Source organism: Engystomops pustulosus, chromosome 2 (assembly GCF_040894005.1).
Source record: "Engystomops pustulosus chromosome 2, aEngPut4.maternal, whole genome shotgun sequence".
NCBI classification, from domain to species: domain Eukaryota; kingdom Metazoa; phylum Chordata; class Amphibia; order Anura; family Leptodactylidae; genus Engystomops; species Engystomops pustulosus.
Window position 1 is genome coordinate 211,496,338 of NC_092412.1, and position 144,179 is coordinate 211,640,516.

Below are 144,179 nucleotides of genomic sequence, written 5' to 3' on the forward strand. Positions count from 1 at the left end.
GCCGCCACTACTTTTCCCGATGTGCCGTCCCAGCCCTGCACCAGCACGTGTCAGACAACATCATCCGTGCCCTGACCAACGCCGTTTCTGACAAGGTCCACCTGACCACGGACACGTGGACGAGTGCTGCCGGGCAGGGCCACTATATATCGCTGACGGCACATTGGGTTAACTTGGTGGAGGCTGGGACCGAGTCTGACCCTGGGGCTGCTCATATACTGCCGACGCCGAGGATTGCGGGGCCTACCTCGGTCCAGGTGTTTCAGGCCTACTATGCCTCCTCCTCCTCCCACCCCTCCTCCACCTCCTCCTCCGAACTACCATCCGTGGGCACGGCGCCATCAGTCGGTAGCTCTAGGCACAGCAGCAGTGCCGTCGCTAAGCGACAGCAGGCGGTGCTCAAACTGCTGAGCCTAGGCGACAAAAGGCACACCGCCCAAGAGCTATTACAGGGCATCACGGCGCAGACTGATCTGTGGCTGGCACCGCTGAACCTCAAGCCGGGAATGGTTGTGTGTGACAACGGCCGTAACCTGGTGGCGGCTCTGCAACTCGGCAGACTGACACATGTGCCATGCCTGGCCCATGTGTTAAATCTGATAGTGCAGCGTTTCCTCAAGACATACCCCAATCTGTCTGATTTGCTCACGAAGGTGCGCCGCATCTGTGCGCATTTCAGGAAGTCCAGCCCAGATGCTGCCACTCTCAGGGCAGCGCAGCGCCGCCTCCAACTGCCCGCTCACCGACTGTTGTGCGACGTGCCCACGAGGTGGAATTCAACACTGACCATGTTATCCAGAGTTTACCAGCAGCGCAGAGCGATTGTAGACTGCCAGATGTCAACTTCCACCAGAACTGGTAGTCAGGTCAGTCAGCTTCCTCAAGTCTACAATGAGGAGTGGACGTGGATGTCTGATATCTGTCAGGTGCTGAGTAACTTTGAGGAGTCAACACAGATGGTCAGTGGCGATGCCGCCATCATCAGCCTCACCATCCCGCTGCTTGGCCTGTTGAAAAACTCTCTGGTCAGCATGAAGTCGGAAGCTTTGCGCTCGTCACAAGAGACGGGGGAAGAATATTCCCTTGTTGATAGCCAAAGCACCCTGAGGTCTGTTTCTCAGCGCATATCGGAGGAGGTGGAGGTGGAGGAGGATGAGGAGGAAGAGGAGGAGAATGTTGGCGAGACACAAGAGGGGACCATTGTTGAGTCCTTCACTGTTCAGCGTGTATGGGCAGAAGAAGAGGAGTTGGAGGAGTTGGAGGAGGAGGAAATGGACAGTCAGGCCAGTGAGGGGAGTGAATTCTTACGCGTTGGTACTCTGGCGCATATGGCAGATTTCATGCTAGGCTGCCTATCCCGTGACCCTCGCGTTCAAAGAATTTATTCCAGCACCGATTACTGGGTGTTCACTCTCCTGGACCCACGGTACAAGCAAAATCTTCCCACTCTCATCCCTGGAGAGGAAAGGAGTGTGAGAATGCATGAATACCAGCAGGCCCTGGTGCACAAGCTGAAACAGTATTTCCCTTCTGACAGCGCTAGCGGCAGAGTGCGTAGTTCTGCGGGACAAGTAGCGAGGGAGAGTAGGCGAGCAGGCAGCTTGTCCAGCACTGGCAAGGGTACGCTTTACAAGGCTTTTGCCAGCTTTATGTCACCCCAGCAAGACACTGTCACCTGTCCCCAGTCTCGGCAGAGTAGGACTGATCTTTACAGAAAGATGGTGAGGGAGTACGTAGCTGACCATACCATCGTCCTAAATGATCACACAGCTCCCTACAACTACTGGGTTTCAAAGCTGGACATGTGGCACGAACTGGCGCTCTACGCCTTGGAGGTTCTTGCCTGCCCTGCCGCTAGCGTCTTGTCCGAGCGGGTTTTCAGTGCAGCTGGTGGCATCATCACCGATAAGCGTACACGCCTGTCGACTGACAGCGCTGACAGGCTGACGCTTATCAAGATGAATAAAGCATGGATTTCTCCTAATTTCCAATCTCCAGCAGGTGAAGGAAGCTCAACCTGAATAATTTATCCACTCCTCCTCCTCCTCCTCATTTTCCTCCTTCTCCTGCTCTTTGTACAGTAAAGCAGAGGACACTGGCTATTTTTTGACAGGGCCCACTGGCTCTACCTATAGTACTTTATGCATTTAATTTTTCTGGAGGGCCACCTACCCGGTCCTCTGTTTGAAACAATTTTTGTGAGTGCCACATACAGGCACTCAATCTATTCCATTTTTCTGGAGGGCCACCTACCCGGTCCTCTGTTTTAAAAAATTTTTGGGACTGCCACATACAGGCACTCAATCTATTCCATTTTACTGCAGGGCCACCTACCTGCTCCTCTGGTTTGAACAATTTTTGGGACTGCCACATACAGGCACTCAATCTATTCCATTTTACTGGAGGGCCACCTACCTGCTCCTCTGGTTTGAAACATTTTTGGGACTGCCACATACAGGCACTCAATCTATTCCATTTTACTGCAGGGCCACCTACCTGCTCCTCTGTTTTGAACAATTTTTGGGACTGCCACATACAGGCACTCAATCTATTCCATTTTACTGCAGGGCCACCTACCTGCTCCTCTGGTTTGAACAATTTTTGGGACTGCCACATACAGGCACTCAATCTATTCCATTTTACTGGAGGGCCACCTACCTGCTCCTCTGGTTTGAAACATTTTTGGGACTGCCACATACAGGCACTCAATCTATTCCATTTTACTGCAGGGCCACCTACCTGCTCCTCTGGTTTGAACAATTTTTGGGACTGCCACATACAGGCACTCAATCTATTCCATTTTACTGCAGGGCCACCTACCTGCTCCTCTGGTTTGAACAATTTTTGGGACTGCCACATACAGGCACTCAATCTATTCCATTTTACTGGAGGGCCACCTACCTGCTCCTCTGGTTTGAAACATTTTTGGGACTGCCACATACAGGCACTCAATCTATCCCATTTTACTGGAGGGCCACCTACCTGCTCCTCTGGTTTGAAAAATGTTTGGGACTGCCACATACAGGCACTATCCAAATTAAATTGTCTCCATAGCAGCCTCCACACGTTGTCTCCATTGCTACCTCCAAAAGTCGTCCATATAGCTGCCTCCATACATCGTCCCTTTATCAAACGAGGTGTGTCAGGCAGAAATTTGGGTTGTTTTCATGGATTCCACATCAAAGTTGTTAACTTTGTCGCCACCCTGCTGTGTAATCCCCAAAATATACTGGCAAACTTTTACCATTTAGGGATATTATTTCAGCGCTTCTTGCGCATCTGTTTACATTCCCCTCACCCGGCATATCCTAAACTTATAAGAACGCTACTACACTTGATCTTATACAAAAGGTTCTTAGAAGTGCTGTTTGGGGAGTAGCCTAGAGACAGGGGCTTGGATTGGCGAAAGCTCGCCTGGCAGCGGAACGCCAGCTCCATGCGCATCATGCGCTTCTTGCGCATCTGTTTACATTCCCCTCACCCGCCATATCCCAAACTTATAAGAACGCTACTACACTTAACTTGGTGCAGGCTGGGACCGAGTCTGACCCTGGGGCTGGTCATATACTGCCGACGCAGAGAATTGCGGGGCCTACCTCGGTCCAGGTCTCAAAGGCCTACTATACCTCCTCCCACCCCTCCTCCACCTCCTCCTCCTCCGAATTACCATCCGTGGGCATGGCGCCATCAGTCGGTAGCTCTAGGCACAGCAGCAGTGCCGTCGCTAAGCGACAGCAGGCGGTGCTGAAACTGCTGAGCCTAGGCGATAAAAGGCACACCGCCCAAGAGCTATTACAGGGCATTCCACATCAAAGTTGTTAACTTTGTCGCCACCCTGCTGTGTAATCCCCAAAATATACTTGCAAACTTTTACCATTTAGGGATATTATTTCAGCGCTTCTTGCGCATCTGTTTACATTCCCCTCACCCGGCATATCCTAAACTTATAAGAACGCTACTACACTTGATCTTATACAAAAGGTTCTTAGAAGTGCTGTTTGGGGAGTAGCCTAGAGACAGGGGCTTGGATTGGCGAAAGCTCGCCTGGCAGCGGAGCGCCAGCTCCATGCCAAGATCCAACTAACATAGTTTTAACTGCAGCACCTTTAATCTACTACTAGTTCACTGCCTCCATACATGGTCCCCTTATCAAACGAGCTGTGTCAGGCAGAATTTTGGGTTGTTTTCATGGCTTCCATGTTAACTTTGTCGCCACCCTGCTGTGTAATCCACAAAATATACTGGCAAACTTTTATCATGTACCGATATTATTTGAGCGCTTCTTGCTCACCTCCTTTGGTTCCTCTCTGCCACCCATTGGTTTGAAGCCTGAGTCCATTTAGGGTATGTCGCCATGACACTCTCTAGCCTGCTGCCGCTGCCTCTGCATGCCGTCCCCTATAGTGTCAGGGTCAATTATTGGATGTTTTAGATGCTATCTAGCTTCATTCTGTCACTCTGTCATGGCCATGCTGTTGCCCATAATTTTGGCATAATGGTGCGATTATGCAGCCTCAGAGGCATCCATGCATGCTGCCCCTGCTGTTTCCTGTCCATTTCCGTGGTGTTTCCATCCTTTTCTGAGGTTCCCAGGTGTTTGGCCAAGCTTCCCTGTGCAGAGCCTTGGTCCCCTTGAAAAATGCTCGAGTCTCCCATTGACTTCAATGGGGTTCGTTATTCGAGACGAGCACTCGAGCATCGGGAAAAGTTCGTCTCGAATAACGAGTACCCGAGCATTTTAGTGTTCGCTCATCTCTATTTACAATCCTTCATCCTGGTGGTATTTGTCCTTTAAAGTTGGAAAAGTGAAGTTTTGTGCTTGAAATAGGATTGAAAAATGTATTAACTGCTAGGGAACAGAATTTCTCAAAAAGTTAATTATCACCAAAGGATAAGCGGCGCCCATGCTAGGTAAGAAGTTTATGATAACCCTTTGCACAGCTTTTGTAGACTATAGGTAGTGGGTAATTGGTGATGGGAAAAGTGAAGTTCATTGCTGAAATAACATTGAAAAACTTATTAACTTCAAAGGATAAGCTGAACCTCCATATAAGACAATAATTTAAAAATCAATATTTAAAGCAATTGTATAGCTAATTGCGGTAAAGAGAAATGGTGGTGCCACAGCTATTGCAGTAAAGAGAGGCAAGAAATGTGCAGACAGTGCCAAGCTTATGGATGAAGATAAGCGGTGCTATAGCTATTGTATAGAAGAGAGGCAAGAAATGTGCAGACAGTGCAAAGCTTATGGCTGAAGATAAGCGGTGCCATAGCTATTGCAGTAAAGAGAGGCAAGAAATGTGCAGGCAGTGCCGAGCTTATGGCTGAAGATAAGCGGTGCCATAGCTATTGAAGAAAAGAGAGGCAAGAAATGTGCAGACAGTGCCAAGCTTATGGATGAAGATAAGCGGTGCCATAGCTATTGTATTGAAGAGAGGCAAGAAATGTGCAGACAGTGCGAAGCTTATGGCTGAAGATAAGCGGTGCCATATCTATCATAGTCATGAGAGGTAAGAAATCTGCAGACAGTGTCAAACTTAAGGCTAAAGATAAGCGGTGCCATAGCTATTGTAGAAGAAAGAGTCATGAAATGTGCAGACAGTGCCAAGCTTATGGCGGAAGATAAGCGTTGCCATATCTATTGTATTAAAGAGATGCAAGAAATGTCGAGACAGTGCCAAGCTTATGGATAGAGATAAGCGGTGCCCTAGCTATTTTAGTCAAGAGACGTAAGAAACGTGCAGACAGTGGCAAGCTTATGGATGAAAAACACAATTTAGGGGGGAAAGGAAAGTCAAGGTAAGAAGAAACAGGGATGCTCAAAAATCTAGTTATCACCAAAGGATAAGAGGCGCCTATGGTTAGGTAAGGAGTTTATAATAACCCTTTTCATAGCTTTTTAAGGCTATAGGAAGCGGCTGATTGATGTTGGGGGGATGGAGATGTGAGAGAACAGTTGGAGATAGAAGGAAGGTGCAATGAGAAGTAGAGGTATAGTTGGGCATTAGAGCGGGTTTTCTTTTTTTAGACCAGTATCCTAGTAGCGTTCTTCCTGGAGTGTATTATAATTCTGCCTACAATAAATATATATATATCACCCTGATCTGCAGCCTCTGCATGTTCATATGTGAAGACATTGGCGTAAGAGTCTTCCTTTTGCGTCCTATTTATTACATCAGTGATTTGTCATTTTTGATTCATGTGGTTGGATACCTTTTACATTCACTTGTATTCAGTATTGTAAGCTTTACATTGGGTTACACCTTGTTATTGCCGGGTATCTTTGTGTTTGTGTAGGTTTCATCCGGGTCCTCCGGTTTCCTCTCACACTCCAAAACATACTGGTAGGGTGATTAGATTGTGAGCGCCACTGGAAATAGGGACTGATATGGCAGCTCTGTACAGTGCTGAGTAATCTGTGTGTGCTATTTAAATAAAGGAATTATTCATTATTATTATTATTATTAGGCTATTATTGCAGAGATGGTGTGATGTCTTGCAGCATACAGGAGAAAAGTCTTTCTATTGTGAAATGTCAATACATCCCCCACATTACCGATGCCGGAGTCACCAGTACAAGTCAGTAGTCATTAAATCAGCCTCTTGAATTTCCCACATGACCTGTTTTCGCCTATGCCTCAGTGATCCTATACCATGCCTCTTTGAGCATGTTGATGCTTGCGAGTTAACAGACCATTGTTCTAATTAGCCATAGGTTGCTTAGGCAGAAGTTCACGCTTCTAACATCTTCAAGCGAGATGCGATCATTTGCATATTGCCAGATGGAATTGACGGAAAACATAAATATACTTGAGGTTATGAAGGACTTGGATCTCCTGTGGTTGGGGGGTTTTAGTAGGTACTTGTCTTGCCGTTGTGCTGTGTTGATGTCAGTGTGGGGATGTATTCATGAAGCGATTCTGCTCTTCACCTACATTCTCTGTGCAGACTGCAGTTTCACATCCAGCATTAAAGCCTGTTGCTAATCTCGCTGCTTCTCAGCAGGACCGAGGACAAAGAAAGAGTAGCACATTCCCCTCTCAATTTACATGTTACAGACCAGAGGCTACGGCTAGAGATATAGGCTGCCAATGTATTCATCAGTATTGGCAGCGTTTCCATCAAGCAGAGGATGACACGCACAATGTGCAGGATAGGGCAATCCTTCCTATAATTGTTATCAGATTACAGACATTGGGTAGGATCAGCCCTTCCCAGTTTTCTTAATAGTAATTGCTTGGAAATGAGGAATCTGACTGCAGGGTTATCACATCGCAGCGATGAGAGGCAGCTAATGCTAGGCAGAGCTTACATGATTTTAACCACCCATGGCACGTCCGTTTGCGTTTGTTTGCTATTTCCTATATATTAGTGGCTGTAGAACACAATTCATCCTGGCATTCTCTTTGTCGTGAATCAGCAAGAGCCATGGAGCAGCAGTCACTGGGGAGCCTGTGATGGGGGCGGTGGTGGAAGGTGAGTAAAAGTGTGAATTCAGCGTTGGGGGTGGAGGGCTCTGGTGCCAGTTCTCAAAGTATTTCACGGTGATTTATTCCTCTCTCCTTGTATTTATTTCTCTCTTGAAGGAGGGACAGCCCCTGTGGCAGTTGATTCGGGGAGGAGTGGCTGGAGAGGGGGGGAGGATAGGGATGTGCTATAGATCATGCTGCAATAGAAGACAGCTTCCTGATGTATGGGGCTTATATCTTTTTATTTGGGATCTGCTTATATGGCCGTTCATTCATTCATCCACTCATTCATTGAGCCCTTCACATAGACTTCTCTTTAGCTGTAAGTTTGTGAGTACATTTGAGTAAGTGCTTCCTTTTTTTTTAAGTAGTAAACCTTAAGCATAGGCTTTTAGGCTGAGGGTGCTCTGGGCTATGTCTGTACCCCTGAATTTTATATGTATTTAGATGTTACCACTGCATTTTTTTTTATTTCAGGTACTAAGACGCTGGATTTCAACATCTATAAATGCCAGCTCCTGATGACTACTCTAAGAGGAGATTGCAGCTGCATACAAGAGAGAGATAGGGAGGTTTGGGAATAGCCTAGACGTTTCTGGCTGCTTGGCTGCGAGGATTTTTGCAGTCTTCTCCAGTCATGTGTTGACAGTCTAAATAATCGCCTGAGACCAATGAAATACACAAAACTGTATCTATGCGATGATCAAGCCTCTCTCATAATGGAATTCACAAATTCTCGTCTATGGCTAAGACCTCATCAAAGTAGTGAAGGGAATTTAAGACAGGGATTACAAGGAGAAGAGCACTGCAACTTTTAAAAGCATCATATCAACAATATCACGCCAAGCGGGTTTATGTGACTTGTAGCATTTGTCTGCATTTCATTGAAATTCTACCTCCTGCTAGAGAAGAAGACACAGCAATGGATCTAACCTAAAGTGGATTGTACTTTCATTGACAGATTGCTCATCCGGCTTCATTCAGCTCTCTTGCTTCTTTTGTCCTGGCTTCAAAATGGTTAAGTAAATCATTTGCATTAACCCTGATCCTAAAGATGGTTCAGGCATTAAAGGACTGGCTTCATTCAAAGCCTGAAGAATTTACGACATTACTTTCTCATCATGAGCAATTAAAAATCAATCCATCCTGGGAGTAAATACGGCAGTGGATGTGACTGTTTAAACACAACTTTCTGGATTGTTTTCGGAATAACTGATGAGTTTTTGCAGACCTGCGCACCCATCCCTAAGAGACAGGGTTGCAGATTTTGGATTTGGAGTGCATGGTTCTAGTCTATCATGCATTGAGAAGTGAGGCAAACGTTATATTCCAGCCAAACCACATACTTTGCACAGAATTGTTGCCTTAGTGATAGATGAGAGATGATTTTGTCACTTCCATTACCTTTTTATTAGCTAAGTTCTGTCAGCAGCCTCTTAAACTCTATGTTAAGGTTTCTTATGACTAGGGAGTCTCTCCGCATGTTTGTGATCCCTGATGGTCCTAGCCAGGCTCTGGGAGAGCCTCAGATCTCAGCCTGTGACTCTCCCCCTCCTTAGCTCCCTCTGCACTAGGATGTTGCGGAAGGCTCTGCACAGGGGGCTGAGAACGTGCTTTTCAAGGTTGGGTTTTTTCATCGCTAGCCATCCAGTGTTTTTTGTATCAGCCCCTGTGCTGATCTCAATCTTGCTGGGGGCTAGTTTTAGTAGGTATAAGGTTGAAGAGAACATCGAGTATCTGCTGGCCCCTAAACACAGCCTAGCCAAAATAGAGAGGAACCTGGTGGATAGTCTATTCCCTGTCAATCGCTCAAAACACCGTCTATACTCTGATCTCCAAACACCTGGGAGGTACGGCAGAGTCATCATCACATCATCCAGGAGAGCAAACATGTTGGACCAACACCACACGGATCTCATTCTCAAGGTAATTATACTGCATAGGCTTTCTTCTCCAACCACCTGTTAGCTCAGAGCTACTTAGCATATTAATACTGCTCTCTAGAGATGCTGGACAACAATGTCAGATTAAAAGACAATGACGAAGCTCCTTCCTCATTTGTCCAATTTCTTATTTAAGGCTAAAGTTAATTTCTTATGCAGGAGATGTATTTTTATTTTTTTAATTAAAGAAATGAACATACTAAGAAATTGCATTGAGTCCCCTAAAGCGAATACCCTTGAAGGCAACATGAAAACACATATAATTTGCCAACAATGAGCATGAAGCTGATCACTCAAGTGTGATTTAAAGAGTTAAATGACATTACAAACACACAGATTGGAAAATACTACATATACATCTAGTAGTTTTATCATGGCCAAAAGTGATTCCAGGTATAAAAAATGCCATCAAATGCCTTCAAAGGTGGGTGGTTAATGGAATTAGACCACTACTCTCCCATTGTGCACACACAGACAGTAATACTGCATATGAAATTAAATAAAGTCCAAACTCATGACACATAAAGTGACATTAAGTGACACATAAAGTGACATTTATTTTGACATTTATTTTGAGGATTTGGTCATGGGGCTTAAATGATGTTGGGGGCGACTGTTCTCCCACTTCCAGCACATACATATCAAATTCTCTTTTGAAAGTGGTTATATAGCCATGAATATTGCCATTAAAACTGGCATTTTTACTATGATATAAATATTGGGTATTTTATAAAATTAAATAACTTCTGACACAGCGATGCTCTGCATCAAATGAAGTTAAGTTCAAGCTGCCCAAAAAGTAGTTTTGCCCAATTAAAACTGTGGGCAAAGTGGTTAAATGGTCACCAATTACTTATCCAAATAGGTAACCTGTGTTTCTAAAGGACTTTGGACCACTGATCATCCTTTTACATTATGGTTAGTGTAAAGTTGTTCTGGGTATAAAACTTGGCACCAAATTTAGTGGTCAGGCACTTGAATTTCAACCAAAGTTGACGTTATAATTAGTTTCATGCATGCTGGGCTTTTCTCCTGATGAACATGATGGATCCCATAATGGAATTTTAAGTCATAAAAACTGTAATCCGCAATTCTAATTTTAAATCATTGGGCTTCGGTGAGCACTGGTTGGGTTGATATGACTGAACTTGTGGCGTGTCATGGCTTCAGTTATTGTATGAACACAAGCCAAAGCACAATGTGGTCTGAGCCTTCAGTGGCCTCTAACATTCTGTATTAATTTTTTAATTCATGAAGTGTCCAATGTTTAGTATTTCGACTATAAGAACCTTTTATAATGTTTCTGGAGTTGCAATTTTACACCTTCATATGGACTCATGTGTTTCACTAGAATATCATAAAACTTCCAATTGTAATTGTCACCCTACAATGGAAACACATGCATGTATGATCCATGTACAGAGCTTTACTTAGAACTTCTGACTCATATGTAAATTCTGCAGGTCCATTTGCTTAGTCTGTCTTAGATTCAATCATTTAACAAAAATCTTATGTGGACCACAAATTCATGATAGATGAAATGTAAAAATCTCTTCAGCCGATGAACATAAGTGTTTGGGTACACATGCGAGACTGATTCGGTTACTTGTTTTGCCTGTAGAACCGCAATTGCCTGTAGAACTTTAAGTTAGAGGTATGTTTATTCTTGATCCAGGACTGAAGTGCAGGAAAATTCTCAAATACCTAAGAGTCTGTTCAAATATACCATTTTTTTATCCTCAAATTATTATCTCTGAATCAGTTTTGCTATAAATTGTCCTAATTTATGGTTTTTTGTAAGAATGGAGGAACATTTTGAGTCAGGATGGAATTTTTCCCATCCTGGTGTCTGTCCTTTAGGGGAATATATACATTGGACTTGGAGTTGCGTATGAATGGTCTGATCATGATGATAAAATGCTGATAATGAACAAATTGTGCTTATAATTCATAACAAAATGAATTTATCCTTCTTCTTTTCTGTTAAAATGAAAGCACCAAATTGGCAAAATGAGTTAATTACCAGTGGACCACCACATCATTACTTAACTCTCTACTCATACATTCACAGTTATCTATCAGAGACAGGTCACATAAGTTGAAGTGGCGCACTGGCGTTCCTTTGACTATAAAGTGTAGTATATTTCTTTCTCTCTAGCATGGGTATCCTAATGCAGCTTACATTTTCCTGTACATTACTCCACAGGAAGTCATCCTCTCAGAAGACATTGTCATCCTGTCTATACAAAGCAAAGTCTGGATTGGTAGTGAGACTAGTTGTGTAGAGCTGGTCTTGGGCGATACTGAACACAATATTTGTGAAATAGAATTTGTGAATCAGAGCACTTCAGCTTTCTACAGAGCTTTGCTCTTATTGTGCTTGCTCTTTCCTTCCTGGTATGCTTTTTTACTTTGAATTCTCTGCTGGAATCCCCCTTGCTAGCAAGAAGCACAGTGACTCACAGAGGCAGGGCCGTAACTACAGTGGTAGCAGCCATAGCAATTTCTATGGGACCCGCAGTGTCAGGGTGCCCTGAGATCTGACCTGACACTAAAGAATGGAGGATGTGCACCATTATATACGTATTATGCTCCACATTGTACAGTATAATATGTATATAACATGTGTAATGTAATGTACATGGTGTGTATATACTGTATGGGTGTATATATGCTGTAGGTCTGTATATGGCACTGTATGTGTGTGTATATGTGACGTGTATATGCTCAAAATGTATTTGTATGTGTGCAAGTGTGTATAAATGGGTGTTTGAAATAATAACTGTACATGTATGTATATAAGTATGTAAATTGGTGTAAATGTATATTTTTAAGCGGTAAGGGTGGCCCCATTCAGAAGTCTCCTATAGGGCCCTGCCTCTCGTAGTTACGCTCCTGCGTGTATGGTGTATGTAAGCTCTAGGTAGAGGGGTGGGGTAAAGGGAAAAGATTAGAAGTCACAAAAGGCATCATGGATGGCCACTCCATGATCCTGCTAATAAAGCAGATAGTGATTAGTGTGTCATGCAGCCATTTCTAAAGGAATCATGCCATAGTAACACATTGGTAATCTGTAAGACGCTTGGGAATATGTTTGAGATTTATTATTATTGTTGCTGTACTTGCCCATGGCTGTGCACAAAGAGTCCACTGTAGTCATGATATGTTGGCTGTACATACTGAGAAGCTGTCACCAGCAGCATGAGATCAGGAGGAATCTACATATGACACTGGTCATATTCTGAATATATTAAAGGGAGAGTCTGACCCATACACAACCTGTTTCTGACAGTGTGTCTGTCACTAAGCCTGCTTCTATCCGGAGGCTACATGTACAGAGTATTCAGACCCCTGTAACTTATCACTTTTTGTTTTATTGCACTCAATTGTTTATCAAAAATGTAACTTTTTTTGGTAATTAACGTACTCTCTGCCCTTATTTTGACAGAAAAAAACTGAAATGTAGATATTTTTGCTTATTCATTAGATAAGAAAAAATTAAATATCACATGGTCATAAGTATTCAGACCCTTTGCTCAGTATCGAGTAGAAGCAGCTTTTGAGCTAGTACAGCCATGAGTCTTCTGGGAATGATGCAAAAAGTTTTTCACACCTGGATTCCTTGCTGATTCTCTCCAGTTCCCTGGTGAACTTTGGTGGTAGCCATTTTCAAGTCACTCCAGAGATGTTCAGTTGGGTTTAGGTTGGGGCTCTGGTTGGACCAGTCAAGAATGGACACAGAGTTGTTCTGAAACCACTGCTTCACTGAGCTCCTTAGGCAGTTCCTTAGACTTCATGATTCTCAAGTGCTCTGACATGAACTGTGAACTGTGAGGTCTTATATAGACTGATGTGTACATTTCCTAATAAAGTCCAATCAGTTTAACTAAACACAGGTGGACTCCAATGAAGGCATAGAATCATCTCAAGGAGGATCAGTTAAATATGAGTATGACAGAAAAGGGTCTGAACATTTATGACCATGTGATATTTAAATTTTTCTTGTTTAATAAATAAGCAAAAATATCTACATTTCTGTTTTATTCTGTCAATATGGGGTTTAGAGTGTACATTATTGAGCAAAAAAGGAACATTTTAGATCTTACCAAATGGCTGCAATGAAACAAAGATTGAAAATTTACACACTGTATGTCACATGTATGACACATGTTATTTTTATTGCGCCCACCTAGGAGCCTCATTTTGATTGATTCCGGGAACTAAACCTGTCCATAAGGACCTGTGGGTGGTTTAGTCCCCTGAATTTCCCTGACAGGTTCCCTTTAAGACAAATAAGACTTAGAAAAAGGTCAAAACAAAAGCCAGACAGAATTACTAGGAGAAAAGTGAAAAGGTACATCTCTCTCAGTCAGTCACAAAAAATCTTAAGAAGTAGTGCAACTAATGAACTAATGCACAAAAACTACAGTTGGCCCTCTTATAGCTCAAAACAAAAAATGATGCATGTGAAAAAAATTTTTTTCGGTTTTTCAGTTACCGTTTGCATTTTTTTGATGCTCTTTTTATCTCATCAGAACCACTCTGGATTTTATGTGGCGTGGTCTCCAAAATCAGTTGACCCTTTTAATCAACTACAGTGCTTGAATGTCAACTGAGATGCCCAGTTTGGTGGCCTTTATTACAGTGAAAAATGTTATCAAAGAAACTAGACATTTCTGTTTTGGAATTAAAAATACTTTCAAACCTACCGTAAATCATCTAAAATAAAACCTGATTCATACTTTATTATGCTACTACCTAAATCCCATAACCTTACCGTAAGACATAGTACAGGTTGACAACATAAAACACTGTTTGGTCAAACAGATGTGCAGTAGACTGAAAAAATACAACAGATTAAGGTTAATCTAGATTACTTGACAAACTACTGCAAAAATCACTGCTTACAATGTGCTTATACTCACCCCCCTTATATGACAGAGACTGCTGCAAGTACAAGGAGTCGTGGAATATATCGACTAGATTATGAGCTATTTACCATTGCCAAATTTGTTATACTTGGAGATTTACAAGATAAAGGATTTATTAATGATTTTTTTTCAGTTAAACATATTTCAGATTGTATTTGTTTTGTTTATAACCTGATATAAAATCTTGAAAACTTCATTGGAAGTTATGGTGAGAATTAGCTAGTCGAAGCCTCTGTTAGCTTAGCTACGGTAAATAACATTTGGATTCCTATTAAATTTCTATAAAATTTTTCAGTAAAATTTATAATTAAAGAATTAAAGTATTGTCAAATCTTTAAGAGGACTTGAAGCTATATACCAATTTCATGGACAATTGGAGCAACCTTGGATCGCACTAAATAGATTTTGACTCAAATTGAATTTTTTTAATAATTGAAGCAAAGATTCAGTGATCTCTAATAGACAGCATTACATCTGATTTATCACGAAGGGTGAGTGATACATTTCACACATCTTTAGAATTCTTTAACCTTGCCATCTATTTGTGCCCATGACATTTTGGGACATCATTTGGTACTCATTGTTGCATTTGAAACCATAACTAATATCCGACAAACCACACCTCCTTAAGGGGGTGAGGCAATACATGTGGTATAGGACTTGTGTTCTAGTTTTTTTGGTGCAAACAATGCAAGAACTCTGGCCCATTTTTCATCACGAAATTAGTATTACTGTGCTTCTGTATTCTGAGGCTGTGGCCTACCGATAAGTAGAAGGAACTGTAGTCTAACTACCAAATCTAACTACCAAGATCGTGCGCCTAAGATCCTGCATGTGTTGATTCCCTGCTCAGGTCCGCCGGAGTTCACCTTCTTCCCGGTGTATGTGAGTGCATGTCTTGCAACACAATTTGGATTTGAAATCCCACGCTTAGTCCGAATCAGTCGGGTTGTCCAATGGCTCGCCCCCCGATTTGTGTCGCATGAAAGTCGGTGCGATTGCACCAAAATCCAATTGCGTGCACCAAAAACCCCTGTTAAATGCGGTGCAAGTAGTCGGGAAATCAATGAAAATGCGGTCCGCGGACCCTTAGTAAATGTGCCCCATAAAGACTTGGTTTAAGAACTAGAAATAATACACAAAAAATAAAAATAAAAATATGAAATATTGATTTTTTTAAAAAGGACCTGTCACTAAAGTAAGCAGCTCCTAGTGCTACCCCATTTTTAACAGTGATAAGAAGTAGTTCCTCGGACGGCCCCCTCATGAATACGCCCGACCGATTTGAGCGCGGTCTGGCGTTCTTATTGTATTGCGTGGCATTGTCTTCTAGCTTTATCGGAGCATTCGGATAAATGGGGTAGCACTAGGAGCTGCTTACTTTAGTAAGTATCTCCTAGTGCCTTTTTATGGGTGACAGGTCCTCTTTAAGTCTTAATTCAATACTTTTTTTTAACATTACACTATTTAAAAAATTGGAAAAAGCTTATTAACATTTTTAAGAAAATTCTGAATTAGAAACCACAAACAGTATACAGTACTAAGAACCTTTCACCACTTAATTCATCTCTAGTGGCAGAAGCAGAACAGGAGAATTAAAAAATGGGACTGATACAAGTAAGAATAGTCTTTTTGACTACCTTTCCCTATACCCTAAACCCTCCTTAAGGTTATCTTGCACAAGATATAATTTGGCTTCTAACATATGGTGGTCACACCACTTTTCCCATATCTTATTAAACCTCATCAATTTTGCTTGCAATTACACAGTAATGAGAATTTCTCATATTGCAATGAAAAATTTGTAACTCCTATCCATAATGCCAGCAAAGGAACTTCTATAGAACTGTTATAGTACAGTAACACACATAAAATAGTTTTTTTATTTGTTTTTTTTATAACAATCCCTTGTATTGAGATCATCTACTTGATCAAGAATACAAGACTTGATATCAAATTCTTCAACTTTGCGATAGATCTGGCCAATTTTAATCCAAAATCCCTTTTCTTTTTGACAATACCACATGACATGCAAGTCACCTTCCATTTTGCATTTATTACTATTTAATGTTCTCTGCAGATACATTTTAGGGAAATAATAAGCTCTGTGTAGAATCATTAACTAGGCAGATCTATGAGCAGGATTAACTAATGCCCCTTAATATCCCGAACAATCTGGGACAAAGTCTCAATCCTATTTCAAGTAGCCACTTATTTGCCCTAGTGCCAACCCAAGTTCTAGTAGTTTGTTATGATAAAAGTTTGTAGAATTTCGAATTTAGAGCTTTTTATTGTTGCCAATGAAGCCATTATAAATGTAGGTTCTTGGAGTTTGATGTAACCTGTAGGACACTTCTACTACCAGTAAATTGATGGTAAATGCCCTTTAATCAAGATGTAATAGGAATATTATCCCAGGAAAGCAAATAGTTAATTTGTGTAGTAGTATAATACAGACTTGTATCTGGGACCAACAAGCCACCAGTTTTATCCTTGATTGTCTGCCTCTCCATACTAAATCACAGGGAAAGAAAAACCCACTATTCTAAATAATCAAGCTAGATCAAAAACCGGAGCAGAAGGGAACACATAAAGCAACATAGGTAACAGAAATATTTTCATTAAGGCCACTTGACCAACCAAGGTGAGGAAAAGTTTTTACTAGGTATTAATTTTAGTGTGTTGCTACCCAATTGGAGGGATGACATATGCCCAGATTTTTAATAGATTTACCTCCCTCTATAAGGTCTATTTCTCTGGGTCAGTTTGTACCCATAATATCCAATGGTATACAAGTTGACATTTCCTTGTACAATGAACAAGTACTAAAGTCATCAAAACTCTACATACTCTGTCTATGAAAAAATGTGGGTCCAATCAAATTATCTGTGTATAGAGAAATATTTCTGAGTATTTTATCCTGACAAAATCCCTTGATTTCTACAACTTGACCTACACTCGCGGCCAACGGTTCCTTCACCAGGGTGAACAATAGAGTGGACAGAGGACAGCCTTGTTGGGTGCAGCGTTATAAATTAAAGGGTCTAGAACTGTGTCCATTAACTAAAACCCTGGCTGTTGGGTCCCTATATAGCAATATAACCCATGTGATGTACATCCATGGTCCACCTCAGAAACTTTTATTCAAGAGTGTCAAATGCTTTAGATGCATCCAATATGAGATTGGATGTTTTACCTGGATTGGATGGCATCAACTATAAAATACATTTTTTGGGGGGGCGGGCGGTTACAATTTTTCATTTAGGCCCATATTCCTAGAATCATATGTCCAGCTTTGTTTTCTTTTTGTCTAATCTAGGATTCCTGTTATAATCTGATGTTAAAATCCTGTGACCTATTTTGGCTGATAAGTTTATTGAAGGAATTAGATCAGACAAAATGACTCCAACAAATCCCCACACATCCCAACTCCCATGTCTATGTATATTTTTTCTGAAATGTATCTAGTTTTACAGCTACTGTGGTTACAGTCACAGGAAATTGGCATTAATATTATTGTAACTACCAATACTATTACATAATGTCGGTTTGCTCTTAATACAGACTTCCAGCACAGTCTAGAAAAGCCTTAGGCCATTAAAACACCTTATGATTGTGCTTAAAACTCACAAGAAAATTGTTGACAGACTGCAGAGGCACCACATAGAATGTAAATTCCCTCCCTGATTTTTCTTCTGTAAGTACAGTATGAATTACTTCTACTGCACACCAGCGTCATCTGGCTACTTACAATACATTAGGGAACTGCTAATAATGGAGGTCTCTAATACCATGCCTTCAAAACTAACAGTACACATTCATAATATGTATTATACACAATTCATAAGTGCTTTGTCTTGCAGTTGTGTGACTTTAACACATTTATTGTATGAGCTTTGTTATTTTTTGTTTATGAGTTGTCTTCATTGGCCTTACATTGCTTGATGTTAAGATGCATTGTACTGGAAACATAACCTGGGTCTTCATACTGGCAAATCACTTTGGGTTATAGTTTATTCCTTGAACAAATGATATCTAACCTTTCATTTCTATCAAGATCCTGGTGCAAGTTGTAGCATAATTCTATGTTAGGCAGGACCTCCCATAGAATTTATCTGGGCAATTGTAAGCCTGGTATACTTTACTAAGAGGCTGGAGCACATATTGTACCTGTGAGCGGATATTAAATCTGGTGCATGATCACCCACAACATGCCCCACTTCCGCTAGTTTTAAGGCTTTTCCTATTGGGCGTGTCGGGCAGGTAGCGGGGTTGGAATGGGCTACAATCTCCATCAAATTAGACCTGGTCTAAACAGGTTCAACAGGGTGGAAGAAGAATTCTGTATCTACTAAGAAACCAGAACTCTATACATCTATATAAATTAGCCATCTGAGTTTTGATAATGTGGTGGAAGATTTACATAATTTCATCTTTATTCAAATGGAGACTACTCTCCTACTTCTCTCTTGATCAATGGAGGTCCCAGCAGTAGTATTAAGTCCCCCACTGATGAGAAAAATTTTTGATAGGAGCTGGACTGGATTAAAGTTGGTGGTGTGACATGAGCGCAAAATCTGGTGAAAGCACCCACTAAATGTATCCCAGACAGAATACACATTTAAGATCTAATAGTAATCCATTGGGCAGGGCCCCCTTAGTCAGTAATCCGTTAGACAGGGCCCACTTTTAATCAGTAATCCGCTAGTTAGGCCCTGTAGGACAGTAGTGATGGTATATATTATACCTCACTGCCAGCAGTGCCTACAGAATCAACTGCATGTGTGTACTATAGACTTGCATGCAAGTAATAACATGGTGAAACCAGCTCATCATTGGAGGTTCTCTTTGGATGTGATGATGCTGGGGGATCTCTCACTATAATCCGGCCATGGATAGGAGATATAGTTAATTTGTGGTACAATTAATTAGAAAATAGATCTTGGAAAGACTTCTTTATTCAAGATACACTTCTAATGCCAAACCAGTAGAAGATATTGTACCCTCCTCTCCTACAAAAAAATCTGAGAGTGGAATAAAGTGTTCTCCAAATTGTCATAAACGTATGTGTCTTTGTGTTCTAAATTATCTCTCAGTACCAGTCAACAGTTCCAAGAGACATTTTGTCACAAGCTGAATGGCATTCCTAATGTGTCTAGGAGAGTATCTGATGGTCTCTGCCAGCATTGCTGATTGGCCAAGATCTCTGAGTGGAACATGATGAACCTAGTCTTTAATCTCAATTTGTCACCTTGGGAGGAGGGGGTTGGGTCTTGATCGTGTAAGTTTTTTATGATAGGGAAAACGAACAAGGAAAACTACTGTACAGCGCCACTTATCCGTTTGAAGATCTCTCAGAAAGCTCTAAATGCAGTCAACCAGCTGTTCTGGTAGGGGGTTTGTGGGACATGATTAGTAAGAAATTTTAATGTCTAATGTCTTGTAGTAAGACATTCCTTTATAAGAAAATTATATCAGCAAAATGATATACCTAAGAAGTGGCAATTAGGGTTTTGTGATTAAACATAAACATGTCAGTTTAAAGTTTTACGCTGCTCACTTTTTGAGAAGCAAGTTGAAAACAATGTTTGTTTAGTCCTTAAATACTTTAGATTTATCAACTTTGACCTTTTAAAAATGTATTACTATGTCACCGAAACAAAGATATAGCATAAGATGCTATGTCATCACTGTGACATCACATCCAAGCTTGATGTTGCTGAAGGGTGGGTTGGAGAAAGTAACATATCAGGAGTTTTTGGAATGTATTGGTATTTTTTTTCTACTAATTTAAGCAGATGGTGAAGCATATGACTTTTTCTTATCCTTTTTCTGGGCATGCTCTGTGAAGAGGTGAAGATAAGCTTTGACATCAACTATTGTTTGTGGTGAATGTTACAATGGTGGTGCTTTCTATAGAGGTGCCATCTGCCAATGGACACCTCTTAGTAATGTAAACGAAGTGACTGCTGTCTAGAAACCCCCTACAGACTTAGTGACACAAAATAAGAATTGCCGGATATTGTAATGTAAGTATAACAATTCCATTAACAATAATAACCATCAAACAACTTTAAAAATATGTTTATCTTAAATTCTTGGTTTAAACATTTGGTAATAATTTAGTCACATACCCCCTTGCACTAAATGCACTAATGTTATCAATCAACATACAATGCTGGATACATGTGTGGAAAGTTATAGATAGGCAGACTCCCAAGAAACTGACTTTGAAATTCCCCTCAACAATTTTCCCCCATTATAAGTGCTAAAAACAATCTCACCAAACTGTGTCTCTACTGAAGTAAACAATCCATTATAATTATTTTTGCGTTTCTGGTACCAAAGTCACAATGGGAATTATAATTGCGTGTACATGTAGGAATGAGAATTGTGTTTGTGAACTAGAATTGTGTATAGGAATTAGAATTGTCTATGGGAATTAGAATTGTGTATGGTAAATAGAATCATGTATCGGAAGGAAAATTGTGTATGAGAATTAGAATTATGTATCAGATTGAGAATTGTGTATGAGAATTAGTATTATGTATGGTAATTAGAATTGTGTACAGGAATGAGAATTGTGTATGGTAATTAGAATTGTGTACAGGAATGAGAATTGTGTATGAGAATTAGTATTATGTATGGGAATGTGAATTGTGTAAAGGAATGTGAATTGTGTATGGAAATTAGAATTGTGTATGAGAATGAGAATTGTGTATGTGAACTAGAATTGTGTATGCAAATTAGAATTGTGTATGCAAATTAAAATTGTGTATGAGAATTAGAATTGTGTATCGGAATGAGAATTGTGTATGAGAATTCGAATCATGTTTCAGATTGAGAATTGTGTATGGTAATTAGAATTGTGTACAGGAATTAGAATTTTGTATGAGAATTAGAATTGTGTGTGAGAGTTAGAATTATGTATAGGAATTAGAATTGTGAATGGGAATTAGAATTGTGTATGAGAATAAAAATTGTGTATGAGAATTAGAGTTATGTATGGGAATGAGAATTTTGTATGTGAATTAGAATTGTGTATGAGATTTAAAATTATGTATGAGAATTAGAATTATATATGGGAATGAAGATTTTGTATGTGAATTAGAATTATGTATGGGAATGAGAATTGTGTATGTGAACAAGAATTGTGTATGCAAATTAGAATTGTGAATGAGAATTAGAATTGTGAATGAGAATTAGAATTGTGTATGGGAATTAGAATTGTGTATGAGAATTAGAATTGTATATGAAAACTAGAATTGTATATGAGAATTAGAATTGTATATGAAAACTAGAATTGTATATGAGAATTAGAATTGTGTATACAAATTAGAATTGTATATGAGAATTAGAATTGTGTTTCACTACCTAACAGTTTATGATATGTATAGATGTTCAAATATACACATTGTCCTACAACTTAATGCTTTTAGACTGCATTAATTAGATATGCTATAAAGGTTTGATCAGTGTGTAATACCTAAGTCCATGACTAATCCCAAGCACTCTTTAGTCCTATTCTATACTGAGTTACACTTGTGACCAGGGAAAGATCATATTTTTGGATAACTATGGTCACTGTTATAGTCAAATCACAAGTGTCTTTTGTTACCACCTGTTTATTTTCTTTAAAAAAGAAAAAAATACTAGCCTAAAGCAAAAAACATCCCTTTACTTTAAAATAGCTTCACGTAGTAGAAGGGTATTTTTTCCAGTATACAGTCAAAAATTGATATTCAAAAATATATATTTCTGTTAAAACTCAGACTTTGATGTAGAAAGGTTAAAGACTGGTGATTGATTATGATTACATGTTTTGAGCATAACTTAATAATAGAATAATTATTGCTCGAAATGCGTCAGCTCACTTTGAAGGCGCTCACCTGTTTTTAACTTTAAACCTACATGAAAGTTGAAGTTTTAACAGAAAAGTTTTTTGGAATAACCATTTTTGACTATATACTGTTTAAAAAACGTTCTACGATGTGGATCTATCTTGGTTCTGACCCAAGGAAGTTGAGCAGTAACATATTTTGGCCTTTTGGCCATCTCCCTGTATTACAATAGATTCCCTTGTTTATGTGTACATATTTGGCTAATAGTTTAATACTCCACAACTGTAATGAGGTTTAGGACCAGGCACCATCAACCTCCAGGGCAGTGAAATGATCACAATGACTGTCCTAGATTAGAAGGGTTGTTTAAGGGACTGTGTTCCCATTAAAGTAAACTTTAGGACATTTATCATACACGGACACTAAGTGCGCCACTGTATGATGGTTCCACCCCCCCTGGCCTCCAGGTGGGCAGCAATGATGTGATGCACTGCAGTTATATGCAGTTCTACACGGCCTGTTAAAATCCTTTCCTGCCACCCCTCACCCAGCTTGCACACCATGATAACCCCCCACCCACACACGAACACACACACAATGGGGCTCATTTACCAAGGGTCCGCGGTCCGTACTATCATCGGAATACCCGACGATTTCCGATGTGCGCCACATTTAGTAAGGGTTTTTGGCGCACGCAAGCGGATTTTGGCGCATTGGCACTGGCTTTCACGTGACACAAATCGGGGGCGGGCCACCGGACGATCCGACGGATGTGGACTACGCGCGGGATTTAACAAAGCAATTTGTGTTGCAAGACATGCACTCACATACACCGGGAAGAAGATGGTGAACGCCGGCGGACCTCAGCGGGCAAGCGACGCATGCTGGAACTCGGGCGTGCTATCTTCATGAGTGTGGCAGATGTGGATTCCAGCGGACAACGCATCTCGGGGATCGCGCAGGGGCCAGGTAAGTAAATTTGCCCCAATGTGTGTTCTGTGAACAGCAGGTTATATAAAAAGAAGAACCAAACAGATCCATGCTCTTGATCCATGAACTATTGATCAATTGAATCATAGAATAAAATGTCCATTGTTATTAAAGGCATATACCAAGATCAACAACTTAGACTATTGTTGTTTTATGTATGTACAAATATATGGATGGTTATATTAATAGAACTGTTTATGTTTTTATGCCAGTTTATATAGATTACTGTTGTTTCTCTGTGTATAAGCAAAAATTTGATGGTAGTGTGGAGCAGTCACAGTGTAGTTGAGTTCAAATGGTAGGTGTAAGCTGTAAGTACCGAGCACCAGCTCAGGGTGAGTTGGTGCCGGTGCTTACTTTCGTTAGTGTTATAAACCGCTGTATTGCGGTTTTAACACTCTTTAAACTTTATAGCAGAAGCTGCTTCGGCACTGATTGCGCACGATCGTGCACGCGCCTACATAGGAAGTGCCGGAGACGTTGCGCGTGCACGGTCGCGCGCTGCAACAAAGCAGCTTCTGCTATAAAGTTTAAAAAGTGTTAAAACCGCAATACAGCGGTTTATAACACTAACGAAAGTAAGCACCGGCACCAGCTCACCCTGAGCTGGTATCAGTACTTACAGCTTACACCTACCATTTGAAATGGTAGGTTTCCTTAAAGACCAAGAAGGGGTGGCACTACAATCATTAAAATAGTTAAATGGGTTTGTCCATCAAAGGGAGTCCTCAAATCTTAATCCCATTGTGATCCTAACATGATAATGATAACTTTTAACCACCTACTTTGCAATTTCACTCAATTTTTTGCTTCTTTTGTTTACATCCCAGAATCAGCTAGCTCAGTGTAAGGTTCTGAACTGTGGTTGTGGACCATGGGAGCAGTCACATGATGCAGAGCAGACACTTCCAGATTCCTCTGTCTCTGTGCTCGTGCACGTGAACTTCCTGCTCCTGCTGCTGTATGCTGACATTTCCTAGATAATCTTAGTACAAGGTTTATTTACACTTGCATTTAGTTTTCAACTTTTACTAATAATATCTGACATATAGAAAAAGAGACACATTCATACATACGGGTAAAGAGGTGTCGCCTGCACTAATGACAAGCTCTATTGCCGACCTGAAGGCTTTACATGGTTGTCAGGAGCCTCCAGATGCCTTTTTACACCTAAATAACATTGAAGGTTATGTTATATAGAATTGTTTCCCATAAATCCCTTCCTCATCTAATCCCTTCCCTTCCTTGGTTGATCTTGATGGACATGGTTCTTTTTTCAACCGTATAAACTATGATACTATGGTACAACTCACCCCTTTAAGCCTTCTATTTCTAAGTAGAGGACGCGTTCATATGTAGCACTAGCATTGTTGGTTACTGATGTATTTCATGAAAATGTGGCAAAAATCTCCCATAACAAATCCTAATTTACGATGTCCCAGAAGAAACTTTAGGTTTATCTTCCTTATTCCATTAACAAAAAAACAACTTAAGAATGTTACAAAAATGTGCTTTGTAGCTATACTGTTAACAAAGTAACATTGGGCGCTACTGGTGCCATGTGCCAGTCTCTTTCACAGCAGAGGTAGCACAATGTGCTTCTCCTTTAAGAGAAGAGAGCTTCCTGCGCATACTCACAGAAACCAGGAAGGGAGCAGCAGCATCGTGGCAGAAGTCTATGCATGATCCCTGCACAAATATATTTTCCTAAACCTGCGCTCCAATTGACTGGGCCCAGCTGGACCTCATATCCCGCAGAACTGTGCACATGATAGCAATGATAGACTTTATAGGAGGGACTGATGATAAACCTGTACTTCATCCAATAGGACTAAATGGTAGGAGGGGAAAATATCATACCCAGCCCCAAAAACTAGCAAGTTCCCATTTCTTGTACGGGTCAAGGCCAGGCCAACTGCTAGTGCTGTTTGGAATGCCGGATGGCTAAGATGTGCCAACCTGACAGTATCATATAGCTGTAGAACTCCCCCTGCCCCACACGAGGAGTAAGCACAAAGCCCCAACTTGCAGAGAGTGGGAAGTGACAAGATGCCAGTCACTGCACCATGTGTGTGTTTATGAGCTAAAATGCTCCTGCTGTTGGGAAGCAGCTGGATCTGATACCGAGTGAGAAATAGAGGGGTAGGCTCAGACATGGAGGATGTCAGATCATTTACAAAAGTGGCCTAGTTGAGTCTGTGTGGGGAAAGGGAGACACTGCACAGCTGATGTATCAGCACATCATAGACAGGAGTCATGTGATGGAATCCAACCTGTCAACAAGACCTACGCGACTATAGTCAGGGTCGGATCCCAGGGCAGCCACATTACACAGAAGATGAACTGGTGGAGAAATATTAAAACTATATCTGCAAAATCCTCAATTTTTTTTTATAACATTGAAATATAAAATATGTAATTTTTCTATTCTGAAGGCAATTAAGAATTTTGCCTCTGTGGAAATACCCCTTTAAAGAGTTAAACGCCAGCACCAAGCATAGGTGTTCATCAACGGGGAGGGGGGAATTAGGATTGGGTAGGGGGGTAACAGTTGAGGCAGAATCAGATCCGAATTTCTAAGGAACTTTGCCATTGAGGTCCCGAGGGAATGTTTCCAGTTTGGGGACTGTTGTGGGGGTGACTGAGAGGACCCTTCGATCCCTGTGTAATCAACTAGGTTGGTTTTATAAATGAAACATGCTAAGGACAATAGAGATGAATAAGCATCAATAAGCAATAAATTTATTTCCCATTGTAGAGCTCACATATTATACTAAGGAAACCTAATTATTGCTGTTTGTTCCTGTTTTATTTTATTATACTGCTCTCCATAAGTATCTCATTCAATTAGAGATCACTTTCACAAAAGGTTAATAGAAAAGAAAGAAATTCTATTTGTGAGCATTATCTCTACCTGTGTTCATTTTTTATATACAATTTACAAAGGATGACTAATTCTAAAATGCACAGGTGCAAGGGAGGACTATACTGGATTATTATTCAGCATTTGCTTAGTTTATAAACACTTAGACAAGTATTTTGAGCTACAAAGAAATCTGTGTTTTATAAGAAAGCTGATCAGTGAGTTACATATACTCTACACATAAAGTTATATACACAAAGGCAACATCTGTATACACATAGGGACATGCATAAAGGTTCATGTATACACAGACACAAGTGCACACATTGCATTGTACTTGCACAGGTGGTTCCTGACTTATGGACACCTTACTTACAGACGACTCCTAGTTACAGACTCTATCTTCCCACTGTGACCTCTGGTGAAGCTCTCTGGATGCTTTACTTTAGTCCCAGGTTGCAATGATCAGCTATAAGGTGTCTGTAATGAAGTTTATTTAGCAATCCTTGTTCCTATAACAGCAAAAAATGTTGAAAATCCAATTTTCAATGGGACAAAAAATGTTTTTTGCATCTTGTACCCGGGGACCATCTGTACACTTATATAAATAGGCACAAACGTGCAGAAACATATAGAGAGTCATTTATAGTCATATATTCTCAATGGGATTTAGTTTTCTACTGTTACTTGGCCATTTTAACACTTGATTATGCTTTGAAACCATTCCATTCTGGCTTTGCCTGTATGTTTAGGGCCATTGTCCTGCAGGAAGGGGGGATTACTCCCCTTTCCTCTAACAGGTTTGCCTCCAGGATTGCCGTGTATTTAGCTACATACATCTTCACAGCAACTCTAAGCAGATCCCAGTTGCTGCTGAAGCAAAGCCTCCCACGTCATGATGCTGTCATCACTATGCTTCGCAGCAGGGGCGGACTGAGAATTTAAATTGGTCCTGGAAAAAACTGTAAAAGTGGCCCCAGTCTGTGGGCGGGGTCAAAACAGGTAGGCATGGTCATGTGATGTGGGTGGAATTACTAAACTCCACACAAACTGTTTATAGAAGGTCTAAATCAACATGTACAGCACAGAGAAAGAGACTCATACTACCTCCCTTGTACAGGAATAAAGCTTTTTTTATACACAAAATACACCCTACTACAATACTGTCTCCGATAAACAAGAATATAACTACGATACTACTGCCCCTAAGTAAAATATATTATAGTACTGCATTTTATGTACAAGAATATAACTACTAAAATACTGCCCCCTATGTACTGGAATCTAACTACTATAATACTGCCCCCTATGTACAAGAAAATAACTACTATAATACTGCTCCCTATGTACTAGAATATAACTACTATAATACTGCCCCCTATGTACAAGAATACAACTACTATAATAATGCCCCTATGTACAAGGATATAACTACTATTATTAACCAGCCCCCTGTATATAGCCAGCAAGCCCCCCCCCCTCCCCAATGTATGACCAGTCAGCCCACCCAGTATAAAGCCAGCCAGCCTGCCCCCCAGTATACAGGCAGCAAGCCTGCCCACAGTATACAGCCAGCCTGCCCCGAGTATACAACCAGCTCCCTCCAGTATACAGCTAGCCAGCTTGCTCCCAGTATAAAGCCAGCCAGCCTGCCCCCCAGTATACAGGCAGCAAGCCTGCCCACAGTATACAGCCAGCCTGCCCCGAGTATACAACCAGCTCCCTCCAGTATACAGCTAGCCAGCTTGCTCCCAGTATAAAGCCAGCCAGCCTGCCCCCAGTATACAGCCAGCCATCTCCGCGGAGTAAACAGCCAGCTCCCCCCAGTATACAGCTAGCCATCCTGCTCCCAGTATACAGCCAGCCTGCCCCCCTATATACAGCCAGTCTGCCTGCCAGACCCCTCTATACAGCCCACCCCCTGTATACAACCAGCCTGCCTCCCCTGTATACAGCCAGCCCCCCTTGTATACAGCCAGCCCCCATGTATACAGCCAGCCCCCCCTAAACAGCCAGCCCACCCTGTATACAGTCAGCACTCCCCTGTATACAGCCTGCACCGCTCTGTATACAGCCTGCCCTCCCTGTATACAGTCGGTCCACCCTGTTTGGTATACAGCCTTCCCCTCCTGTATACAGCCAGCCTGCCCCTCCTGTATACAGCCAGCCTGCCCCCGGTATACAGCCTGCACCCTCTTGTATACAGCCTGCCCCCCTGTATACAGCCAGCCCCCTTTAGTATACAGCCACCCCCGTATACAGCCATCCTGCCATCTTTAGTATACAGTCTGCCCCATCCTGTATACAGCCTGCCCCCTCCTGTATAGAGCCAGTCCCCCTGTATACAGCCTGCACCCCCTTTAATATACAGCCTGCTCCCCCCTGTATACAGCCTTCCTTCCCTGTATACAGCCTGCACCCCCATGTATACAGGCAGACAGCCTGCCCCCTTTAGTTTACAGACAGTCCCTCCTGTATACAGCTAGCCACCCCGTGTATACAGCCAGCCCCCCTGTATACAGCCAGCCCCCCCCCTTTAGTATACAGCCAGCCTGCCCTCCCCCTTTAGTATACAGCCAGCCTCTCCTGTATACAGCCAGCCTGCCCCCTTGTATACAGCCAGCCCCATACTGTATACAGCCGGCCCCCTCCTGTATACAGCCAGCCTGCCCCTCCTGTATACAGCCAGCCTGCCCCCTTTGTATACAGCCAGCCCCCTCCTGTATACAGCCAGCCCTGCCTGTATACAGCCTGCCCCCGGTATGCAGCCTGCATCCCCCTGTATACAGCCTGCCCCCCTGTATACAGCCAGCCCCCTTTAGTATACAGCCACCCCCCATATACAGCCAGCCTGCCCCCTTGTATACAGCCAGCCCCATACTGTATACAGCCTGCCCCCTCCTTATACAGCCAGCCTGCCCCCTTTGTATACAGCCAGCCCCCTCCTGTATATAGCCAGCCCTGCCTGTATACAGCCTGCCCCCGGTATACAGCCTGCCCCCCTGTATGCAGCCTGCCCCTCCTGTATACAGCCAACCCCTCCTGTATACAGTCAGCCTGCCCCCTTGTATACATCCAGCCCCATCTTGTATACAGCCTGCCCCCTCATGTATACAGCCAGCCCGCCTGTATACAGCCTGCACCCCCTTTAGTATACAGCCTGCTCCCCCCTGATACAGCCTTCCCTCCCTGTATACAGACTGCACCCCCATGTATACAGGAAGCCAGCCTGCCCCCTTTAGTATACAGCCACCCCCCCCCCTGTATACAGCCAGACCCCCTGTATACAGCCCGCTAGGCTGCCCTCTTTAGTATACAGCCAGCCCCCTCCTGTATACAGCCAGCACCCCTGTATACAGCCATCCCCAGTTTAGTATACAGCCACCCCTCCTTTACACAGCCTCCCCCCTGTATACAGCCAGCCTGCCCCCTTTTGTATACAGCAAGCTAGCCCAGTACATAAAAATAATAAACCATGCACTTACCTTTCCCATGTTCCCCCGAAGTTCCACTGATGCAGTGCAGCCAGCGGTGACAGCTCTGTGCGGGCCGGCGGTTCACAGACTATGACGTCAGCCACTTGCCAACATCATAGTCTGTGCAACGCCAGCACACACACTAGCGTTTCTTGACGGACTGTATCAGCGGAGCTGCGGCGGAACGTCGGAAAGGTGAGTGCATGTTTTTTGATGACTAACTTGTAGTGTGTCGCTTTTAATTTCCTTAGTGCCTGTTCATATTTATATGCATCAAGGGGATATAACTGGCTCTGAAGGTTAAGTATCATATCATGCCTAAATGAGCAAAATTCCCCTTTATTTATAGCGTTTAGGTAAGACAAACATACTACTATGCGCAACTTAGCCTCTTGTCTCCTTTTCTGAAAAAGAAGCAAAGCTCTTCTCTTGCTATTTCCCTATGTTTTGGCGTGGCCAGCAGATAACTGTTCAAACGTCAGTTATCTGCACTTTGTTTGGTAAATTGCTCAGCAATGGACCGAAGCATGATCTGACCAACTTATTTTATCAATTCTTAATGTTAATATTCTCTGAAACAACAAATGGTCAGTTAGGAACATATTAATTCTTGAATATGTTTTGTATGGATTAGAGAAAAACGAGAAGTTCCTGTCCGTAGGGTGGTGCAACCGCCAAACATCAAGTAAGGCTTCCTTTTGTGACATTTGATATTGTTCTCATGGTCCCACCGCCCTCTTGTCTCCCGTGGAGTCCATTGCCGGCCACATTGTTCTATTAAAATCTCCAGCTATTAATACTGACCCCTGCTTGAAAGATGCTATAACCACAAACAATTTCCTAAAAAATGTATTTTGTCTAACATTTGGGGAGTAGACCGAAACTAGTGTATAAATACTATTGTGCAGTTTACATATTACCAATACATATTGCTAATGTGTTCCTGATAGCTATGCATGCACCTCATTGCTGGTGCTGCAAAAACGAATGGAAATATTTTGTGGTGCAGGCTTGGTATGTCTTCTGCATTTAAGTGTGTTTCCTGCACAAAAAATATAGCCGCGTTTGCGGACTGAGCTTCTCTCCACATTCTTGACCTCTTAAAAGGACTATTCAGCCCTTCAGATGTTACCCTTATTACCATAGTAGAAGATAACAGAATATGCTATATACCCCTTTTTGCCCTTTTTTGTTGTAGCCCATTCTCAAAGGCAATTTACTTATTACTTCCAGGTGCCCTAAGAACATAATAAACATAAACTGAACAAGTGAAACCTATCTCAACATGTATGGTGGCTTCCCAATCAAGGAAGCATGGGGTGTGTTATACGACCATTTACCATACATTAGGATACAAAAACTAGAACTGTAAGCCGTGACCTGAGCCACTGTTACTCCTTATGAATGTTAACCAGCCAGTCTCTCATATGAAAAAAAAAACTGTTCTCACTTAAAGTCCTTATCAACCCACATAAACTTGCAGGATTCTACCAGGTAACTCATTTTTTACCCTCTGTCTCCCATTCCTCCTCCAGCTGTGCCACCATGTGTGTCTTCTTGGTAGTGAGATTACTTTCCATGTCTTGTAGCTTCCATTCCAGCAAGAGCCGATGCAATTTTTTCGGTTCTGACACCCCAATTTGTCTCCCATCTTTGGAAATGATTAATTTTACAGGAAACTCCCCACTTGTAGGGAATTTTATGCATCCTCAGAATTTGCGCCGATTCTTGGAATTCCCTGTGCCGTGCCAAATTAGCAGCGGATAGGTCTGTATATAGGGTTAGCCCCTGGAAACGTCCTGGCATATCATTCACATTCCTTGTATATTGCATTAACTGTTCTTTAAAATGATAGAAATGCAGGCTCGCAATAACATCTCTAGGTGCTGAGGCAGGCGCCGTTTTTGCTTTGGACCTATGCACCCTGTATGTCGACAGGTCAGCTTGGGGTGCATCTGGTACACAAAGAAATTAGTGAGATATTCCCCTAGCTGATCTGTAGTCACAGTCTCTGGAATGCCCCTGAATTGAACATTGTTGCGGCGGAAGCGATCCTCCATGTCTGCCACTTTTAGTTTCAATTCATGTGCCTTCTAGGGGATTATTAACATCCACTAGCTCATCGTGGGCACTTGTTAGTTCCACCATTTTGGACTCTACATGGTCCGTGTGGTCTCCTAATGATGCAATCTCCATGTGAAAAACATGCATGGACTTTTGAATGTCCTACTGCAGAGATGTGCGTAGCTCACATAACCGGGCTTTTAAAATGTCCTCTGATAGTGGTCTGGGGTTTTCTAGGGATCTCACCCCTGGCGGGCTGGCACCCTGCTGGATCTGGGATGCATGCGGTGATGCCATAGAGCAGGCATAAGTGTCCCCTCCATGTAATATGTCTCCATTAAAGAACGCTTGCAACATACCTTGTGTTCCAGTCTCTGGTGATAATCCTCAAGGACGGAGCTGGCGATGCAGCTTCTGCTGTAGTTCAAGCCACATCTCCTACACTTCCGGCGCCATTTTGTGACCGTGTCGAGGGATAGAACTCCATTAGTTTGGTCGGGCCTGTCTTTTACCTCGCCTTCCCCATGCTGCTTGTAGGTAAGTACTCACTGCAAGGAATGTCCTGAGACTGTGGGTTTGTTCTTTTCCTCTGCTTTTAGCTGCTTGGTGCTGCTCAAGGCTCTCGATCACATGGAGCACAACCATGGAGAAATCAGGAATACTTTCTCATCTTTTTCCTATCTTCACCTTCTAATTGTCGATAATAGTGCAGCGGTTACACTATGAGGCAGATCCCCCATGTAGCGAGCAGTAATACCCATCTGAAGATGCTAAGAGGAGCAGAGTTATTAATTAGCAATTAGTTTGTTAGTTTCTGCGGTCTATGATAAACCACGCAACTCTGTCTCCAGTGATTTACACTCCAATGTATTTCAGATTATAGGATTCCATAATCATCTCCTAGTAATGAAGATACATTTCAGCAAACTGGTATTTCACATTTAAGAAAGAAAATGACTGTCAGCAACACCAAAGCAACTAACTTTAATATAGACATCTGTAGGCATTTAGCTGAGCTAAATAATCCAAAGGAACTGGCGAAGTAACTCATTAATTGTTATACTGAATGACATTTAAATGCATTGGCTTTAGGCATCAGTAATATGGAAGCAGTGAAATTAATGTGGTTTCAAAATAAGAATATTTTAGCATTTCAGCTCATATATTCTGCAACTGGGTTACAAACGTAAAAAAAAATGAAAAGCAATGAAAAAAAGGTAAAGTCCAATGAAACTACCATACCTGTTACATAAAATTCTAAATGCGATGGGGAGATTGACACAATTGGTAGATGGTCCTAATTTATTCTGTGTATTAGTGAAGGAATACATCATGTAGGTGGAAGGTCAGGCTGTATATGGTTTAGAGATACATGACCTCCTGAGAACAAAACATATGTTTTTGAGGAGCAGTCAGTAAGAGCCTCCTTTTAGCCCTGCACAATGATAACACTTTGCATTTTGCACACAGTAGTAAGGTAAGGCAATCTGTAATATGGATCTGTAGGAGAATTGTATAGGAAATAGACAGATGCTAGGTAGATTGATGATAGAAGACGAAATACAATAGATTTATATGCGGATAATATATAAATAGATAGATTCAGAAATATAAAGTAGATAGCTAGATAGATGATAGAAGATTATAGGAGATAGCTAACCAGATGGAAAGATGTATAGACAGGAGATAGATAATAAGCATCTTCAACTGGGCATTTAATTGGGGTATTAAAGAAGCAATAGATACTCTGCCCACAAAAGTCCAAATGCAGGGGCCCCTTTAGGACAGGGGTCCCTGGGCACATGTCCAGATTGTCGCCCCCTAACTCCGGCTCTGGCTGTATTGTACTCCTGTTTCTACTGATTACTTGTTTTTGACCCTTGAATACATTTCTGATTTGAAACCCTTGGTGTATAACCTCTGCTTGCTTCTGATCCCCCGTGGCCTGCCTGAACCCCATGCCTGGGTTGGTTGTACTCTACTTGCCGTGACTTAGGACTGTTTCTGACCATTCTCTCACCTGGTTGGACAAGTCGTTATCCTCACCATCCCCAGAGAAAAATTAATTGCAATGTCTCTGCATCAAAGACCAGATCTCTGTATAAGGGAAAATGGTGAGAACCAGGATAGTATCCTTTGTGGTGGCCTAAAGTCAAACCTGTAGGATAACACAGGGGATTCACAACCTGCTGTTCGTTGCATGGGGAATGGAGGAGGTGATTGATGCAGTAGGGGATCTGACTGTTATGGCTAAGGAGTTGACAACAAGCTGGTTACTGTATATTCATGAACAAATATCATGTTCTTAAATGTTAAATTCCCTTTTTTTTTTACAATACTATGTATTAATCATAAACACAGAATATATAAACATACCTATTTTAAATAAAGACCTAAAGACTTTGCATTCACAGCTTGTAATAGGTTTAATGTACCATTTCTGTACCAGGTCAAACTTGTGAACTGATTAATGAGGTTGATTTTAACCATGTCATGCACATTAACTCTGGTAACTTTAAGGCATGTAAAATTCCATGTAACTTAATCCCACTGGAATGCTAATATTTCACTTCTGTCAACAGAAAGGACCAGGACTGCCTGAACACTGCTTAAAAAACTATTACTTTCAGGACATTAGAATGTTCAAAAAGCACATTAAAGGTTTTACAGGTCTTCATAGAAAAATAATAAGAATTGCAGGACTATTTAAGGGAAACTCCTGTGAAAAGAGGGTTTCCCCAATGTAATTACTCATTAGAAAATCCTTTAGACATCTTTAATGTCTAAAATGCTGACCTTGCATAGTGTTGCCTAAATGAGTCCAGATGGTTGCCTAGCAACAGTCGCCACCATTTAAGATGTAAGCACTTTGTGGAGGTCATCAGCTTAATGATAGAAAAACTGGTGGCAAAAATCTCTGGATAAAATAACACAACTTTAGTGTGTGTGATGGATCCATGGTTATGGCCTATGCATCATCAGCGTATGAATTCTGCTGACACTCTCGTGATGGCAATAAAGACTGTCCAAGTTTCAAGTATGGGCAGGAATAGGACCTGTTTTGAGATCTGTGACTAGGACAGTTGGCTCACTGATCGTTGAAAACCTTGACCAGGTGCCTTATCCCACAAAAACAACCTTGGCAATTTAATATTTACATCAACATAATAAATAACTTTTCTCAGTGGTAGTAAGTGGTCATCTTCACACCATGCTAACTGAATAAATAATGTGGGGTCCACTGAAAACTTCTGAAAATTGCTGAAAACCTAATGAAATCCCATTACTTTCAAAGACTGAAATACAACTTTCAGAAATAGAAAGTGAGAAAACAAATTGTAGATTTATTTTTCACTTACAACTAATTTGTTCATCTATTGTGAGGGATCGTTAACTGTAAACACAGTTAACACTTCCTACACAGGATACTCTGCATCATAGCATGGAGAACCAGTACCTACCAAGTAACTCCATTTCACTCTTACCCCCATAGTTCCTGTTTGTAAGAGGAGTCATTTAAATTATGCTTTTATATTTAGACAAAGTCCTTGATTTTTGACAACCCCCTTTAAAGGTAAGCCACTTTAGCCAGGTTCAGCTTCTTGAAGCATCCAGGATTGGTTGTTCTATTCGATCTGTAGCCATTTCCGCTGTGGCTGTTGCATTCCCTTTATCTGCAGTACAGTGACTGTTCTTGATTGTATATCTCTGTTATAATAAATTTTAACCTCTTAGAAATATCACAAACAATGGCCTTTATAAATCCTATATACTTTGTATGATTATGAGGTCTTTTTTTAGAAACTGTATTAAGGCCAGAGATTTATTTTCAATCTTAAAAGTCAAAAATTATTTTAAAGTCCTCGGTATATGGACAAGTCAAAGAATAACATCATTTTTCATTATACTGTCAGCTGATTTGTAGAAACAAAAGATTATGGGATACAGTAAATCCTAGCAAAATTATTTTTAAAGATGCTTCATAGATAATGGTGCATCTATACCATCTATCTATAGCGAGATAGATACAGGGATGTAAATAGGAAAGGCTGGGCCCCATGGCAGACTTCTGAATGGGGTCCCCTTTGAAAAAATATACATATTTGTATACTCACACATGTGAGTTACAATCACAAACATTTATGCACTGATATTTACACACTTTTATATACTAATATGAATAATTATTCAGTTTTTCACTCATTTATGCACAATTATACAATCTTATACTCATTCACATATCAATACACTCATGCACACAAATTTATGCATAGGAATAAACATGTAAAGGGTACCCATCACCAGGGACCTTATTTTTACTTATTTTACAGAGGCCCATCACACCTGCATTGCAAGTCTGCTTTTCGGTCTTCTCTAAGCATTTACATTACAATATATTTGTGCGTTATAACACCAACGATGTTTCAATGGCCATGGAAGCTTATGTGGCTTCCTGAAAAAATCCTCTGTTTGATCCCAAGGATTGGCTTTGGTTTAGATTTAAAAAAACAGATGACTTGAGTGTGCTGCTCACTCCTTAGCTCTCAACCCCCACCTATGTGCTCCGGTACAGCTCCTCCCTCCCCCATCCATGTCAGCTCACAACACTGTGAGATCTGTTCCTCTGAAAGAGTACAAAGATTTTTCGAATTGAGTAGGAAATATGTTGCGCTTTTCATATTTACTGTGCTGCTTTTGAAAGAGGATGGGGATCAGAAGATATATAAAAAGTATTGTGAATATCATATCTAGTTGTGGTGTTGATGGCTTTGTATTGTTATATGGGCTTCTGCGACCTGTGTTTAGTCAAAATGAGGTCCCTGGTGAGAGGTTCCCTTTAAACACACACAGAGTATATAAACTTCACATACAAACACACATAGTATATGTACATCATATCATTATACATACAGTATATGCATACTATATATAAACATGTATGTAGTATAAAGACACATACAGCATAAACATACAAAAATACAGTATATACCCACAGTAAATACACACATACATACAGTGCCATATACAGACAAACAGCAAATACACCTCACATATGCACATGCATAGAGCATATGCACATGACATATACACACACATATAAAGCATGTAGACATCACATATGAGAAACATTCAGCATCATACACAGACATTCCGCATATATACAAACATACAGTATTTACACAGTACCATATATACATACAGTATAGCATATATAAACACACATATAGAGCATATATACATTACATACATTACATACCGCATATACATAAACCATACTCACATCCATACATTTATACACTTATACACACAAGTAAATATATGTATATAGTCAATCTCAGGCAGTCTTCTTATCCAAAGGGGTTCAGAGGCTGCAGACCACATGGGGAAGTAGGCAACAGGAAGTAGAGATAAGAGATTCCAGTCTTGTTGTTCCACCCCCTCCCCAAACATTTCTTATGTACAATGTGCAGAATAATATGTACAGAATGGTGCAAATCCTCCATTCTTTAGTGTGTCAGGTTGATTGCAAGGGACCCCTGACACTACAGGCCCCATAGCAGCTACTATGTCTGCTACCCCTGTAGTTACGCCCCTGGATATATATTAATTGACACTAACATTGAAGTTAGTAATCAATAAATAGATGGAGGGGGTTTTGTGAAACATTTTTACATATATAAATATATGAACTTTGCTTGGGATGGGTCAACAATACCTCATTGGTGGGGAGAAGCAATTGGCTGGCTCACCCACTGACCAGCTACTGTAACCACTATTCTGTTTCTTGAGCTTCTTTATTTTGTTTCTAAAGATGGATAAACACACACACATATATATATATATATATATATATATATATATGTCTTTGCTATGTAGGTGCATCACTCTCGTTACTTTGTAGCCTGAGTATATCTCCCCCCTTCCCAAAAAATGCAGATTTTATTAGTTTATTAAGCAGTAAAGATTCGAACATGTAATCAATAAAACTACCAACAAATCACTACCCACCTGTGAGCAACCGCCCTAGGCACCCGTCCTTCAGTGCCTAATGGTAAATGTGGCTTTTATGAACGTAAGCAAGCTATGAGAAACTCAGAATTCAATAAGTTAAAGAGCAGTAAACTGAGTTTTTGATGCACATTGTACATGTACAATCTGAACTAGTCAACATGTAACATAATATAACACAGTTATTTACATTTTTACTTAAATATTTTCTAAAATATTTCCTTTCCCAGCTTGGAACCAAGCTGGGAAAGATAAATCATTCCTGCCTAATGCTTCTTGACGCCTTCTAACAAATTGAAATCTTTCCACCTTCTAACCTCCCATAATGCAGATTGTTTATTTGGTCATTTATTTTGTCTGCCTTGTTTTTTCATTTGTCAACCTGCAACCAAAGAATTTCTTCAAAATATATCATTAATAACCTCCAGCTTTTCCGCAGATTGGCTCTAGGGGTTTGTTTAGTTATTGCTCACTTCTTTATCGTTTTGATTCATTTTTTTGTTGTTTTAGAAACTCACTGGGAAATATAATGTAATATGTTGCTCTGCAATAATCTATGGACTGTCATTTAAATATATGTCATGTTAGCATTTACGTCAGCTAATATTTAGGCAACTGAATAATATTCAGAGGGTACATATACCAACAAAAACTAACACTACAGCTATAATGAGGGGACCAGGTACAGGAACACGAAGAGGACAGTGAACCCTATAAAGGCCTCCAAAAGGCCCTACCTATTTGCCGCTCATACCCTAAGTGGTACGGGACAACTAGAAGGGGAATCCTCCCTATGCCAAAGTGCAAACACGTAACAGGACAAACAACACAAACAGGAAAGAACTGCAGACAAGCCAGGTCACAACAGAGATAACAATGTAGTACCAAATCACAGAAATAGAATAATAATCTAAACAGGATTAAACAGGAACTGAGATCAAAATACCAGGAATACAGAAACAGATACTCTCTCAAAGTAAAGAGCAAGTCAAGATAAACTATAACCGGCCATGAAGGGAAGGTATGTAGAACTAACATGCAATCCCAGAGTCCAGTAACAATAATGATTGGGTCAGATCTCAAACATCCAAACAACTCAGTGGTCATATTATTAGTATGCGTAGCTGTCAATCACAGCAAGTTAACTATCGCTGGACTAAAGCCAAGCTGCAGAAAAAAAGGGTGTGGTGCTAATCAATCCGAATTGCAAAGCAAGCTAAACCTGTGTTCACACACAGGAGTACAAGAAAGGCACAAGAATAGACTCAGCGCCTCCTCAGTCGTACACCACAGAGAGGATGACATTGACAGATGTTACAACAGCATAATGTATATATTACATTACTAAGCCATATAAATAGTTGTCTTCTTTAGGAAAAGCCTTGTTACCGCCTATTCCTATTGTTTTTATAGTTTTGAAAGTAACCAGATGTCCATCATACAAGTGGTCACTGTCTGTGCTTTTTTTCCTGCTATGACATCAAGCTATTGACTCCATATAAACCAGTATATAAAAAATTCTCATAGAAACCTATTGAGACAGCATTGTTTTCCCTAGTTTTCTTATCCTTTGCTCCAAAATGTCTATTTTAACCCTTTCATGACCAGGGTTCATTGGAACCTTAATGTCCAGTTCAATCTTTGCAGTTCTATGGTGTTGCAGTTCTGATATACTCTACTTGTATGTCACAGTGTCGCTAAGGATGGTTGAAAATGAGTTCATGGGCTGAGCCCTCTTCAAACATCCACATGTAACACCAGCAATTGGTGCTGGCACTGATCACTGGTGTTAACTCCTTGTATGTCGAGACTCCAGGACCTGTAATTTTTTATGATCTGTTACAGTGATGTCGGACGTCACCATGACCACCTGAACTCTGCAAAAGACTCCAGATCCTGTGAATTCTAAATATCTGAATTAGTGTGCCAGCGGCACATTGTAAAAGACCATCAGCAAAAAAACATATATTGCATACCCAAGGGGTTCTGTAAATAAAATGTAGTAAAAATAGAAAGAAAAACTATTTGGTATCCATATGATCAAACGGAACCAAATAATAAGTGGGGGGTGTCGTTTGAAGAACACAGTGAAAGCCAAGAAACTGGCACAAATGTTTTTTTTCCATCAACTTCACCCTATTTGGATTTTTTTCCATTTTCCCAGTATATGGTATGGAATATTAAATAGCATCACTCAGAAGTACAATTTGGGATGCATGAAACAATCCTTCAAATAGCTTCAAAAGCGGAACATTAAAAAGGTTTTGGATTTGAGTGGAGCAAAAAATGGAAATGAAAGGATTAAGCAGGAGGGGGTTAAACTATATCTTTTAAACTGTTTTACATATAACTACAATTTATACTCAGTTTTTTTTCTTGATATGTGACACTAACTTGATAGGATAGTTATTAATTATATTCATTATTAAATTATAATATGTTATAGTAATTATATTAATTAAATGTTTTTTCGTTATTGATTCAACAGACAAATTACTCAAAATGTAAAAAAAAAGTTTATTTTATCAAATATAGTAGTAAAAAGATAAAATAAACATTTATCAAAATATGTAAAAAATATAGCATTAATCCAACCCTCTTCCTGAGCTTTAACTACAGCTGTGGAGAGTACATGAAATTCTGCAAACTCTCAGCTCCCTTTCCCTGTAGCTCCTTCAGCTAACAGGCTAGAGTGGGGGGGAAACACTTCAAATGGGTATATCATCTAAATCCTGGCCCATATAAACACAGTTTTACAGCAGTTTCATATGAATCTCCCATTAAACATTGCATCAGGATTGTGTTTCTAGGTGTCACAGAATCAGAGATATTTACTGTAAAAGCAAGCTCTGTGTAGCACTGCGTATTCTGTGTGCGCTATATAAATAAGGGAATAATTATTTATTATTAAAATTACAGTCAGACATGGACAGCTGGTTATAAAAAATGGCATTGTTACTGCAAGTTTTACAGTGAATATCTCCGGTTCTGTAGCACATGGAAATACAATCCTAATGTCATGTTAAAGGGGAGAATCCCAAATTGCCACTAGGCCACTGTCATGACATTTATACACATGATATCTGCACAGGGTATGTGCACTTAGGACGTATATCGCTGTGTGGCAGCTGTGAAGGGGTTAACCTGAATTTGAAGTACTAACCCTTGTAATATATCGCTAAATTTACGGTGTAGTACGAATGTTTAGAGATATAATAGGGTCTGATTTAGTTGGCAATAAAATAATCATAAGTATCAAAAATACAGCAAATACAGGAATTTTTATGAATATTCGCTCTTCCGGGTACTTTGGCAACATTTCCTTTTGACAAATATTTCTATGATGAATTCTGCTGTAGCGGATATATGAGTATGAGGTGTCTGCACTGGGAATTAATTTGTTTCCAGCATTAAAGTAAAAATAATTTATCATTAGGCGAGTTGATGATGTACAGGACAAGCCATGATAACAACAGATTAACATGATGAAGGATCTTTCAGGATTTAATAGGATCTGCCTATTACCCAGGAAATATATGCACATTTCTATTATGTAGCAAGCCCTGTTCTAAATTGCTCTTCATTTTTTAACCGTTGCCATTGTTTTGTAAATCTGTATAAAAGTAGCAAATCACAATTTTTTTCCTAGAAGCGATTTCTTGACAATAAAGGCACATAACCTCAGAAAATTAATTGGTTCATGCGATTGCTACTCCAAAGATCTGAGATGAAGATATGGTAATTAATCAGAAAAAGTAGCTTTTGTAGCGTGCAATTATTAGTAGAAAAACTACTGTTGGAGGAGGGTTAATTGGCCCTTGTGATGTATAAGCTATAGATAATGGCATGCTGCAGGAGTCATTTAGATACTCAAGGCTTCAGGCTTAATTCTATACTAAAATAATGGTCTATTTTAATATCATATCATTTTGGATAAGTTGCTGTAACAGGTTTAATCCTTCATTTTCTTAGCAGCAGTTCAGTAGGACTGCAGTAAAATACAGCACTACGGTAACTGAATAAAATATAAAGGCAACTTTTTACATGCACGAGTTTTACTGTACCAGAGCGTACAGATGGTGGGAGAAGCTGGATGTGATTCTAGTGAAGGGATAATGGTTACCGTATATACTCGAGTATAAGCCGAATTTTTCAGCACAATTCCCCCCTCGGCTTATACATCGGGTATACAAAAAAAATAATAAACTGACTACTCACCATTCTGACGGCCCGGGCAGCTCCTCTTCATCTTCATGCCACAGGTCCGTGACAGCTCTGTGGACACCTTTTCTGTCTTCATGCTGGCTGCAGGTCTGCGACAGCTTCGTGCGCACGGGCCGGCTGGCACACAACTGCGATGTCAGCCGCTGCTGACATCACAGAGTGCGCCGGCCAGGCCATGCGCACGGAGCTGTCGTGGACTTGTGCCGGCACACGTGCAGACAGAAGAGGCGCGACCACGGAGCTGTAGCGCACCTGTGGCATGAAGATGAAGAGGAGCTGCCCAGGCCATTGAAATGGTGAGTAGTTAGTTTATTTAGTTTTTTTACAGGCAAGCTATACCCTGCTATGGGGGTGGCTATATACTTTAAGGGGCTGACAGGCTATACATTACAGTGGGCTGAAAGGTGACATACTACAGGGGGCTGGCCGGCTATATACTACAGGGGGCTTGCTGGCTATATACTGGGAGGTTGTGACCAATGCATTTTCCTCCCTCAGCTTATACTCGAGTCAATAGGTTTCCCCCATTTTTGGTGGTAAAACTAAGTACCTCGGCTTATACACGGGTCAGCTTATACTCGAGTATATATGGTAATAATACTTGCATTCATGAAATCTGCACACTTATAAAAGTTGTCACTAAAGGACAATTCTGGTGGCAAAATACAAGCTCTGGGTCTACACTTTTATACAGGTCACAAAGCCCTAAGGTGGTTTAATATTCTTTATAGTGTATTGTAGAGGATTAATTCTAATCTTTCCTAATCTAAATTGTAGTAAATTACATTAAGGTTCATAGTGATCCTGTAAAGTGCTGGTCATGGGGAACCACAGAACACACAACCTGAGGGGTTTATACAGATGTGTATGTTTCCCAGATGCAGAGATCAGATAAATTATAATTAATCTCATCTCCTGACATGGGGTACATAATCATTAAAGGGGTATTCCCTCAAAGACAAGTTTCTTAAATATACTCAGGATAACAAAATAACACTTTCTCTTATTCACTGTTATTAACAAAAATCCAGCATTTCCACAGATATAAATCCAACCTGTCTCTATCAGTCCTGGTGTACACAATTTCAGTTGCCCCTAAACATGACCCTGTAACTTCTGACTTAAGGTCGGGGAAGCCACCTTGGATTTCTGTGTGACGGCTGTGGAGCTGAGATTCTCTCTCTCTGCTCCCTACACTCTTGCCCTGCCCCCCCCCCCCCCTGCAGTCCAGGACCGAGCTCACACTGATACACAAACACTGAGTTCCTTCTGACAGCAGCGTGAGGAGAACTACAAGCTAGAGACAGATAAGTTCTTTATTGGGGGAGGAACAAACAGGAGATCTAGTGTGTTGTGGAATAGCAGAGATGTAGGAAAGCTGATGTGTGTCATTGTGTGTAATAGGCATCTCATGGATCTCATCATCTCTGATTTGTCTCATCTCTCTTTCTCCATGTGTCAGATTCTAGTACAATTTTCAGAAGGTAAAGGAAATTGTATATACACCTGTACCCTGATAATCTAACCACATTCTCAGTTTACAGAAGTACAGGGATCATAATGTGTCTGCTTAGAGAGCCCCACCCACAGTTATTACAGTTTTATTGCTGTTTTAGCTCCTATCACTCAGTGATGGTCAGTGTAAAATTCCAGCATGTGGGGCCGTGGGACTCTGCAGACACATTATGATCCAACTAGTTCTGTGAGCTGACAGTGTGGTTAGTGTGATCTCCATCCTGGAATGGGAGGGTCTGGGATAAAGTGCTGGGGGCAGAGAGAGAGACAGAAATCTCAGCTCCACTGCGTTCAAATAGAAAACCAAGATGGCTTCCCCAACCTTAAGTCAGCGTTGTGTCTAGGGGCAACTGAAATTGTGTACACCAGGGCTGATAGGAACAGGTTGGATTTATATCTGTGAAATGCTTGTATTAGAGAATGTGTTAATTTGTTATCCTGTGTACATATAAGAAACTTGTCTTCAGGGGAATACCACTTTAATTGCGACGCCAAACAGAGAGTTTGGCCACATTACATTTAGGTTTATTCTGTGGTGTGTCATTAATATCAAAAACAAAGAAAAAATAACTGTTAAGTATAAAAATCTTATCTCAGGGAATGGATTCACATTTCTGCTAAGCAACAATCCAAGCGTGATATACAGAGATAGAAACGGCAAGGAAAAGAACAAGGGAGGGATTGACACATGGAATACCATAACGGAGCTCATGGGAAAAAAATAGTTTTTGCTGACGTGTCCTTATATTACTTTATCCCTCAGTACTATATACTGTACCTTTCTTCTACACAAGTACTTTTTCAAAGATTTATTATGCCATATCCTAAGTTGCTTTTGTAGAGTTCTTTAAACATTTACAGTATAATCAATTCAATGAGATCTATTAAACAAAACCCCTGTAAACAAATCAAGTTTTTAAGGCAAACCTGTCCCCAGGAGTATCACTTTTAGCTGGTGACAAGTTCCAGCAGCCTATGCTATGCTAATTTTAAATTTGCTTTTGTCAGAATTGTTTTAGTGGTTTATAACAGTTTGAGTTACGTTACCATGCGGTGAGGCCCAGGAATGGGGCAGCTGCAGAGCCTGTGTGTGCTTGTGTCTCCTCCTGCATTCCCCCTCTCCTCCACTCTAGGAGAAGGAAGCTGGAGGAGTGTGGAGGAAAGCAGACTGACACGGGCACATACAGGCTGCAGCTCAGGGTTCACCACATGCTGCTGGCAGGGAGACAGGTAATGTGAATTAAACTTAAATAGATTACTAAAATTATACAGAATGCTGACAAAGGCATTTTCCGAATCAGCGTAGCATAGGCTATTAGAACTTGTCACCAGCTAAAAATAACATTCCTGGTGACCGGTTCCCTTTAACACTTAACACAGTAATCTAACAGACAGGGTCATCTTTGGGTCTTTGGGGGTAGGAAGATGTGACAGGTTCTTTTAAATGCCCTCGTTTTGGTGCTTCCATATTTCACTCCCCACCTTCAAAAATCCATAACATTTTATTTTTCAAAGTACAGAGCAGTGTATGAGGGCTTGTTTTCTGTGTAACAAATTGTACTTCCTACAGATTAATTTCCAGGTTAAGGACTGAGAAGCTGGAAAAATATTCCAAATGTGGTGAAATTGATGAAAAAACGCATTTCACTATACACTGATAATTTTTTAATTTGCTTTTACTATTCTAGGAACTTTTACACATTTTATTAAAATTTTTGTGTATTGTAAAATGGTAAAAAAAAAGGTAGTGATTTGGGCTCTATTTTCTGTTGCAAGGATCAGTGCTTTTCTATTTTGGTAATTGGGCATTTTGGGATGCATCAATACCTATCATGTTTATGATTTTATTTGTTTATTTATTTTTCAGTTCTAGGTAAAGGGAGTGATGTGAACTATTGTCTTTTTCATTTCTTAACATTTTTAGAAACTTTTAAAAACATTTTACTCCATTTTTAAACCCCATAGAGCACTTGAGCCCTTGGGGGTTCTGTTCACTTCTACCATATACTGCAATACTACCATGTAATAATAATTGCATAATGCTGCAAACACCCAGCATGTATGAAAGGGCTCATGGTTACATCAATTGTTAGGGGTTTAAAATAATAAGTAGAAAAATAGCTAAAGGAGATCGAACATTTTTATTTAAAAAAAAATCTGTGTTTTAGAGGACTAGAGGAGGTATATAAAAATATTCAGTACAATCGGAGCAACAGTCGTTTGGACCAATTCAATTGAATCAAATGTTAATAAACCAAATGTTAATAAAAATTCTGCAAAGCTTCTGCTAATCACATCTCGAATATTGAACAATGTTGAACTGTAAGCTGTATTGACTGTCCAAATGCTAATTCTCTATTTTGGTTGCTCTTTGTATTGTTGATTGGCTTTATGTTTGTTATTTAGCTACCGAGTTATAATTATAAATAAATCTTGATTTCTCAGATTTGATTAATACTGTATGTGGACTAGATCGACTTCATTGCAAAGGACCAATTTTATAAATTAATAAACTTTTTCTCTCTCCTTTTTTACAGTTCCACTTTGCAGTGAAAAGAATTCAAGTCCACCGACCAGGCTTCAATTACACATTCGCTCACATTTGCATGTTAAGCAATGAGAAAACCTGCATTGTGGATGACATAGTACATATTTTGGAGGAACTGAAGGCAGCTCGCTCTTCGAATCGAACAAACTTTGTCATTACGTATCCCATCACACAGTTAAAGGATGGCAGAGAAGTTTACAATGGGCATCAGTTGGGAGGTGTCACCGTGCACAGCAAAGATCGGGTTAAGTCTGCAGAGGCCATACAGCTCACGTATTATCTGCAGGCAATCAACTCCATCAATGAAATGGTGGCTGAAAAATGGGAATCTATTTTCTGTGAGACTGTAGAAAGCTTTCAAAGGTTAAATAGAGAGGTCAAAATGTACCCTTTCACGTCTTCGTCTCTAGGAGAAGATTTTCAGAAAACCAGCAGGGTTGCAGAACGTTATCTGATCACAAGTCTCACCTTAGTTCTTTCATTGGCCGTCTTGTGCTGTTCCATGCAGGACTGTGTTCGAAGTAAACCATGGCTAGGTCTACTTGGTCTTGTGACTGTCACTCTTTCCACTCTCACTGCCGCAGGTATCATCAATTTAACAGGAGGAAAATATAATTCTACTTTCCTGGGAATACCATTCATCATGCTAGGTAAATATTTTAATTTCTTTGTTTAGACATGCAAGGCTGATGAGTATGATTGTTAAAGGCGTTCCCATAATCAGGAAAAACTACTGGGATTCCCCCCCCCTCCCCCACAGCACTTATATGAGTAGAAGCAGCTTTTGAGCTAGTACAGCCATGAGTCTTCTTGGGAATGATGCAACAAGTTTTCCACACCTAGATTTGGGAATCCTCTGCCATTCTTCTTTCCAGGTCCTCTCCAGTTCCCTCAGGTTGGATGGTGAACTTAGTGGCCATTTTCATGTCTCTCCAGAGATTCTCAGTTGGGTTTAGGTTAGGGCTGGGCCAGTCAAGAATGGTCACAAAGTTGTTCTGAAGTCACTGATTTGTTATTTTAGCTGTGTGCTTCGGGTCATTGTCTTGTTGGAAGGTGACCCTTCTGCCCAGTCTGAGGTCCAGAGCACTCTGGAAGAGGTTTTCATCCAGGATATCTAAGTACTTGGCCACATTCATATTTCATTTAATTGCAACCAGTCGTCCCTGCAGTTGAAAAACACCCTGCCACCACCATGTTTCACTGTTGGGATTGTATTTAGCAGGTGATGAGTAGTTCCAGGTTTTCTCCACACAAACCACTTTGAATGAATACCAAAAAGTTTAATCTTCATCAAGTCAGACCAGAGAAACTTATTTCTCATAGTCTAGGAGTCCTTTATGTATTTTTTTGCTAACTTTCTGCAGGCTTCCATATATCTAGCACTGAGCAGAGGCTTCCATTGGCCATAAAGTCCCAACTGGTGTAGGGCTGCAGGGATAGTTGGCTACATGGAACTTTATCCCATCTCCCTACGGCATCTCTGGTGCTCAGCGATAGTGATATTGGAGTTCTTCTTTACCTCTGTCACCAAGACTTTTTTCCCACAATTACCTAGTTTGGCTGGATGGCCAGGTCAAGGAAGTGTTGTGGTCGTCCCAAAATTCTTCCATTTGAGGATTATGGAGGCCACTGTGCTCTTTGGACCCCTTGAGTGCTGCAGCAAATCTTTTGTAACCTTGGCTACATCTGTTCCTAGGGCAGTTCCTTAGACCTCATGATTCTCGTGTGCTCTGACATGCACTGTGAGCTGTGAGGTTTTATATAGTCAGGTGTGTGCCTTTCCCAATCAAGTCCAATCAGTTTAATTAAATACAGCATGACTCCAATGAAGGAGTAGAACAATCTCAAGGAGGATCAGAAGGAAATGGACAGTATGTGAGCTAAATATAAGTGTCTGAAATGCCCATATGATATTTCAGTTTTTCTCGTTTGATAAATTAGCAAAAATGTCTACATCTCTGGGTTTTTTTGTCAAGATGGAGTGCACAGTGAACAATAATGAGCAAAAAAAAGAACTTTTTTGATTTTACCAATTGGCTGCAATGAAACAAAGAGTGAAAAATTTGAAGGGATCTGAATACTTTCCGTACACACTGTACATACTCTTAAAGGGGTATTCTCATTTCGGCAAATTAATGTTATTGTTTGGATAATGAAAAGTTATACAATTTTCCAATATACTTCCTGTATCAATTCCTCACAGTTTTCTGGATCTCTGCTTGCTGTCCTTCTATAGAGAGCATCTATGTTTACTTCCAGTGGATAGAAATGATGGTCACACAGGTGCATGGCTCGTTATTATCAAAGAGTAAGCAGAGCTTTGTGTCATAACGAGCCTCATACCTGTGTGACCATGGTCAGATTTCTATCCATTGGAAGTAAACATAGACACTTTCTATAGAAGGACAGCAATTATCTAAAAAACTGTGAGGAATTGATACGGTAAGTATATTGGAAAATTGTATAACTCTTCATTATACAAACAAAAATGTTTATTTGCTGAAATGGGAATACCCCTTTAAGGCCATGTCTTGAGAAACACTAAAAGTCCTAAAAATGCTACATCAATAGAGAAATAAAAAATAAAAAAAAATAGTCGAGACTTGATTGCCCAATAGTTAACGAGTTAAAAGAACAATCTGCTTCCTGGGAGCTTTTCTGCCTGAGTCTGGTTCTCACTATCCCCATGGCTGCCAATATTCTTGGCAGGTATATTTTAAAATGACACCCTTTGACACATAGTATCTTGTATTGTTTTATTATCACTGATCATACTGTTCTGAAAACCATATTAGCGGTATTAAATCTTTCAGAAAAGTCAATTTTGTAAAAAAAAAAATTATTCACTTTCCAAGAGAGGTTAGAAAAAGGGTTTATCATAAAATAAGTTTCATCTTTACCAGAAAATGTGGAGACTTTGGCAGTTTTTTCAGGTCTCCGAAACTGTATCTGAGAACAGCACAGGATTAAGTGAATAAGCTGATCCCAGAATACATACAGTGGCCTAAATTTATTAAAGCCTTTGCTCCAGTTTTCTGGCGGACTTTGCACATTTTTTTCAGCGCAAACGGCTTGTACATGTATTTACTGTGCAACACATTTATCATGCATTGTCCGACAGAATTGTATTGCACACCCCATGTTAAAGGTGCACCAAAAAAAGTTGGTGCAGTCTGTCTGAGCAGTGCAGAGGGCGCCAGATCCCCGAAGAATGTGCGCTACAATCCGTGAATCTGTCGTACCCTGCACACTACACAGTCAAACTGCACCTGCACTCGTTTTGATAAATGTGGGCCAGTATATAACACGAGGAACACCCCCCCCCCCCCGAAAACGTTTTAGAATATTTTGTTATCTTTTCATGAGACAACAATGAAGATATGATACTTTGAATAGTGTAAAGCTGTGTTCCCTGTAAATACCAACAGTCATTAATATCTCATAATTAATCCCTCTGCCGACGAAAATGAGTAAATCCCTAAATGGCCAGATTGTGCCAATATTTTGTGTGGCAGCCATCTGTGGCATAACAAGACCCCAGGGGGCCCTTACCACTGTATCATACATATTCTACATACACATTTAGGCCCCGTGCACACGGATGTGAAGAGAACGTATTAAAACGGCACTATAAACGTCCGGCATATGACCCCATGCATTCCAATGGGCATCACCAACAATCATGTACATGGCCGTATTCTCCACCATTTACCAAAAAACACAACAGAACTGGTGTTATGAAGCACAACTAAATGGAATAATGATAGTACACGTTTTTATTGATATACTTTAAAACACACTTAATACATTTTCCACCGTATTTGCATTCCGTATAGAAGTCAATGGGAACATATAAAATAGGGGCTAAATACATGCTGCATACATTGTGCACCCACCATATGTTGTTGTATATACATTCAGTTTCCATGGAGACCTGGGCCTGTTGGAGGAACCTAGGTTCCTAGGATACGGTATGGATACATTGCCATACGGTTACAATACGCCCCGAATACGGCCAGAATACAGCCGTATATACAGAACAGAAAAGATAATACGGACGTGTGCATGAAGCCTTACACGCCATTTATACAATACACTGAAATATAGCTGCACACACATATATATAGAATCCTAGGTATTTTACCTTTAATATGTCACACACATGAGTAGATACCGGAAATGAGTATACTACATACACAGCTGCAGATTTCAGTGAAGTATGTGGTGGTGCAATGATGTAATTGCCCCAATGGTGCGTCATAGGAAATGTATAGACATAAAGATGTTTGCCTGCGCTTCTATCACAATCAATTGTGAGATTAACAAGCTGCATTTTAAATCCATTAATTTTTAAACACTTTTTACATGTGTCTTAAAGGAATTCCCCACTCTTTGACATAAGTTGCACATGTGCCTTTATTTCCTTGTGGATAATCCCTAAATGTTTCCCCACTTCAATAAGTAGTCCTGCTAATTACTTCTGTACTGTGTGCAGACTCTCCAAACCTCTTTGTTTACATGTCTAAGCTCTGTTAAATAGGAGGAGCTGTAGCAGCAGGAGAGATATGACTCATCCTGCTCCATCCCTCTCTCCTCTTCCTAACAGTGAGGACAGACTGTAAAAAGAGAAAAACAGTGAGTGACACTATGAACATGTCCTAGAGCAGTGAGAGAGGAAGTGTATTCACAGGTGAAAATAGAGAAAGGCTGAAGCTATCAACAGAGGCAAAGACACAGGTACAAATGCATGCAGAGACATTTCCAAAAGGCCAACCCCTTTAAATACAATGTGTAATTGTAGCTTTAAAGGGTTTTTAATTTATTTATTACTCAATAACTTGATTCTACCATCTCTGGTTAGATAAACCGTTGTGCTGACAAAGCAGTAAAAGATGCAGGTATAATAAGCAGGTTATTATACAGTTTTCTGGGAAAAGTGTCAGCACCATAAGCAAAATCCACACCATAGTACAAGTTTCTTTTTTGCATGTTGGATATGTTTACTGAATTCTATGGACACTTCTAGCACTTCATGCTTTGACCTTACCATGCCATAAAATATAGGTACCTGCCTAACATTGTTGGGGCAATTAAATATTTTTCTGAAAGTGGTAGATTAGCTATTAATCCCTGCTGAAGGGAACCTGTCACCAGATTTCAACCCATTAAACCTTGCACCCAATCTGTATAAACAACAGTGGCAACCACTGGGTCCCCCTTCAAATATAGTATCAGACCCCCCCCCCATCCCCCCCCAAAATCTTTTATAGCACTGGTCGCTTTGCAAATGGAAGATACACTTTATGCCCCCCCCCCCCTCCCTGATATTCTTGGGCCCATTTGCAACTGCCCTCTTTCCTTACCTTCAAGTTATACTATTGCATCTATACATACACTATAATGAACTGTACAACAGAGCCCTGACCTCTAGGACTAGGATATCCCCCATCACTAGCCAACCCCCTCCTCAGGATGTTGTATGTCACTTGGTTCTGTATTTTCTTAGTCTTTCTTAGTCTTAATCTATTGTAAAACAATTTCCCCAAACCAGGGGATAATAAAGTTGCATTGTATCATACATTTCTAAGACAACCATTCCACAAAGCTCAGCTCAGAATATTTTAAGGCTGTATTGAATATTTCAGCTCACTGAATTACATAGTTTTTAACATTCAAAGACTCTATTATAGCCTATTCATGTTACAGAACATTAGGCTAAGATAATCCCTGGCTCATCTAAAATGTCTAATCAATGAGGCAAATCCTATACTTTTTCAATATGTTATACCTAAATTTGTAGATCTTTAGTGGATTTTTTATAATATTAATTTTATACCTCGGTTACCTATTATCATAACCCAAATGTAAAAAAGTTGCATAGCTATAACTACATAAGTACTGACCCGATGAAGTCATGATGCATTGAATTGCTCACCTGCATATAAATAAACTGCATTTAGGACACATATTTTCCAAAGAAAATGTGAACCTATTTGGTGTGTTTGAATTTTCTGAAGAACATAATAGTATCTTCTCTGCTTTGTAGTTAATTAACCCTTCTATAAATAGTCCTAGATCATTACAGTGTACGTAGCATTGCACTTTTTCTGTTGCTTATAGTCATATCTAAAAATAGTTATATTTATTAGACTTTTTCTTGAAGTTAACATGAAAGCTGCAGGCTAATCCTTGACTGATATTATATAATATATTATATAACATGAGCGAAATATGCAGAAATTTAACAATAAACAGCATAGAATTGTGTCCTCTCCATCTTACAATTATATTTACTAATGATATATACGATATAATCATTATATATGTATATATATGAGTATATAAAGATATATACTCATATTAATGAATGGAATGTAAAGTTATCAATTTTATTAAGTGTTTGCTACAGTTTGTTGTAATTTTTTTTTTATAAAATCTGCTGTGAAAATAAAACAGCTAAATTTAAGAATTGTACCTTAAAAACTATAGCAGTCATTAGCTGTACTCTAAGTAGCTGTACATTTTTCAGGGGGGCAGAAGATCTGCAGTTATGCAGTCCTGTGCTATAGGTGTGTATCATGTCAGCTGCTCCACTCTCCTATATCCGCTATTTCAAGGTTTAATGTTTAGCATCCAGGATGGGTGCGTTGCTCTCCTATCTGGAACGCTTGTAGAAGAAAAGGCGCTGACTTGCTCAAAAGGGGGTTTTTGGAACAAAGACTTTTATTTAAGCCAATTACTGCAATAAAATATAAAAGAATTAAAACAATAAAAGGAATAACGCGTTTCACGCTCATGCTGAGCACTTCATCAAATTCATATATATAGATATGTACAAACTTGGAATTTATAGAGATATAAAAAATTAATAAATTATACAAGTTACAATAAATGCAATTAATTTTGACAGTAAAAAGTCCATTCATGTAATATGCAATAAAAAGCAATAAAATTTATTGATTAAAATGTTGTTATCACATTTGAGTTCAAACTCAACGAGGGTAACACACAATAGGAGCGCTCTCTGTCTCTCCTTGTCTCCCCTATCTCTTCATTCTATATCCGCTATTGTCTCTTTGTGTTTTAAGTACATAAGGGGGATAGATGCACCATGTAAAGAAATACGATGAAAATACTGTGGGTATACAAGTATGTTTCCATTCATTCTTAAAGGCCCTTACAAACCATTATTCTTTTGGGAGACATTTTGGAATGGACTTTACCCCTTAAATTACATATATAAATATGACCTTATCGTTACCGAGTCTCCTTTGTTTTACTCTGGCTCAGACAGTAAGAGTTCTCCTGCTGGAAAGTTGGCCCAATGAGTCTGACCTTATAGGCGTGTGGAGACTTATAGCCATTGATGCTCCACTAGGGAAAATATGCAAATATGTTTCCGAAAGTGGAAAACAATATCTCTTTTTGCTATCGTGATAGGCAACCCCTTAACACCAAGCATGACTTACCAAAAGCCTCATAATATAATGTGGGATTAGGCCAAACCAGTATTTCTATTGCAGAAGGAACAGATTCCCAACTGTAGACGGCACTGTTTCTACCTTGGAAAACATAGTTGCATATTCCCTTGTTTTACTCAGCAGAGACCTAGCATCAGTGTCTGCGATTAGAAACAACTCAGATCATTGACCACTAGTAGTCCAGATATTGTGATCAGATGTAGTGTTGAGTAAACCTGTTGAGGTTCAGGTTCCACATGTTCATTTGTGTCTTTAATTAAAGTTTGGTTCAGGTGCCTGATCTTGACCTAAACACTGTTGAAATCAATAGGAAATCAATCAATGAAATGAACTTTATGACCCAAAATTTAGGGTAGTAAGGAGGGCTGCAGAATAGGGGGTAATAACAGAGCTCTGCAAAAAATGGGGTAAAGAAAGTACTTAATTATTCTCTCTGCAGTAGAAGTTGTAGTTATAAGTTGTAGTTATAGTAGCTATAAGGCACTATGGGTATGCACATGCAGTTAATGTGACTGTGCTCTTCAACAGTATAAGACAGACGCAGTTATTGTCACTGCCCTCGGAGACCATATTAGTGTATACGCACAGGTAATGTCACTTTGCTATAAGACAGTATGGGTATATACACACAGTAATTGTGACTATGCCTTAAGAAGGTACTGGTATACACATTGAGCTAATGTCACTGCACTAGAAGACAGTATGGGTAGACACACATATCTGATTTCACGAGTACTCACCGTGTCTATGCTATAAGATGGCCAGGCTATACACACTCAGTTACTGTCAATCTGCTGTTACATAGTATGATTATACACATGCAGTTATTATCACCATTACTGAGCATCGTTGTTGGTTCTAGGGGCTAAAATCTGGTTGATGGGCTGTTTAGTCGACCATCAGTCAGCTTTTTTGGGTGAGCATAAGGCCAAATCCAAACGTGGACTTTTGGCTGAAGTTTTTGTACAGGGACCAGAACCTACAATGTTCATCACAAATCCAAACTGTGCAGTCTGGGTTTGCCCATCACTAGTCAGATGTAACCACAGCATCCTAGTATTCTCTCCATATTTAGTTGTAACTCCTGGAGATGACTGGAGCTATTCCCAGTCAGTTGGGAATTTTCTGAAGGGCTGGGTGTCAGCCAATGAGATTGTAGCAAATAAATAAATAGTTATATTTAGTTTATATAGATGTGAGAGAAATAACAATTTGATAAGAATGCAATATTAAGTTATTGACCAGTTCTTTCTATTTGGATTCAGTAGTTGGTAAAAGTCAGTATGCCTTTTGTGAGGTCTGTTTTGTAATATCTTGCTTTGGGATTGCAGTTTTTTCGATTAAAAAATGGCTCAGAACTTTATACCTTATTTTCACATTTTAGAATAAGTGGTCAGTGTTGGACGGTGCCAATAAATATTTTGCTCCAAGAACGTTGTCATTTGGAAGTGAAATCCATTATTTGGAGAGTCTACAGCAATTGACTATTATTTAAAATATAAACATCTGCACAGCTGCTAATCTCCGAAATTACAATTTATACAATGCAGACAACATTCCCATTTAGGTAAATGGAATAGTTGAACAGCAAACTGCTAAATTTGTAATTATGTTGTCAGCTGAAAGCAGATGGATTATCGTAATTAGCAAATATGACTTGAAATGCTGCAATCTTGGGATGTGGAAGAACAATATGAGTTTGCTTAGACTTAAATAATAAAATGTTTACAAACGTATTACAAAGGGGTTTCCTGCTGTTTTTTATGTTATTGGGGGGATTCCAATCCCAAAGAAAAGCTTCATAGAATAGAAATGTCAAGTCAGAGTTCAGACTATGGAGCTAAAAATACACGTAGGTCATCATGGTCAACCTATAGAATTGCATCTACATTGTTTTGACAAGTCCCTATGTCGCCAATGTATCCATGTTCCAGGGGCGTCGCTAGGTCAAAAGATCCGGGGCACGAGCCCCGGATCTTTTGGCTGGAGCCCTGGATCTCCCCTGCGCATCCTCCTCTCTCATCACGATCTCCACAGAGAAGGAGTGCAGTCACTGCTTTCCCCAGCAGGGGCTGCAGCCTCCGGAGGAATAATACTCTGAAGGACCTGTGATGATGTCATGGTCACATGACCTGCCGGGGAAACACACAGTGAACACATAGACCTGCATCATTGAGGTAAGTGGGGCTGTGTGGGGGACATTACCTACAGGGGGGCTGTGTGGGGGACATTACTTACTGGAGGAGGCTGTGTGGGGGACATTACTTACTGGGGGGGGCAGTGTGGGGGACATTACTTACTGGGGGGGGGCAGTGTGGGGGACATTACCTACTGTGGGTCCTGTGTGGGAGACATTACTTACTGGGGGGGGGGCTGTGTGTGGGCACATTACTTACTGGGGGGCTGTGTGGGGGACATTACCTACTGGGGGGGCCTGTGTGTGGGCTCATTACTTACTGGGGGGCTGTATGTGAGACACAGTACTTACTGGTGGGCTGTGTCAGGCACATTACTTACTGGGGGGATGTGTGAGGACATTACTTACTGGGGGGCTGTGTGTGGGCTCATTACTTACTGGGGGGCTGTGTATGAGGCACATTACTTACTGGGGGGCTGTGTGTGAGGCACATTACTTACTGGGGGGCTGTGTGGGGGCACATTACTTACTGAGGGGCTGTGTGTGGGCTCATTACTTACTGGGAGGGCTGTGTGGGGCACATTACCTACTGGGGGGGGCTCTGTGGGAAACATTACCTACTGGGAATAGCTGTGTGGGGGCACATTACCTACTGGGAGTAGCTGTGTGGGGGCACATTACCTACTGGGAATAGCTGTGTGGGGGCACATTACCTACTGGGAGTAGCTGTGTGGGGGCACATTACCTACTGGGAGTAGCTGTGTGGGGGCACATTACCTACTGGGAATAGCTGTGTGGGGGCACATTACCTACTGGGAGTAGCTGTGTGGGGGCACATTACCTACTGGGAGTAGCTGTGTGGGGGCACATTACCTACTGGGAATAGCTGTGTGGGGGCACATTACCTACTGGGGGTAGCTGTGTGGGGGCACATTACCTACTGGGTATAGCTGTGTGGGGGCACATTACCTACTGGGAATAGCTGTGTGGGGGCACATTACCTACTGGGAGTAGCTGTGTGGGGGCACATTACCTACTGAGGGTAGCTGTGTGGGGGCACATTACCTACTGGGAGTAGCTGTGTGGGGGCACATTACCTACTGGGAATAGCTGTGTGGGGGCACATTACCTACTGGGGGTAGCTGTGTGGGGGCACATTACCTACTGGGTATAGCTGTGTGGGGGCACATTACCTACTGGGAATAGCTGTGTGGGGGCACATTACCTACTGGGAGTAGCTGTGTGGGGGCACATTACCTACTGAGGGTAGCTGTGTGGGGGCACATTACCTACTGAGGGTAGCTGTGTGGGGGCACATTACCTACTGAGGGTAGCTGTGTGGGGGCACATTACCTACTGAGGGTAGCTGTGTGGGGGCACATTACCTACTGAGGGTAGCTGTGTGGGGGCACATTACCTACTGAGGGTAGCTGTGTGGGGGCACATTACCTACTGGGAATAGCTGTGTGGGGGCACATTACCTACTGGGAGTAGCTGTGTGGGGGCACATTACCTACTGGGAGTAGCTGTGTGGGGGCACATTACCTACTGGGAATAGCTGTGTGGGGGCACATTACCTAATGGGAGTAGCTGTGTGGGGGCACATTACCTACTGGGAGTAGCTGTGTGGGGGCACATTACCTACTGGGAATAGCTGTGTGGGGGCACATTACCTACTGGGGGTAGCTGTGTGGGGGCACATTACCTACTGAGGATAGCTGTGTGGGGGCACATTACCTACTGGGAATAGCTGTGTGAGGGCACATTACCTACTGGGAGTAGCTGTGTGGGGGCACATTACCTACTGAGGGTAGCTGTGTGGGGGCACATTACCTACTGAGGGTAGCTGTGTGGGGGCACATTACCTACTGAGGGTAGCTGTGTGGGGGCACATTACCTACTGAGGGTAGCTGTGTGGGGGCAAATTACCTACTGAGGGTAGCTGTGTGGGGGCACATTACCTACTGAGGGTAGCTGTGTGGGGGCACATTACCAACTGAGGGTAGCTGTGTGGGGGCACATTACCTACTGAGGGTAGCTGTGTGGGAGCACATTACCTACTGAGGGTAGCTGTGTGGGGGCACATTACCTACTGAGGGTAGCTGTGTGGGGGCACATTACCTACTGAGGGTAGCTGTGTGGGGGCACATTACTGGGGGTAGCTGTGGGGGACATTACTGGGAGGCTGTTGGGAACAATACCAGGGGTTGGTATGGGGGACATTTTGGGGGTGGTTGTATGGCGGACATTACTGGTGGTAGATGTATGGGGGTCATTGCTTTGTGGCTGTGTGGGGCACGTTACTGGGGGTATCTGTGTGGGGCACGTTACTGGGGTTATCTGTGTGGGGCACGTTACTGGGGTTATCTGTGTGGGGCACGTTACTGGGGTTATCTGTGTGGGGCATGTTACTGGGGGGCTGTGTGGGGGACATTTCTTGGGGCGTGTTCACACGTGGCACTAGAACAGGCCTCAGTTTGATCTCATTTGTGTTTCTAGTGAGACCAGTGTGATGGGTAACAAGCTCCTGGTGTTTAAATGCAAGCCTTACAGTATTTGGGGGAGATTATTGGGGGCAGCAGCAGGATAACACTGTCCAAGATGTAGGGACAATGGGGAACATAAGATGTGGTGATGTCTAAAGGAGAAGATGGAGGATGCGTCACCTGCAGTCACTGGAGGGAAAAAGTAGGGATTTCTCCTGTGGTTTCTGTAGCTGTATACACTGTCAGGTTGTTATTGGCACAAGCACATGTGAGGGGGTTATGTACAGGGGGGGCATTACTAAAAGTCTGATACACATGCATTGGGGCCCGTGCCCCGGATCTTTTTCCACCCTAGCAACGCCCCTGCCATGTTCATTGGGACATGAAGGTGAGATCATTTGCCACATTTACTGAATGAGAACATGAAAAAAACATGAATCAATTAAATGCTTTTGATAAGCAAAACTATTTTGTGTATTTAGCATTATATACTTTGGATCTTGGTGTCTCTCTGAGAACTCTTATCTTGAGTTAAACAACTGTATTTTACCTCATTTAAGAGTAATTTGCTGTAAATAGCCAACAATAATTACAAGGCAGATGGATACTGTAGGACTACAAAAAAGACTCCAAAATGTGTAGTCTGTTACCATAAAGACACATAGATCTGCATAGGAACTGTCATTTTAGGTAAAAAAAGCATTGCAGTATGTACCCATCAAAACATTTCTACTGATTTTGATGGATAAATAATTTCCTGGAATATGTATTGTTCTGAAAAGTACAAGGTATTAGAAATATTACAAGTCAATAAAACAATACATGGTTTACAGTGTTAATAACATAAACTGGAGGTCTTAAAATCCCCTGCTGCTAAAGCTGATGTTTATTCAGACAGAAGTAACATTCCTTCTTAAGTGTGCAAGTACGGGTTATATTTGTTGATAACATTACTCATCTGTGAAAAATGATATGAGCTACCTGGGAATCCAAATGCAAAATCAATATACACAGTGGGGTGTCTATTTGATTCCTTCATGAATACAAGACAGACCTCATTCATTTTCTGGATAAGAAAGTCCTAGCTGTAGCAAAATAATTCAATTGCAAATATAACATTTTGACTTCCATTTTATTTTGCACTTACATGACCTGTACACATACCATAAACAGGCGGTCCCCTACTTAAGAACACCTGACTTACAGATGACCCTTAGTTACAAACGGACCTCTGGATGTTAGTAATTTACTGTACTTTAGCCCTAGGCTACAATAAACAACAATCCAACATTTTTAAAATCCAATTGTCACAGAGACCAAAAAAAATTATGACAGTGGTTACAATTATAAAATATGCAGTTCCGACTTACATACAAATTCAATTTAAGAACAAACTGCCTGTATACTCGAGTAAAAGCCGACCTGAGTAAGCGCCTAAGTCCCCTTTAGTATATAGCAGCCAGCCCCATGTAGTATATAGCCAGCCGCCTGGAGAATATAGCCCCAGTATGCCCAGCGCAAAAAAGATAAACTGAGCACTCACCTTTCCTATGCCCCGTGCAGGTCATCTTCTTACTTCATATGCACCAGTGCCAGCTCCATATCAGCGACAGGTACATGTGCACGGCCCGGCCGGTGCACAAACTATGATGTCAGCAGCGACTGGACTGGACTGGAAGCACTTTGATCTCAGACCAGGTTCGTCTTCAGTCATGACTTCACTGATGACGAACCTGGTTCAGGATCAAAGCGCATCTCCATTATATTTTAGACTGAATAGAAGGTGGATCTATGTGTTTTTTTTACGTTTTTTAATGAATAGATGTATTTTAAAAGTTGGATGAGCATCATTGACATGATTTTTTGAGCTAGTATACAACTAAAACTCTATTTTGGATATACTACACCCAACCTGAGGTTGTTTGGAAATTGGGATCCTCCACTGGCTGCCCCACAAAAATAAAACTGTTGATGTGGTTGTGAGAATTTCACAACACTATAAAGTGAGCATATATCTATATAAAGATAACCTTCTATTCCATCAACATTTTACACTATATATGCGCTTGTCCTCTATCTTTTTTTCTATATATTATACATAAGGTTCCTGACAGAAAGTTGATTTTAACCAATGGGAAGTGCAATGAGTCAAGACAAGCATGATGAGTATTTCCAAATAGAGTGCATCTTGGGCAAAAAGTATAGGTTTCCAGCAGGTTTTTTTGAGTGAAGGTATTAGTCCCTTTTGATTTATAGGGCTCCACATAGTTGTGTGGGTTACATTATAGACAAAATCAGCTCTTTGATAGCATAAACATATTGCATAGCACTTCCCAATGATAGTTAGCATTTACATCAATCCCTGTCCTCTTCTTCATAGGTTTCACTTAGTGTAAATATTTGATCGTGAAGTGCCAAAAATTCTTTTATAAATGGTCCTTCCAATGTTTGCCTTAGGTCTTATGTATGTCTAAGGAAAGAGTACTATCAAACCTTAGATTAATCTACTATGTATACAAAAATAGAGACTATACAAGATTTTCAAAGACAGTGGAACCTGCAGTTGATGGTTGTCAAGGACCATCTTGAGTAAGAGTTGTGACCAAAGATGTTTTGATAAAGCACCAGCCATAACTGAGCATTTCCCGGTAGCTTTGGCTCATCTTTTCCTTGAATAACTAACTTGTATATGACATATTATTATAACAATTATGGGTTTTCTTGTTTTTCTATCTGTGTTTGAATATTTGAAGATAGAATCTCATACATGTAATTAGGATGGGTGTGAGATAAATACAAATATTGGGTAGAAGGCAATTCTTGTTCAGTGGGAACTGGAAATGGCAGAGACATAAACAGTGTTGATAAGAGACATAATCAGTTGACTTGGCTGTTTTAGTTAAAAAAAAAAAACAGGACAGAAGAGAACCCACATGGTTACACCTAATTGCCTAACTACAAAAAACTAGGAGTGCAATCAAATTGCACAATATACAGTTCAAAAAATTTTTTTCATTTTCAAATACCAAATAAAGATATTAATATCCACATGTCATAAGAACTGACCAGCCGCCTGTCCTTCACATCCTGCATTTACTTCAGTGGAAAAGTCACGCTAGTAAAAGCTTAGCTTCCAATAACAGCGGAGTTTCTTAATGTCTTCACCAAACCTGCTATACTCTCTTAAAAAAGTTCATTTTATGGAAAGTATTGAACAAACAGTCATTTTACAGTAAAAATGTTTTCTTTTTTTTTGGGGGGGAGGAGATTTTATTGTATTCTAAACTTTTGGGGTTTGAAACTTTGTATAAATGAATGTGGGAATGTGGGAATTTAAATTGGCAGGAGAAATAATTTTTCCAAATAAACAAAATAATAGAGGCATTTTACTTTTATATGGTCTGCCCAAATATTGAAATTTTCACTTGTCTATTCAAGAATATTGCTCTTTCATTTTTAATACTAACATTTTTACATAAAATTTTCTACTATCACATTTGGTTTTTAGCATAAATTCACATCTCTGTACATTTAAGCCCACAGAGTATTTTCAGATAAAATACACATCTGGAATTATAAAGTAAAGATATAGTATCAACAGACTGCAGACAGATTTGAAAGCTTTAATCTCAGAGTATCCAGGGATTTAACTTTTTCTGAAATCCATGTGGAATTTCTAGAACGCGAGCACTAACTACTAAGTTCATAGCACAGTCTGCCAACATAAAAATGATTACTGGATAAAATATTGGCCACATTCAGCATGCCAACAGTATCTCATGGTCTAAAGCAATATTTTCAGTAATGGGCTAAAGAAGTTTAACAAAAAATAGTAATTATGTTTCAAAGTTTATGCATATTGCCTATTAAAGGCCCATCTCCTATCGCAGACCTTTATGGCATATGCAAAGGCAGTGCCATACATGCTCGAAAGCTGCTGGTCCTACTTTGGCTCTTATCTGAACCTACTGGCAAGAAAATATTAACTCTATGTCACCTCAACTCATCCACCCTCATTAACCCCCCCACCCCTTAAGCTCATCGTAACAAAATAATGTCTCCAAATCTCATTGCCCTCATATGGCCTTTCATAAGTACAGTCTCCCAATTTGATTTCCCCCCCTGTGTTCTCTCATTCTTTTGATTGCCATCATGTGGTCCCTCATCAATTCCCCCTATCCTCCCCCATTCATAAAATCAATCATCTCTAAAGACATCTAATAACAACCCCATCCACCCTTCCCATTATCAACGTCCTGGCAACCGCGTCTCGAAGACGACTGTCTTAAGGCAGCACCTAAAGATGTCCGCACCAGACCCTATCAAGGTGTGTTATGCCTAATTTAGCACAACCGGATCTGGTGAGCCTCCAATTATATATTTTGCATACCATATAACAATATACTATACTATATATATAGTATTGTTTATACTATAACAATACTACTCTATGAACGCTATTCGATCTCTCCTTGTCTGCCTTCCTATTTTTCTACAACACTGGGTAGATCCCAGCAGGATGAATACAGCCCTTGTTTTTTAGGAGCTGGGCTCCTGCACTTAAGGTAAAAATGAAGTTTTGTTTTATGCTAATGAAGTCCAATTACAGGAATAGGGAGGTGGGTTAATAGTGTTTCAGGGGGCATCTAAGAGCTATGGAGCCATTTTAATCCACAGGAAGTAAACAATGAAACTTCCTGTGAAGACTTTATATAGAAAGTATATTGGAAAATTGTATAACTTTTGACTATACAAACATTATCAATTACTTGCTGAAAGTCGCTAACCCCTTTAAGTCTCTGTACATGCCCTGATGGCAAATGCTCCATAAGGAGAACACTTTCCTCCCTAAAGTTAATGATAAGCACTAATCAATTGTTGGCCTATCATTTTTCTAAAGGCTTTTGCCCTCCACTCTCTCATGTTTGGCCAGGCCAAATTCAGATAATTTTACTTTACTCATAAAACTAAATTATCTGTCAAAAACCAACATTACTTTTTATTTCTAGTAATAGCTTGGCTTTGGACAAGTTTAAATCTCCTCTAAAATGTTGCCCCTCAGAGATGGCTAAGGATTCGTTTGAAATTATATGGCTCTTCAATTAAAAATCTTATGTCTGTAGCCATCTTATTTACTTTACAAAAAAACAAGCATTGGATAAAAAAATATGTGCAAATACCAGAATACTGAATTTATAGATTTTAAATTCTTTTATCAAGAATATTAGACAAGAAGTAAACATAGACTATATTGGCTTTGCATCTTTTTACGCATTACTTCATCTTCTTCAGACAGAAATCACAGAAAAGCAATGACTTTTCTCAGAAAAATATCATGAGTCCCTGTCAGGCTCTGTTATACTGCAGTGCTAAACTGCATCCCAAGAGAGTTACCTGCTGACTCCCATCATCTTCTCAACCCTTAATCTCAAAAATCCTATATGTCAGTCACCGTCAACGTCAGATACTTATTACCTACAGATACACAGAGCTGTTGATAGAAGACTCAATGCTAAAGCAGAATGACAATGGTCCCAAATATACTGGAGGCTTTTTAAGATGGACATTGGTTCATTTTAAAATCCATGTCTGTACAAATAACATCTTCATTAGGATCATTAGGGAGTCTGAGAAATGGACGGACCTTTCATAGTCTTCCATTATTTTCTGAACTCTCCGGTTTTGTATGCAATGGCTTAATTACCATACTTGCCAATCTCAGTGTAATGTATGCTTATTAAAGGGCAAAGATCATGTACATTGCAAAATGAGAGAATAATTTCTCCATGCAAATGTATATATATAGACACCATAGACAGATGAAGGATTTTTCAAAACCAAGCTCAGAAATTTTAACACAAATTACAAAGTTCTTCTGCATCTAGTGGTAAAGTGGTGTTCTTCTGTCTATTACACATGCACAGTTTGCTGCTCATGTTTGGTTACTCTCCATTCAAGCCAATGGAAGTGCCAAATATAGCTAACCATAAAGACCTTTCAATGCATTATTTATTATTATTAATAAATAATAATATTGGTTGTATCACTAAGACTACTGGCTACTTGGGGAATCACTGTAAATAATGGCGTCACGGGGCATCACGGTTACTACTGGGGGCATCACTATGACTACTGGCTACTAGGGGTGAGCACTGCGACTACTAGGGGGTATCTGTTATTTCTGGCTAATGGGAACAGCAACTGGGACTACTGGCTGCAGGGGCACTATGGAGATTTATCTTCCAACAAGACAATAATCCCAAACATAAAATATTCCACTCACCCCTTTTCAGTTTATTTTTTACAAAAGTTTCAAATATTTAATAAATTTCATTCCACTTGACAAGTGTCCCACTTGTTGTTCATTCTTCACCAAAAAAATTACAATTTCATATCTTTATGTTTGAAGCATGAAATGTGGCAAAAGGTAAAAAAAAGTTTAATGGGGCCAAATACTTCTGCAAAGCACTGAAAACCTTTAAATACCAACCTTAATCAGATATTCTGCGTAAGTGCAGTTTTCATGACTCCTTATTTTCGCTTTCCTAGATGGGGTTTGCTGTCACTGATGTTTAGTTCCTCTATTTTACCTTTGTTTTCCATAGTGTAAAGTCCTGTAATCTCTACATAGAGGACTTCCATCAGTTATACATCTGGGATATGAAGGGATCAAATGTTATTCATATGGCAGATTAATCAAATATCTAACTGGCTTCATGTGCTGGTCTTATTTATTTTCACTGCTGTCGCCTGCTGAAACGCAATAAGTAATGAGTTCAGACATTTTAACAATTTTGGAAAACACACAAGTGTGATCCTAATGTGACCCTAATGTGAACAGGGTCTTGGCTGTGTGTATAAAGAGAAGAAGAAACCAGTTCCAGAGCTCTTTTGAGAATTTATTTCTCAACACTGAAAAGTGTGGAGAAAACACTGCTTTTTACACTGCTAAATGTACGGGAGATGGAAGCTTAACAAAAACTTTTTATTTTTAGAATTTATAGTATCGGCCCCCAGCTATTAGCTGCACGAGTTTTGTGATACAGGTTACAATAAATCTAATGTCCCTTCAGTTTGGCCATGTAGCCCACCCTACTCTGCCCACTTTTTTTCTAAAGTGACAAGTAGGGTGCCAAAAAATGCAACTCATGCCCTCTTAAAGGGGTTTTCCGATGAAAGAAAATTCTCATATTTCAATCCCCTAGTGATGTTAACACAATAAAGATAATTTTTAACCCTTTACTTTACAATTTTACTCAGTTTTATTGCTGTTTTAGCGAGTGCAAAATTCCAGAGTGTGGATGAGAACTCTCTAAGCAGACACATTGGAGCAGATTTACTTACAAGTTCACCCGAGTTCACTAAAAGTGCATTGTCCGTATAATGCTGCATGTGGGGAATCACTAAGATTGTGCGCCAGAAATCATGAATCTGGCGCTTTCCTGCAATTATCCTACAGAGTTCACCATCTTTTTTGTGGTACGACACAATTTGAAAGTTAAATACGGCGCTCGATCCGAATCAGTGGGACCGCCCAACGGCGCCCCCCCCCCCCCCCAGCGCAGCTGCACCACAATCCCAGCACAGACACTTCTTAAATACCTGTGCAAACCGTTTAAGCCATGAAGAATGTGCATAGTCCAACAGAAGTACATCGTGCGACTGTTCTGTGAGCTGACAATGTGGATAGATTATCAGGGTACATGTTTATATATACTTTAATTTACCTTCTGAATATTGTACTAGTATCTGACAACATAGAAGAAGAGATGAGACAGATAAAAGATGATGAGATCCCTTAGATGCCTATTACACACAATGATACATTCAGCTCTCCTCCATCTCTGCTGTGTCTTCCTCTTCCTTTCCAGATAAAGAACTTATCTGCCTGTAGCTTTACAATTGCTGCTGTCGGCAGAAACTCAGTGTCAGTGTATCAATGTGAGCTCTGCCCTGGAATGGGAGGCGCTAGACTGCAGGGAGCAGAGAGAGAGACAAAAATTTCAGTTACACGGTTTTCACACAAAAAAGCAAGATTTTCACAAGTTACAGGGTTGTGTCTAGGGGCAACTGAAATTGTGTACAACAGGACTGATAGAGACAGGTTGGAGTGATATCTGTGAAATGCAGTACAGTTAAGAAACTTGTCTTCATGGGGATACCCCTTTAAGGGTTAACAGTTGAAGGATTACTGTACGATTTTTAAATGAACAATCTGGACTTGTAAAGAAACATTTTTAATGCTTCTGTGTTACATTTTGGTTTATTTTTATTTGGGCTAATTTGATGACTTGAAATATACACTAAAGGGGAGATTTATCAAATTCTGACAATGCATGTGCATGCCCTGTATGTTAAATCCACCCCACACGTTCACATTGGATATACAAGGTGAAGCCTCCGATGCACCTGACAATCGTCACTTGCTATCGCTGGACAACCCCTTTAATATGGATACATAGTAGTGAAATTGTACATAAGGTTACCATACATATGGACTGAACCCACTTATCAGCCATTTGTCACCTAAAGGAGTAAGGTTTTGTTTTGGGGGAGGTTGCCAGAGCATGTAATTGAATTCTTGGCATAGCATCCCAGAACTCTAGCTATTGTACAATAGCTAGTAAGCTGCCATGTTGTGTCTCCTCCCTGGTCCAGGCCACTCTGTGGATCAGCACGGATGACACCACCCCAGGACTTTATCATTGCTTGTATGCCATTACAAGCCATAAAACATCCTCCCTAAATATTTAGTTTATCCTACATAGTAAGTGGACGACCTTGGTTTAATTTAACATCTATAATACATAAAATATGAAAACAAAAAGCAGTAAAATAATTTTATATTTTCATTAACATCCTTACAGTACAAAGATTAATTCAGTTCTTTATGAAACTTACTAAACTTTAATATATACAGTTAGGAATCAGTTCCTTCCAAGAACAACTATTTTTTTCCATTACAGTGTTTTAATGAGAAAACCCTCAATCATTCACTTCTATTAGAATGAACAATGCTTGCCGCCAGACTGCTTTGAACCATCTGCTGGTCCTTGATCTCTGTGGGATTTCTGATTTGTATCATTCTAGTGGAACTATGTCATTGGAGAAAATCACCATTTTAGTAATTATTTCCTTACTGCATGATTGTACAATAGTTAAATAAATTGGGACTCTGCCCACCATATACAGTTTGCTTCTTGGAGGTGACTATAAATCTCTGCATCTCGTTTTACTACTTTCTAACTGCTGTTCTATTTTAAGTTTCAAAAAGAACCATTTATAACAAGTTCTCTTAATCCCGTTTCAAAGCAAAACTTGTTATATAGTAACATATTCAGGGAGACTATTAACCCATTTCCATTTTCTCAAGCCTCAAAGGAGAACCTGTTTCATGCTAAAATATTGAAGGGTAATATAAAAAGATCATAGTTTCTGAAAGACTATGTTAAAGATTGCTGTGAAAGAGAATTTACTTGCAAAATGTAAAACTGTCATGAATTACCAAATCAGGACTTAAAGGCGCTCTCACAGTGGGGCACATTTACTAAGAACAGTGCAGTGTAGTTTGCAGAGGGCGGCAGATTCATGACTTCTGGCGCCTGCTCTTCATGGATCTGGAGCCCCCTGCACTCCCCTGACAGAGGGCACCACTTTTTTTTTGGTTCGCCTCTACTATCGGGCTAGTAACACATTTCTGTCAGACTTTTCATGATAAATCAGGGGCACGGTCCGACTGAGCGCCGGAATACCCCATCAGTGCAGAAATTTGTGTCACAGGAAGCATAGCGCAGCCACGCCACAAAAAGGTTGCATGACACACAAATGTGGCGTGGACACTTTTTAAATACTGGTACAAACAGTTTGCACACAAAAGAAGTATCAAAGTCCACCAGAAAATTGTAGTACGGCCCTTTATAAATGTGGGCCAGTAAGTTTTATTTCCTAACAGAGTGATAAGCGATAATCGATGAAGTAATTGTCAGAACTCTTAAATGACCCTGAATGGGATAAGATTTTAGGCCTCTGTGACAAAAAACAAACCCAGGGCAGCCTTGATTTACAGCTATCAGGAACTTTCCTTAGGGAAAGCTGAGTGTGAGTTTGAGCTCTTTTTGTGTGCAGTTGTGGCTTGAGTGATTGACAGCTGAACCAGCCAGTGCTGGGGGCAGTGTCCATTGCTCCCTTTATATTCTGCCTAACCCCCTCAGAGGGTGCTATTTATATCAGTCTTGTCTACCTAGTGCTATTGCTTTGTTTACTATTCTGTGTATCCAAATTCAGCTACGTTAAATCAACCATTCCATTAATATACAATTCTGTGCCTAGTCGCCGTCTTAGATTTGACTGACTCACCAGTGTGACCACGCTTTCCCTCTCACCGACTAGTGTTTGTTATTGGATTGATGCTTTTCCATATACAGGCGGTCCCCTACTTAAGAGCACCCGACTTACAGATGACCCATAGTTAAAGACGGACCCCTCTGCCCACTGTGACCTCTGGTGAAGCTCTCCGGATGGTTTATTATATGAAGCTTTATTGATAATCCTTGGTCCCATTACAGCTAAAAATTTTGACTCTCCAATTGTCACTGGGGCAAAAAAAAAAATGTCTAGAACTACAATTATAAGATATGCAGTTTCAACTTACATACAAATTCACCTTAAGAACAAACCTATGGACCCTATCTTGTAGGTAACCCGGGGACTGCCTGTAATAGTGTGAACACTGGCCTATCTCTGGCCTATACCTGTGCACTCCACCATCCAGAAGTTGCCAAACAATGCAGCTGCCCTGTCACCTTGTGGGGTCATTTAAGGTCTGTTAGTTAGGTTTTGCCCTTATCAGGGCACTTTGAATTGCAACAAGTTTGGTTGTGGTTGCACTTTTGTTAGACAGGCAAACATAATCATCCAAGATGCGATTTGTAGAAGCTTTGTTGAATTTTACTAAATATTTGATTCAAGTCAAAACTGATTCGGTGTGAACCAATGTTGCTACAGTTGTCCTTGCAATTGATATGTTACCCCCATGTTAGTGATATATTCCTCTACAGCGGCCATTTGGGATCAAGCGGCCATTTTAGTATTAGCCGGGGGTCATGCCGGGGGTCAAGCACTGTCAAGCAAATGTTATGATTCAAACTTAGTTTTTATGTAACCTGTTTGCTTGCCTGCTAGCTTCTCCTTGACATTTAACGAGAGGCAAGTCTGTCCTTCACTCTTGTCCTTTATTTTTGGTCTAGCACTTGCTTATCTTATGTTTTGGCTTGCCTGAGTCTTCTCAGGGCAATTAGTATAAACAAGGCTTCTGAGAAGAAATATGATTTATTAACCTTTTCAGAGAATATCCTGGTAAAATTCATTATGGCCAATAGCATTTCAGTATTCTATCTCCTTGCCACGCCCCCTTCTCCTGATGACTCTGTATTTGATATTTGCGACTGAGCGCTAATTAAGTTGGGAGATTCTACATTTACTAAGAGACTGGTGTGTCTTGGTTTTGTGCTCTTGTCCCAGTACCTGGCAGTCATGAAAGAGTCACCTTGCAAGGGAGGGTTTGAGCCCCAGAAAAAATCTCTGAAACCCTCTTTGCTTTTAAAATAGCTAGCCACTAAAGATTCATTAGTCAACTAGGATGGAAAAGGAAAACTTGAAATAAAAACATTGATTTAGGGGTAGTATTCATTTTTTCCAAAGTACAAATTACAAAATAAACTGTGTTAAATTTCTATGAATGTTCTTTCATTCTGCAAACAGCCATCATGAACATTGAACACAATGAACATTGTGAATCATGCTCTATGTAATTACATGATTAGCAAACTTTAGCTACTGAATTATCTGATTGTTATTTTGCATTCTTTATATATTTGAAGAGATCCTCATTATCCCACTTGATGTTGACGTGTTATTATATAATATGTTCATGCATTATAGATATTGGATACCTAAAAAACCTAGAGCAACCTCATCAGTAAGGAACCCATAAATCTATGGGGGAGATTTATCATTGGTTTTGCTGGTGCTGGGCTTTTTTGGCGTATAAAAGTCGCACTTTAATATATCTGACGAGAAGCGGAGCACAAAAGACATAGAACTGTCACAGGCAGCTGCCTAATGGTAAATCTCCACCAGTATCTTCTATGTACATGGATTCAATTTAGAAAAATAAAAATAAAACATAATAATATCAATTATTATTAATAATCAATTACAGGCAGTCCCCATGTGACATACAAGATAGGTTCTTTAGGTTTGTTCTTAAGTTAAATTTGTACGTTAGTTGGAACAGATATATTTTATAATCGTAGCTTCAGACAAAAATGTTTTTTGTTGCAATGACCATTGGATTTTCAAAATTTAGTGATGTCAGGGGAAGAAGGATTATCAATAAAACTCCATTACAACACCTTATAGCTGATCATTGCAGACTGGGGCTAAAGTAAAGCATCCAGAGAGCTTCACAGTGGGCAGAGAGGTCTTCTGTATGTCACATGTCCTTAAATCATGGATGGCCTGTAGTCTTTTTGATATTGGCCCTTTATCTAAAACAAAATTATATTTGGTTCCAGCTAAATCTTTAAGTTAAATTAAAAGTTTGGAGGTTTGGCTTATTTTTAAAACACATCTTCCAGAGTCTGGAGGGACTAGAATGGGGGATTTGGAAGTCGACACTTTGAACTCTTTGTCATGTTCCTCACACCGTTGTCAAATAATGCACAGCACACTATCGTACTAAACTCATCAACGCATTATCATTGTACTTGTTCTGACACAAGATACATTTAAATACTAATTCTACATGAATGGCAGGACCCAGCAGAACATTTCCAGGAGTATCACACTGTTTCAGTTGGCTTGTCTATGTTTCTTACTGTTCATGCCGATTCCATCTGTTCACCTTAAGCCATGCATATGCAGCGGACTTGATGACTTGATGTAAAATAAATTATGATTTATTAGACTAGACCACCATCTTTCACTGCTCGATGGTCCAGTTTTGATGATCATATGTTAATTGTAAGCGCTATTGGTGGTGAACTATCATAGCAAGCATTGATAAGAGTCCCTTGGCCCATGACAGGTTTTTGGTTGATCACACAAATACAATTATTATATTTATTATTTGATGTCTTTTGGGGCAATTATAAAAAACATTTTTTTTTACCTCATTCTTTATTTATAGATTTTAAATCACCTTGGTAACTTTTTTTAAGCTTAACTCTTCAATAAATATAAGGACCATTAAGTTTGAAGCATTTTTCAATGCAATAGAATGTCTTTGTGGGATCTATTATTTTTCTATCTCCTTTTCAAATTCACTGTTATTAGAAAAAAATAGAGATTGACCTTTCTGACTGAAATAGGTATTTTTCTTTATTACCTCTCAATATAAGATTAACTTTTTTTTATCCAAACCTCTAGGTGAGAGTATTTCTTCATAAACCACGGATGATTTTCTCTTCAATAGCGGACATTCAGGATCCGCCTTTGTGGGGAGCTTTGTCACTTTTCCAATTTCCAGGCATTAAAACGTTGATTCTGAATGACTAAGTTCCAATGAAAAGCTTTCCAAAGGCTATGAAACACCTTTAGTTTAAATTACGCACTTGTGCCTACTCATCCTCATCTAAGACTTTTTGCCGTTAGTGAAACAGATGTATCATGAAATAGTTTAAAAGATTCTATTTAAAGCCAATAAACAATCCATTGTTTTGTTGCTCCCTCTGTGGACGCTAATGGAAAAAGTATTTCTAAAGAAATGTGATTTCCCATCAAATGCAGTTGACACTGATGCCCATATGTTGCTAATTATATAGGCACTATATTTCACAACAATAGAACCCCCAACTTATTATATTCTCCTCACACAGGAGGTGGGGAATATATACTCTAAGAACTGATCTAGTGATTGGATGCTCCTAACGACCTGGCCCTTTTTTCCATTTTTCACTCCCCACCTTCAAAAATCTATAACTTTTTTATTTTTACACGTAAAGATTACTTTTTTCTGTGTAACAAGTTGCCATTCATATTGATGGTATGTAATATTCCATGCCATTTACTGGAAAACGGGAAAAAACTTACAAATTAAGTGAAAATGGTGAAAAAACGCATTTGCGTCAGTTTCTTGTGGGCTTGGATTTTAGACTTTTACTGTGCGCCCCAAATGACATTTCTACTTTATTCTTTGGGTCAGTAAGATTACGGGGATACCAAATTTGTATAAGTTTTATAATATTTTAATACATTTACATAACTTAAAACCTTTTTTGATTTTGCCATCTTCTGGCATTAACACCTTTTTCATACTTTGTGGTTGATGTCATTTTGTGCGAATTTTGATGACGTCTTCAATGCTTCTATTTTTAGGAACGTGCAACCTTTTGATCACTTTTTATTGAATTTTTATATTTTTCAAAATAGCAAAAAAATGCCATTTTCGACTTTGGGGGCTATTTTCCATTACGGGGTTAAACGCAGTGAAAAACCATTTTTATATTTTGATAGATCGGGAATTTTCGGACGCGGCGATACCTAATGTGTTTATGATTTTTACTGTTTATTTATAATTATATCAGTTCTAGGGAAAGGGGGGTGATTTTAATTTTTATGGTTTTTTATTATAATTTTTTTAACTTTTTTTATTTTTACTATGTTTTAGACCCCCTAGGGTACTTTAAACCTAGGTTGTCCGATCGATCCTACCATATACAGACAACTATCTAGTCTAACTCTGCACTGGTCTAATGTGCGACACTTTGATAAATCTCCCCATATATTTCAGAGAAAGAGGCCTTTTGTATAAATAGCAAAAGTTCGAGATCTTTGATTTCAGCTCATGAAAAATGGGAGCAAAAATAAAAATAGTACGCTTATATTTTGTTAATTCTATATAGCAAAAGCTTGTCTGATCCTCAATACATCGTTTTTATATCAGCAGTATATATACAGGCATAGATAGACTAGATAGGTTCCATAGGTTTATTCTTAAGTTGAATTTGTATGGAAGTCGAAACTGTATATAGAGCTTAACCAGAGGTCACAGTGGGCTGAGGGGTCCGTCTGTAACTAGGGGTCGTCTGTAAGTCAGGTGTTCTTAAGTCGTGGACCTCCTGTATATAATACACATTATACCTACATATATATATATATATATATATATATATATATATATATATATATATAAATATAAGATACGAAAAAATGGCAGCACTCCGAGATTTCAATGTGATCAAAAATGTACTATTTTATTCCAGCATGTGCCATGCAACGTTTCAGCTCCCAAAGCCTGGAGCCTTTTTCAAGCCGCTTTGGGAGCTGAAACGTTGCATGGCACATGCTGGAATAAAATAGTACATTTTTGATCACATTGAAATCTCGGAGTGCTGCCATTTTTTCGTATCTTATGAGTTGGAGGAACTGTGATCCCGGTTCTGGGAGCGTGCACCTGAGTACTACCCCCCTTTTTTGAGTGCTGCTATAACTTTTTTACTTTCTATATATAAATATATATATATATATATATATATATATATATATATATATATATATATACACATATATATATATTATAAATAGTAAAAAAGAGAATATAGCAGCACTCAAAAAAAGAAAAATATTACTCAGGTGCACGCTCCCAGAACCGGGATCACAGTTCATCCAACGTATAGAATAAGAAAAATGGCAGCACTCCGAGATTCAATGTGGTCAAAAACGTACTATTTTATTCCAGCATATGGCACATGCTGGAATAAAATAGTACGTTTTTGACCACATTGAATCTCGGAGTGCTGCCATTTTCTTATTCTATATATATATTATATATATAAAATCAGATTAACCCACTCTCTCCCTTAATACTCCCCCCAGAAGTCTTAATGCAGCAGCCAGACCAAACGCTACACAAATGCCGCCGGTTTGTGCCAGTCACTGCACTAGCTGCCTGTATCCTTTTGAATTCAGTTTAAAATAATAACCCTCATCCAAAAAGCTCTGCATCATGCGGCACCCAACTATCTCTGTTCGCTTATCTCAGTATATATTGCCTACCCCTACTCTTCGATCTGCCAATGATATTAGATTAATCTTTTCCTTGATTCGAACCTCTCGTGCATGTCTCCAGGACTTCTCCTGAGTTGCACCAATTCACTGGAATCCCCTTCCCCAGACTATCAGACTAATACCCACCTTCCAAAATTTCAAACGTGCTCTTAAAACCCATCTCTTTAGCCATGCCTATCACACTCACTAACTGCATGAAATGTCCACTCTCCCTTTACTGATCCATTCTATGTCCTATTTCCCATCTGTTATGCGGAAAACACGTGATATATACCAGATATTAGCCAAGCTCCATGCTTCTCTGCAGTCACATTCACCTTGGACTTTGTATATAGGAAGTGGCCAATGACTGGTTAAAGCAACAGAATTTTTATTTATTAAATAATCGTATACTGTTCCCTTATAAAGAGTCAGAAATTAATATCAGGGCTATCCTAGTTATTCTTCCCTGTTTGCTAACATATTCTTCTTGACTTTTATACTTTATACTTTTTCAGTACACAAAGTAGATCAGATATCATAAGACAGTGCAGGCAAGGTACTATACAACAACTTTCTAGATCACTTGTGAAAAATACTTTCTAAATGTAAAGTTTATGAATTTATAATAACTGAAAAATGGAAATGAACTGTTCTCCGTTTTGGCGAAATGTCACATTCCGTATTCTATAAGAGCCATTTTTAATAAAATAATGACATTTGGCCACTTTGTTTAGATTGCTGGAGGCACTTGCTGGTTATTGAGGAAAATGTAGCAAGCATTGTGCCACTTTGTATTATTTATGAAACAAATTCTAAAATAATCACATCATGAGGCTGATGGAAGAACAGCTTTATTAAACTGTGTTTCTCCTTTCTGCTTTTCTGTACTTTTATGTGGTTTTCCATCAAAATAGGTTTGACAAGGCATTTTATAAAAAGCAAAGCACAGTTCCAAGTAAAGGAGATTAGACTCTATTGAAGAGGAACATTTAAAGTTCATAATTTGAAGATGACGAAATGGCACTTGGCATTTTGCTGTGACTTCCGTAATACATGTGTTACACTTTTTTTTCAAATTTTGTGCCGTAGTAGATATGAGTAATAGTTTTTATGTAGTGTTTATTATAACCCAATCTTATTAGATGGTTTTTAAAAAATCATTAGCAATAGTAGTAGCAGCAGTGTGAATCTCATATGATAAACTTATTTTTCATGATTTTTTGTCATCGATGACATGCACCAGAATGTTTCTAATAATGACCTGTACCTCACAGAGGAAAACAGAAACTCCTATCACCATTTCTATAATACAGGCTGTCCCCTACTTAAGAACACCCGACTTACAGGTGAACCCTAGTTACAAAATGACCTCTGGTAAATTGTAATTTACTGTACTTTTGCCTTAGGCTACAATAAACAGCTTTAACATTCATCAATGGTGTCTGTAATGAATCTTTATTGTTAATTCTGGTTCTTATGGCAATCCAACATTTTTAAAAATCCAACTGTCACAGAGACCAAAAAAAATTAGCTGGGGCTACAATTATAAAATATACAGTTCCGACTTACATACAAATTCAGGAACAAATTCATGAACAAACCTACAGAACCTTGTACGTAACCCAGGAACTGCCTGTAGTTAAGTTGCTGTTATGCTGTTCTAATGAAAAAGAAGACAACTCAGCCTCCATGACTGTATACATTGGCAATTTATGTTATTAATAAATATACAGATAATCACCAAGCAGTCTCTGGCTGGTCAAGTAATGTTGTGCTGAAACATATTGATATTGAGAGCACAGCGGAGAAAGAGACACCATGAAAAATATTAAAATCAAGGTGGAGCATTATATACAGCGGGAAAGGAGGCTGTGCTGTAACCAGTAGGTAGAGAATACTTAAAGAATATGCTTTGTGTGATATGCAACCAGATGGAAATAGTGTTTTTCTTTAAAGGGTTTGTGTCACCAGATTTTACCTAATTTAAATACTAACCCCTTCAGGTAGAGTATAAAATGTGCTTTCTAGAATTGCCTCATTTATGTAAAATGTTGTCCATTTACCTATAAAAAAAAACTCATGTCATGTGAAAATGGGCAGAGATGACCCAAGTTTGGAGGCGACAGTTGGACACTCACTTCTAATGCCCGTATTTTTGCTTCTAAATTATCTGGAAACATATTTTCGGTGTCATATTAAAGATAAGAATCTGGATTTAGAATGATATCAAAGTATGTTTATAGCTACTATAGTACTGAGAAATATGCCCAATATGTTATGGCATATAAGTGTTCATCGTGGGATACGCAGTTTTATGTTTTTGGAGTGCACGTCCCTGTCCATAAATTGATGATAGTAAACCTGGGATGTGGTGTTAACCGCAAAGTTCTTGCGTGTTAAAACACCGGGGGGACAAGCACAAAATATAAACATGCAATGGTAAAATACTGACTCTCACCTGGTTTCAGATGAGATGTGAGCCTTAAGTATTGAAGGTGATAATGGCAGCCCGTCCAGCCTTTAGACTCGTGTCGAGTGTACCCAGGGAGCCACTTCGTCGAGTGAATATAGAATACGGTATCCCGTGGAGTGAGTGATGGGCGGACAGGCGCTCGTTCAGTGAATGATACCGGACAATCTGGTTCCAATTGAAGAGCTTTATTCTTGCAAAGAATTCCAGCAAGAATAAAGCTCTTCAATTGGAACCAGATTGTCCGGTATCATTCACCGAACGAGCGCCTGTCCGCCCATCACTCACTCCACGGGATACCGTATTCTGTCCATAAATTGGGAATTGAACTAGTTGTATCACATTGACTTTTTGAAAGCTCCTGTAGAGTCAAAATGCTCATTACATCCCTTTTCTAATAACCTGAGGTTTATTCCAAAATGGGGTCACTTGTTGGGACTTGATTTTTTTCATTTATATTCAGAGGAAATGCAATTGTCACTATATTCAGCCTTAAATGCACACACTGCTCTTTTACTCCTGAACCCTATGGTATTTCCAGGTAATAAGTAGGCTGTTTGAAAATCTGTTATTTGATTTGTAATCTTTCTTAACAAGCTAAAGGAACATTTACAAAATAATGGCAAAACAAAGTAGAGATCTGGTAAATGACATTTGTGAAATGTCACATATTTCCTATTTTTGCCAGATTCCCCATGTTTTCATAAATAAGTAGCAAGCAAATTTGCCACTGATATGAAGTACTATGGGACTTATTTACTAAGGGTCGCGGTTTGTACTTTCGCCGGACTGTTTGCCATTTTCGGGATTTGCGCAGCTTTGACAGGTATTTAACAGGGTCTGCACTAGGATTGTGTCACACGCGACTGGACTGTGGCACAGCTGAGCTGGCTTTCATGTGACAGAAATCGGGGGGCGGGCGTCGGACGATCCGACTGATTCGGACTGAGCGCAGGATTTAAGTTTCAAATTGTGTCGCAAGACAATACACTTACATGCACCAGGAAGAAGCAGGTGAATTCTTTCTGACCTGAGCGGGGAAGCGACACATGCAGGATATCGGGCGCATGATCTTAGTGAATCGCAGCACAGTGCATTATCATCGGACAGTGCACTCCTCGGACCGAGTAAGGAAATGTACCCCAATATGGCAAGAAAAAAACACTCCCTTTTGTGTGTAGATGCATTCTAAAATTATTACCAGATAAAATGACACACATAAGTTTCGAAAAATAGGACTTGGTATTTGGAGGTAGTATTGAGCTGGGTCATGAAGTGGTTACTTGCTGTTCATCTGTATATTATAAATGGAAAGTGCCTTTGTCTCATGAAAATGGCGCTTTAATGTATGAGATTAAGCCAGTCTTGGGTGTTTCTTCCCGTCGTAGTCTTTAAACCCGGAAAAGTGATTCATTCTGTATTTTGTCTTTTTTATGAATAAAGCAAAGAATGAGTCATTATAAGGTTTATTTTGTACAACTGCCATGATCTTTAGTGATGAAGAATTCCTTTGCTGGGTATTGTGACAATACTTTTTCATTTCTTTTTCCTTTTTTTTGGCATTACATTCATTCTTGTGTCACTGAGCCTTTAATTTCCAGTTACCAGTTGCTATAACGTACATAATTACACAATGCTTTATTATACACTTGAAGATTGTAATTACGTTCCTTATTAGACCTTTGCTACCAAGTATAGGGCATTCATTTTGCTGTGCTACAGTTTTCCTGTAAAATGATTCTTAGTAACTCTGCTCCACACAGCTCTAGCTCCTGTAAATGTAAAAATAAACATGTTTTGCGAATAAATTACTTAACGCAGCTGCAGCTCTGGAGAATATCACCCATAAAAAGAAAAAATGTACACTCCTAAAAATAAATAGTCCATACTGCGTCAATAAAACAGCACCTGTGCAGTTTATCACTTCTGTGACACGCTCAGGAAACTACCTGAATTGTTCACGCAGAATAATGACTTTTTATTGCATTTTTGTACAAACTTAATTATCACAAACTCATATTAAATATTCCTCCAGCTACAAGTTTGACATAATTGAAAAATATCATATAAACAAATAATTTATAGTCTCCCAAAAAAGGAGATTTTTGTGTTCTACCAAAAACAGAAATAAAAACCACTAGATTGAACTTGAGCTATTAAACTCCTTCGCTGTTGCTATTAAGTTTATAATCTGTATATGTTCATGAAGGAGTAGTGTGAAAACCTTGACTGAGGTGTCATGAGCAAATTATTGTAATGATCCTTGCTGCCAGTGATAAGCAGTCCCATTCAGGTTCAGTTACCCAAACACCCGCCGGTAACACTGGCGATCAGACCTGGCACCGATCGCAAGTGTTAACTCTTTAATACTGGTCTGCTCATAATTTCTTAACACGTTAAATGTGTTTGTGCCGCCATTTCCCTTAAGATCATCGTTCCCCATGACATCATTGCTCCATGTGATAGTACTTAAAGGGTCAACAGCCACAGTCGGTGCCAGCATTAATCGTGGGTGTTACCAGAGGGGGTTAGTCCGAATGTGAAACCCAAACCTAGACTTTTGCCTGATCATTGCAGTCCGGGTCCACATATCCCTACTTGCTACACATAGCGAGTATAAATCTCAATGAACATGCATTACAACATCTGCCGCTATATAGTATTGAGGCTGGCAAAGTAAATTATGTTACTTGCCTGACTTATTTTTAAAGGAAATCTAACATCAAAATCCATCATGATAAACAAGGGAAACTTACTCATAGATCCAGGCACTGTGACTTTGGTAAACTTATATGTTTATCCATGGCCTCCTTCCTTCTAAAAGCTACTCTGTGCTGTAGCTTCACAGGCTGTTACAATATGCAGAAGCAGTTCCTAACACTGTGTACTAGAACTTCCTGCTGCTGTGAGATAACAGAAGGCAGAGGGAGGAGGACAGTACTGAGGGAGCAGTGTGAAAGGTAAGATGTGCTCCTGCACAGTGTAACAGCTTGTGAGTATGGATGAGCTCTGGTAATTCCTCCCAGAGCCCTTCTGGCTCATTGGCATAATTTTAAACTTTATTTTAGAAGGAAGGAGGCCATGGTTAACAAATATTAGAAGATTACCACATTGACAGTGCCTGGATCTTGCATGATCTTGATGATAGATTTCTTTTAAATCATACAATAATGAAAATGATGTATGGATATAGTTGTTAAAGGATATCAGGTGTTACGTAGAGGCTCAATATCAATGCAGAACCCGGGGGCTCCAGTAGAGAACACTGGGGGTTATTTCATCTGGAAATCTATCTTACAATTTTTATGCCTGCAGTTGGTTTTGGTGCAAAAAAGTGTGGCTTTTTTTTAATGCTGTGCGTCAATTAAAAGGAAAACTCAGGCAAGCTCAGGCAAGCTTGTGGTCAGGGACAGGCAGGAGGTCGAGACAAGTAGCACTGGATTGGAGTCGGGGACGAAGCTGAAGGTCTGTACAGGCAGCATGGGATTGGAGTCAATAACGGAACCTGGGTCACAACGAGGATTCAGAAGCACAGTAAATTGCATGGAACAGCTTTCTCTGAGGCACTAGGCACCGGCGGGGAATGCTGGGAAAGGTCGGCTTTTATCAGTTTCCTGTAAATGGCCAGCAACAATTAGCGGTCAGCACCATTTGTAAACTGTATACAGGTTTTCATATGTCTCGCACTGAGGAAAGGCTTGTGGTTGTCCAAAACTTCTTCAATTTAAGAATTATGGAGGCCACTGTGCTCTTATGACCCTTGGGCAGTTCATTAGACCTCATGTTTCTCATGTGCTCTGACATGTACTTTAAGCTGTAACATTTTATATAGAAAGGTGTATGACTTTCCTAATAAGGTCCAATTAGTTTAATGTAACACAGCTGTACTCCAGTAAAGGAGTAGAACCATCTCAAGGAGGATCAGAAAGAAATGGACAGCATGGCAGTTAAATGTGAGTGTCACAGAAAAGGTTCTCAATACTTATGACTATGTGATATTTCACTTTTTCTTCTCTAATAAATTTCTAAAAATATCTATATTTCAGTTTTTTTCTGTCAAGATGGGGTGCAGAGTATACATTAATGAGCAAAAACTGTAACCAATCAATGGTTGTAGCAGGTCCCTGCCCCTGCATTGATTTGAAAATCCAAATCCCTTATTGCACAGCCACTAAGTAGCATGTACATAAATGTATAGTAATCCCATAGACAAATTCATTAATTAGATGCTATAACTAACTGGGGCATATATTTATAAATATCCTAACAATTATGGAATTCATCAATGTCAATAAAAAAAGATTAGAAGACTCAATTTGGGTCCAAATTACTTTGTCTGAACCAATGTTGCTTAAATTGGTATACAACCCCCTGTATCTAGTTTTGTTGGTTTTTTTTACATTTTCTTTAATTATATGTTTTCACACAAAAAAAATTCAAAGAAAATCCTAATGGAAGTGGTACAAACAAACCATAACTTATACCATCAAAAATTCAGCTGAAATCAATAGACATTGTAACAGATCCATTAGACTTTCATTATTAGAGAAGAGAATCAGAAAACAGTCGGATTCAATTTGGTGCCTTAAAATCACCACATTCATATTAAATCTATGAATCCATGAATACAGTAGATCATCTCTACAATTACTTTTAGGTGAGATGTATTGAAGACCACAGAGCTATAAGGGAAAATAATGATAGACTAGTATAAGCATAGTTACGCTCTGCTTCATAACGGAAAATCCCATGTGTATATATATATATATATATATATATATATATATATATATATATAATATATATATATAGAACAGCAAAAAAAGGCAGCACTCCGAGATTTGTGGAAATCAGAAAAAACATACTCATTTATTCACACATGTGTCAAGGCTACGTTTCGGCTCCTTGCATCTGGAGCCTTTCTCAAGCCAGAATTGAGCCAGGCTTGAGAAAGGCTCCAGATGCAAGGAGCCGAAACGTAGCCTTGACACATGTGTGAATAAATGAGTATGTTTTTCTGATTTCCACAAATCTCGGAGTGCTGCCTTTTTTTGCTGTTCTATGGTTTGATGGACCTTGGTTCAGGTCCTGGGAATTGCACCCGAGTTCATAACTTTTCCCGAGTGCTGCCTCACCTCTTTATATCTATATATATATATATATATATATATATATATACAAATCAGCGTGACATTCATAATCTCCTTCATTTTTATGGATCTCAGTTCTCAATTTCTGTTTTTTACGATTCTTTAGAATAGCAACTGACTGAAAGTCTGTGGCAACATGGGTCAGGTGCCTCAGATTCAAAGACATCTGGACATCCAATATAGGAGACAGGAATGGTAATTTACTGTTTCTGTCTTCTTTGTGTCTACATTCACATTGTTCAAATGAGTGATGTGTAGAAAATGAAGGAAGCAGCATGTGATTGTCGGAAGCCAGGTCACACTGACATGCTGCCGGCTTTCACCAGACCTGGCACAGCTTCGTCACATTGTCAGGGCTGCTTTTCCCGGTAACTGCTAGCGGAAACATGGGAAATACCCAAAGGAAAATTCCTTAACTTCTTGGTTATTTTAAAATAAAGGAAATCTTAAAAGGAAAAAAATGTATAGAAAAATATTTCTCAAACTATTGCACATATTTTAATACTTAGGTGGTACGCAGAAAGAAGTACAAAGCAGCTAAAGTGCAGAGTTTCTCTTCAACAGGGGCTTCTTCTTTCTATAGTAATGTCAATTATTGTATATAGGGCTGGTGCTTGGTGGCATATAGAGAAGGGAGATAGAGATGAGTAAATCTATTCATTGCTTTGTAGATTTGGTACCAAATCAAAGCTGAATCTTTCATGATTCATTTGGACAAATCTGTTAAAACACTGGCATAATGCATCCCTGAGCTTAGGAAGGGGGTTGGGCAAGGGAAAACAAAACAAGGTGTGTGTCAGGCTCCAGGGGTAGTGGACCCACTAGAGCACTGCAGACGATGACATAAGCCGACACCTGGGACCGGAATCCAAGTGGCGTCCAGTTTTCACCAGAGCCTGCCGCAAAGCAGGTTGGTCTTGCTGCGGCGTGGTACCACCAGGTCGTTCCACAGGTGTGAATTTGTCCGCGGTGGCAGCCAAGGTGAGGTACAGAAACGGAAGGCAAGCTAGTGGTCGGGGACAGGCAGGAGGTCGAAACAGGCAGCACAAGATCAACTTCCAAAACAAAGCAGCAGGTCAGGACAGGCGGATCAGGATCAGTGTCAAATGCAGAACCAGGGTCACAATGGGAAATCCAAACACAACCGCAAGGCAGGAACATAAGCTTTCTCAACAGCATGAGCACGAAGGTCCAGCAGGGAATGCTGGGCAACGCAAGCTTTTAACCATTTCCTAAAAAGGGCCAGCACCAATCAGCAGTGCGCTGGCCCTTTAAATCCCCTGAAGCCGGCGTGCACATGCCCCGGGAGACGGGGACACGTGCGCACGGCTGCTGCCACACAAGAGTCAGGAATGGGAAGAGGTAAGCGAGTGCATGAGGGCGCTGGGGCACACAGAGGATCACGGTGAGCCTCCGACCCAAGACATGGGTCGTGGGAGCACCCATGACAGTATGAAGTGGAGGGGATGGGAATGGCAAGTCCCACTGCCAGCCTACCTAAAAAATCCAGCCCAGTGCACAGTACTTAAACCATGCTCAGGAAACATAGGTGTTTGCTGAGAAACAAACAATCTGGATTTCCTCATTTCATCCATCTGAGTAATCTGGGTGAGTTGTACATCCCTCCCAGTATCTGACCAGCCAATGGTTTACAGTATATACACTGTAGATTCATACTGGAGATGTTTTTTATGCAACATATTTCTTTGCTGATTTACAAAATGATTCCTTAACCCCTTAACGCTGAAGCCACTTTTCACCTTCCTGACACGGCCCATTTTTTAAAATCTGACATGTGTCTATTTAAGTGGTTATAACTTTGGAACACTTTAACATATCCAGTTGATTTTGAGATTGTTTTTTCGTGACACATTGTACTTCATGTTGGTCGAGAAATTTAATCAATATGTTTAGTATTTATTTATGAAATAAATGGAAATTTGCCAAAAATTTTGAAAAAAACAATGTTTTCAAAATTCAAAATTTTCTACTTTTTGGAAAGTTGGTCATATCACTAAAATAACTTGATAACTAACATTTTCCATATGTCTGCTTTAACTTGGCATCATTTTTCAAACATCTTTTCCTTTTTTTAGGATGTTAGGAGGCTTATAACTTTAGGTGCAATTTTTCAGATTTTCACGAAAATCATCAAAACCTACTTTTGGAGGGTTAGTTTAGTTAGAAGTGACTTTGTAAGGCCTACATGATAGAAAACCCCCACAAATGACACCATTTTAGAAACTACACCCCTCAAAATATTCATAACAACCTTTGGGAATTTTGTTAACCCTTTGAGCGTTTCATGAGGGTGAAAGATAAATGAAAGTGAAATTACAGAAATGTAATTTTATCTTACAATAGATTCATTGAACACTAAAATTTGCACCTTCACAATGGGTTAAAAAGGAAAATGCATTTTACCATGTTTAGGGCAATTCCTCCTGAGCATGCCAATGCCCATTTTGTCACTGTACCCTGCTGTACGGGCACAGGGGGGCACTTGGAATGGAAAGAGCGTTGTTTCGTTTTTGCAGGGCAAATATGGATGAAAAGTTTTCATGTGACAGGATGCATTTGGAGAGCCATAATGGTACCAAAACAGAGGAAAGCCCCAACAAGAGACACCATTCTGGAAAGTACACCCCTTGGAGAGTTTAGCAACGTGTAATTTGTGTATTTGCCCAACAGGTGTTTGATTCAATTAGGCCCCAAAAGGGAAAAAAGGTGAAAATGTTCTCAAAAAAGTCACTTTTACCCCAAATTTTTGTAAGCCACAAGGGATAAAAGATGAAACAACTCCCATAAATGTGTAAAACTATTTCTCCTAAGCACAGAACTGCACCACTTTTGCATATAAAGTGTTGTATGGGTACACAGTAGGGCTCAGAAGGGAAGGAGGGGCTTTGGCCTTTTAGAAGCCAGATTTGACAATCATCCATTACATGTGTCAGGATGCATTTGGAGAGCCCTAGTGGTACCAAAACAGAGGGGAACCCCAACAAATGTCACCATTTTGGAAAGTGCACCCTTTGGAGAATTCAGCAAGGTGTAATATGTGTATTTTCCCCCACAGGTGTTTGCTTCAATTAGGTCCCTAGAAGGAAAAAGATGAACATTTTCCCAAAAAAGTCACTTTTACGGCTAATTTTTGTATCCCATAAGGCATTAAAGATGAAACAACCCCAAAAAATGTGTACTAGCATTTCTCCCGAGTATAAAATTTCCCCACACATGCAAATAAAATGTTGTATGGGTACGCAGTGAAGCTCAGAAGGGAAAGAGGGGCGTTGGCCTTTTAGAAGCCAAATTTGACAAACATCCTTTACATGTGTCAGGATGCATTTAGAGAGCCGTAGTGGTACCAAAACAGAGGGGAACCCCAACAAGTGTCACCATTTTGGAAAGCACACCCCTTAGAGAATTTAGTAAGGTGTAATATGAGTATTTGTCCATATAGATGTTTGATTTAATTTTGGCTTAAATAGGACAAAGGTGAACATTTTCTTATAAAGGTCATTGTACCCCTAATTTTTTATAGCCACAAGGGATAAAAAAAATGTAATAACCCCCCAAAATGTGTAAACCTATTTCTCTCGAGTGTAGAAGTACCTCACATGTGTATATAAAATGTTGTATGGGCGCACAGTAAAAGGGAAGGGGGATGTTTGCCTTTTAGAAGCCAAATTTGACAGAAATGTTTGACATGCATTTGGAGAACCCTAGTGGTATAAAACAGATAAGAATCCGAAAAGTGACCCTAATTTTTGAACACACACCCCTTAGAGAATTTTGCAATGTGTAATATATGTATTTGACCCTACAGGTGAATGATCCAATTAGGCCCTAAACATTAAAAAGGTGAAAATTTTCCTATAAATGTCACTTTACTCCTAATTTATGTAAGCCACAAGGGATAATATATTAAATAACCCCGAAAAAGGTGTAAAACTATTTCTCCCGAGTGTAGAAGTACCCCACATGTGCATATAAAATGCTTTATGGTCGCACAGTAGAGGAAAAGAGGGGTGTTTGTCTTTTAGAGGCCAAATTTGCAAGAAATCCTTCACATGTGTCAGGATACATTTGGAGAGCCGTAGTGGTACCAAAGCAGAGGAAAACCCAAAAAGTGACCCTAATTGTTGAATGTACACCCCTTGGGGAATTTAGCAAGGTGTAATATGTGGTATAGTGTAATACACGTCGTGAAATGAGCATTTTGAACATACAGGTGGTTTCCAAATACGATGTGCGATGGAGTCCAAGATGGAAATTGCAATTATTTCTGGAACGTTCAGTGCCCGTTATGTGGCGCCCCTTATGAAATAATGTGGAGGGGTATAGGGAGCAACGTGACCTTCCAGTTGTTAAATTATTCATTTTACTGAATTCACAACAGGTTGGGCGTGAATTGTGAATGTGTTGCGTATAAGGAGGTAGAATAGACCAGGGGACCATCTAAACTTTTGTCACTCTGGAGGCGTCGCAGGTCTCTTAGTAGTATATAGTGTCCATCCTTAGTATATAGTGTCCATCCTAACTCCTCTTTTGGAACAAACTCTTTTCTGAGTCCTTCCTTTAGAAGCAGCAGAATTTACCGTGAAAATGCTGCCCTGACAAAATACCGGAACATCTAAACCAGAGGTACAGGGGCCCCGTCCTTCTTGTCCCAATATTAGTTTCCTAATATCTTCCTCTTGAAAACGGAGAAATGATACGGCAGGACCTGCACATTGGAACAGCTCGTAAGAGTTGTACAGCGTAATCTGTACAATGTACATGGCCAGCGCTTTTGTACCATATCTTCGTTTTTCGTAGGGAAATTATTGCCAAGTGTTGCTCTTATTCACTCTAGCGATGCCCATTGTGACGAATATTGCTGCTTTTGGCTGGACCAAATCGACCAGCCAATAGCGGCAAACATGGACAGAGGGGGGCAACAAAACCCCTCTGAACCACAAGGCAAAATTGGTGGCTGTCAGGAACAGCCGCCACCCTGCCCCGATCACCGTGTCTACAGACATGGTGATCGGTATTACTGACGTCATAAGTAAATTCGCTGCTATTGGCTCGTCTGAATTGATGAGCCAATAGCAGCGATAATAAACTGGGGGTGTGTGGGGGGGACGTAACCCTTCTGGTCCATGGGGCAGGATGGATGGCTGTCAGGAACAGCCGCCGTCTTACCCCGATCACTGTGTCTGACCGGTGTTGGCAAGTCACTACCCGCCGCACCGTTCTATTACAACGCGCGTTGGGAATAGGCTATACAATCTTTATTTTTTAAGCAATTTAGACAAATAAGGGCTTATTTTTTGCGAGACGCGATGCACTGTAAAAAAAACTTTATTTTAGAGGGTGTTTAGCTTATCAAAGCAATTTTATTAACTTTTTTCGTGTGGAGGAAAATAAAATCATCAATTCTTTTCTTGTTTTGGATTTTTAGCATTTTTTGGGGGGGGGGGTTCGCTGTAGCATAACAATAATATATTATTTTTATTCTACGGATCACTACGATTACGGTGATACCTCATTTATATAGTTTTATTTTTATTTGTCCAATTTTATTGAAGGAAAACTAGAATAGAAAAAATTGCATTTGTTTTAGTATTGCCATCTTTATAACGGCATAACTATAGTATTTTTTGGTTGACGGAGCTGGTTGTGAGCTTATTTTTTGCGTGACAAGTTGTTCTTTTCAGTGGTATCATTTTGGCGCTTGTAACTTTTTCGGATCACTTTTTAGAACATTTTTTGTAAAGCAATTTGATAAAAAGTTTTAATTTTTGGCAAGTTTTTGGGGTTTTTTTTTTACCACGTTCACCTAAAGGGTCCAATTATGATTAGGATTTATTGTACAGATTGTTACGGACGCGGCGATACCAAATAAGTGGGTTTTTTTTGTGATTTAGTGTATTTTATACTTTATTACATGTGTAAAGGGAAATGTGGTGTTTGGGGGGACTTTCACTTTCTTTTATTATTTATTTTTATTTTAAAAAACCTTTATTTATTTATTTTTACTTTTTTTCCAGTTACTGCCATCTAAGCTTGAACAAGTGATCTTCTGATCACTTGTTCAAGCTATTTTACAGGTTACACAGTGCAATACAGATGTATTGCACTGTGTAATGTAAGACACTGAGCATGCTGCGCATGCCCAGTGTCTTACAGCCGGGTCCTGCCAGAAGGCAGGACCCGGCTTCCGGATGAAGATCTCGCAGCCCCGGGCACCGGCAGTCCCGGGGCTGCGATCGGAGCAGCGGACCCCCCCCGGTAAGCGCCGCGGGGGGGTCCGATTCCCCGCAGATTACATTTAAATGCCTCTGACACGCCGCGGTCAGCGCGACCGCGGCGTGTTAGGGGTTAACACCCGCGATCGGAGAAATCTCCGATCGCGGGTGTTAGAGGCAGGTGTCGGCTATAATATATAGCCGACACCCGCAGCTTCTGGCGCCGGCTCCGTTCAGGAGCCGGCGCCAGAAGCTTGACGTAATAATACTGCATTTTGCGGGAACGCACCTCCCGCCATGCAGTACTATTACGTCAAATGTCGGGAAGGGGTTAATGTTGTTTCTTGTATTTTTTATTTTTCTAAATTAATCATGTGACAAGCTTGAAATGCCCCCAATATAATATAGGCAGTTTGGGTGGTGGTGGGTCCTATGACCTGCACTCATGACATCTTTGTGCATCTGTTTCTGCTCTCTGTACACATGTACACAATAGCCATTTCAGGGCCTTTCAAGGTCCTCCAAAGGTCCTGAAACCACAGATTGAAAGCAGGTGGAAGGGACACATCCTCCATTCCCCTAGAAGATTGATTCTAGTACCATATGTAGGAAGTGACTTCCAAACTTGTAGGGGTAATGATATATATACAGCCCAGAGCCCATGGCAGTCTTAATCTACCCCGTATGTGGTGCAAATAACCACAGGTGACAGGTGAAGCAACACAGATACAACATCAGATGTTAAGCAGAATTAAAGGCAATGTCACAAGTATTTTTAATTAATGATGAGCAGACCCAGGAGGTAGCCAAACACACCGTTAACACCTCGGCGCTGGCACTGGTGGCAGTTATTAACTCTTCGAATGCTGCAAGCAAAGCCTTCAAATAACTCTTGCCTTACCCGCCGCTCTCTGAGCACAGCAACCCATCAACCAGCTTTTCTGTGTGAGCCCAAACACTAAACCAGAACCTCTGGCTAAAGTCCAGATTAAGGGATCCAACCCCGCAGTGTAAGCTAATCACTATTTTAATGTAAAAACCCATGCAAAAAGCATAGAATAAAATAAACCTCACCTCTACAGCAGTCCTGCACATTCCATGGTCTTCTAATATTTGTTGACCGGCAGACAATCGGTGGAGTTTGTGTGTTCCCCTAGCTAAGTGGCGATGCCAGTAGCGTGGCCAGAGATTAGCTCTAGAGGGCCCAATAATTTTTTCTTTTACAATAGTTGTGTTTGATTTCTATAAGTAATACAACTATCATCTTTTATTAAACTCTATCTTTTATTGTATGCTAAATGTTATTTGGGCTTTGGATTTCAAAATGCATAAGTGCAAATGTATGTAATATGTATTAGAAAGACGAGAACCAGCATGATTTATGAAAACCTCTCACTGCTTTATGAAGCCAAATCCACATGTCTGGAAGACTGTAGTATAAAACAACTTTTATGCTAAACAGAAAAGCCTTGTAAGAACTAAAATTACTGCACTGTTGCTGTTTTAAAATGAGATAAATTTATTTCAGAGGGGAAATTGCTTCCTGCAATTAAAGTTTTCTTGCTCCTTTATGTAAGTGAGTATCATACACAAAACAACCATTGTACACATGCAATTATTATCACAGTATAATGCATTAAAATTAATATTATAGACAGCTTCAAAAAAAATATATACAGGCGGTCCCCTACTTAAGAACACTCGACTTACATACGACCCCTAGTTACAAACGGACCTCTGGATATTGGTAATTTATTGTACTTTAGTCCTAGGCTACAATAATCAGCTGTAACAGATATCACAGGTGTCTGTAATGAAGCTTTAGTGTTAATATTGATTCTTATGACAACCCAACATTTTTAAAATCCAACTGTCACAGAGACCAAAAAAGTTCTGGCTGGGATTATAATGATAAAATATACAGTTCTGACTTACATACAAATTAAACTTAAGAACAAACCTACAGACCCTATCTTGTATGTAACCCGGGGACTGCCTGTACATACAAAAATCTATGTCCTTTAGTGGGGCACTTACTGTATAAGGGTATTGCTACATCTGAGCCTATGTCGTCCTCTGTATGTAAGGTACAGCTGAGGAGGCACTGCTAACTGTGTTTCTTTTATATATTTGTTAGTGTGAATACTGGTGTATTTCCTTTCCTAGAAGCCTTGATTGATATCCACTACACCCATCTGTCTCCTGCAAACTCTGCTCTGGTTCATCAGCAGTCAAACTGCTGTAATTGACAGAAGCTCTCGCCGCTCTCATTGCTGCCCTGTCTGATGTCACATCCAATCACCTTCCGGAGCAGGGACCTGACATCTCTTAATAGGTTTTTTGGATCGGTGCTCTTTGCCTGTTATAGTTTTGCACAAGGCTGGCTAGTGCTTATTCTATCATCTGTTTTCTGGTATTTTCCACCCTTTGCCTTTATCTCTGATTATCCATTTGTCTAGTGATTTTGTTCTACTTAATCTTCCTGGCTCTGACTCTGTCTGTCTTTGTCTTCACATCATCGTGCTTGCAATTTGACACAGAAAGGGAATGTTGACTGGTTGTCTGCCGCCACTTATGGTAGGTAGGGCAATTAGGCAGGACTGTTGGGAAGGGGTTTAGTCTCAGGGCCCACTATCTTTGTCTGCCTGTTACCAGACCCTGCATAACATTAACATATATATCCAAAAGCAGCGTGGTTGCATATATCTGTGAGTATCCTGAGCAGTGTTTGCAGAAACCCCTGGACATGCTACTGTTACAATCTCATTCAGATATGTGATATAGAATTTTCATTTACACAACCTTTTGCAATTACTTTTTAGGGTGCGTGAAAGTAGCTTCACTATTAAAGGAGCAACTCCATAGTGATCTAAATTAATAATTTGTGTTGCAATAATTTTATTTTAGAACGTTTTATGTATTATATATTGTCCATTGTCATTTTGCAGTAAAAAATAATGTGGAAATAGTAATAAATGAAAACGATTAAACTCCTATCTCGTAGACTTGGCAGATGATGAGATATGTGCAAGTAAAGGTCAAACTGTTTTTATTAAGAGCACCATGAAGAACACTATGAAGAGAACTGTAACGCTTCCCCTGCTGGGAATTGAATATAACTATTTAGGAGGTAATTAATAATGAATTGTCATTTTTAGTTATATAGTTAAGGACAAGATAAAGAAAGAGACTTTTCATTCTCTGCTATAGTCTCCCGATCCTGAGCTGCAGGGCCATTAGTTTCAATGGATTATTTCTGCATCAGTATCTTTTACCTAGTTTTGTCTTGAATTTCCTGTATTATTCTGGAACCTTACAGAAGGGTTTATATATTTGTGGCATTATATTTCTCAAAATGTTTACATTATATTTCAAACATAATGAAATGGGATCTTTTTGGGAACTTTTATTTTACTATACGCAGTGTTTTGTGCTCAATAGCAATATCATATAGTATCCTATATGCCGTAACCAGTCTGGTAGAAGAGGACTTTGGGACTTTAAGATGACACTTTTTTGTCGTGGATGGATTTTATTTCCATGATGTGATACTATTTTTCACTCCTCAACTTCAAAAATAGTTTTCTCGATTTAATTAGTTTTTCCGTGTAGATCTGTATGAGGGCTATTTTCTGCATAATAAATTGTACTTCCTAGTGGAAGTATTTTTATTTCAGGTCATGTACTCGGAAGCTTCCGGAAAAATTCCAAAAGCAGTGAAATTGATGAAAAAAATGCATTTGCGCCATATTCATGTGGGTTTACTTTTATGGCTTTCATTTTGTGCTCCAAATGACACCTCTGCTTTATTCTTTGGGTTGGTATGATCATTGGATTACCATATTTATATAGGTTTTATTAGGCTTTATTACATTTTTAAAAAATAATAACATTTGCAAACATTTGACTTTTTCATTTGTTGTAATTTTTTGTGGAACAAGCTGATATTTTAATTTCTACCATAATGTAGACAATACAACACTTTTCATCATTACATCACTTTTCATCAATTTTTTATGTGTTATGAACTTTTTGGTGCTATTTTCCGTTACAAGGTTCCCCGCTGGTAATAACCTTTTTTATATTTCCACAGATAGGAACTTTTGGGACACAATGATACCTTACATGTTTTTATGTTATTATTTGTTTATTTTTATTTGTGATCTAATGAAAGGGAGTAATTTGATGTTTTAGGTTTTTTTTTACTTATTTAAAGTTTTTATCTTTTTTTATACTGTATTTCTAGACCCTCTAGGGAACTTGAACCCTAGGGGTTCTGATCACTTGCACATTATACTGCAGTACTACAGTACTCTCAGTGATTCCAGTGATTGTCTCTGATTCCAGTTACTGTCTCTGACATTCTCATAACAGTGTCTCTGTCTCCGACAGTCACTTTGTTTACAGGGAGGTTTATCAGGTTTTTGTCTATGAAGAGGTTTTTTGTCTGAGAGCAGAACTGCTTTAGTTGCCCATGGCAACCAATCAGAGCTCGAGTTTCCTTTCTGCACAGCTGTTACAGCTGATCTCAGATTGGTCTCAGACATTTCTGATAAATCTCTCCCTATCTCTGTATCATCTTACCTCACACATAAGTGTCTTATACTCATTGCCTGTAGTAACAAATCACAGCTCAGAGCTCATATTAATTACAGCTCAACTTTCAACTGCAACAGCAGAAGACAATGGCTCCTGTATATGGTGGTTAATAAGTGTATTTTGGAAAGCGCAGGGTGAAAATTTCATCTCACAACTTAGTCTATGATGTTCCCTGAGTCACAGAGAGAGGCTGTGCAAAAATTGGCGATTGTAAAAGCGACGGTGAAGATTCCTTTAGCGGACATACATACATACACACATACATACACTCAACTTTATATATGTTCTAATATATATTAAAGGGGTATTCTGGGAATCAGCATAATTCATATACAAGTGGGCACTCAAAATATAAGCTAATATGTAATTAGTTGTTATTTAAAATTTTGCTCCCCTTAGCAGAAAATGCTGGTGACATATACTGTAATGAAGAATTAAAATGCTACTGGCCCTTTAATCAGTCCGCTAATTTCCTCCGCGCGGTCCGTTGCAGAACAGAAGATGGCCGCCGGTCACATGTTCACATCACATGTCCATCACCTGCCTGGGAAGGTCATGTGATCACCACTATGTTTGGCTGTTGTTGGTTGGTTGAAGTGCAGCCAGTATGGCCAGTGTTGTGGTGAAGACAGTTACACATCATTACTATGGTAACAGAGTAAGAAAGTCTGTTATATCATCACTGTTAGCAGAGCATAAGTGGTAGGAGGAGTTACTGAGAACCAAAGGATCATGGAACTTGTAGTTTCTAGTGGCGGCCATCTTAGTGATAACTCCACCTACTTTAGAGAGGCCATAAACTTTGTAAATCATAAAATCTAATTATTTAAGCTCCATTTTGTGACTAATGACATTGATTATTGTTGTATTCATTTAGTTATATCATCATGGGTTTTTGTGTCAGACGTTCATATTCCCGGAATACCCCTTTAAGCTGAGTGTATATGGGTGTATGTATGTATGTCCGCTAAAGGAATCTCTACCATCATGTTTTCAGTCACCAAATTTTGCACAGCCATTTTCTGTGACTCTGGGAACATCATAGACTAAGTTTTGAGCTGAATTTTTCACCCCTTGCTTTCCAGAATCCACTTGTTACCCACTATATACAGGAGCCATTGTCTGCTGCTGCTGCAGTGGCAGTTAGAAGCTGAGCCGTGATTGGTTGCTGTTCTGCCACTGATCATTAATATGAGCTCTGAGCTTTGATTGATAACTATAAGCAATGAGTATAATACAGCTTATATGTGAGGTAAGATGTGAAGTAATATGTGAGCATCACAACAGCTGAGAACAGGAGATTTACCTAATTACTTTGTTGTCAACATTGTGCTTACAAAATGCAAATGTTCACAAGATGTTAACACACAAACTAAGTGTTAACACATGTATATGTTTATAAAATGTTAATGCATGTGTTAACATTGTGTTAATGCACATGTCACATGTTTTGCAAATGCAATGTTGGCAGCAATGTATATAGGCAAATCTCCTCTTCTCAGCTGTTGTAATGCATTTGAAAACGCACATTTAACGCAAACAAAATGTAAGGTGGGAATGCAGTCTTAGGTGTGACATAATATGTGAAGTAATCTGCAAGGTAATATGAGGTAATGTGATAACCACCTTATACAGAAGCCATTGTCTGTTGTGACAATAAGCAAACAATCACAGCTGAGCTTTGATTTTGCCACAGGTCTTTAATATGAGCTTCGAGATTTGATTGGGTACTAAAGGCAATGATTATAATATGGCTTAGGTGTGAGGTAAGATGTGAAGTAATATGGGAGGTAATAGGATAACCCTTATATACAGGAGTCATTGTCTGCTGTGGAAATAGCAACCAATCACAGCTCAGCTTCTATTTTGCCACAGGTTAATTAATATGAGCTGTGAGCTTTGATTTGTTACTTTAGGCAATGAGTATAATACAACTTATGTGTGAGGTGGATAGGGAGAGAGACAGAAAGACAGGGAGAGTAAGTGACACAGAGACAGTCAGGAAGTGTGAGTGACAGAGAGAGATTTAGGGAGAGTGAGAGAGAGACAGAAAGGGAGAGTAAGTGACAGAGAGACAGTCAGGGAGAGTGAGTGACAGAGAGACAGACAGAGTGAGTGAGTGAGTGACAGAGAGACAGCCAGTGAGTGTGAGTGACAGACAGACAGGAAGAGTAACTGAGAGACAGAGAGACAGACATGGAGAGTGCATGAGTGACAGACAGACAGACAGTGAGTATGAGAGACAGATGGGAAGAGTAACTGAGGTACAGGCAGGGAGAGTGATTGACAAAGAGACAGACTGGGGAAGTGAGTAACAGAGAGACAGCCGGGAGAGTGAGTGACAAAGGGACAGTTGGGGAGAGTAAATGACAGAGAGATAGGTGGGAAGAGCATGAGTGAGCATCAGAGACAGACAGGGAGAGTAACTGAGAGATAGGCAGGGAGTTTTAGTGAGTGACAGACAGGGAGAGATAGATGCATAGATAGAAATATATTATTTTTTGTTAACAAGTTCTATTTCGTTATAGCTAAGAGCAGTTTTTTACTATCCCGGGCAATGTCAGGATCTACAGCTAGCTAGACATAAAAGAAATATATAATTGTCCCGAACTGTGGTTAAAGCAAGCAGCTTTTTAAATAACAACAATTTTTATGCTGCAATGGCTGTCTGGATAGTTAAAAATGGCCATAATAAGAACTCCATTATTATTTCCTACCTTTACTATTCGGTGCAGTGTTTCATTCTCATCCACATCCTCATCATATTTATTTGGTGCTTATTACCAAACTCTCAATAATAACTACTTGCCACAATACCTTAATATTCCTCATAGTCTTCTGTACACAGCTCTCTAAATCCCAATCCACCTTGATGTATACCTCTTTCTTTCTAACCCCTTCTTTCACAATCCCCCTCCCCAGTTGTCATTTCAAATGAAATCTACCACGAAAATTCATCATGATAAACCAGGGGCAGCTACTCATAGATCCAGGCACCGTGACTGTGTTAATATTCTTAAATTTGTTATCCATGACCTCCTTCCTTCTAAAATCAGTGTTTAAAATTATGCTAATGAGCCAGAAGGCCTCCATGCTCTGGCTGTCACACTGTCTCCCCCTCCCCATGCTCCTCACTCCTCAACCTGTGAAGCTAATTCCCCCAGAGCCCTTTTGAGTCATTTACATGATTTTAAAAGATGATTTTAGAATGAAGGAGACCATGGATAACAAATAAGAAGATTAGAACAGATACGAAGGTTCAGCATGTACATGCTCATTTGTATTCCTGCCTTTCATAAATAGTGTTACAGTTGGCACACAGAGTATGAATCCTATGTGCTGTTATAGCTAAGCTTATGTGCCAACTTAATATTGCCAGTCAGGTCAAGGATAAGCAACTCATAGTGGCCCAAATGCATGGAGATACACAGTCCATTACAGCATTTGTCCTTGAACAATGTATTCTACATAATTGACCATATTTCATAATTGCTGACAATTCAGTAATGTCTTAGAGGAGAAATGAATGGAATGAATACAAAATGTGTGTTCTTTTCTGCAAGGTCAGATAACTGCACTAAACCTGCTCTAAGTATATTATTGGTTTTCCTTCAAAAGTCAAACATTTACAGGTAAAGTAAGTTCACATACTAAGGATTTGGTGATTTTCAATATTATAGTGAATGTCCTTTTGTAGAAAAACTGTATTCATGATAAATATGGAACATTTCATAAATACATGGGAGTATTATTCAATGGAACGTGAATTAAAGGGGTTTTCCCATGAATGATCTCAAATTTTAATCTCTTGGTAATGTTTACACAATAAAGATCATTTTTGACACCTTACTTTACAATTTTTCTCAGTTTTATGGATGTTTTAGCTCCTATCACTCAGTTATGGCCAGTGTAAAATTCCAGAGTGTGAGCGGGGATTCTCTAAGCAGACACATTATGATACCCGTAGTGCTGTGAGATGCAGTGTGCTAATAACATGGTTAGATTATCAGGGTACAGGTTTATATACACTTTCATTTACCTTCTGAACATTCTATTGTATATGACTCATAGAAAAAGAGAGATGAGACAGATCAGAGTTAAGAGAGGATGAGTTCAATGAGGTGGATATAACACACAATTACACACTGTCAGCACAGTTACATCTCCACTATAACACACACAAGCTCTGCTGCAACTCCTTCCCCTGCTATAACAATCTTATCTTGTAGATTCAGTCTCCTCACATGCTGCCTGCCAGCAGGAAGTGCTCATGTGAGCTCTTCTTGTAATGCTGGGGGTAACGGCAAGGCAGAGACACTTCAGGGAGCAGACAGGAGAAACTATTCCTGAGAAGAATCTGCCCTGCCAGACCCTAAGTCACAAAACTTATGGTTGGATCCAGGGGCTACCAAAATAGTGTACACCAGGACTGATAGAGACAGGTTGGAATTATATCTGTGAAATGTTGTATTTTTGTTAATAACCGTGAACTAGAGAATGTGCTATTTTGTTATACTGAGTACATTTAAGAATGTTGTCTTTGTGGAAATACTCATTTAACCTCTTATCAACCAGGCAATTTTTATTTTTCACTCCCCACCTTCAAAAATCTATAGCTTTTTTATTTTTCCATGTAAAGATCTGTGTGAAGGCTTGTTTTCTGTGCAACAAATTGCAATTTATAGTGACGGTATTTAATATTCCATGCTGTGTTAAGGGAAGCGGGAAACAAATACCAAATGCAGTGAAATTGGTGAAAAATGCATTTACACTATTTTCTTGTAGACTTGGATTATACGCCTTTCACTGTTCACCGCAAATTACATGTCTCCTTTGTTCTTTGAGTGGGTACAATTATGTGGATACCAAATTTATATAGGTTTTATAATGTTTTCATATATTTATAAAAATTAAAGCATTGTGTACAAAAAAATAATTCTTCATTTTGCAATCTGCTGGTGTTAATAACTTTTTCACACGTTAGTGTACAGACCTTTAGTGTGTGGTGTCACTTTTTGCGACATGAGATGATGTTTTCAGTATGGTGGTATATGGGGATTTTAATGATCAGCTGCTATACAGGTTTTACAGAGACCCAGGGCTCTCATAGCAACAGATTGGCGCTCCCTGATGACATCACAAGGAGCAACGACCGAAACCAAGATGGTGGTGTATGGGCTTTCTACTGCCGCCAGCAAAACTTCTAGCACCAATCGCAGGTGTTACCAGCGAGTGTTTGCTGCAATATGCATCAAAGACTCACTGTCTATGGAGAAGACTTAACCTGTGAGCCTTCTCCAAACACCTGCAGCCGAATTGTGACATGCAGATACATTGAACACCGTTAAGAGGTTAAAATTGCTACATGCTTGCTTTGGAGCTTAGGAAGTAATATTTTATTTTTACTTTGATCTGTGGATTATTTACTTGAATATGTATTCCAGCATTTAAGATGGATAGAGCAGCACTCCAGTTGTAGTGGTAAACCAAGATGTGGTCTTCTTTATTCCATAATAAGTGACAATAGGGGCGTTTCAACACATTAGCACTGTAGCAATTTATTGTCACAATGTCAGTTCACAATGCATATACTAATATGTAAAGCAAGTTTAAAGGGGACCTATCACCACGATTCTACCTATAAAGGTAGATCGGGTGGTAGGTGGATGAATGGGATGTGAGGATAGCCCTTTTTTGGGCTAATCCTCACGTCCCGGCTATCCTTTAGTAAACGTTAATGCCTGTATATGCATCAGACAACCAAACCAGGTCTTACATCAATCTCGTGTTTTCATTCTCTACAGAAAGGATTTACAAAAAACATAATTTTAATCGACTTAAAAACACAACATAATAATGTTAAAAACAAGAGTGGAGATAATCCTTACTTTTACACAGAGGGAACCCATAAAGGGTCCACTCATGGGAGACCCTTCCGAGGAACAGGACAATCTCAGAGAGGTGGTGTGGCAACAGATGTCAATTTCCTAGAAATGGCGAAACAGGTGTCAATTTCCCAAAAAAGGCGAAAATGTAAGAGCCTCATTTAGGCCCTTTGTAATTTTTGTATCCAAAAGTACGATCCAGTTGCACTCCCTTTGTGCTAAAAATTTCTTAATATTCCAACCCCTAATACCCATATGAATTTTTTCGATCCCACGGACTTTAAAAGTCCTGGGGTCACAATTATGGTGAGTTTTGAAATGTCTGGGTATTATTTTTAACTGGCTTAGTTCGAGTGGGGTCACTGCCTTTTAAGCTTTAATTATATCCCTTACGTGTTCTCTCGTACGGACACGCAATTCTCTGACTGTCATCCCTACATAATTGAGGGGACATCCACAGGTTGCATAATATATAACATTTGCTGCTGCATGAGATGTATTCTCTGATTTGAAAGGTCCGACTATTGTCAGACGTGGTGAACTCCTGTGTCCCGATGATGTTTTGACATGAGATACATTCACCACATGGATAGCATCCATGTCTCTCATTTCTATCACCAAATGGTCTCTCGATTTTAGGTACATAATGGCTTTTTACCAAAAAATCTTTTAAGTTTTTACAGCGCCTGGCTGTCAGAGCAGGTCTCTCCTGTATCACATCCTTCAAGACCGTATCAGTCTGTAATATCGGCCAATATTTAGTTAAAATAGTTCAATTTCTGCCCATTTGTCATTATATGTTGCAATGAACCTGACACCAGTATCTTCAACAGTTTTTTTCTTTTGTATGGATCCCGCAACCAATAGTTAATTTATTGATTGTTTCCTTGCCCTGTCAAATCCCCTTTTAATACTTCTGTTACTGCAACCTCCTTATTGTCACCTCTAGGCACATACTTACATTGTGTGGAGAACGCTCCCTGGATGTCTGCCCTCTCGTGCGGCAGGGGCGCATCCCAAGTCCTGGGTAACATGTTCTCAGGCTCTGAATCATGATCTCCTGCTGTTGTTTGTGGGGGCGGAGCTAGGGATTGGCTGGGAGGAGTGTGGTGACGTCAGCGCTCAGCCTGGGTCATGTGACGCGATGGATGCCATCCCCGCGATGACACGGTCGTGGTCATGGCTTCTCTTTCGTGTCCGGATCCAGTGGGTTGCCGGCGTCCCTCCCCTTCCCCATATGATACGCCGGGCTACACATAAAAGATATGGCCACAGGCACACTAACACAGGCCCCCTGAGGAAGCGGGGACACGAGAACGTGCGTCGGGGTACTTGCACCTGCATTCATTATTAGCATACATTATGGGTAATTTAACCTAACATGAACTAGATGTCTTGGAGACTGTATGGGTAACTGAATATTTAACTTGCTCTATACCCTACTTGTATTGCATGGGAAATTGATCCTGCACTTGCACCTTATGAGACTATATGGTGAGCTGCTATATATGCACTGGCACTTTATTTTGAGACTGTAGCAGTGTACCCAACTGATGATGCCCAATGAAATTGTGTATTGTATGTTTTTGTGATGTGCAGAGGCACTAGATGGAATACCGGGATCGATTTTCATACTATATTCTAATGTTGCAATTGTTTTTATTTTTAAAAAATCTTTCAATAAAATGAATTATATTTTTAATTTTGTAGTCATGGATTGTATAAGGACCGAGTTTCACTCATGCAGTTGTTAACAGATATTGAGTTGTAAATGGAGTGGGTTCAAGTTAGAAATTTTTGGTCAAAACATATGTTATTTTTTCATAGTGTGCTGATCATTTGGTTTGCTCTATATATATATCTGCCTGTTTCACTATGTAGATGGCTTGAAAAAGGCTCTTTCAGGGCTGAAAGATAATATTGTCACTTATTATGGAATAAAGAAGACCACATCTTGGTTTTCCACTACAACTGGAGTGCTGCTCATTTCCTTATACTTTGTTTTTGTCCTTGTGACAATTGGATTTTCAATATTTTGTGCTGTAATTGGATCAAGGATCATCAATGAAACTTTATTGCAGACACTTGACTGCTGATCATTGCAGTCTGGGACTAAAGTAACATCCAGAGAGCTTCACCAGATGTCATAGTGGTCAGGGAGGTCCGTCTGTAACTAGGGGTGACCTTAAACGACTGCCTCTATAGACAGTAGGTTGACAGGAACTCGAATGTGACATGTTAGCTGTGTTTCTCTAGAAGTCAGACTTCTGGCAGTTGTAATAAATATCTGTAAGAAGTGATATACTCTAAATAATTACATCTAATTATAAGGATGTGTTTTAATTTTGTGATGTTCTTTCTTCTTCCAAGGTCATGGATTATATGGGACGTTTGAAATGTTGTCATCTTGGAGGAAAACCAGAGAAGATCAACACGTGAAAGAAAGGACAGCAGTTGTGTATGCAGACACCATGATTTCCTTCTCTCTCACCACTGCCATGTATTTAGTCACCTTCGGGATTGGCGCCAGTCCCTTCACAAACATTGAAGCTGCAAGGATATTTTGTCGCAATTCATGTATAGCAATCTTCTTCAACTACCTCTATGTACTTTCATTCTATGGCTCTAGCCTTGTGTTTACTGGGTACATTGAAAACAATTACCAGCATAGTATTTTCTGCAGAAAGGTGCCAAAGCCTGAAATCCTACAGGTCAAGTCATTGTGGTACAGGTTTCTTATGACTGCAAAATTTAGTGAAGACACCACAGATTCTGAAGAAACCAATTCTTATGAAAGTCACCTATTGGTTTGCTTCCTCAGACGCTATTACTGTGACTGGATAACAAATACCTATGTAAAACCTTTTGTAGTTCTCTTTTACCTTGTTTATATTTCCTTTGCCTTAATGGGCTACCTGCAGGTCAACGAAGGGTCTGATCTGAGTAACATTGTAGCAACTGATACACGTACAATAACTTACACAAGCATTCAGCAAAAGTACTTCAGCAACTATAGTCCAGTTATTGGCTTTTACATCTATGAGTCTATTGAATACTGGAATACGAGTGTCCAGGAGGATGTTCTAGAGTACACAAAAGGTTTTGTGAGAATATCCTGGTTTGAGAGCTACTTAAGTTATCTCAGAAAACTTAACATGTCTACTGGATTACCCAAAAAGAACTTCACAGATATACTACGGTATTCTTTCCTTAAAAATCCCCGGTATGCACATTTTTCTGAAGACATTATTATACCCAAAAAATACAACAATGAAGTTGACGTGGTGGCCTCTAGGATGTTCTTGATTGCCAAGACCATGGAAACAAACAGGGAAGAACTTTATGATCTCCTTGAAACTTTAAGGAAACTTTCTCTAACCTCCAAAGTAAAATTCATTGTCTTCAATCCATCCTTTGTCTACATGGATAGATATGCTTCTTCAGTGGGAGCTCCGTTGCAGAACTCCTGCATAAGTGCTTTGTTTCTGCTCTTTTTCTCTGCATTTCTTGTTGCAAGCTCCATCATTAACATCTGGATTACACTAACTGTGGCCTCTGTGGAGTTTGGAGTCATCGGATTCATGACTTTATGGAAAGTTGAATTGGACTGTATATCAGTACTCTGTCTTATATATGGAATTAATTACACTATAGACAACTGTGCACCACTCATATCCACCTTTATTTTGGGAAAGGAATTTACAAGAACTAAATGGGTAAAAAACTCATTGGAAGTACATGGGGTAGCCATTTTACAGAGTTACCTTTGTTACACTGTTGGTCTGATCCCTCTTGCAGCTGTGCCTTCAAATTTGACCCGTACACTGTTCAGGTGCTTGTTTTTAATAGCATTTGTCACATTCTTTCATTGCTTTGCCATTTTACCAGTTATGCTTACTTTTGTACCACCTTCAAAAAAGAAGAGGAAAGAAAAAAAGACACAGGAAAATCGTGAAGAGATCGAATGTGTCGAAATGGTGGACTTAGACAGCACCAGAGTGGTTGACCAAATTACAACTGTCTGATTTGATTTTTTTTTTTTTTGTTCTCTGTATGTTTTTTCACCCTAGGTCTTACTAAGAGAATGTTTTAATGGAACTTTGATCTGTATGAAGAAATATTAAAACAAATATCCAATACAATCCTATTGATGGATGATCCCGAAACCTACTTTTAGCCTCATAGACAAAAATATACATTGGCAGGTTTATGCAGTGGTGTGAAGATGGTATTCTATATTCAAATCAGTTCTGAAGATTTTTTTCTTCAAATCTGTGATAATATATATATAGTTCCTTTTGATATTCCAAATATACATAGAGAGAGATTACAGGAGAAAACAATACAAAGTCTGTCTGAGTTTCCATCATTGCATCAATTGTTTAAGCAGGAAATGCTATTTATATGCTGCTTGTAAGGCTGTTACTGTTGCTGAGTCCAAACGCCTACAAAAGTCAATTGTTAATACAAAGAGTACACCCATACATTTTCCAGCATAAAATTTTTTTGTAAACTTAAACTTAAGATTTTAAAATTCAAGAAATCATGAATTCTTAAACATGTCAAACTAAAAGCTTAGCTGTCAAGTTTTTTCAAGTATAAATTTATATAGCACAAAATATTTAACATTGCATTCATTCCTTATTAAAACACTCTGCAGATAAAGAAAAAAAATGCTAAATGTATCACGCACTGTACAGCACATCCACATGTAAGTTTAAAGAAAATACTAAATAAAATAAAAACATTTAAATGATGAATTTTTAAAAATTTACACTTAAATCCTTTGGACACTTTGAAAAAAAGAGCCAAATTTTATTTATAGATTTTTTTTTTAATAGAAATAGAGAGGGTTAAGTAACATTAAGAGACCAGATATCTGACATACATACATATAAAAATAGCAGATCCGGCCAAACATCATATTTATGGTGCCCTTGTTGCTCTTTTTTCTGCACATATAGAAAAAGTGAGTATAAATTTTAGTGTACACAGTGCATCATGTCAACAATTGTGGCTATGTTATAAATTAGTGTTGAAAAACAATGCCGTGTCTGACAAGGATTGTTTTTAGGTTCATGGGCCTCTTCCATCCCTGAACATGAAAGAGACACTAGAACCTAGGTAGTACATTATACCCCAAAACTATTTGCATGTTCCCTGTTTGGGTGATTTAATTTTTTTGAAAATATCTATGGTAAAATACCAAATTTAGAATGAATTAGAGTATTTTAATACTTGTTTTTTCCCCACAACACTGTGCCACACTTTTGCAGAGGTTGTTTGTGGTATTGAATCTGAGCTTCATTTACTCGACCAAACCCACGCAAAGATGAGCTGCAATTTTTCAAAGAAAACTTCAAAGTTTTGTCTAAGCCTATATAGCCCCTTTCACTCTGTCATAGAAATCTCAGAACACTATCATAAGATGAATATATATTTTAAAATTCAATGACTATTAAAGAAAATATATCTATTTAGTGCAATATGTTTAATACTTAAGATCAGAGCCAAAATAAGAGTCTGATAAAATATTTATTTTTTATTTATAACACTGTATATCTAAATTTATTTTTCTCCAGAGGCGTTTGGATCCAGAAGTAGAAAATTTACTACTAGTACTTTGATGTAGCATTCATATATTTCTTTGTATACTTATTTGTTTAGCTGTGTTGTGCTTTATTATTTTATATTCCAAATCATTCCATATTACTGGCACTAAATCCTTTGTATCCCATTAGCTATCATGGTTCTTTTATTTTGAAAAGGTCCGGAGTTGCACAAGCTCAGGGATCTTGCACAAATGTCCTTTGAATTTTGACGCCTTTAAAGTCTCTATAATGCAGAAATAAAAAAAAAAATCATATGTGCATTTACTAGTGTGAGAGCTGCCTTTTTTGTTAATACAGATTATTATTATTATCACTTATATTTACACAAACACTGACACATTGTGCCAGGATTTCCATCATGATAATATAGGTGGTACTGCTGTGTTGAGCCCACATCCCTTGAAGGCTGCCATATTTGCTCTTCCCTTACTGTTAGGAGCTTATAGGTGTCTCTAATTAAATGAAACTCTTTTTAAACCTTAAGGTCTTTTTAAGGTCAGAGTAAAATATTCTTTATGTTTTTATTGTGGAACTTTGCATCTGGGTCGGTCCTGAGCTGTTTGTAGCTCCTTAAATGTGAAGTGTGCAGCACATTGCTCAGGGCCGGATTATAGGCGGGGCTCCCGGGGCTCGAGCCCCAGGGCCCCCACCATTTTGCCCCACCAGGGGGCCCCCACCAGATCGCGTCCCCGGTCCCTGACTCCTCAGCCGCCGCCTCCCTTAGTCGTCCGCCCGACCTCGGCACAGGTCACCACCTCCACGCATATCCCCTTGCATGGCCTGCCCGCCCACCCCGCTGCATTGCCAGGCATCCCCGCCCGCTCGGAATCCCGCTCGCGCTCCCCCCCCTCTGGAACAAGCAGCCTTACCTTGCATCCCCACGCCGCCACCCCCCTCCTGCCCGAACAGACAGCCATCCTCCAGTCCTCCCCGCTGAAACATTCAGCCGCTTCCCGTGCCCCCCCGCCGGAACATCTAGCCATCCTCCGCTCAGAACGCCCCCCCCCCCCGCTGGAACATCGAGTCGTCCTCCGCCCCACGCCCCCCCCCCCCGCCGGAACATCTAGCCATCCTCCGCTCCACGCGCCCCCCCCCCCCCGCCGGAACATCCAGCCATCCTCCGCTCAGAACGCCCACCCCCCCCGCTGGAACATCGAGCTGACCTCCGCTCCACGCGCTACCCCCCACCCCCCCACCCCCGCCGGAACATCCAGCCATCCTCCGCTCAGAAGGCCCCCCCCGCTGCCGGAGCAAGTCGTCCTCCGCTCCGCCCTTCCGCCCCCCCCCCCGAACAAGCTGTCATCCTCCGCAAGGCCCCCGATGCCAGCCCTACCCCCGCCCGCTGGAACAAGCAGCAGTCCTCAGACCCCCCCCCCCCTGCCCGAACACCCTCCTGACAGGACAGCCGAACACCCTAAAATGGTAAGTATACATTACATATTTATTTATCTGTGTGTATATATGATGTATATTGTGTGTATATATGTATATACTGTGTATATTGTGTGTATATATGTATATACTGTGTATATTGTGTGTATATATGTATATACTGTGTATATAAAGTGTATATATGCATCTACTGTGTATATAAAGTGTATATATGTATATACTGTGCATTTGTGTATATACTGTGTATATATGCATCTACTGTCTATATATTTATATACTGTGTATATATGCATCTACTGTCTATATGTGTATATATGCATCTACTGTCTATATATTTATATACTGTGTATATGTGTATATATGCATCTACTGTCTATATGTGTATATACTGTGTATATATGCATCTACTGTCTATATATTTATATACTGTGTATATATGATTCTACTGTGTATATAAAGTGTATATTTGTATATACTGTGTATATGTGTATATATGCATCTACTGTCTATATGTGTATATACTGTGTATATATGCATCTACTGTCTATATGTGTATATACTATGTATATATGCATCTACTGTCTATATGTGTATATACTATGTATATATGCATCTACTGTGTATATATGTAAATACTGTGTATAGATGAATATACTGTATTTATACACGCATATATTTGTACAAGCATATATATGTGCACATTTAAATATATGCATATATATATGTATATATGATGTATGTTTATATGCTGTGTAAATGGTATGTATGTATATGCTCTGTATACTGAATGTGTGTGTGTGTATTTCCCGTATGTGTCTGTATACGCTGTATGTGTGTGAAAATGCTGTATATACTGAATGTGTCTGTATTTGCTGTATGTGTGTATATATATATTGTTTATAATGTGTATGCCGTATGTGTGATGTATATATACTGTATGTGTGTATATACTTTATGAGTTTGTGCATACTCTGTGTATTAGTGTATAAATATATATGGGTACATAAATGTGTGTGTATACTTGTATATATATGGGTGCAAGCATACGAGTGTAGAACTTTATGTGTGTATATAAAGGTGTGGATATATCAGTGTATAAATGTGTGTAATTGTATAAACTGCGGGACTGCATGTCTGGTGCGGGCTGAGGTGTATGTTAAATGGGACTGCATATCTGGTAGGGGTGAAGGTAGATACAAAGATGTGTTACTGGGGGTGAGGCGGCTGTGAATAGCTGTGTTACTGGGGGTGAGGCGGCTGTATGTAGCGGTGTTACTGAGGATGAGGCGGCTGTATGTAGCTGTGTTACTGGGGGTGAGGCGGCTGTATGTAGCTGTGTTACTGGGGGCCAGGCGGCTGTAAGTAGCTGTGTTACTGAGGGTGAGGCGGCTGTGTATAGCTGTGTTACTGGGGGTGAGGCGGCTGTATGTAGCGGTGTTACTGAGGATGAGGCGGCTGTATGTAGCTGTGTTACTGGGGGTGAGGCGGCTGTATGTAGCTGTGTTACTGGGGGCCAGGCGGCTGTATGTAGCTGTGTTACTGGGGAGAGGCGGCTGTATGTAGCTGTGTTACTGGGGATGAGGCGGCTGTATGTAGCTGTGTTACTGGGGGCCAGGCGGCTGTATGTAGCTGTGTTACTGGGGAGAGGCGGCTGTATGTAGCTGTGTTACTGGGGATGAGGCGGCTGTATGTAGCTGTGTTACTGGGGGTCAGGCGGCTGTATGTAGCTGTGTTACTGGGGGCCAGGCGGCTGTATGTAGCTGTGTTACTGGGGAGAGGCGGCTGTATGTAGCTGTGTTACTGGGGAGAGGCAGCTGTATGTAGCTGTGTTACTGGGGAAAGGCGGCTGTATGTAGCTGCATCTATGAATAGTGCCCTATAAATCGACCATTTGAAACCATTTTTTTGTTTCATCAAGTTTTACTTCTTTCAAATATAAACATGTATTTACATCAATTCATTTTCATTTTCTTAAATCTTCTTATATATTACAACATTTTTTCGGCTAGTGTAAGTACGTCCTAGTGAGTGTGTTATCACATGAATTTTAGAGATATAAAGAAATTCACCTCATTTGGCGTTCTAGTAGTTTTTTTCTTCGCAACACTCACATGTTTGGAGGCCCCAGGGCTGAGACTGCCTTGTCTCTGACTGTTGGACAGAGTGGTATCGTCCACCTGCTGTGACGTTTCGAGGGACACGCCCCCTAGGACGTACGTACACTAGCCGAAAAAATGTTGTAATATATAAGAAGATTTAAGAAAATGAAAATGAATTGATGTAAATACATGTTTATATTTGAAAGAAGTAAAACTTGATGAAACAAAAAAATGGTTTCAAATGGTCGATTTATAGGGCACTATTCATAGATGCGTTTATTTGGTGGACCAGGAGATCCCCGAAGCCCTAGACCTAAGATTCACTAAAATACCTCTGTATCTTATTATCAAATACGTCTGTCCGGCTGTATGTAGCTGTGTTACTGGGGGCCAGGTGGCTGTATGTAGCTGTGTTACTGGGGGCCAGGCGGCTGTGTGTAGCTGTGTTACAGGGGACCAGTTGGCTGTATGTAGCTGTGTTACTGGGGTGAGGCGGCTGTATGTAGCTGTGTTACTAGGGATGAGGCGGCTGTATGTAGCTGTGTTACTGGGGGCGAGACGGCTGTATGTAGCAGTGTTACTGCGGGGATAGTGGATAGTGAGCAGGAGGACGTGTATGCACGCTGCACTGAGTGGGGGCCTCCACCAGATTTTGCGCCCAGGGGCCCCCACCAACCTTGATCCGGCCCTGACATTGCTATAAGACTTTTTCTACATAGATATAAGCTCGCTCTGTAACGGGCCAGAAGCCAACCCACTGATAAATAACCTAGATGCAAACATGGAGATTCGTGGATCAAGATAAAAGAAAAATCAAAGTTTAATTTATATATTTAATTGCCTTAAGGGGACACTTGTAAAAACAATACACACAAGAGGATACAAGTTGAGTGTAGATTACAAGCAGAGAACAACAAGTCTAAGCAACACAATGAAAGTTAATTACTATGTGCTCCACCAATGTGAATGGGGTGGCCAGCACTTTCAGATTCTTCCGGCCTTGATGTTGCGATCTAGGTGTGGTTGTGCCTCCTACCTGCATCAACTCCAAGAACCTCAGATGATTTTTAACTTTGCAATGGGAGGTCATAAGACTACAGTTTTGGTGCAATCAGATCCATCCATAGCTCTAGTGTCTTTTGAGATGTAACATAACTCTCACACTATGTTAATCGAGGGAGGAGGCCACAGCACCAAGAGGTAAAGTATGAAATGATCTTTATTGGTACATCATCCGGGCATAAAAACGCAACGTTTCGATTCAAGTATGAATCTTTTTCAAGCATAAAAACCATGACTTCAACAAACATATATAAAGGGAGACCAATGATGACATCATTTCCTCCAGTGACGTGAACATAGTGCATATATGTAATAATAACATCTAAATTCATTTTATTAAAAAGGCATTATGCATTGTGACATACAAAGTGCAATCTATTGTGCAAAGCAACATAAAACCAATACATATAGAGCCAAATTGTAGTTTCCCAGGTGCATTTCATTAGTAGAGAAGATCTCCCATCCCCTAGCCCGATCCGAGCCGTCCGTCCCTACCACGCATGCGTGGCTATTGTGGTCGTCAAGGCGACGCACTTTTATATTAGTTGTTTCCGAGTGTTCAGTCGGATTCCGATCACATGATCCCCGTTCCGGTCATGTGACCTAGGTCGCGATCATGTGATTCCCTGAGTATACACAAGAACAAGAACTACGGTGCCATCGTTTGACAAACAACTATGGTGAGTATCTAGAGGAATATTATAGGACATGAACATAATTGCATAATGGTATAGATGATATGTATCCACATATAAAGAATTTCAAAAGGAGAAAAATTCAGAATATAATATTAAATACATAATGTCACATCTATATAGAGGAATACTACGTATGGGTACTATATGGCTTCCAGATGGAACCCCCACTATAGTTTACAAAAAAATTTTAATATAAAAAAGATATTTTTGATCTTTAAAAAAAGGGGTGTGGTTGTAAATTCGGAGGTCCGTTCATCCATCACACATACAGGACTCTAGTTCGAAAAGTAGCTCAGGGGATTAAAGACATAGATAGACTATCTAGGCCAACTTATTGCCAAGTCATATCCAGTAGGTATATAGCCCCTTTGTATTTGGTACAGGTGCTGGGTTAGTTAGACCATACATAACGGACGTCCCAAGACAAAAGGAGGAAAACTGTAGGAATATATCACTACTTTAGACAAGTCATATTGTTCTGAATTGTATATATATACTATTTGTAATTCCTATGTCTATATTTTAGTCCATGTATGGCCATATATCACAGCTAAATTCATCCGATGGTCACCAGCCATAGATCCCTCTGGGATAAAGCATCCATATACCTCCATTCTATAGAAAAAATATTGAAGATAGAAAATAGGGAAGGGGGTCCAAATTGATATACCATACTAGTACCTAGATCACGTAGTAATCCCAGTCACAGAAGGGGTTGGATCCACGTATGGGGGTGAGAAAATATAAAGTGCCACTCTATCTGTAAGAAACACAAGTGATATGTCATGTAAACATAGTACAAGTGATATGTCATGTAAACATAGTATATAGTCATACAAATTAAAAACAAGACATCAATCGGTCAGAAGTCATATTATTGCGGACAGAGAATGCATATAATCGTAGGGAAAACCTAGATGACACCTCCCATCTTAAATTCCCTGTTTAGTCCATTAGGTTCAAGTGAATCCAGCTCATATATCCACCTAAGTTCCAATCGTTTCAATGATCTTTCCCTATCTCCACCTCTCCGGTGTTTTTGTAGTCCATCTATGATACGGAATCGGAGTTGTGAGACATGATGATGGCACTTAAGGAAATGGTCCGGAAGGGGTAAGTCTATCTTGTTGGTTCTGATTGTTGACTTGTGTTGATTTATACGTAGGCGACACTCCTGAGTAGTCTCGCCCACGTATAGGAGACCACAGGATTGGTTTTCATTTGAATGTGATCTGTTTTCTTTCTTTAGACGCCTTAGGCTAAAAGCTTTCTTTTCAGATAATAATAATTCCTACTTTGATGTTACCAATACTACTGAAATTTCTGACAATGTTTCTACTGTGTCCAGTTTGACAAATACCTCCAGCTTGTCTACTAGTGATACTGCTCTTACTATTCCCATTTTGATAAATACCACTAATCTGTCCACAAATGAGTCACAAAAACCTTCTTACATCTTTAGCTCTGACCAGGTTGGACTTACCAATCCAAGTAGATTTCAACCACCCCAAACCAATAGGGGTATCGAAACATACATTCAAATTGTTAAAAACAAATTTAATACACTGAAGCAGAATACCACACGGACACTAGCTCGACCCAACATGACGTCTGAGGAAATTGATGCCCTGGGTAGGCTGGCTGATTCCCATCACCTCACGGTCAAACCAGCCGATAAGGGTGGGGCGATCGTGGTGATGGATACCGCCCAGTATATCCAGGAGGCCATGCGCCAACTCAATGACCCTAATATATACTTGAAATGTACCCATGACCCTAAATTTGATATCGCTAAAAAAATCAAGATTCTGGTTGACAACGCTTTCGCAATAGATTTAATAGACAAGAAACTACATTCATTTCTCCTGACACAACATCCTGTCACACCTGTCCTATATCTGCTCCCTAAAATTCACAAGGACCTTAAAAACCCACCAGGGAGACCGATTGTGGCAGGGATGGGGTCTATCCTCTCCCCACTATCTAGGTTCCTGGATAGGTTATTGAGAAATGCGGCTATTTCTACTCGCTCATATGTCAGGGATACTACTGACTTTATAAACAAATTGGACACATTGGAGGTGGGGGATAATGATACTTTAGTTTCTTTTGATGTTGTCAGTCTATACACCAGTATCGATCATGAGAAGGGGGTCATAGCTGTGGCTGAAACTATACGTAATTGGGATCTTGACGATAGTGGCAAAGAATTTGTTCTTTCTCTGTTAGAAATAGTTTTACAATATAACTATTTTCTCTTTCAAACAGACTTCTTTATACAAAAACGTGGCGTCGCTATGGGGTCAAATGTTGCCCCTACATACGCGAACATTTTCATGGCTTGGTTTGAAGAAAGATTCGTGTACCCATCCAGCCACTTCCACTTTGTGGATGGCTGGATGAGGTACATTGATGATATATTCTTCTTGTGGAAGGGAAGCGAGGGTGACCTGGTGGCTTTCTCTCATGAGATGAATGTACACATACCAGAACTACAATTTACGATGGTCAAGTCCAAGGAATGTTTACAATTCCTAGATACTGTGGTCAGGGTTCAGGGTAACCATCTCACTACTGACCTGTACACAAAGATTACTGATAAGAACAGTTTGTTATCGTTTAACAGTAACCATCCCCCCAATATGCTTGAATCTCTACCATATAGTCAGCTCCTGAGGGTGAGAAGGATCGTGGCTGACGAGGAAAGGGTTGACTCACAACTTGAGGCGATGTGCACAAAATTTGAAAAAAGAGGTTACCCACGACCACTCCTGAACCGCACCAAAAAGAGAGTCAGGGTTTGTGAGCGGGATACACTTTTACGACCTAAGAAGAGGAAAGAAACGGGAACCAATAGAATTCCCCTTGTATCCACATACTGTTCCGTGAGCAATAAAGTGGCAAATATCTTAAGGGGCAATTGGTCAATTGTTAGGGATTCTTTACCAAATATTACTGAGTTTCAAAATCCTCCTATCATGGCATATAGGAGACCAAAAAATCTTGGGGACCGGTTGGTACATGCCGATATTTGTGCGGGTCTTAAACAAAAGACTAGCGAGAGAATGGGGAGTTTCCCTTGCCTGAATTGCTGTAACTGTAACAATATGCTTAAGGGTGACACATTTTCCCACCCTCGTACAGGCAGGAAATACCAAATTAGACAACACTATACATGTACCTCGAAATTTGTCATTTATTTGATCCAATGCCCTTGTGGTCTCCTATACGTGGGCGAGACTACTCAGGAGTGTCGCCTACGTATAAATCAACACAAGTCAACAATCAGAACCAACAAGATAGACTTACCCCTTCCGGACCATTTCCTTAAGTGCCATCATCATGTCTCACAACTCCGATTCCGTATCATAGATGGAGTACAAAAACACCGGAGAGGTGGAGATAGGGAAAGATCATTGAAACGATTGGAACTTAGGTGGATATATGAGCTGGATTCACTTGAACCTAATGGACTAAACAGGGAATTTAAGATGGGAGGTGTCATCTAGGTTTTCCCTACGATTATATGCATTCTCTGTCCGCAATAATATGACTTCTGACCGATTGATGTCTTGTTTTTAATTTGTATGACTATATACTATGTTTACATGACATATCACTTGTACTATGTTTACATGACATATCACTTGTGTTTCTTACAGATAGAGTGGCACTTTATATTTTCTCACCCCCATACGTGGATCCAACCCCTCCTGTGACTGGGATTACTATGTGATCTAGGTACTAGAATGGTATATCAATTTGGACCCCCTTCCCTATTTTCTATCTTCAATATTTTTTCTATAGAATGGAGGTATATGGATGCTTTATCCCAGAGGGATCTATGGCTGGTGACCATCGGATGAATTTAGCTGTGATATATGTCCATACATGGACTAAAATATAGACATAGGAATTACAAATAGTATATATATACAATTCAGAACAATATGACTTGTCTAAAGTAGTGATATATTCCTACAGTTTTCCTCCTTTTGTCTTGGGACGTCCGTTATGTATGGTCTAACTAACCCAGCACCTGTACTAAATACAAAGGGGCTATATACCTACTGGATATGACTTGGCAATAAGTTGGCCTAGATAGTCTATCTATGTCTTTAATCCCCTGAGGTACTTTTCGAACTAGATTCCTGTATGTGTGATGGATGAACGGACCTCCGAATTTACAACCACACCCCTTTTTTTAAAGATCAAAAAAATCTTTTTTATATTAAAATTTTTTTGTAAACTATAGTGGGGGTTCCATCTGGAAGCCATATAGTACCCATACGTAGTATTCCTCTATATAGATGTGACATTATGTATTTAATATTATATTCTGAATTTTTCTCCTTTTGAAATTCTTTATATGTGGATACATATCATCTATACCATTATGCAATTATGTTCATGTCCTATAATATTCCTCTAGATACTCACCATAGTTGTTTGTCAAACGATGGCACCGTAGTTCTTGTTCTTGTGTATACTCAGGGAATCACATGATCGCGACCTAGGTCACATGACCGGAACGGGGATCACGTGATCGGAATCCGACTGAACACTCGGAAACAACTAATATAAAAGTGCGTCGCCTTGACGACCACAATAGCCACGCATGCGTGGTAGGGACGGACGGCTCGGATCGGGCTAGGGGATGGGAGATCTTTTCTACTAATGAAATGCACCTGGGAAACTACAATTTGGCTCTATATGTATTGGTTTTATGTTGCTTTGCACAATAGATTGCACTTTGTATGTCACAATGCATAATGCCTTTTTAATAAAATGAATTTAGATGTTATTATTACATATATGCACTATGTTCACGTCACTGGAGGAAATGATGTCATCATTGGTCTCCCTTTATATATGTTTGTTGAAGTCATGGTTTTTATGCTTGAAAAAGATTCATACTTGAATCGAAACGTTGCGTTTTTATGCCCGGATGATGTACCAATAAAGATCATTTCATACTTTACCTCTTGGTGCTGTGGCCTCCTCCCTCGATTATGCTGTGATTGAAGCTCTGGAACGCCTGGACTTCCAGCCGCGTGCACCAATCCCCAGGAGGGATTACCGTGGATTGCTGTCCTTTCTCTCTACTTCTCACACTATGTTCCCATTGAGGATTCGGCGTATGTCCTCATCCCAGGCCTCCAGAATGGATTGAGACCAAGGTGCATGATCAAGGTGCCCTGATACCAGAAATATACCTGGTTTCTGGCTGGCGTGGCCCATAATTTTATTACTGGCATATGATGTTATTGGCCATATACCTCTTTGTCTTTATAGAAGGAATTCTATGTAGACTCTCTGTGCGGCTGGTCAAGGTGTAAAGTAGGCCTATGAGACTCGCCCTCCCAGAGACTTAATTACCCTATTCAAGATAAGGCTGAGAGAAGTGAGCCATAGTTATTGTCTATGTAATGCACTAATGTACTTGAAAAGACCTGGCATGTGCCTCCTTTATGTATACTCCTATATATTCATCTCAACATGTTTGAAAAAAAGATGCACAATCACATGAGGGGGATGCAGACCTACATATTTGGAGCTAATACATCTGGATCAAATTAGCCCAAAGTTTGCCTATCTCGCTCATCTCTCATGATGACGCTCCTTCTGTTACCCCATATTTAGTTGCTGAAATGACAGTTTGTGAGTTTTTACAATTCAGCTTGTTATAAAATTTACCTTAAATAGTTAAAGGTGCGGGAAGCAGCTTCATCTAGTCCTGCAGTCATTGGATGTCATAAGGTGTGCTTGACGTTTACCTGATGCCCTCCTGATTTGCCAACCTAATCTTTTGTTACATAGCACACTGACTACATAGCACATATTTGCATTTGCCAGTCTAAATTCTTTACAGCTCATAACTAGTGATCCGCAGACGCAATAAAAAAAGTACAGAACCCCAACCAGTAACAACCGCAATTGGTGCTGACACTGATCGTGGGTGTTAAGTGTTTAAATGCCACTGGCAATGTCACTGGCAGGGTTTAAACTACTACGGTATCAGCATGTTTTTAAAATTTAAAAAAAAAACAAGGCATAAGAAGCTAAAAGTAGAGCAGATCCTGCCAGATGGGCACACACCTGTATGTCAGTGTACTTGGTTTGCAATCCTCCATCCTGGTGGTAGATGTCCTTTTAATTCCTTTTCATGTGATTACATTGGTTAGCGATCCTTCAGAACAATGTTAGGCACTTAAGGCAGAAATTGATTACAAAATGATAGCATTCAGAACATCATACATATATAGCTACAGTTTACAGAATGGTTTCATAGAAAATATCTGATGTCATTCAGAGGTTACTTTACTGTAACTGAAGAGAATGACAGCTACATAGTTTCAATGATGCTCATTGTATTTTCTGTCCTTCATGAGGCAGTAAATCTGCCAATACAGAGAATGCTACTGCCTGTATTTATCTTTTATGACCAATATATTTCATTATTTCCAGTTTTCAGTTTGTTTCAAGTGCAAAAAATTATATAGTTATGCATAATTAAACATCATGGTTAGTTCTGTTCGGATGAAATTACTGTTTAGTTAATGGTCATTTACCCTGTTCCTCGCTCTATTAAATGAGATTCTGCCCGCAAGTCTGCAGCAGCTTAATTCTCAGTTAAATGCAACAGTATTGGCATACAACAATATTTTTGTGTCCAGAACATAAAAAAATGATGAATTCATCCTAATACATTGCATTTAAAAGACATCTTATTTTCCAGCATAACTTCAGAAAGTAAAATAAATGGAAAGTTATAGATAGTTAAAAGTGACCCATTTTAGCAGATATGTTGAAGATATTTTACAAAAACAAGAATATCAAGGAATGGTAGCATGGTAAACACTGTTTGCAGCTCAGTTACTACAAAGAGCTGAATCTTCAAAATTATATAGGCTGTCCCCTACTTAAGGACACTCGACTTAGAGACGACCCCTGGTTACAGACAGACCCCTGTGACCAGCTGTGAGGTGTCTGTAAAGAAGCTTTATTGATAATCCTTGGTCCCATTACAGCAAAAAAATTTGAAATTTCAATTGTCAGTGGGGCAAACAAAATTTTTTGTCTGGAAATATAATTATAAAATATACAGTTTCGACCTACATACAAACTTAAGAGCAAACCTAGGGAACCTATCTTGTACGTAACTTGGGGATTGCCTTATATGGATATGTAGCGGATAGAAATACTGTAAATGGAGTCTATCAGCTCCCAGTCATCCCACAACTATAGATTGCTGCCCATCAATTTCTCTTTGAAGAGATAATACCGCTTTTATCTTCATTAAATCATGTGTTGTCTTTCTATATCTTATTGGGAAATATTTATTTGTTGAAAAGTTCAGGGGCCAATGTCTAAACTGCATTATTATAGAAATTCTTGAATAATGTAAATATTGATATGGTCAAGGAAAGAATTCAGTTGTTAAAACTAAATAAAGGCTCATTTTGACAGCAACTTAAATTTAAAGTCTACTACTTTAGTATTAGTATTATTTGGCCAAAAAATTGCATGATTTTTCACAATTCACTGGAGAACCAGCCTAATGGTGCAAAGTATCTCTTGGCTCTTTTTTGGGATTAATTTCTTTTTATGGCAACTAGGTTTTGTAATAACAGAAACAATATACGTTCCATTGGCATAAGATACAGTTGCAGATATAACAATTGCCGAATGGAAAGAAAAGACATAGGCTTTGAAGTTTATAGAACCACAAGTAAAAGTAAAAGGTATAATGTAGGAAATCCCACTCCATATCTAATAACAGCAATAGAAGTACTGATGGAACAAAGACAAAACACAATAAATCAGACATACCACTAAAAGACAGATACAAATAAGGAAATCAGAAAGATAATAGGAGAGGAGGGGTAAGCCTAGGAACTATCCTCAATTCTATCTTCCGGTGTGAACCAGAAGGACATCTCTGTAGAAATGTGGAATGTGGTCCAATTTAGCCATAATGATATAAAGGATTTATAATGATCATTATCAATCACCATAAACTCCTCTATCCTCATGGAGCAAGGGGTATCCCTGGAGAGTACGATTCAATACTGGGAATGGGTCAGAGAGGATTCCATTTACCGTAACCTGAGCAGGCACTCAACTGTAAAGTGCCATAATACACTATATCAGGCAGGCCCCATTCCTAACAGAGTGATCCCAGGTGATCCTGTCAAAAACCTTCTTGGCATCAATGGACAGGAGACACATCGGGACCCTCACTACAATTTGCAGGTTATTATCTTTTGCTTCATAATGGCAACAAATCCCACCTGATCAACATGGATCACCTCAGAAGCAGAAACTTACGCCCCGGAGCTATCATTTTCACAAATAGTTTGAGATCAACTTTAATCAATGAAATCAATCTATGGTTGCTGCACACAGAGGAGTCTTTTCTTGGTTTAGGTAATACTGTAATATAAGCCCAAAGGGCTAACGGTGGAAAGGATACCTCCCATGCCCCCAAAATTGACAATAAAAGCTTTAGTCATCGGAGCATCTTATAGAAACAGGCGGAGTACTTATCTTTATTAAAGACACCTGTTTATGTGCTCTTTTTCTCATTTTATTTCATGTTTATTTCAGCAGTTTGTGCTTTTTGTCCTGTATCCACTGAAAGCTGAGAGATAAAGGAACTTGATAATAGGTCTGATAACTTAACTTTTTACAAACACTCACTGGGTAGTCTAATCTCATCAAAGAGCTGAATCATCAAGGCAAGTATTGTCTAGGTATGGAAATAGTTTGTGTTTAGCCTGCTTATCTATTTTACACTGCTCACTACAAGAGAAAGAAGGAGTAATGAAAAAGACACAGAGAAGCAATTTTACTTAATGAAGTTTATTACAAAGTTTACTATTATCATCTGCTCTATTAATTTTAAGCTGAATTCTTATCACACTTATCATAATCTGCTAAAATAAGTATTTCTAACACTTTAGGAAAGGAAAAGAGAATAAGGCACACCTGTCAAATGTTCTTTAAAAAGACAATTGAGTAAATGTTTTTTGGATATAATAGATGCAATAATGTAAAAATACCCCTGACAAATGTGTCATGTGTGAGTTGTGTTTCAAAATTTCATCCATGGATGGTAGAACATGAAAAGGAACCATACACCATTGAAGATACAATGTGATCATCAAGATTTGTTCTTCTAGATATGTATAATAAATGTAAGTTTAAAGTGTTGAGAAAAATATATTCATCAGGAAAAAAAATTCATTTCAGTCTACACTTTCTGCTGCATTGATGAAATCAGAATACAGACGTCTGCCTTCTGAAAACAAATAACTAGCCTCAACGCTGATACATTGCATTCAATATTGGCTACTGTGATCATATCAGGGAAGAGGGAACCAGGGTCCAGCACAGTGCCAGCGCCAGAACTGGGCTTAACTAGGCAAGTTCCGGGGCCCAGAGCTGCTGAGGGGCCCACATCAGGCTTTACATAAGGAATTCATGTGGATGAGGGAGGTTGTATCTAATGAATCAATAGGATGTGAGGGGGGCTTATATAAAATAACCATGAGGGGGCTGTTTGATATGATAAACTTATGGAATGGTAGACTGTTCTAGTTTGTGAATTTGTAATGCCACCCTGTAAGTTCACTGTAAAGGTGCCTACTGAGGTTCTGTCGCCCAGGGGCCTAGTGAAACCTGGAGTCGACCCTGGTCCAGCAGGTAAAGAATGAAATGAAGAACGCTGGAGAATTTTTTTTCTTAAAAGTCATTTCTATGGCCTATGGATATTGTTGTTTTTTTGTGGTCAGCGTATATAACTAGACAGCTAGAGATTACTGATACATCATTGTGCTCATGAAGAAATAACACAAATGGCTTGGAAATCGACCTCTGTGTATCCAACCATAAAATGATCAAAGTCTAGATACTACTAATAAGCTTCACTCTTTTCAGCATATATCCAGGGACAGCAGCTGCGGTTATCTAACATGCAAACATGTCTACAGAGCCCTGATTTCTAGGAGGTCGCAAACTATAAATTGTCTCGCTCTCCACATTGTAGATATTAGCGAGCGCTTCATGAATCATGTTTTTTCTTTCATTATACTGTAATGGAGTTCCACATTACCGTTATTATCATAACCCTAGTGATATATAAACTTGCTGCCAAGATATTAGCTTTCCAAATCAGTAGTTAATGTTAATGGCAACAATACACATTTCCATCTTATTAAGATTTTATTTCAGCACAAACAGCTGTGTTTTCCCAATAATACGAATAATCCTTGAACCAGACCACAAAAAACTACATATTTAATAAAACAGCTTATTTGTATTGTGTGGACATTTTGGAAAGCATTGTCAGCAGTCACAGATAAAAGTCATAGACAATAGTAATGATTGATTGGAATTTTTATTTTATTTTTAATTTTGTCAAAAGGCAAGTCCATTCTGAAACATCCATCACAGCCACAAATTGCTTTCCCTAGGGTAGATAATTAAAGAGGTTTTCCCATGAAAGAAAGTTCTCAAATTTGAATCCCCTAGTGATGTTTACAAAATAAAGATAATTTTTAACCCCTATTTTGCAATTTTAGTCAGTTTTATTGCTTTTTTTGATCCTATCACTCCCTAGACAAGTGTAAGAGATGAGAAATGATGAGATCCATTAGATGTATATAAAGCACAATGAAACTCTCAGCTATGCTACCTCGCCTAATCAATAAAACACACAGGCAGCTCTTATCTGTATGTAGCTTGTAGAGTAAGTCTATGCATACAGCTGTTTGCTGGCAGGAAGTGCCTGTGTCTGAGCAGCTCTTTTAATGCAAGAAGTAGAGTACTGCAGTGTGCAGACAAGAGAAGCTATTCATGAGAAGTATCCAACCATATCCAACCATACCAGTAAATTAGAGAATGTGTTATTTTATTATTCTGAGTACATATAAGAATCTTGTCTTCATGGAAATACCACTTTAAACTTTTACCTTTCCAGAAACATTAGTTTTAAATTCAAACCTCAATAACTAATGCAGAATTTGCAACCCAATCTCATCTATTCTATTATAAAATTGCTGTCTTCTTAGGTAGCAGATGGACACTGAGTCTACAGCAAAACACTAGTCAGCTGAAACATTCGAGACCTTCAAACTCTTAAAACTTGCCATAAGTCAGTGAAATTTGAGAGAAAATTTGGACCCTCATGCTAATTACAGATCCATCATAATACAGAAAGCTAAATGTCACAGTCTATGGGGAATAGTCCCTTAGGACTAAGTGAGTGGACTCCCTGGACCACCGCGGGAGATAACAACCTTAGACGCACCCGGGAGCGGAGTCTAAGTGAACTCCTGGTCTTCGCCAGAGCCCGCCGCAAAGCGGGATGGTCTTGCTGCGGCGGGGAGTCACCAGGTCGCTCCGCGGGTGCGACTAGGCCCACGGTGGCAGCCAAGGTAGGGACACGGGGACCATGGGAAGGCAGGCAGGACCACGGGAAGGCAGGCAGGCAGGACCACGGGAAGGCAGGCAGACAGGACCACGGGAAGGCAGGCAGGCAGGACCACGGGAAGGCAGGCAGGACCACGGGAAGGCAGGCAGGACCACAGGAAGGCAGGCAGGACCACGGGAAGGCAGGCAGGCAGGACCACGGGAAGGCAGGCAGGCAGGACCACGGGAAGGCAGGCAGGCAGGACCACGGGAAGGATAACATGGAACAAGGGAACACAAGAAACCAGGAACACGGGAATAGCAGAATACACAGAGGCGTCTGGAAACGCTCGGGAACACGGGGAATCAGAGGCGTCTGGAAACGCTCAAGAAGGCTTTCTCCTCAGTAGAATGAGCTGAAGATCCGGCAGGGGATGCTGGTAGTCGCCAGGCTATATAGCCGAGCCTGGAATGCCAGAGCCAATAAGGAGGACGCTGGCCCTTTAAGGCTGGGAGAAGTCCGCGCGCACTCCCTCTAGTAGCAGGAGCACGCGACTGCATGGAAGCAGCATGCGGCCTACACGCTGGGAGCAAGAGTGCAGGCCGGAGCCTGGAGAGGTAAGTGAGAGCTGGGGGAGCGGGGACCGCGGCAGCAGGCACGGGTACACCCTCAATCCGTACCGAGGATCGCGGGTGTAACCGTGACACTAAAGAAAAAAACCTAGGACCATATAAGCCATAAAACCCCTTTAATGTCCTGGCCCAACAGAGCCAAACATAACAGAAAAAAAAAATCTAATCCTAAGCAGTTAATAAAATCTGGAGTGGGTTGGTTAAAGGGGTATTCTATCTGGGTATTTACATATAAATTAAATTAATTTGCCATTTGTAAACATTTCTTCAATTGGATGTTATTAAAAAAAAATTTCCTGTGTGAAGATAATTTCTCATAAATGTAGTAGTTTTGTCCCTTAGAAACAAGATGGCTTCCTCAGATACGACCACGTCTGATATTGGCAGCAGTGGCCAGACATATGCTATTGATCCCTGCCTGAACACCTGGCTTCACCAATCATTACTACAGGACGGCTGTGGGACATTTAAGTAACTCCCGGACATTTCATATACAAAAACCTTTTGTTCCTTTGTGCAATCCCTCCAGCAGTGGTGGCCGTAACTGAGGAAGCTATCTCGTTTCTAAGGGACAAAGCCACTACATTTATGAGAAATTATCTTCACTCAGGAACATTTTTTTAAATAACAACTTATTGAAGAAATGTTTATATATGGCAGATTCATGAAAACAGAATGTGAATGCCCAGACGAGAATACCCCTTTAACTCTTGAAAATAAAGATCTGAACCATTATTATTGTACTGGATTTACCTTTATAAAGATGATGGATCAGAATTCCTTTGTTCTGTAAAGAATGTAATACAAAGAAACTGATTCCAGTATTGTCAATGTTCTCAGTAATGTCACCTTTATTTCATCTCTCTTTCTCTTTGAAATAAAAACTGCATAGGAAAAGGGCACCACAATGAGAATGGCATTAGAAGTTAGAAGGTCAAAAATCTATGACTACAGCTGTGTGCTGATTTTTATATAAAAGCTCACATTACATTTGGTCTATATGTTGGATGTTTATGCCATGACATTAATACTACATTAAAGGCATAACTTGAACTTGAAGCTTCTGTGAAACCGTAGGAGGGGGCATAGTTATTGCTGTGGAGCCACAACACTGAGGTGCTCTTCTTATACCCTCCATAGCATTTTAGCCTAATTTACATATTTCTAAAGTTAACCTTTGAAATGGAATGGGCAGCTGGAAAATAAAATAAAGGTAAAGGTGACATGTGTGGTCAAAGAGCTATGTAATATAGCAGTAAGGGTTAGCCCGTCAGCCCTCTTCATACATTAATGGCATTATGAGATAAATGTAAATCATACTGGGTTAAGGAGTTTAAGAAAATGGTTAACAGTTGTATTTTTAGTTAACAGCTAAAAAAAATAACTTTCCGTTCCAAAAATAGAGACTGATGATACAACATCAGTCAATGTACCTGAATTTAATTCACATTCATAGCATCTAGCAAAAATAAATTGTTTCCTTTGTGAGTCACTGTGCTGTAATTTGGTGAATAACATAACACATCCAAAATTTCTCTTGATTTTAGGGTGTGAAATGAGTCATCACTGTAGTAAAAGCAGTGTAGGAAATAGCCTAATGTTCTAATAGCAAACTTAGTATTGTTTATTCACTGAAATATATTAACCCCTTTGGGTTAATAGTGGTGGACTAGCTTTGACTCCATTTCCATTACTGTTTGGAACAATCCAATATATATCATCAGGAGTGTCATAACCGTATTGAGGGTTCGCACTCCTGATTTTGTTTTTTTAATTTCAAATTATGATGCATACAATCAAGAGGAGAAAAAAATAAGATTTCTGTAGGAGAAAGAAAAAATAGCAAATTAAGAAAGCATTTCTTAGCTTTCTCCTCCTCCTATAACCCTCCTCTGTCCCCTCCCTCATAGCTGCCATAGTATTCTAGTGATGCAATAATCCCTAGAAAGCCTTGGTGAAGTTGTGTTTTTCTAACCTGCTATCTTTGATAACCTGCTATCACTTTTTTTTTTTTCTTTTCCCTTCTGCTTTCTCTCCCTATTTCTTTTCTTGTCTAATCTAATTCTATTCCGTTTCTACTTCTTTTAGTTTTCCATATTTTTTTTTTGCCTGTCCTAGAGTTGGTGGCTGTTTGTCTAGCCATTGTGCCAAAATGGCTTTTTTGGCAGCTGGGAGTTTTCTATGGACTTTGATTGATGAGGATTGGCCAGGGCTATAATGGAATAAGCACATCCGTAAGTCCTTTATTATTTTGTTATTCCTGTTTAGATTTATGTTATCAACTATATCTGCCCAGAGGTTTGTCAGGGAGAGGCAAGCCCAGAAGCAGTGATGAATGTTTGCCCCAATGAACTTGCTTTTCTGTCGACATTAAAGGCCCTGTAACGATTTTAACTGTCCTCACAATATTTAGCCCCCAAATCATTTTCTGCCATACTTGTCTACACTCCATATCCGTCCGTAAATCCCTTTTTCATTTTAATGTTGTCCCCTGCAACATTTTGTAGTCATTATTTTTGAGTCTCATAATTTCAGTGTACAGTCTTTAGATGGCTTGAATCTTTTTATGGTAGTGGTTAGCTGTACATAATATAGAAAAAGAGCGTTTGGTAGATTATATTCTTTCTGTATATAATGATTCCAACTTCGCTGTAACATCATTGAAAATCTGATGGATCGATTCAAGCCCATTCTTTTCCCAAAAGGCTAAAACCTCATTTGGTAATTTCTTTCTAACTTTTTTCTCATCCCTGATTTTTAACTGAGAGTTTTTTTAAGCTACCGCCACCCTAGAAGAGAATCATTTATTAATATATGATATTTTATATTTTTGCCTCTCACCTTTTTAAATTTATGAAGGGTGCGTCTGATATTGTCTAAGTTATTTGTCTCATCCTCTTCTTCTATCGTAAAAAAAATTTTCTTTCCCCATTAACCAGATACCTGAAAATACAGGCCATGTTGTATACTTTGATGTCAAGGAAATCCAAACATCATCCACTTGAAAAGATGAGAGAGGCCTGTAATTGACATCATAGGTAGACCTATGAGAGATAAAATATGAAAACAAATCCAGAAAATCACATTGTCTGATTTTTTAAAAAATGTATTTGCAAATTATGGTAAAAATTAGTATTTGGTCACATACAAAGAAGCAAGAGTTCTGGCTCTCACAGCCCTATAACTTCATCTTTGAGAGGCTTCTCTGTCCTCTACTCATTAACTGTAGTAATGGCTCCTGTGTCCTCTATTCATTATCTGTACTGATGGCTCCTGTTTAATCAGTATTAAAGACACTCGTCCACAACCTCAAACAGTCACACTCCAGGCTCCACTATGGTGAAGACCAAAGAGCTGTCAAAATACAGAAACAAATTTGTAACACACTACACCCCCTGGACAGATCATGCAGTGTCAGACGTGTCCCATTGCTTAAGCCAGTACATATCCAGACCCATCTGAAGTTTGCTAAAAAGCATTTGGATGCTCCTAAAGAGTATTGGGAAAAAGTCATATGTTTAGATGAAACCAAAGTAGAACTGTTTGGTAGAAACACAACTCGTTTTGTTTGGAGGAGAGTGAATGCTGAGTTGCATCCAGAGAACACCAAACCTACTGTAAAGCATGGGGGTGGCAACATCATGACAAGGGTCTGTTTCTCTCCAAAGGGACCAGGACAACTGATCTGTCTACATGAAAGAATGAATGGGGCCATGGATCGTAAGATTTTGCATGCAAAAGGGCATTGAAGATGAAATGTGGCTGGGTCTTTCAGCAAGAAAATGATCCCAAGCACACCACTAGGACAATGAAGGAGTGGCTTAGTAAACAGCATTTAAAGGTCCTGGAGTGGCCTAGCCAGTCTCCAGATCTCATCCCCATAGAAAACCTTTGGAGGGAGTTGAAAGTCCATTTTGCCAAGCAACAGCCCAAAACATCACTGCTCTAGAGAAGTTCTGTATGGAGTAATGGGCCAACATACCAGCAACAGTGTGTGCCAACCACGTGAAGAGTTACAGAAAACGTTTGACCTATGTCATTACCAACAAAGGATATATTGGGGCACATTTACTAAGAATGTGGGAAACTGCACTAAAAGTGCTCTGCCTGTGTATATTGTTAGGTGCGCCAGATTCACTAAGAAAATCACATAATCACAGAAAAACACAGACATCATGAACCTGTCGCTTCCCTGCACTGTCCCGACAGAGTTCACCAACTTTTTTATGCTGCACCTTTAACATAGGGCGTGCTACAGACTTTGCATGTTAAATCAGGCGCACAGTCCCTAATTTGCGTCGCTTGATGCCTAGTGCAGCTGTGCCGCAAAACGGTCGTGTGCGATACATTTGTGGTGAAGACATTTCTTAAAGGGATTTTCCCACGAAGAAAAACTAGGCCCTATCCTGTGGATAGGGCCTAACTTTTCTATGTGGGAAAACCGCTTTAAATACCAGTGTAAAAGAATGTCAGAAAACTGGCGTAAAACTCTTAGTCGATGTGTCTCAATGTGATGAACTTTTGTTATTGATCAAATACTAATTTTCCACCATAATTTGCAGATAAATTGTTAAAAATGTGATTTTCAGGATTTGTTTTCACATTTTGTCTCTCATAGTAGAGGTCTACCTATGATGTCAATTACAGGCCTCTCTTAATTAAATGTTTATACAATTGTCTATACAATTAAATGTTCAACATAATTTTTGGAATTTCTTAAATGTTACTTTAGCTGGAGAAAAACTATGAAATATTAAAAGGAAACACGTGTCTTAGACATGCATATAAACGTGGCACTAAACAAGCATTTATTAAGAATACAACCACAACAATTTAGCAAATAAGCGCACTGCTTCCATGAGATTGATAAATAACTATTAGTGTAATGAGCCATGTGTGCTGAGACCTCAATTCTATAATATTGTATTCGCTTCACTTACGTTTGACATATCTATGTATTTTGGCTGCAGGCATGAGAAATGAATCATTGAAGGGACTTTATTGGACAAATTCAAGCATCCTCATCTGACAATGTATATTTTTTAGAGTTTTTAGATTCTGCACACACACAGGCCCCCGGTTACATACAAGATAGGTTCTGTAGCTTTGTTCTGTTGTTGAATTTGTATGTAAGTCAGAACTGTATATTTTATAATTGTAACCCCAGCCAGAATTTTTTTGTCCTCTGTGACAATTGGGTTTTACAAATGTTGTCATCAGAACCAGAATTAACAATAAACCTTAATTGCAGACACCTTTGATAACTTTTATAGCTGTTAATTGTAGCCTAGGGCTGAAGTACAGTAAATTACCAACATTCAGAGGTCCGTTTGTAACTAGGGGTCGTCTGTAAGTCGGGTGTTCTTAAGTAGGGGACTGCCTGTATTTAAAAAAAATTGTCATTCTCAATCGCATATTCTCTCCTAGAAGTTTACAAAGACTCTTATGTCATAGAACATGCTCTCCCCATACCTTGGGCAACTAAAAGTTCTCTATACATATGTCAACCAAATGTCATCATTTCCGCAAAGATTGGTCTCTTATTAGATTATCTAAGTGTGTTTAAGGACAACATTTCACATGGCTTTCTGGGAAAGCTCGGCGCACGGAAACTCCAATGTTCCACTATAAAAATGTTTCTACAGAATATGGAGAGAACGGGTTATTTATCATAAGGCAGGCTGTGAATGTCCGCTGACTGTCAGATTTATTGCCGTTGGCCATTTAACCCCTTAACGCTGAAGCCACTTTTCACCTTCCTGACACGGCCCATTTTTTTCAAATCTGCCCTGTGTCACTATAAGTGGTTATAACTTCGGAACGCTTTAACATATCCAAGTGATTTTAAAATTGTTTTCTCGTGACACATCGTACTTCAGGTTATTTGAAAAATTTTGGTGTTATGTTTTGCATTTATTTATGAGAAAATCAGATATTTGGTGAAAATTTGGAAAAATTTTTGATTTTTGAACTTCAAAATGTTCTACTTTTTCCATACATAGTCATAACCGCAAAAAAACGTAATAGCTAACATTCACTAAATGTCTAATTTATGTGGACATGGTTTTTTATGCATCCTCTTATTTTTGTAGGATGTTATGGGGCTTTGAACATTAGGTGCGATTTTTCACATTTTCATAAAAAACGCAAAATCCTGCTATTGAGGGACCTGCTCAGGTTTCAAATCACTTTGAGAGACCTAAATAAAAGTAAACCCCATAAATTACCCCATTATAGAAACTACGCCCCTCAACGTACGTGAAACAACTTTTATGAAGTTTGTTAACCCTTTAATTGTTTTACAGGGGTTAAAACAAAATCAGATGCAATTTTGAAAGTAAAATTTTTTTGGCTAGATTAATATGTTTTTCAAAAAATGTACAAATTCTCAGTGGATAAAATACCAAAACGCTCCACAAAATTTGATACCCAATCTCTTCCGTGTATAATAATACCCCATATGTGGTGGTAACCTGCTGTATGGGCACACGCCAGGGCATCGAAGGGAGCTGCGCCATTCAGAGCAGATTATGCATTGTCACTTTTTATTGGCTATACAATCTTTATTTTTTTGGCAATTTGGACATATAAGGGCTTATTTTTTGCGACATGAGATGCACTTTACAAATACTTCATGTTAGTGGGTCATTAGCTTATTGATGAGATTTTATTAACTCTTGAATGTATGGGTGAAAAGAAAATTGTCAATTTTGGTTTACTTTCTTTTCATATTTTTTGGGGGTCGTACACCGTACACTAAAAATATTATATTATCTTCATTCTATAGGTGATTACGATTACGGTGATACCTCATTTATATAGTTTTTCATTTATTTTTACAATTTTACTGGATAAAAACTAATATAGAGGAAATCTCATTTGTTTTTGCATCGCCATCTTTTCGGAGACGTAACTTTAATATATTTTTGGTTGACAGAGCTAGTTTAGGGCTTATTTTTTACGTGTTGAGTTGTTCTTTTCAGTGGTACCATTTTGGCGCACATAACTTTTTTGATCACTTTTTAGAACATTTTTGTGTAGAGATTTTATGAAAAATGTACATTTTTGGCGTGTTTTTCGGGTTTTGTTTTTACGGCGTTCACCGAGCGGGTCCAATAATGTTTCTGAGTTATTGTACGGATTGTTACGGATGCGGTGATACCAAATATGTGGGGTTTTTTGGCGATTTTGTGTTTTTTTCACTTTATTGCATGTGTATAGGGAATATTTGTGTTTAGGGGACTCTAACTTTATTTAATTAATTATTTTTATTAAAAAATTATTTTATGTAGTGTTTTTAACATTTTTATTAACTTTTACAGGTTAGCTTGAACAAGTGATCCACTGATCACTTGTTCAAGCTCTTCTTCACATTACACAGTGTAATACAGATGTATTGCACTGTGTAATGTAAGACACTGAGCATGCAAGCGCTGCTTGCCCCTTCCCTCTCCATAGAGAATAGTGGCACATGGCCGTTCTTAAGGCCAAAGATAAAGCACGCTCTGTCTTTTTTGTAGCCACAGCATGGTACGATGAGCACACATTGGGGCTAATTTACTTACCCGGTCCAGTCGCGATCCAGCGACACGCTCTCCGACGAGGATTTGGGTTCTGCCGGGATTCACTAAGGTCCGTGTGCCTGATATCAAGCAGGTGTCGCTGCTGCGCTGAGTTCCGCCGTAGTTCACCTTATTCTCCTCGGTGCACGTAAGTGCGTGTCAAGCGACATAAATTCTTTTTTATATTCCGCGGTTTTTCAGAATCCATCGGGTTTTCCGACGGCCACGCCCCCTATTTCCGTGGCATGCAAGCCGGCACCAATGCGACACAATCCGATCGTGTGTGCCAAAAACCCGAGTCTAAAGGACCTGAGAAGATGTCACTTTGGTCACGTGACATGAACTGTGGCCGGTAAGGAGGCATAAGGCATGGGGAGGAGTAGATGGGAAGGGCTGACCAAGCAGGACACACCCCTTCTGATGCCAGGTAATATAAGATAAAGGTGATTTATTTATGATAAAATATTTTTTGCTGTTTTCGCTGTTTTTAGGTTGTCAATCAGTTAATAGAGCACTATAGGAATCTGTCACTGGCTGTAAATGTGCAAATGTGGGGACAGGTTCCCTTTAAAGGTCTGCTGGTCAGACTGTAACAATAAATGGGGGCTGCAGGACAGTAAAATTAATAATTAATACTGGGACCTAGATTCTGGACAGTATATATATATATACACAAACAGGGGCTCCCGGACAGCATATATATTTAAACAAACCAGCTCCTACTGGACAGTATATATATATATATATATATATATATATATATATATATACACTCACCGGCCACTTTATTAGGTACACCATGCTAGTAACGGGTTGGACCCCCTTTTGCCTTCAGAACTGCCTCAATTCTTCGTGGCATAGATTCAACAAGGTGCTGGAAGCATTCCTCAGAAATTTTGGTCCATATTGACATGATGGCATCACATCGCAGATTTGTCGGCTGCACATCCATGATGCAAATCTCCCGTTGCACCACATCCCAAAGATGCTCTATTGGATTGAGATCTGGTGACTGTGGAGGCCATTTGAGTACAGTGAACTCATTGTCATGTTCAAGAAACCAGTCTGAGATGATTCCAGCTTTATGACATGGCGCATTATCCTGCTGAAAGTAGCCAACAGATGTTGGGTACATTGTGGTCATAAAGGGATGGACATGGTCAGCAACAATACTCAGGTAGGCTGTGGCGTTGCAACGATGCTCAATTGGTACCAAGGGGCCCAAAGAGTGCCAAGAAAATATTCCCCACACCATGACACCACCACCCACCAAGGCAGGATGGATCCATGCTTTCATGTTGTTGACGCCAAATTCTGACCCTACCATCCGAATGTCGCAGCAGAAATCGAGACTCATCAGACCAGGCAACATTTTTCCAATCTTCTACTGTCCAATTTCGATGAGCTTGTGCAAATTGTAGCCTCAGTTTCCTGTTCTTAGCTGAAAGGAGTGGCACCCGGTGTGGTCTTCTGCTGCTGTAGCCCATCTGCCTCAAAGTTCGACGTACTGTGCGTTCAGAGATGCTCTTCTGCCTACCTTGGTTATAACGGGTGGCGATTTGAGTCACTGTTGCCTTTCTATCAGCTCGAACCAGTCTGCCCATTCTCCTTTGACCTCTGGCATCAACAAGGCATTTCCGCCCACAGAACTGCCGCTCACTGGATGTTTTTTCTTTTTCGGACCATTCTCTGTAAACCCCAGAGATGGTTGTGCGTGAAAATCCCAGTAGATCAGCAGTTTCTGAAATACTAAGACCAGTCCTTCTAGCACCAACAACCATGCCACGTTCAAAGGCACTCAAATCACCTTTCTTCCCCATACTGATGCTCGGTTTGAACTGCAGGAGATTGTCTTGACCATATCTACATGCCTAAATGCCCTGAGTTGCCGCCATGTGATTGGCTGATTAGAAATTAAGTGTTAACGAGCAGATGGACAGGTGTACCTAATAAAGTGGCCGGTGAGTGTATATAAAAGAGCTCTAGCTGGGCAGCATATAAATGTATAAGGGGCCTCCTGCTGGACTATATATATATATATGTTTTGGAGTGTGGAAGGATACAGAGGAAACCCACGCAAACACGGAGAGAACATACAAACTCTTTGCAGACCTGGGTGGGATCCGAACCCAGGACCCCAGCGCTGCAAGGCAGAAGTGCTACTCACTCAGCCACCGTGCCGTGGTGGATTAGATCAGAACTGCAGTTCTGTGCACAGCTGCATTTTAGTTGATGGTTCCATCCGCTTCCAGCTCCATCTCTTATACATAGTATAACTTCTGGAGTCTTCCTGAACCGAAAATTTGGATTCTAAGAATAAAACCACAGTTTAAAAAACAACCACCATACCAAAAGAGCCTTTTTATTTAAAAAAAAAAAAGTTATACAAGATCTTCTTTAGTCCCAGACAGTTTGACCAAAAGAGCATAATGGAAGTTCCATTAAAAGTTTTGGCAGAGTTGGATGAAGTCTTAAATAGAACTATGTAGTTACATAACAAGCGTTTTCGCGACTGACTTTTGTATGATTACAATTTACACTCTGCTGCTTATATAAACCTTTTACAAGGCTCTCCTTTCTTTTTCTTGCACTCAAGATTTATGTGAAATAAGTGTTTTTAAAACTGAAAATAAAATTGACAGTGGTCCTTGATTGAACTTTTTATAGAGTAAGTTGTTTTGTTGCACACTGACCATAACATTTTAAGGGATTTTAACAACAATGACATCATTAATAGATTTCTAAAGTTCTCCTCTTCTCAAAAAGGCTTTTGAAAAATGCTTTCTTGGTTTTTTTTTTGTGTTTATTTGACTTTTTTTTGTACAGGTGACTTAGCACTAACCTAAAAATCATTTATGTATGAACTAACTTTATTGGAAGTTTTTTTGTATTGTAAACAGTACATAAATTATACATAAAGAACAAATAAGAAATAAATCAGTTAAAGTCATACATTATAACCATGATAACAATAGCTATCAAATAAAAATCACTCCAGAAATACTTGTTAGTAAGTGACAAAGCAATAATATCAAGATAATATGATGAGTTGGCAACATAAAAGAAGTAGGTGGGTAAGAAGTTATGAAAAGAAAAAGGTAGTTATGAGAAGAAAAAGAGAAAATAAAGAAGAAATAGGTACAAAGAGTTAATGGGGTGTGTAAAGTGCCATCGACTGGTCATTGGAAGACCCTATTGAGATGCTTTTTGGTGCCCTTTGTCTGTCAGAGCAGCGCAGGGGGCACCAGATTCATGATGAACGGGCGCCAGAAATCCTGATCTTGGCACCCACTGCACTATACATAGGCAAAGTGCACATAGTGCAGTGCGCACTGTTCTTAGTAAATGTGGCCCTAGATCTTTCAATCTCTTCTGCATAAAGGCTGCAAATTCCACTACCATGCAGGTGACAGATGAATACCTGTGTACTCTTCCAACCAAGCATGTAATCTCTGAAAAGTGACTGTTCTACTGACTACGGTGTATTCATATGATAAATCTTATTTACGCACTATGGGGCACTTTAACTAAGGCTCTTGCTCCAGTTTTTTGTCGGACTTTGCACATTCTTTTATGTGAAAACTGCTTGCACAGGCATTTAAGAAGTGTCTGCGCCACATATGAGTCACACGTGACCCTTCTGTGTCGCAGATGCACTATTCTTCACGCAAATTTTGTCTCTGAAAGGGATGTTCCGGTGCATAATCGGACCGTGTACCACTTTTATCAGTCCAACAGAAATGTGTCACACGCTCTTTGTTAAAGGTGCACCAAGAAAAAGTTGGAGCAGGCAAGGGGTGCCAGATTCATGCAGAATCATGAATTTGGCTACACAACACAGCGCAGTTTGCACTTTTTGTAGTAAATGTGCCCCTAGGTCGTGATGGAATGGACAAAAAAATGCTATCACTGTGTGGTAGGGGCGGCACGGTGGCTGAGTGAGTAGCACATCTGCCTTGCAGCACTGGGTCAATACAATTAAAAGATATAATAGTTAAGTTATGACTTTACACAGTTAGAATAAAATGTAAAACTTTGCACAAAAAAATCTTTGCATAGCTATATTCTTACACCCATTACTATTTTATACTTTGGAATACAGAGCTTCTTAAAGGAAATGTACCATCAACCTGTACATTGTCCATCGCAACTATATTGGAACCTTTGATGCAAAATACATGTATGTACATCCTTTAGAAATCACCTATGATAAACCAGGGGCACTTACTCATAGATCCAGGCACTGTGACTGTGATAATCTTACACTGGCTATTTCATTGTCTCCCCCTCTCCTCCAGCACTTCTGCCTCCCTCTGCCTGATAAAATCTCACTGCAGCAGAGGAAGTTTCAGCACAAAGTTGGAGGAGGAAGTGCTCCTTGTACATTGTAACATCCTGTGAAGCTACAGCACACAAAGGCTCATTGTCATAATTTTAAAAGTTGATTTCAGAAGGAAGAAGGAAGATTACCATAGTCACATCGCCTGGATTTTTAAGTAAGTGCCCCTAGATTCTATGTTCTATGGAAAAGGGGATGTTTTTAATTTTTTTCTTTTATAATTTTTGTTTACTGTTTTTTCAGGCTTCCTGGGGTGTTTGAACCCTAAGGGTCTGATTACATATACAACTGTATTGTATCCCAGGTATCTGCTGTGTGGTACTGCATGACGAAGACTCAGCCCATAAGCCATCTTCATAGAGATGTACAATTATGAAATAAATGTTAGGGCCCGTGATCTGGTAGCACCAATTGTGGCCAGATCACGGGCACGATAGAAATCTATGGCTCACAGTCATGGTGCAGTGAGTACACAGTGGGGCACATTTACTAAGGCTCCGAACGCTGCATGATTAGTTCCGTTTTGCACTGAATTTCCCTGGGTTTTGGTGCATCGGTGCCGGCTTGCATGCAACAGAAATCGGGGGGCGTGGCTGTCAGACAACCTCGCCGCAGAAGCGATGGATGCAAAAACTCGGGCGCACGATCTTAGTGAATAGCAGCAGACCCGAATCCTCATAACGCACCGCGGGATCGCGACAGGACCGGGTAAGTAAATCTGCCCCAGTGTCTCACCGACCGGTGACCAAGTCGGGCAGCCACGCAGCAAGATATATAACACATAATCTCAGCAGATTTGCTTTACAGCCGCTTGTCTGCCTATGGAGGGCAGAGCGCTCCTCACCTCTCCCACCTCCTCCTCCCGGATCTGGTCCAGGCAAGCACACCACCATAAGAATGTACTTTTAAAGTAGCAATAGGTGAAATAGAAACAAATCCAGCTATCTAGATATCTTACACAACATGGTGGATCATAAGATCATAAAGCCCCCCCAGCAGTCAGATGTAATCTATGAAGAAGTCTGACAGTAAGTGTTCAATTTCCCTGCAGCACCACCACGGGGGAAGTTAAACGTACACATTGTATGTTTGAGTAAATGATTGTGCAATGTGGGACGAGTCCTCGAGAGAAATGCACTTTTTAACAACTCTCTACTCCGACAAGGAGATTAGGTTTCTAAACAAAGACTCAAAATTCGGAATCAGAATACATACAAATAGATTTTCTATTCTGGACAAGCCCAGTTATCAGAATCATAAAATTTAGACAAATTTTACTACCTCATTATTTGTTTGCTGCAGCTGTGAGTAAATGAAACCTTCTGTATTTCTCACCCCATTCCCGTCTAAAACAAAGATTATAGCCGAGAAACACACAGCGAGTCTGTCTCATTTTAATTAGCAAACAGAATTACCTTGATTTTGTTCTCTGTTACATGACTTGTCATGGTTAATAAATCTTTGGTAACATGAAACACGAGCTGTAGATTAATTAAAGGGCTTTGTGCCTGTTCTGTGATTCAACAGTCAAATGACGTTCTCCTGGGTATATACCACCTCTTTTATTCTGTGTACTCTTAAATCATTTCATTTCTTCCCTCGCTATTTGTTTTATGAGTTATTTTCATCTGATGTTCACGTAAGCTGCGAAAGGGCCGGCAGTTTAGAGACATTTGATGAATTTGATTTATAAAATGATTAGTCAAGAACAACCTTTTGACAAGAATATTCCCTTGATGTACCAAACATTCTTTGAAATGTCTTTTCAGGTTAAGGCTATGTTTAATAAACAGCGTTGTTAGCGATCATCATATGTTACCTGCTTTGCCAACAATCACCGTGTAACATTGAAAGAGTGACCTTTAAGGGGTTCTTCAATGACAAACAAGGATAGGAGCTTACTAGGGTGTCTGAGTGATGGGACCCCCACAGATCACAAGAATAAGGATCTGTTGTACCCCAAGATGAAGAGTGCAGCTGGTCGTGCATGCCCCGGCTGCTCCATTCATCTCTTTGGCACTGAAGGAGATAGCCAAGCTCCATTCTTGGCAATTACCGTCACCGACAAAGAGATGAATAGAGCAGTCAATGCACGTGCGACCAACTGCTCTCTTTATCTTGGGGTACAACAGACTCTTGTTCTTGTGATCCGTGGGGGCCCCATCACTGACACCCTCACTGATCAGCAAGTTAGACTTAGGATCCATGCAGCTTAGGGCCATTGGGTGCGTTAGAGAGGAGGATAATCGAGTGCATAGAGAATAGTGGCGCACGGCCATTCTTAAAGGGGTATTCTCATCTTGGCACTCCCATTCAGTATCATTAATCTGCCATATATAAACATTTCTTCAATTAGATGTTATTAAAAAAATGTTCCCGTGTGAAGATAATTTCTCATAAACGTATCCATGTTGTCCCTTAGAAACAAAATAGCTTCCTCGGATACGACCACCACTGATGGATTGAGTGCACAAAGAAACAAAAGGTTATTGTATATAAAATGTCCTGGAGTTACTACATGTCGCACAGCCACCCTGTGGTAATGATTTCTGAATCCTGGTGGTCTGGCAGGACTCTATAGCGCAAGTCTGGCCAACGCTGCCAGAGTGTGAGGTGGTCGTAACCGAGGAAGCTATCCCGCTTCTAAGGGACAACATGGCTACATTTATGAGAAATTATCTTCACACAGGAACATTTTTTTAAATTAACATCCAATTGAAGAAATGTTTACATAAGGCAAATGAATTTAATTAAATGTAAATGAACAGATGGGAATACCCCTTTAAGGCCAAAGATAGAGCACGCTAGACAACTAGCGCCATAGACAACTTTGGGGGGTGTATATGCAGCCATAAATTTCTGGCCGTATATACACTCACTAGCCACTTTATTAGGTACACCTGTCCAACTGCTCGTTAACACTTAATTTCTAATCAGCCAGTCACATGGCGGCAACTCAGTGCATTTAGGCATGTAGACATGGTCAAGACAATCTCCTGCAGTTCAAACAGAGCATTAGTATGGGGAAGAAAGGTGATTTGAGTGCCTTTGAACGTGGCATGGTTGTTGGTGCCAGAAGGGCTGGTCTGAGTATTTCAGAAACTGCTGATCTACTGGGGTTTTTACGCACAACCATCTCTAGGGTTTACAGAGAATGGTCCGAAAAAGAAAAAACATCCAGTGAGCGGAAGTTCTGTGGGCGGAAATGCCTTGTTGATGCCAGAGGTCAGAGGAGAATGGGCAGACTGGTTCGAGCTGATAGAAAGGCAACAGTGACGCAAATCACCACCCGTTACAACCAAGGTAGGGAGAAGAGCATCTCTGAACGCAGAGTACGTCGAACTTTGAGGCAGATGGGCTACAGCAGCAGAAGACCACACCGGGTGCCACTCCTTTCAGCTAAGAACAGGAAACTGAGGCTACAATTTGCACAAGCTCATCGAAATTGGACAGTAGAAGATTGGAAAAACGTTGCCTGGTCTGATGAGTCTCGATTTCTGCTGCGACATTCGGATGGTAGGGTCAGAATTTGGTGTCAACAACATGAAAGCATTTATCCATCCTGTCTTGTATCAACGGTTCAGGCTGGTGGTGGTGGTGTCATGGTGTGGGGAATATTTTCTTGGCACTCTTTGGGCCCCTTGGTACCAATTGAGCATCGTTGCAACGCCACAGCCTACCTGAGTATTGTTGCTGACCATGTCCATCCCTTTATGACCACAATGTACCCAACATCTGATGGCTACTTTCAGCAGGATAATGCGCCATGTCATAAAGCTGGAATCATCTCAGACTGGTTTCTTGAACATGACAATGAGTTCACTGTACTCAAATGGCCTCCACAGTCACCAGATCTCAATCCAATAGAGCATCTTTGGGATGTGGTGGAACGGGAGATTCGCATCATGGATGTGCAGCCGACAAATCTGCGGCGACTGTGTGATGCCATCATGTCAATATGGACCAAAATCTCTGAGGAATGCTTCCAGCACCTTGTTGAATCTATGCCACGAAGAATTGAGGCAGTTCTAAAGGCAAAAGGGGGTCCAACCCGTTACTAGCATGGTGTACCTAATAAAGTGGCCGGTGAGTGTATGTCCTCCATAGGTTCATGTGCATGGGCCCTAACCCTGTGGATTGGAGCTAACTTGTAAGTCACCTGAGAACCTCTTTAACCTTTTATTGCTTCAGCCCTTTTCCAATTTAATAAAAACTTTTTTTCAATTTAAAGAGCCAAATAAGGTCTTGGTTTTCTTAGTTGAACAAGCAAAATTTCGTAAATAATGTTACTGTCTGCTAATGTTTAGGCTTGAACCGTTACAGGCTATAGTAGGTGCCCACTCCGCCGCCAGCTGCTTCCCCCTTCATGCCCCTATACACTCATTTGTTTGGTGGCATAAAGGGGAAAATAATCTCTATCAAAGTCTGACATACAAGCCATGATCAATGTCCCCATGTTTTCTTATGCCTTTAACTTTATAGTCCAAATAACTCATGCATTTTTCCCCCAACATATATTTGGGTTTCCCTATGCACATACCGACCTAAAGAATAAAATGGATGTGTCATTTAGACTGCACATTAAAATCTCGAAAAAACAAATGCTGAAAATAAAGCAACTGTATATTTGCCAATTCCACCACATTTTAATTTTTTCCAGCTTCCCAGTAGCTTTCACAGAATATCAAATAGTGACACTAGGAAGTACTATTAGCCCTGCAGATAACACACCTTCATAAGGTTTTACAAATGGAGAAATAGGTATGGCCTTTGGAATGGGGAAAGAGAAAAATGGAAATTCAAATACTGAAAAGGGCATGGTCCTGAACAGGTCAAAAAAGGTATTTTATTTGGTGACATATACCCTGTATAAGTGTAACATTAGCGTGAGATAAGGCATGTTTAAACAGTTTTGCTAGATTTTTACTCAGTTGAGATTTATTGGCTGCAGTTCTTTTTTTTAGACACACTTTTTCTAGTTGATAATTATAGTGTATTTTTTATTTAATATTGTGTCAATGCCTGTGAAGCTTTTCACTCTAATCTGTTATCTTATCTGAATAAGCTGCCAGGAATCTGTCAAGTTCTGTGTGATATAGAGGCAATGAATAAAACTATACTACTGTATAGTGTAAGAAGTTAGAAATTGCAACATGAAATTTAAAGGCATAGTTAGATAGCTACGGTCAATTCACAACACCAAAATTTTTCTTAGCATAATGTTCATGTTTACATAAATTATTGATTATCACATTACATTTTACTCATTCGCATCAAAAACTGTTGTGGATATCGCAGCTCATCTCCTTGAATAGTATTGATCTGGAATACCACATACAACTCAGAGCTGATGTGCAGCATGGTACATATAATCACATTTGAGGTTTTGATCCAGTTAGTATTCACATACCAGCAGGGACATACATAAAAATCAGAGGGCCTCATAGTAAAAGAGAAAAGAACCCCTTGTACAAAAATAAATACTTATGTAATAGCAACAGAGAGAGATTACAAGACTGAAAGACTTTTTCAAAGTTGTCCTATGTGATTTGCCCATTTAAAAAATAGACCCATGCTTATATTGTGCTGATTGCCCTTTTGTCTCCAGAGTTATGGCATTTTTGTTCTGAAGCTGCTTGTCAAAAATATTTCTCAGCTACAGTGAAGTGGGTGGAGACTAAACTTTTCCTATATCTGCCCTGAAGCTGAGCTCTGAATCAAATTTAGATTGTCCTCACTTTTTGTGCTTCCATGTAGCAGTTAATCCAGTGAGATTCCTACATAATCTAGGATCAAGAATCTATATGGTGAATGGCCTGATAGCTTTCATCACATGGAAGAGCATGGAGAATGTAACAAGTAATAGAAAGCAGCACTGAAATTGGTACATCAAGTGTATAGTCTGTGCTACTTTAAGGGTTAACAGCTTCTCTGCTATCCAGAAAGTGTCCATAAAGCATAAAGAGGGGGAGGTGGCTGCAGAGGAATTTATGATATAGCTTGAGGTGGAGAGAGAGACAGAACATTCTGTAGAATCACAGACTGATAGGGACCAAGGGGGATCTTGTAAGTTACTATTCTGTTTAGGAGACTTCTGCAACCATAGAGCTACACACACTCAGCTACACAAAGAGAGCACTGTCACATAACAATACCCTTCTCTCTCCATAGGGAGCAGGGAGCCCCTCACCTCTGTGAGTCCATGGAGTTGTTCACAGGATGGTTTCACAAGGATGTTCAGCACATCCAGTAGATGCAGCTACTTAAGGAACAGGCTAAACTGAGGAGAATAGCAAAGAAACTGGTAAACATAGGTATTCAAGATAATAAGCACAGTTGTTCTACATCCCAATATCTATTGATTTGTGGAGAGAAAAATATCAGAGTTGCAAGTTAGGTATACAAACATAAAAAAATCAAAGGTCTTTGGTATCGTGATTCCCAGTCCCATTATTTCTCTATGGAATAAAATACATAGTGGGAAAATCTGTTTTACAGCATAGCAAAACTGAAATAAACATGACACAGCATTTCTGGCAAATATGCATTTTGCTACATATAGCAGATTTGCTATCAGTATTATGGCTCTATCCAGCTAGACATCTGTACAAGACATTAAGGGCATTAATTGAACCCTCTATATCACCCAAAATTTCCCAAAGGTTTCTTAAATTAGTAGGGCCACTGGGTATGAGGTCCAAACCCAACTATGTCCAAATATCTGTTTCATTAATTACCAGCTATTCAAAACAACATGATTTTCTTTACTCTGTTATGAGATTGGAATCCTATATGTGTCTATGTGTGCCCCCCCCCCCTCGCCAGGATGAAGGATTGTAAACCAAGCACACTAACATACTGGTGTGCGCCCCATCTGGCAGGATCCGCTCTTCTTTAATTTTCCAATACCCTTGTTTTCAAGAAAAAAGGTTTTAAAAATTATGCAATGAGCCTGCGGGGCTTCAGGCTCCATAGATGTTAAGGGAGCCTTGTGCCCCTCAGGCATAATTTGCATAATTTTAAAAGGCTTTTCTGTAGAAACCAGGACATTAGAATGTAAAAGAAAAGGAGAGGGGGCACACTCCTGCATGTCAGTGTGCCTGGTTTACAATCCTTCATCCTGGTGAAAGATGTCATTTAATGAGAAACTGGAGTAACACAGTAGTGTTGATGAGCCTACAATAAAAAAGCCAGGTCATTGTGTTGACCTTTTGAAACAGAAATAAAATGCAATAAGCACCAAAGTACGTGAACTACACATAAGCATCACTAGTAGCTCCCAATTTTTCATCTGTTTTAGATTTTGTATGAAAATGCTGCTCAAGACATGTTTTTGACATTAAATACCCACCAAGTGAAGGTGTATTACATAATTACATTGACCATAATATATTGATCGAGCAACCACTGTGAGGTATATGCCGACAGAAATCAAAAAACGTTCTTTTCTTCATCCTATTTTGCATTACTAATGTGTTTGTCTTGTGAGGAAGAAAACATCTGTGGTTTCCAGACCTTTCCGTACTTATATAGACTAATTAGCTCAAATGTAGCTATTTATTTATTAGCGGCAGAATGAAAAGTGTCAAAGCAAGAAAATAACTGTATAATAATGGAGATGTAAATGTTAACTGAAAGCAAATTAAAAAAAAACATATTTAAGACCATTTTGTTTTGTCTTCTGGTTTTATCCCCATTGTAATAAAGTATAGATATTAATATAAATCATCAAAGTATCAAAAGGTCAGAGTGATCTGAAAAATGAGGGTTTAGATTTTTCCTATTACCTATCCTGCTTTGATGGGGTTTTTTTACAACAAGATGTCCACGAATACTGCTAGTAATATTCCAGATTATTTTCATGTAGTTTTCACTAAACATTGTTGGAAAAATCTCTATCCTCTTAAAAGTCTAGGCTGAAAAGCATGAAAACCAATAAAATTGTTATGGCAGATACAGCATTCAGTACTGCTATCAAAATAACTGCAAAAACTACCAGTGTAATCTCTAGGGATCACTCTAATTTTAGTGTCTTCTGCCAGTAAGTTTTAGTATCTTCTCTCTTATAGTAAAATGTCAGCACAGCCTGTGATGGAGGGAGCCGACTGGTCATGTCGCAGTCAGGGTCACATCTGCCACAAAGCAGGATGAGAATCTTGCTTTAAGTGACAGATAGCAGAACCCTGAGGGAGGGTCACTGTGGTGGACTGGCAAAGCAACCCACTAGGAACTTACCAAGTGGACTGACTGCTTCCAGGACTGTTTTCTTTTTGTGGTTTTGAGCGATTTGGTGTCAATCCTTGGTGTCATCCTTCTCCAGATTTAGCTACAGATGCGCAGAGTGCACATGCTCTACAAAATGCAATCTGTCTCCTGACTCTGCCTTCAACTGTCAGGCTGGATGTGGGCACATTTCAAATAGTTCTAATAACTTCTGTACCATGGCACCTAAAACACAGTTGTTGGTGTAATTTTAAAATTGTAAAATTAACCCTTTGTTGTCATTCTAGGTACCACATAGCCATAGATATCCACAGTTACTGTCTTGAGTGAGAGCTGCATATAAATATTGTACTCCCAACTGTAATTTTAACTTGATATATCTCTGGTTTTATAACATTAAAATGTTACCAGAACTGTGTTCTAGGTGTGACAGCTCAGAAGATATACAATAGCCATTTGAAGTGTGCACCATACTATCGTTGTACTTTCTGCATTGGGGGGGATGTTTAATTAAGACATGTTGCTTTCTCTAGTGACTTGGAATCCCCATAAAATAATTCTGGAGCATCTTTTCTTAAAACTTTGTATTGTGCCATTGCTCTTTTATTCCTACTTGAACACAATTGTGCAATTAAGACATGCTGATATCTTTAGTGACTTGGAAACCCCATAAAATTTTCTTAAAACAGTTACAAGAACTGTGTTTCTACGTGCCATGGTTCAGAAGATATACCATTTGAAATGTGACTCATACTATACATGTGCTTTCTTTATGGGGGATGTTTAATTAAGACATGCTGCTTTCTCTACTGACTTGGAGTCCCATTAAATTAATTGTGGAGCATCTTTGCTTATAACTTTGTATTGTGCCATTCCTCTTTTATTCCTAGTTGAACACAGTTTGATACAATCCAGTTTGTCAAAGGGGTGTGTCCTTTTCCTCCTCCGAGTTTTACCAAGTTGACAATTTATTTATATTTTTTCAGTTGGAACAACAGAACATAGAGTTCATAAATGCGAAGCTTCAGAATAGTTATGAGAGATGACAAGTCCTCCTTATATACATACATATATTATTGCAGAATCCTTTATCCTGAGCGGTATATTGTACAGTATTCAGCTAGTTTTCACTGTTGACCTGAAAAAATATATTCAGGCATAGTCATGATAACATCTCAGTGAACCATCAATGATTGGTCTAATTCTGAAAACACCTTGTCATATTTCTGACCTTAAAGTAAAGCTGTCGATAGAGTTATCATACAAACTATCAGGCAAGTTATAATGCCTACCAAACCTTTCACTTTGATTGTTTCTTATCTGCGATCCACAGCACTGCATAAACAGTCCCTCAACTCTTGTCTGATCGCCAGCAGCGATGATTTATTCCTTTCCAGCAGAAACAATCTGTTTACCTATATATCTTCAGTAAATGTGAAGATTCAACATATCCATAGTGTATCTTGTATGCTCAAATTCTCTGCTTGGAACAGGTTTTGGTTCTCATTATATTGCCTTGTGCTCATGCAATAATCAGCACACATGGAAGTATGCATCTTCCATGAAGAGATGTTCAGACAGAGGGATGAAGACATGGCTGTGTTGCTTGACTTGCGGCTAGTGTTAAGTGGAACCAAACTTTGCCAATTTAGGTTCGGTTAAGCCCCCCAACCACCTGCCCTGGTAACTTCCGGCATTATCTCATTGAAGCAAAGACGTTGACAAAAATGCCGGTGCACAGTGCCATCAGCATCCTTTTTTACTACAAGAATGAAGCACCACGTATGTTTATTGAGTTCTATTGCACAAAGTTGTCCATAGGACGTAGGACGATAGTCCTAGAATTATAGCTCAAATATACTTTACCAATAATAATAATAATTATTATTTTATTTATATAGCGCATACAGATTACGCAGCGCTGCACAAGCATGTCAAATCGGTCCCTGTCCCCATGGGGCTCACAATCTAAACCAGTGATTTTCAACCTTTTTTGAGCCGCGGCACACTTTTTATACTTAGAAAATCCTGGGGCACACCACCAACCAAAATAGCACAAAATGACACTAAAACAGTCATAAAAGGCCTCCCTTTACTAATAAAAAGGCCCTGGCTGCCTCCCTTTACTAATAAAAAGCCCCTGGCTGCCTCCCTTTACTAATAAAAAGCCCCTGGCGGCCTCCCTTTACTAATAAAAAGCCCCTGGCGGCCTCCCTTTACTAATAAAAAGCCCCTGGCGGCCTCCCTTTACTAATAAAAAGGCCCTAGCTGCCTCCCTTTACTAATAAAAAGCCCCTAGATGCCTCCCTTTACTAATAAAAAGGCCCTAGCGGCCTTCCTTTACTAATAAAAAGCCCCTAGATGCCTCCCTTTACTAATAAAAAGCCCCTAGATGCCTCCCTTTACTAATAAAAAGGCCCTAGCTGCCTCCCTTTACTAATAAAAAGGCCCTAGCTGCCTCCCTTTACTAATAAAAAGCCCCTAGATGCCTCCCTTTACTAATAAAAAGCCCCTAGATGCCTCCCTTTACTAATAAAAAGGCCCTAGCTGCCTCCCTTTACTAATAAAAAGCCCCTGGCTGCCTCCCTTTACTAATAAAAAGGCCCTAGCTGCCTCCCTTTACTAATAAAAAGCCCCTAGCTGCCTCCCTTTACTAATAAAAAGCCCCTAGATGCCTCCCTTTACTAATAAAAAGGCCCTAGCTGCCTCCCTTTACTAATAAAAAGCCCCTGGCTGCCTCCCTTTACTAATAAAAAGGCCGTAGCTGCCTCCCTTTACTA

The 144,179-nt window shown here is 39.8% G+C and overlaps 1 protein-coding gene across 5 annotated transcripts; it reads left to right on the forward strand.

Moving 5' to 3' along the window:
- Window positions 1–6,848: 6,848 nt before the first annotated feature.
- On the forward strand, window positions 6,849–104,245 carry PTCHD1 (patched domain containing 1). 5 transcript variants are annotated; one of them, XM_072137990.1, is made up of 4 exons: window positions 6,849–7,476; window positions 7,947–9,395; window positions 45,863–46,523; window positions 100,735–104,244. In XM_072137990.1, the coding sequence occupies exons 2-4, from the start codon at window positions 8,967–8,969 to the stop codon at window positions 102,387–102,389; spliced, it is 2,745 nt and encodes a 914-aa protein (XP_071994091.1). In that variant the 5' UTR covers window positions 6,849–7,476; window positions 7,947–8,966; the 3' UTR covers window positions 102,390–104,244. The 5 variants fall into 5 exon arrangements, with proteins under 5 accessions (XP_071994091.1, XP_071994092.1, XP_071994089.1 ...); XM_072137991.1 differs by lacking the exon at window positions 6,849–7,476 and adding an exon at window positions 7,670–7,691; XM_072137988.1 differs by lacking the exon at window positions 6,849–7,476 and adding an exon at window positions 7,680–7,813.
- Window positions 104,246–144,179: the final 39,934 nt, after the last annotated feature.

Excerpts from the sequence above, each read along its gene's own strand:
- PTCHD1 (XM_072137990.1), top strand. The coding sequence starts at position 8,967 with ATGGTCCTAGCCAGGCTCTGGGAGAGCCTCAGATCTCAGCCTGTGACT. Across the intron at positions 9,396-45,862 it reads ACACGGATCTCATTCTCAAG|TTCCACTTTGCAGTGAAAAG; the intron begins GTAATTATACTG and ends CCTTTTTTACAG. Across the intron at positions 46,524-100,734 it reads AATACCATTCATCATGCTAG|GTCATGGATTATATGGGACG; the intron begins GTAAATATTTTA and ends TCTTCTTCCAAG.